The 123,585-nt window shown below is 43.7% G+C and overlaps 2 protein-coding genes and 1 long non-coding RNA gene across 5 annotated transcripts; 2 read left to right on the top strand and 1 right to left on the bottom strand.

Annotated features, from left to right (window-relative positions):
- The first annotated feature begins 5,466 nt into the window (after positions 1-5,466).
- On the top strand, positions 5,467-8,086 carry dnajc28 (DnaJ (Hsp40) homolog, subfamily C, member 28). Its single transcript, XM_068040025.1, has one exon. It carries the CDS (start codon positions 5,788-5,790, stop codon positions 6,868-6,870), a length of 1,083 nt encoding a protein of 360 aa, XP_067896126.1. The 5' UTR covers positions 5,467-5,787; the 3' UTR covers positions 6,871-8,086.
- Positions 8,087-35,597: 27,511 nt separating this feature from the next.
- LOC137374649 (transmembrane protein 50B) lies at positions 35,598-116,913 on the top strand. 3 transcript variants are annotated; one of them, XM_068041102.1, is made up of 8 exons: positions 35,598-35,715; positions 53,572-53,623; positions 55,411-55,589; positions 75,288-75,400; positions 78,943-79,010; positions 89,263-89,355; positions 102,531-102,588; positions 116,743-116,913. In XM_068041102.1, the coding sequence occupies exons 3-8, from the start codon at positions 55,491-55,493 to the stop codon at positions 116,786-116,788; spliced, it is 477 nt and encodes a 158-aa protein (XP_067897203.1). In that variant the 5' UTR covers positions 35,598-35,715; positions 53,572-53,623; positions 55,411-55,490; the 3' UTR covers positions 116,789-116,913. The 3 variants fall into 3 exon arrangements, with proteins under 3 accessions (XP_067897203.1, XP_067897202.1, XP_067897204.1); XM_068041101.1 differs by lacking the exon at positions 53,572-53,623; XM_068041103.1 differs by lacking the exons at positions 53,572-53,623; positions 102,531-102,588.
- On the bottom strand, positions 42,227-116,857 carry LOC137374651 (uncharacterized). The gene is made up of 4 exons (XR_010975865.1): positions 116,725-116,857; positions 84,188-84,270; positions 45,284-45,408; positions 42,227-44,916 (listed from the first exon to the last, which is right to left on the bottom strand). It is a non-coding gene; the product is annotated as an uncharacterized lncRNA (long non-coding RNA).
- Positions 116,914-123,585: the final 6,672 nt, after the last annotated feature.

Below are 123,585 nucleotides of genomic sequence, written 5' to 3'. Positions count from 1 at the left end.
GGCCATCTCTGATCACTTCCTTGTATCACTCTCCACCCATATTCCGCTTCCAACCCTGGAAGGACATCTCTCCCAATTCACTTAGAACTGCACTTTCAACCTCCCAGTTGTCTGGCCTTTTGCCATCCATTCACAACAGCATTTCTACAGTTACCGATGTGCTCAACCGAACCCTCATCTCCACCATTGATGTCCTAGTCCCCAATAAAACCATTACTCTCTCTCACCCTGGTCATTTCCCCCAGTTCAACCCTCAGCTCCATTCCCTTATGTCCAAGGGATGCAGACTTCAACAGATATGATGAACAACTGCTTTACCCATTAACTGCCAGATCTGGCTGAACCATGAAAAGCACAATCAGGTCCTGCTCTCGTCTGTCAAAACTGCTCACTATTCCAGGATCATCCCGGAATGTTCCTTTTCTGCAAACCGGCTTCTTAAATCCCTCATCCCTTCTCTTCCATTCACACCTCCAACAACAAGTGCAAGCAGCTCATGGACTTCTTTGTCACTAAGATTGAGACCATCCAATCAGCTGCCTCTGGAAAAGGAAGCTATGGCAAGTGAGACTCTGGCATCGCCCTCCCTTCACCTAGCCCCCCCTAAGGTTCTCCCTACCTCAGCCCTGAACTTGTATCTTTCTCCAGTTTCTCTCTTATCAAACCTCATGCCCTCTCCGAGCTCATCTTGTCCATGACACCCACATCCTACTCCATCAACCCTATTCCCATTAAACCGCTGACTATCCAACTTCCCCTACTGGTCCCTGTGCTAGCCAATATTGTTAACAGGTTTCTCTCTCGAGATACTGTCCCCCTCTCTTTCAAATCTGCCATCATCACCCCTCTTAATAAAAACCCTTGACTCCACCATCCTTGCAAACTACTGCCCCCATCTCCTATCTCCCTTTCCTCTCCAAAGTCCTTGAACATGTTGTCATCTCCCAAATCCAAGTCCATCTTCCCCAGAACTCCATGTTTGAGTCCATGACTGAATCCCTCCAGTTAGGTTTCCACTCCTGCCAAAGTACTGAATGGCTCTTATCAAAGTTACAAATTACATCTTATGTGACTGTGACAAACCATCCCTCCTGTTCTTTTTTGACCTGTCTGTAGCCTTTGGCATGGTTAACGGTATCATCCTCCTCCAATGCCTATCCACCATCATCCAACTGGGTGGGACTGCTCTTGCCTGGTTCCATTCTTAGCTATCTAATCAAAGCCAGAGTATCACTTGCACTGGCTTCTCTTCCCAGTCCTGCACTGTTACCTCTGATTTACCTCTGGTGTCCCTTGAGGAGCTATCCTTGCACCATCCTCCCTCCCATTTCACATCTAAATTTTTTTTTAAATTTCCAAAATATACTTTATTCATAAAAATCTGTAAAAATTACATTCCCAAACAGTTTCAAACAGCACCACAAAACACAAACATTGCAAGGGTGATCAGTTTCCTTCATTACAATCATGAGTTGCTTCACAACCCTTCCAATTCTTTTGTCATGCCAATTACATTTTCACATTTTACAGCACACAAAATTTTCCCGATACAGTTCGAGGGGTGTCCCATGGATCCAGCCCCTCACTTCAGCTTGGTGGGGGGACCTTACACAGTGTTCTTTCCCCATTGAACCTTTGCTGCGGCTGCCCCAAGCTTTAGTGCGTCCCTCAGCACGTAGTCCTGGACTTTGGAATGTGCCAGTCTGCAACATTCGGTGGTGGACAACTCTTTGCGCTGGAAGACCAGCAAGTTTCGGGCAGACCAAAGGGCGTCTTTCATCGAATTGATAGTCCTCCAGCAGCAGTTGATGTTTGTCTCGGTGTGCGTCCCTGGGAACAGCCCGTAGAGCACAGACTCCTGTGTTACAGAGCTGCTTGGGATGAACCTCGACAAAAATCACTGCATCTCTTTCCACACCTGCTTTGCAAAGACACATTACAGGAGGAGGTGGGCGACCGTCTCTTCCCCACCACAGCCACCGTGGGGGCATTGCGTGGAGGGGCGAGACTTCAGGCGTGCAGGAAGGATCTGACAGGGAGGGCCCTTCTCACCACCAGTCAAGCTACATCTTGGTGCTTGTTTGAAAGTTCTGGCGATGAGGCATTCCGCCAAATGACTTTGGCGGTCTGCTCGGGGAACCATCCAACAGAATCCCTCATCTCCTTTTCCCGTAGGGCCTTGAGGACATTCTGTGCAGACCACTGCCTGATGGACCGGTGGTCAAAGGTGTTTTCCCGCAGGAACTGCTCCACGAAGGATAGGTGGTACGGAACGGTCCAGCTGCATGGAGCGTTCCGCGGCAATGTGACCAGGCCCATCCTTCGCAACACCGGGGACAGATAGAACCTCAGCACGTAGTGACACATGGAGTTTGCGTACTGGAGGTCTACACACAGCTTGATGCAGCTGCACACAAAGGTGGTCATCAGGATGAGGGCCACGTTGGGTACATTTTTCCCGCCCTTATCCAGAGATTTGAATATCGTGTCCCTCCGGACCCAGTCCAATTTAGATCCCCAGATGAAGCGGAAAATGGCTCGGGTGAGCACCACAGCGCAGGAGTGGGGTATGGGCCAGACCTGCGCCACATACAGCAACAACATGAGCGCCTCGTACCTGATGACCAGGTTCTTACCCACAATGGAGAGAGATCGCTGCCCCCACATGCTCAACTTTTGTTGTACCTTGGCTACTCGCTCCTCCCAGGTTTTGGTGCACGCCCCGGCCCTTCCAAACCATATCCTCAGCACCTTCAGGTAGTCTGACCTGACGGTGAAGGGGACAAAGGATCGGTCAGCCCAGTTCCCAAAGAACATGGCCTCGCTCTTGCCGTGGTTAACTTTGGCTCCCGAGGCCAGTTCGAACTGGTCGCAGATGTTCATCAGTCTGCGCACAGACAGCGGATCCGAACAGAAGACGGCGACGTCATCCATGTACAGGGAGGTTTTAACCTGAGTGTCTCCATTGCCTGGGATTGTCACCCCTCCTATGCTCGCATCCTTCCTAATAGACTCAGCAAAGGGTCCAATACAGCAAACAAACAAGACCGGGGAGAGAGGACAGCCGTGGCTGACTCCAGATTGGATCGGGAAACTTTCCGATTCCCACCCATTGATTGAGACTGCGCTACTGATGTTTGTGTAGAGCAGTTGGATCCAATTGCAGATTCCCTTCCCAAACCCCATTTTGGAAAGCACGTCCATCATGTAGGTGTGCGATATCCTGTCAAAAGCCTTCTCCTGGTCCAGGCTGATGAGGCAGGTGTCCACCCTCCTGTCCCGCACGTAGGCGATCGTATCCCTGAGTAGCGCGAGACTATCAGAGATCTTCCTGCTGGGTACAGTACAGGTCTGATCGGGGTGAATCACCATCTCCAGAGCAGACTTGACCCGACTGGCTATGACTTTGGGCAGAATCTTGTCGTCAACATTAAGCAGTGAGATGGGCCGACAATTTCTGATTTCTGCCCTCTCCCCCTTCCGCTTGTAAATGAGGGTGATGATGCCTTTCCTCATGGATTCTGACATGCTGCCGGCCAGGAGCATACTCTCGTATACTTCCAGCAGGTCCGGGCCGATCCAGTCCCACAGGGCCGAGTACAACTCGACCGGTAAGCGATCGCTTCCGGGAGTTTTACCCGTCTCGAAGGACTCGACGGCCTTTGTCAGCTCGTCCAGAGTTAGCGGCTTGTCCAGTCTCTCCCTCCTGCTGTCATCTAAGACCTCTGTGATAGATGACAGGAAGGACTGGGAGGCTCTGCTGTCTGAGGGCTTCACGTCATACAGCCCAGCATAAAAGGATTTGCTGATCCTTAGTATGTCGGACTGCGAAGACGTTACTGCTGCCCCTTGCAGCATCATCCGTAAACTTAGCACCAGTTTCCACATGTATGCTGATGACACCCAGCTCTACTTCACCACCATCACGCTCAACCCATTCACTTTCTCAAAGTTATCAAATTGTTTGTCTGACATCCCATACTGGATGAAAAGAAATTTGCTCCAACTAAATATTAGGAAGATTGAAGCTATTGCCTTCGGTTCCCCGCAACAAACTCCGTTCCCTCGCCACTGACTCCATCCCTCTCTCTGCAACTCTCTCGGGCTGAACCAGACTGTTCAAAGCCATGGTGCCATATTTGAAGCTGAGATGAGCTTCCGACCACATATCCAGACCATCACTAAGACCTCCTATTTCCACCTCTGTAACATTGCTCAACGCCACACCTACTTCAGCTATATACTGCTGAAATCCTCCTCCATGCCTTTGTTACTTCCAAACTTGACTATTCTAATGCACTCCTGCCTGGCCTCCCTTACCTTGAGGTCATCTAAAACTCTGCTGCCTGTGTTCTAACTCACACCAAGTCCCATTCACCCATCACCCGCTGTGCTTGCTGGCCTACAATGGCTCCCTGTTTTTAAATTCCCCCCAAGGCCTCACCCCACCCTGTCCCTGTAATTCCCACAACCCTCCAATATATCTGTGCTCGTCTATTTCTGGCCTATTGAGTAGCTCTCTGATTTTAATTGTTCCGATATTGGTGGTCATTTATTCAGCTGCCTGGGCCCCACACTCTGGAATTCTCTCCCTAAACCTCTCTCTTTCCTTTGTGGTTCAGTTGGTAGCACTCTTGCTGCTGAATTAGAAGATTGTGCGTTTGAGTCCCACTCCTAGATGTGAGCACAAAAATTAAGGCTGACACTGCAGTACTGAGGGAGTGCTGCACTATCAGAGGTGCTGTCTTTCAGATGAAATGTTAAACTGAGACCCTGTCTGCCCTCTCAGGCAGACTACACTTGAGTGATTAGTGATAGGACACTTCAAGAAGGTACTTAATTGGCTGTAAAGAGCTTTGAGATGTCTACTGGTTAGGAAAGATGCTACATAAATGCAAGTGTTTCTTTGACCAAACTTTTGGTCATCTGACCCAATATCTTTTTATGTTGCTTGGTATCAAATTTTGTTTCATAACTTCTGTGAAGGGCCTTGGGGTGTTCTATTACGTTACAGGCACAATATAAATACCAATTGTTGTTGTCTTAGTGTATTATATTGCTGTCAGTTCTAATGAAAGGTCATAGACCTGAAACATTAACTCTGTTTCTCTCCCCAAGATGCCCCTAGACGTAATGAGTATTTCCAGCAGTTTCTGTTTTTATTTCAGATTTCCAGCATCAGTCGTATTTTGCTTTTGTATAGCTTGCACAGATTCTTCTCGTCCTAAACAAAACGTTAACATTGCAATCAAACGATAGTCAGTGGGGTTTGCCTTTTCAAACGTTTTCTTTTAAACTTGCATTACACCGTTCTGGAATAGTTTAAATTCTAAAGGAGCAATTTTGACTTGACTGCATCACTTCGCTGTTTCACCCAGTTGAGAGCGCTCTGTCCTGGAGTTTTTTGGACTGTTCAGAACAAAACTACAGCTCCCAGGATCCACTTTAGACAACAGACATGGCTCCTACTGCGAGGAAGGATACAAGGTGATTTCAGGGCGTGCTTTTACAGTCACTAAATTTCCGGGCACATTTTCGCTCCAGTTTTAATAACTGCTGAATATTTTTGGAGGAGGGTAACTTTTTTTTTAAATCTGAAAGACAAATTGCACTAATTCCTGGTGCAACATGTAACTCCACTCAATTCTGTTTTTAAATCCCAGAAATGAATTTAGGATTTTTTTTTAAATACCAGAGGTTTTGTGACATTAGATGCAAGGTCGTGTACAACTAAGTGCTCGCCTCTGTGGTTATCATTACTATACAAGGCGTCAGTGCGGGTAGAGCATGCTAACAGCAAAGAGGAGTTGGGTTGTGACTTGCAGGCTAAGTGCTAGAATGTTGTCAGGTTGCAAAGCAATGAGCAAAAGCCTCCGAGACTGCTACCGCTTGCTTAATGTACAGGAAAGCTGCAACCTCGACGAAGTGAAGGAAGCCTATCTCAAATTGGTAAAGTTGCATCATCCAGATAGTGGTTCTGCTGGGGCAGATCCTCGAAAATTCATGCAGGTGAAGGAAGCTTACAAGGCTGTTGTCAAACATTTAGCTGATAAAAGAAAGGCAGAGTCTGATGAAAGATTGGATGATGAGGAAGAACAACTCAAGTACATGGCACCTCAACATAGACAGTATCTTAGCTTTGAAGGCATTGGCATTGGAACACCAAGTCAAAGAGAGAAACAGTACACAAAATTCAGAATCAACCGTGCAACTAACCAAGTGCTGAACTACAGAAAACAGAAACTGGAAGACCAGGATCTAAAGAATACTATGATGGTGAAAGATGTCCAGCGGAGCAAGAAAATAAAGATAACCCAAGCAGTGGAACGATTGGTGGAAGATCTCATCCAAGAATCGATGGCCAAGGGTGAATTTGATAATCTAAGTGGTAAAGGGAAGCCACTGAAAAAGTTTTCACAGTATCCATACATTGATCCCATGACTCATAATCTGAACAGGATACTCATAGAAAATGGATATCAACCAGAATGGATTGTCCGGCAGAAAGAAATAAAGCAAACCATAGAGAAGCTCAGAAATGATATGGTGGGTTATAGGAAAAAGCTTGGTGAATCTCCAACTCTCTGTAACCAGAAACAGTGGAATCTAAAGTGTGAACAATTCAGAGATGATATTAAGCAACTCAATAAAATGGTCGATTGTTTCAATTTAATTGTCCCTCTACTGAACAGGCAGATGCTGCACTTCAACCCAGATAAGGAGATTGCTATCATATTGAAGAAATATGCTGTGTTATTGGAAGCAAGCAAGGCCACTTCAGAGGTTATGGGAAAGACAGCTGAGGAAAGTGACACATCTGTACATACAAAAAGCAGCCTGTTTTATTGGATCAAACCTTTCCTGAAATAAGGACTAAGAAGTGAAAGATTGGTAAACCTTTGCGATTGGAATGGCAATCCTTTGTGATCAGACTATTAATTTACCTCTTTAATTGTGACTGCATTGTGCTCAGAGAAGCACATGAGTTGCAACAGGAGTAGGTCATTCAGCCCCGAGCCTGCTCCATCATTCCTGTCATTAGCTCTGTCGTTAGATCATGGTTTACCTTTAGTTCAACTCCATTTACTTGCATTGGCTCCATATCCCTTGATACCCTTACCTGACAAAAATCTCTCAATCTCAGTCTTGAAAACTCTAATTGTTTCAGCATCCACAGCAATTTGGTGCGGGGGAGGAATCAGGTTTCTATGATGTGGAAAAGTGGCTCTGGAATTCCCTCCGAAATGGCCTGCCTCATATTTTATATATACTCGTTCTTTAATGCCCTACCAAAAGAAATAGTTTCTCTGTAGCTACCTTAGCGGACAAGTAGGTTCTCATCTGTTCATGACAGTTTGCGATTTTCACTTTTGTGTGCAACATTTCTCTGTTCTGCACTTTACTGTAACCAAAGAAAAACAACTACTGTAGGTTAAATTATTAATAATTGTTACACTTTTTTGGCTGGTGAGCAGAGGTGAAGTGCTCGAGGTGACACGAAATGGAAACCTATTTCAGTCTGGATTGATTATTTTTAAATGTAGTGACTTAAAAAAGCCTTAATTGGGTGGCATAAAGTACAATGTAAATTCACAGAAAGGAATAGTAGCAATGTCATTGTTTATGGTACACTACCATTTCATTAATGGTACTGTATATGGCGGCACAGTGGTGCAGTGGTTAGCACCGCAGCCTCACAGCTCCAGCGACCCAGGTTCAATTCTGGGTCCTGCCTGTGTGGAGTTTGCAAGTTCTCCCTGTGTCTGCGTGGGTTTCCTCCGGGTGCTCCAGTTTCCTCCCACATGCCAAAGACTTGCAGGTTGATAGGTAAATTGGCCTTTATAAATTGCCCCTAGTATAGGTAGGTGGTAGGGAAATATAGGGACAGGTGGAGATGTGGTAGGAATATGGAATTAGTGTAGGATTAGTATAAATGGGTGGTTGATGGTCGGCACAGACTCGGTGGGCCAAAGGGCCCGTTTCAGTGCTGTATCTCTAAATAAAAAAATAAAAATATAAATTCCCAGTCTCAGACTTTTTTCTGGAAATGCATTTTAAATAATCCCTTATTGTCAGGTTATTCAAATTGTCACCTAATAAAGTTGAATGCATCTATGATTATCTATGGCTTACTACTTTTTTTTTTGCACTGGAGTGCTGACTTGGGTTGCATTAGAGTGCTGAAGTGTGAGGTTTGTGACTGAGGGTAATTAAGGGTTAGTTGTATCTAAAGTCTAGTCTTTTAAGTAGCAGATTAACTTAACAGTTGCTGTTTGGGTTGGAGAAGGTGAGTTTTAGACCAGCTTTAAACAGAGTTCACTCAGGCTCTGCTTGCAGCTGCACCTTGTTAATTAGATAATTGGCTGAAACCAGTTTTCAGGGGCTAGAGTCAGACAGTATAAAAGTGGGCCATCTTACAATGCTGACTTCAGTTGTATTAGAGTGCTGAAGTGTGAGTTTTGTGACTGAGGTAGTTCGGTGAGGACGGAGCGAGGAGCTCCTTTCATTTCCTACCTGTCCTCAAAGAGCGTGAGGGGAGCCAAGAATTTCCACAGAGCACAGCTGACTGGTGAGTAAGTCCTGGTGAGTATTTTTCAAACTGGATTGAATTGTAAGTCATTGTTTCAGCAAGACTTAGTAGATTTTTTTTTATTATAATAAAGTTTTTTAATTTAAAGGGTTTAGTCATGGCAGGAAAGCTTAAAGCCGTGGTTTGCTCCTCTTGCTGCATGTGGGAATTCGGGAACATTTCCAGTCCCCGGGACCAGCATGTATGCAGGCAAGTGTGTCCAGCTGCAGCTCCTGCAAGCTCGAGTTTCAGAGCTGGAACGGCGGCTGGAAACACTGTGGAGCATCCGTGAGTCTGAGAGCATCGTAGATAGCACGTATAGAGAGGTGGTCACACCGCAGCTGAAGGGACTTGAAGGAACGGAATGGGTGACCACCAGGCAGTCCAAGAGAATCAGGCAGGTAGTTCAGGAGTCCCTTGGGGTCCCGCTTGCAAATCGGTATTCCATTTTGGAGACTGATGAGGCTGGTTCCTCCAGGGAGTGCGGACAGAGCCAAGCTTCTGGCACCACAAGCAGCCTGTCTGCACAGGAAGGGGGAAAGAGAGGAAGAGCAATAGTAATAGAGGATTCTATAGCCAGGGGAACAGATAGGCGCTACTGTGGCCGTCAACGTGACTCCAGGATGGTGTGTTGCCTCCCTGGTGCCAGGGTCTGGGGTGTCACTGAACGGCTGCAGGTCGTCCTGAAGGGGGAGGGTGATAAGGCAGAGGTCATGGTACATGTTGGTACCAATGACATCGGTAGAAAGAGGGATGAGGTCTTGCATCAAGAATTCAGGGAGTTAGGCAGCAGACTAAAAAGCAGGACCTCTCGGGTTGTAATTTCTGGATTACTCCCAGTGCCACGTGCTAGCGAGTATAGAAATAGGAGAATAGCACAGATGAATGCGTGGCTTAAGAGTTGGTGCAGGAGGGAGGGTTTTAGATTCCTGGACCACTGGGACTGTTTCTGGGGAAGGTGGAACCTGTACAAGCGGGACGGTCCACATCTGAACCAGAGGGGGACTAACATCCTTGCTGGTGGGTTTGCTGGTGCTGTTGGGAGGAGTTTAAACTAATTTGGCAGGGGGAGGGGACGCAGACTCCTAGCAGAATAGGGACACAGCTAAACACAGGAAAGCAAACAAGTCAGAGGGAATACAGTGGAAGTAAGTTTCAAGGGAGTAAGACCAGGATGGATGGCCTCTACTTTAATGCCAGGAGTATTACAGGTAAAACGGATGAGTTAAGGGCAAGGATTGACACGTGGAATTGTGATATAGTAGCCATCACAGAGACATGGTTGAGGGAGGGGCAGGATTGGCAGCTCAATATGTCGGGATATAGAATCTTCAGGTGAGACAGAGGAGGGGGCATTGCAATATTAGTTAAGGAATCAGTTACTGCAGTAAGGAGAGATGATATCTTGGAGGGGGCATCAAATGAAGCTTTATGGGTAGAGTTTAGGAATAAAAAAGGGACAGCCACATTGCTAGGTGTTTATTATAGACTCCCAGATAGTCAGCGGGAAATTGAGGAGCAAATATGTGCGCAATTTGCAGAGGTGTGTAAAAATAATAATCGGTGTTTTCAACTTTCCCAACTTTAATTGGGATAGTTAAGGGCTTAGATGGAGTGGAGTTCTTAAAATGTATACAGAAGAATTTTTTAGCTCAATATGCAGATTTTTTAATTTATTTCCAAAATATACTTTATTCATAAAAATCTGTAAAAGTTACATTCCCAAACAGTTTAAAACAGCATCAAATCAAAAAATACAAACAGTGCAAGGGTGATCAGTTTCCTTCCATACAATCATGAGTTGCCTCACAACTCTTCCATTTCATTGTCATGCCATATACATTTTTACATTTACAGCACACAAAATTTTCCCGATGCAGTTCGAGGGGTTTCCCATGAATCCAGCCCCTCAGTTCAGCTTGGTGGGCGGACCTTACACTGTGGTCTTTCCCTATTGAGCCTTTGCTGCGGCTGCCCCAAGCTTTAGTGCGTCCCTCAGCACGTAGTCCTGGACCTTGGAATGTGCCAGTCTGCAACATTCGGTGGTGGACAACTCTTTGCGCTGGAAGACCAGCAAGTTTCAGGGAGACTAAAGGGCGTCTTTCACCGAATTGATAGTCCTCCAGCAGCAGTTGATGTTTGTCTCGGTGTGCGACCCTGGGAACAGCCCGTAGAGCACAGACTCCTGTGTTACAGAGCTGCTTGGGATGAACCTCGACAAAAACCACTGCATCTCTTTCCACACCTGCTTTGCAAAGACACATTGCAGGAGGAGGTGGGCGACCGTCTCTTCCCCACCACAGCCACCGCGGGGGCATTGCGTGGAGGGGGCGAGACTTCGGGCGTGCAGGAAGGATCTGACAGGAAGGGCCCTTCTCACCACCAGCCAAGCTCCATCTTGGTGCTTGTTTGAAAGTTCTGGCGATGAGGCATTCCGCCAAATGACTTTGGCGGTCTGCTCGGGGAACCATCCGACAGGATCCCCCGTTTCCTTTTCCCGTAGGGCCTTGAGGACGTTCCGTGCAGACCACTGCCTGATGGATCGGTGGTCGAAGGTATTTTGCCGCAGAAACTGCTCCACGAAGGATAGGTGGTACGGCACAGTCCAACTGCATGGAGCGTTCCGCGGCAATGTGACCAGGCCCATCCTTCGCAACACCGGGGACAGATAGAACCTCAGCACGTAGTGACACTTGGAGTTTGCGTACTGGAGGTCGACACACGGCTTGATGCAGCCGCACACGAAGGTGGTCATCAGGATGAGGGCCACGCTGGGTACATTTTTCCCGCCCTTGTCCAGAGATTTGAACATCGTGTCCCTCCGGACCCGGTCCATTTTAGATCCCCAGATGAAGCGGAAAATGGCTCGGGTGACTGCCACGGCGCAGGAGTGGGGTATGGGCCAGACCTGCGCCACATAGAGCAACAACGTGAGCGCCTCGCACCTGATGACCAGGTTCTTACCCACAATGGAGAGAGATCGCTGCCCCCACATGCCCAACTTTTGTCGTACCTTGGCTACTCGCTCCTCCCATGTTTTGGTGCACGCCCCGGCCCTTCCGAACCATATCCCCAGCACCTTCAGGTAATCTGACCTGACGGTGAAGGGGACAAAGGATCGGTCAGCCCAGTTCCCAAAGAACATGGCCTCGCTCTTGCCGTGGTTAACTTTGGCTCCCGAGGCCAGTTCGAACTGGTCGCAGATGCTCATCAGTCTGCGTACGGACAGCGGATCTGAGCAGAAGACGGCGACGTCATCCATGTACAGGGAGGTTTTAACCTGAGTGCCTCCGCTGCCTGGGATTGTCACCCCTCCTATGCTCGCATCCTTCCTAATAGACTCAGCAAAGGGTTCAATACAGCAAACAAACAAGACCGGGGAGAGAGGGCAGCCCTGTCTGACTCCAGATTTGATCGGGAAACTTTCCGATTCCCACCCGTTGATTGAGACTGCGCTACTGATGTTTGTGTAGAGCAGTTTGATCCAATTGCAGATTCCCTCCCCAAACCCCATTTTGGAAAGCACGTCCATCACGTAGGTGTGCGATACCCTGTCAAAAGCCTTCTCCTGGTCCAGGCTGATGAGGCAGGTGTCCACCCTCCTGTCCCGTACGTAGGCGATCGTATCCCTAAGTAGCGTGTGACTATCAGAGATCTTCCTGCCGGGCACAGTACAGGTCTGATCGGGGTGAATCACCAACTCCAGAGCAGATTTGACTCGACTGGCTATGACTTTGGACATGCAGATGATCCGACAAGGGAGGGTGCAGTGCTGGACCTAATTCTGGGGAATGAAGCCGGACAGGTGGTTGCTGTGTTGGTGGGGGAGCATTTTGGTGATAGCGACCACAACATGGTACAATTTAAGCTTGTTATGGAGAAAGAAATAGACAAGTTGCAAAAAAAGGTTTTGGATTGGGGGAGAGCGAATTTTAGTAAAATAAGGCAGGATCTGGCCAAGGTAGACTGGAAAGAGTTACTTGTCGGGAAATTTACAGAAGAGCAGTGGGGGGCATTCAAAAAGGAAATGGGGAGGGTACAGGCCCAACATGTTCCCTCTAGGGTAATAGGTAGGAGCAACAAGCCCAGAGAACCATGGATGACCAGAAACATTCAGGGTACGATGAGTCGGAAAAGAGAGGCTTTTAGCAAATACAAAGAGAGCAAATCAATGGAAGCATTAGTGGAGTACAGAAAGTGTAGGATGGAGCTTAAGAAAGCAATTAGGAGAGCAAAGAGGGGATATGAGAAAGCTCTGGCTGGTAAAAGTAGGGAAAATCCCAAGATATTCTTTCAGTATACCAATGGGAAGAGGATAACCAGGGAAAGAGTAGGACCCATTAGGGACCAAGGGGGAAATTTGTGGATGGAGCCAGAGGACATTGGTAGGGTGTTGAATGAATACTTCACATCTGTCTTCACCCAAGAGAATGAGGAAATAGATATGGAACACCGAGAGAGAGACTGTGAGGTTCTTGAGCAAATTGTCATCGGGAGTGACAAGGTATTGGAGGTTTTGGAAGGCTTAAAAGTGGACAAATCTCCAGGTCCGGACGATTTGTGTGCCAGGATGCTGTGGGAGGTGAGGGTGGAGATTGCAGGGGCTCTGACCCAAATTTTTAATTCCTCTCTGGCCACCAGGGAGGTGCCAGAGGACTGGAGAACAGCTAATGTGGTCCCACTATTTAAGAAAGGTTGTAGAGCTAAGCCAGGGAACTATCGACCAGTGAGTCTCACGTCAGTGGTAGGGAAACTATTGGAGAAAATTCTGAAGGAGAGAATCTATCTCCACTTGGAGAGGCAAAATTTGATTCGGAATAGTCAGCATGGCTTTGTCAGAGGGAGGTCATGCCTGACAAATTTGATTGAATTGTTTGAGCATGCGACCAGGTGTGTAGATGAGGTTAGTGCAGTTGATGTAGTTTACATGGATTTCTGCAAAGCCTTTGACAAGGTCCCACATGGGAGACTTATCAAGAAAGCAAATGCCCATGGCATACAGGGTAACTTGATAAGGTGGATTCAAAATTGGCTTAGCTGTAGCAGACAGAGAGTGATGACAGATGGCTGTTTTAGTGACTGGAAACCAGTGTCCAGTGGCGTACCACAGGGATCTGTGCTGGGTCCCCTATTGTTTGTCATTTATATAAATGACATAGATGACTATGTGGGGGGTAGGATCACTAAGTTCACAGATGACACAAAGATTGGCCAAGTGGTTGACAGTGAGTATGAGTGTCTTGGGTTACAGGAAGATATAGACGGGATGGTCAAATGGGCAGAAAAGTGGCAGATTGAAGTTAACCCTGAAAGGTGTGAGGTGATACACTTTGGAAGGAGTAATGTGACATGGAAGTATTCAGTGAATGGCCTGACACTGGGAAGTTCCGAGGAACAAAGGGACCTTGGCGTGTTTGTCCATAGATCTCTGAAGGCAGAAGGGCAGGTTAATAGGGTGGTGAAAAAGGCATATGGGACACTTGCCTTTATCAAGCGAGGCATAGATTACAAAAGCAGGGAGGTCTTGTTGAAGTTGTACAGAACTTTGGTAAGGCCACAGCTGGAGTACTGTGTGCAATTCTGGTCACCACATTATCGGAAGGATGTGACTGCACTGGAGGAGGTGCAGAGGCGATTCACCAGGATGGTGCCTGGGATGGAACATTTAAGCTATGAAGAGAGGTTGGATAGGCTTGGGTTGTTTTCGCTGGAGCAGAGAAGACTGAGGGGTGACCTGATCGAGGTGTACAAGATTATGAGGGGCATGGACAGAGTGGATCGGGAGCAGCTGTTCCCTTTAGTTGAGGGGACACAAGTTTAAGGTGAGGGGCAGGAGGTTTAAGGGGGATTTGAGGAAGAACTTTTTTACCCAGAGGGTGGTGACAGTCTGGAATGCACTGCCTGGGAGGGTGGTAGAGGTGGGTTGCCTCACATCCTTTAAAAAATACCTGGATGAGCACTTGGCACGTCTTAACATTCAAGGCTATGGGCCAAGTGCTGGCAAATGGGATTAGGTAGACAGGTCAGGTGCCTTTCATGCATTGGTGCAGACTCGATGGGCCGAAGGGCCTCTTCTGTGCTGTATTATTCTGTGATTCTGTGAAAGTATTAATGTTGCCTTCCTGGAGGGACTGTGCTATTGCTGTCCCCCAACTAATTACAAGAAAATATGTAAATATGAGCTCAGCTGCCCAGGGGTTCTTCTCTTGTTCTTCATCCACTGCATCTTTTAGCAGAGGTTCTTGGCTTCTGCACACCTTCTTGTCACAGTATTGTCAGAGCTCCAGGACATTAAAATCTTATTGACTTAGATCGGCAATTCATTGAGTGGTGGAACAAAGCTATCAGCCCTTCACCTTTTTATTGGTTCAGTATTGGTTTAAACTGGTTACTTGATCATTAAAAATCAAATAGAAATTGTTCTTGGCTAATTTATGTAGTTTTCAGATTGTACCTGTGGGAAAAGTTAATGAATGCCTTTGATCCAAGGCACTGTTAAGAATGGAATTTCAAAATCTGGTTCCCCTATATTAATGTAGGGATGATTGGTAACAATGCCCATTGCTAGTGAAGAAATATATTGTGTTTACACGTTGGTTTTGCCATATTTGCTCTGCTTCAAGTTTTCCTACTTTAACGAATCCAAATAATATGAATTAAAGGTTCTTATCCAATAGCCTGAATGAAGTGCATCAGTTGAATCAGAGACCCGTGCACCTCTTAAGGGAAGAGTGAGAGAAAGAAAGAAAGACTTGCATTTATATAGCGCTTTTCACAACCACCAGACATCTCAAAGTGCTTTACAGCCGATGAAGCACTTTTTTGAACTGTAGTCACAGTATAATGTCGGAAACACGGCAACCAATTTGTGCACTGCAAGCTCCCACAAGGCTAGGATGTCTGAACTCCTAAGGCTAGTGGCCAACCATTTTTCCCTGGAATCTGAAGAAGCAGACTGTGACCGGGTATTGTTAGCAAAGATACAATTGGAACAGAGGAAACTTGAACTTGAGGAAAGAGAAAGGGAGAAAGAGCCTTCCAGAAGGAACATGAAGAAAATGAAAGGCAGGAGAGGGAGAGAGACAGAATATTCCAGAAAGAATGCGAAGAAAGAGAGCTGAAGCGGCTTGAGTTAATTAGGGGGCAACAGAGTAACCCCAGTGAAAGCATGGCCAATATGGAGCAGCCAGACCTGCTGAGTGATTCCAGCATTTCTTGTTTTTGTATATGGAGCAGCAGAATTCAGGGCTGGGTACAGAATTGTTAAAACTAGCTCAACTAATTCCAAGATTCAATGAGGAGGATGTAGAAGTGTTAATTGTGTCCTTTGAGAAACTGGCAAGGCAGCTAAAATGGCCAGCTGAGACCTGGCCTCTTTTATTGCAAAGCAAGCTAACTGGAAAAGCCCATGAGGTTTATTCCCTGTTGCCAGATGAGAGTTCATCAAATTATGAACTGACAAAAAGTGCTATCCTTAGGCATATGAATTAGTACCCGAAGCCTATTGCCAAAAGTTAAGAACCCTCAAGAAGCAAGCTAATCAAACTTATCTGGAATTTGAAAGAAGTAAGCAGCTGGCTTTTGACCAGTGACTGAGGGCTCTTAAAGTACAGCTATGAGAATCTCAGAGAAGTAATCCTGTTAGAGGAATTTAAACACTCTCTCCCACTCTCCATAAAGACCCATGTAGAGGAGCAGCGGGTTCAGAGAGCCCGGCAAGCGGCCGTTATGACCGATGAGTTTGCTTTAATTTATAAGTCAGTTTCCCAGGGTTGAACCTTTCCTAGTCACCCTCACAAATCCGAAAGGGACAAAGGGTGGGAAGGTGATGGGAGCCCAAGCAGTCCTGGGAGGGAAAGGAAAGCAGGAGACACAGGGTTCCCTCCTTTAGCCAAAAAGGAAGGTGCTGTGAGCAAGATTGAGACCCGGAGACCTGTGTATTTCCATTGTAATAAAGCAGGGCATTTAAAAGCTGACTGCTGGAAACTAAAGGGAAAACCTGTAGGGTTAATCAGGGCGTACCTGCTCAGTGAAGAAGTGAACCTGATGGAAAGCACAGCAGAACAAGTTGTGGCTTTAATTGCAGTAAGAGTGAGACCCAGGAAGCTTACAGCTGCAAGTGCAGGAACATTTAATAGGATTCCTGAAAGTTATCAGGGTTTTGTGTCTAAAGAATAATTAACCCCAAACCCTACAAGTGGGGCAAGCAAGCCCATAGTAATTAGCCCATAGTGGTTAGCAACGCAGCCTCACAGCTCCAGGGACACGGGTTCAATTTTGGGTACTGCCTGTGTGGAGTTTGCAAGTTCTCCCTGTGATCGCATGGGTTTTCGCCGGGTGCTCCGGTTTCCTCCCACAGCCAAAGACTTGCAGGTGATAGGTAAATTGGCCATTGTAAATTGTCCCTAGTGTAGGTATGTGGTAGGGAATATGGGATTACTGTAGGGTTAGTATAAATGGGTGGTTGTTGGTCGGCACAGACTCGGTGGGCCGAAGGGCCTGTTTCAGCGCTGTATCTCTAAATAAAATAAAATAAAATAATTCTCAGGGACACAGGGGCCACTAGATCCCTTTTTACTGGGAAATGGCCTGACCTTTTCCCCAGAGAGTGCAGTGAATACCAGAATGATGGTGAATGGTATTGGAGGGCAGTGTACGCCTGTACCTGTACACCGGGTGCACCTGGAGTGTGACCTAGTTTCCGGACCGGTGACCTTAGGGATTGTCCCTAGTTTGCCTGTGGATGGGGTTGACCTACTCCCAGGTAATGATCGGGGGGGTGGGGGGGTGAAGGTGGTAGCCCCCATAATGGTGAAAGAAAGACCGCAGGTGGTCAGAGAGACAGGGGCATGGTAGGAGACGGACCCCTGCAGTTTCCCTGAATGTGTAGTGGATCAAGCCATGATCAAACCAGCTCCCACAGAGGAGACTGACTTGGCACTGCAGGCAGATGACCAGGTCTGTCTGTCTGAGACTTTCTTTGGAAAGTTAGGAGACCCAAGGAATGAATTAAATGGATTTTCCCTAACTGAGGCTCAGCGAGCCGACCCAGTATTGTGAGAGTTAGCACACGCTGCCCAGTCTGAAAGTGAAGCAGAGGGAGTCCCTGATTGCTACTATTTAACGAATGAGGTACTGATGAGGAAATGGAGTTCTCCTCACAAACCTGAGAGCAAGGAGTGACAGTAGTTCACCAGTTAGTGGTGCCACAGAGGTACCAGAGAGAAATGTTAAGAAGGGCCCACTAAAATACAGTGTCTGTATATGTCGGTATATGAAAGACCAAAGCCCGCATAAGACAGCAGTTTGACTGGCCAAAACTCCACAGAGATGGAGTACTGCAGGAGTTGCCACATGTGCCAGATTGAGAGGGAACCCCAACCTACAGTGAAATCTGCACCCCTAAGTCCTGTACCAGTGTTAGGAGGACCCTCCAGCAGAGGGCTGGTGAACTGTAAAGGATCCCTGCCGAGAACAAAAGGGGACCAGCAGGCACAAGGCTGGCAAAGATTAGAAAGAGCAGGGGAAAAAGTGACCAAGAGGGCAGGTTAAAGGAAGTCTGGGAGGAATCCCGGATGAAAACCCCTACTGTCCAGTCAGCCAACCCCGAAAACTGTGAAAGGTTGGACCCCACATCCTCCTACATAAATGCAGACACTAGAAGCACCCCACCAGAGTTGCTAACAAGAATTATAGGAACTTGCAGAGACAAAGAAAGACCTCTGGGGGCAGAGAAAGTGAGGGTGATGCCTCACCTAGCCAAAGTGCCACAGGGGAGTGCAGTAGAGTCTTCACAAATGCCTGCAGGCAGGAGTGTCCTCTGTGACAAAGGGGAGAGTAGGAAAGAATCCTCCCCTGCAGTCAGAAAAAGAAAACCACCCATCCCCCTAAAGTCAAAAGCCTTTGCATGACTCAGCAAAGCACTGAAGGAGAGTTCAGGATAGACCCGCCCACTCCTGAGAAAAAAATTACCTCAGCAGGAACAAAGACCTTAGGCAGCCATGGAAATGGGCAAACGGAAGAGAACCTTCCCCAAAAAAGAAGTTTTAGGATTTGGGAATGTATGAGAGAAATGCAAGGGTTTTCTCTCAACCCGTTTTAAACACACCGTGTTTTTAGCTTCCCCTTGGTGAATCCTTGTTCACCGCTTTCCAATTATAAGGCAAAGAAACCAGCACAAACAGGCTTTCTTAGGTTTGAAGAAGAAAAGTTGAAATTTATTAAACTTATTCTTAAACTCCTAATTCGGTTCACACCTGTGGAGACACAACACACCCACGCTAGCATGCATACGCAATACACACATCCAAATAGAGACGGAAAAGAGCAGAAGAAAAATAAAGTGGAAAAGTTTGAGGCAATATCTGAAGAGTTGTTGTTGTGGTTCTTGAGCTCACTGTAGAGTCCTTGATTGTCGGTAGATCTTGCTTTTCGTTGGGGCCCAGTATTCTTCATAAACCTTGTTCGCTGTAGGAGACTTTTCTCTCTTGGGGTTCATGTGTCTTCAGTGGATTCAGAGGCTTGTGAGAAAGAGATGAGAGCAGACAGGAGAGATGTTCCCAATCCAGGAGCAAACAGACACTCTCAGTTCAAACTCTTTGTACAATTCAGAAAAAAACCCAGGTTGCCAAACAGGTTAGTCGTCTGACTAACTGGTCTGACCACATCTTGGAATGTATCACCTTAGCAGTCTCTGGAATGCTCCTCATACACACAATACCTGGTGATCAAGGTCCAAAGTGGGTTGAATGTGTTAGGGAATGGTCCTTTGACCTTCCAATCACCTTTCTATTAATATGCGAATGTCTTTTCCAGCCACGGCTGATCTGTTTAACAAGTCCTTGCTTCACTCCAGTAACAGTTTAAAATCAATGTTCATGACAAAATTAATGTGTCTCATTTGTGGCAGGTGGGGACCTAGCATGACATAAGCTTCTAACGCCGTCTGCTCGCCATCACAAAATCCATTGGAATCCAGCTCAGTAATATCTACCTCAGCGCATCTGTTGCTGAAACTCTCATAGAATCATAAGTTACAGCACAGAAGGAGGCCATTCAGCCTGTTGTGTCTGTCCAGCTCTCCAAGAGTAACTCAACTCGTCCCACTCCCCTGCTTTTTCCCCATACACCTGCAATTTTTTTTCTCTTCAGATAATTATCCAATCCCTTTTGAAAGCCATGATTGAATCTGCCACAATCACATTTTTAGGCAGTGCATTCCAGATCCTAATTGCTCGCTGAATAAAAAAGTTTTTCCTCATCACGCCTCTGGTTCTTTTGCCAATCACCATAAATTGGTCTCCCCTGGTTCTCAATCCTTCCGTCTAGAGCATGGCTAACCGACCCAAACTCGACGGGACCCGACGACATGTGTTGGGGTTCGGGTCGGGTCGGGCCGCTTTTCCGGATCCGGCATTTGGGCTTGGATCGGGTCAGGCCACATCGGACACACTCTATCACCACTTCCGGTACATAGCTCCAATCTTATTGTACTTTTTAAACAACCTTTCAAGTCCAGTTACAGTTTTTGTTGCTTTTTGTTGCACAAGCTTAAAAAGTGAAAAACAGAAGCTATGTTAACTGAACATTCCAGTGGTCAGGTCGGGTCGGGTCGGGCGTGGGAAAAAATGAAAGGACTCGGGCCGGGCCGGGCTCCAGTCGGACGTGGTTCTGTTGGGCTCGGGTCGGGTTTCATTTGTAGACCCGAGCCGGCCTTTACTTCCGCCAATGGGAACAATATCTCCCGATTTACTCTGTTTAGACCCCTCATGATTTTGAACACATCTATCAAATCTCCTCTCAACCTTCTCTAAAGAGAATAGCCAATCTATCCATGTAACTGAAGTCTCATCCCCAGAACCATTCTCTGGACCCTCTCCAATGCCTTCACATTTTTCCTAAAGTGTGGTGCCCAGAATTGGACACAAGACTCCAGTTGAGGCCGAACCAGTGTTTTATAAAGGTTGATCATAACTTCCTTGCTTTTGTACTCTGTGCCTCTATTTATAAAGCCCAGGATCACATATTAACCTCTGTCTCAATCTGTCCCACCACTTTTAACAAGGTTTATACAAATACAGGTCTCTCTGCTCCTACACCCCCTTTAGAATTGTATCCTTTGTTTTATATTGCCTTTCCTCATACTTCCTACCAAAATGTTTCACTTCACACTTCTTTGCATTAAGTTGTACGTGCCATGTTTCTGCCCATTCTACTAGCCTGCCTGTGTCCTCTTGAAATCTTTCGCTATTTTCCTCATAGTTCACAATACTTACAAGTTTTGTGTCATCTAGAAATTTTGAAATTGTGGCCTGCATACCCAAGTCAAGGTCATTAACATAGATCAAGAAAAGCAATGGTCCTAGTATTGACCCTTGGGGAACTCAACTATAAATCTTCCTCCATTTGGAAAACAACTGTTCACTAGTACTCTCTGTTTCCTGTCACTCAGTAAACTTCGCAGGCATGCTGCCACTGTCTCTTTTTATCCGTGGGCTTCAACCTGCTGACAAGCCTGTTATTTGGCACTTTATGAAAGTCCATCTTCACTATATCAGCCACATTACCCTCATCAACCCTCTTTGTTACCTCATCGAAAAACTCATTCAAATTAGTTAAACACTATTTGCCCTTAACAAATCCATGCTGGCTTTACTTAAATAATCCGCATTTGTCCAATTGACTGTGTTACGACCAGGTGTGATAGGTGTCAAGGGGTCTCTTATTATCTTCATATGGTCTTAATGTAACAGGGTTTAATTTTAAACACACTGTGTTTTGAGCTCCCCCTTTGTGAATCCTTGTTCACAACTTTCCAATTTTCAGGCAAAGAAATGAACACAAACAGGCTTTCTTTGGTTTAAAGGAGAAAGATGAAATTTATTAAACCTTAAACTTAAACTCTAATATGGTTAACACCTTCAGATATATGACATGCACATGCTAGCATGCTCACATGATACACATACGCAAGTAGGGGCAGAAAAGAGCAGAGTTTGAGGCAATATCTTGTTACTGTTTCTCAAGCTCGCTGTAGTCCTTGATTGAAGATATGGTCTTGCGTTTCGTTGGGGCCCAGTACTCTTCTTAAAACCTTGTTCATGTAGGAAACCTTTGCCTCTTTGAGTGACACGTGTTTGCACAAGATTCAGTTCCGTGGGAAAGACATGGAGGCAGGCAGACAGGAGAGGAGATGTTCTCAGTCCATGAGCACATGGCGTTCTGAGTTCAAAATCTGTTTTTCCAGTTTAAAACTCCCCTAGTTGGCCAGCAGGTGGTCACGTGACCGACTGATTTGATCAGGCCTCTTTCTGTGTATTCGGGGGCAGGGACTGGCTCCTTTTGTTTCCACATTGTCTGGTGCTATGCAAGTGTCTTTCCAGTCAGGAACTTACAATTTTTAAGTTTTAATGTTCATGTGGCGAAATAATGTGTGCCTCAGTCTTGGCAGGTGGGAGGGTTTGCCTGACAACTGTTAATTTTGTCCCAAATTATTACTTCTTAAAGCTTTCTCACCACTGAGGTTGAACTGACTGGCTTGTAGTTGCTGGGTTATCCCTACACCCTTTTTGTACAAGGACATGACGCAATTCTCCAGTCCACTGGCACCACCCCTGTATCTAAGGAAGTTTGGAAGATTATGGTTGGTGCCTCTGCAATTTTTACCCTTACTTCCCTCAGTATCCTCGGACGCATCTGTCCCAGACCTAGTGATTTAAAACCTTAAGTTCAGCCAGCCTATCTAATACCTCCTCTTTATCAATTTTTAGCCTGTCCAGTGTCTCAGTTCTGATGAAAGGTCACAGACTTGAAACGTTAACTCTGCTTCTCTCTCCACAGATGCTGTCAGACCTGATGAGTATTTCCAGCATTTCTTGTGTGTGTTTCAGATTTCCAGCATCTGCAGTATTTTGCTTTTAATTTAGTGTTTAATTCACTACCACTTCTCTTCCAGGAATGCCTACCTTGATGAAGTTCTGCTCTTCACTCCGACAGGATTTTCGTTTGTCTCTTTTACCTTGTTCACCGTCATTGCTTTCTATTTCCCTCCTGGTGTTTGATAAAGTGTCTACCAAAACTCGTTTTCACAGCCACATCTCCTCCCTCAGTGACTGTCTCCGGCTCTGACTTTTTCCACGTGGATTCCAATTGCAGTTTCACCCATCATGTTTTGAATCCACCCAGGATTACAGGTATCTCCGAGAAATACAATGTTCTTCGGACTGTTGTTTTCATTGCATCCTGAGAGCCACACTCAGTGCTATGCGCCGCCACATGTACACACTGGACCTCTCTCTCCAGAAGCACTGCCTCACCTTATCTCAAAGCAGTTTCATTTCATCCTTCATCCCAGTTCTGATGAAGGGTCACTGACCAGAAACATTAACTCTGCTTCTCTCTCCACAGATGCTGCCAGACCTGCTGAGTATTTCCAGCATTTCTTGTTTGTGTTTCAGGTTTCCAGCATCTGCAGTATTTTGCTTTTATCTCAACTACCTCCTCTTTCGCTATGACTATGACAGCATCTTCTTTCTTGACAAAGACAGATGCTAAGTACTTATTTAGTACCTCAGCCATGCTCTCTGCCTCCATTCGTAAATCCCCTTTTTGATCTCCAATTGGCCCTACTCCTCCTCTTACCTCCCTTTTACTATTTATATGCCTCTAGAAGACTTTGGATTCCCTTTTATGTTAGCTGCCAGTCTCTTCTCATATTCCCTCTTTGCTACTCTTACATCTTTCTTTCACCCCCCCTCTGAACTTTCTATATTCAGCCTGGTTCTCACTCGTATTATCAACCTGACATGCGTCATATGCTCCCTTTTCCTGCTACATCGTATGCTCTAACTCTTTCGTCATCCAGGGAGCTTTGGCTTTGTTTGTCCTACCTTTCCCCCTCAGGGGAAACTTGAACTGCACCCAAACTATCTCCTCTTTAAAAGCAGCCCATTGTTCAATCACAGTTTTGCCTGCAAATTTTTTATTCAAATTTACCTGGGCTAGATCCATTCTTACCCCATTGAAATTGGCCCTCCGCAATTAATTACTTTTACTCTGGATTACTCCTTGTCCTTTTCCATAGCTACTCATGATACTATGATCACTGTCCCCTAAATGTTCCCCTACTGAATTCTAAAGAGTTTGCAGGGACCTGGAAGTACATGTGCATAGATCTTTGAAGATAGCAGGAAATATTGAGAGAGTGGTTCATAAAGCACATGCGATCTTGGGATTCATAAATGGAGGCATTGAGTATGACAGCGGCAAAGTTATGCTGAACCTTTATAGAGCTCTGGTTAGGCTGCAACTTGAGTATTGTGTCCATTTCTGGTCACCATACTTCAGGAAGGATGTGAGTGTCCTTCAGAGGGTGCAGAGGAAATTGACCAGAATGGTTCCAGGGATGGAGAATTTTAGTTACAAGATTAGGTTGGAAAAGCTGGGTTTGTTCTCCTTGGAACAAAGGAGCAAAGGAGATTGAGGGGAGATTTAATAGAACTGTACAAGATTATGGCAGGCTTAGTTCTATTCCTATTAACTGATGGTACGAGGACTAGGGGACACAGATTGAAAGTTTTGGGCAAAAGATGCAGGGGGAATATGTGGATGCACTTTTTCACGCAGTGAGTGGTAATGACCTGGAACTTGTTGAGCACAGGGTGATGGAAGCGGAGACAATCAGTGATTTCAAGAGGAGGTTGGATGGCCACCTGAGTGAAATAGACTTGCAGGGCTACAGGGATCGAGCCTGGGAATGGGTCTGACAGCATAGCTCTGTGGAGAGCCGCCATGGACTCGATGGGCCGAATGGCCTCCTTCTGTGCCGTATATGATTCTATGACACTTGATCCACTTGTCCCACATCACTCCCCAGAACCAGCAATGCTCACTTCCTCATTGGACTGGAAACATAATGATCAAGAAAATTCTCTTTACCACCCTTAAGAAACTCTTCCCCCTCTCTACACTAACTATTCTGTAGGTTTTGTATCTAGCTGTAATTTTCTTGCAAATTTGTCCCTGTTTATCTTTCCCACTAGTTGGTGACCTATAGAATGCACCCAGTAGTACATTGGTCTCTCTCTTGTTTCTTAGTTCTAACCAAATAGATTCTGCCCTTGACCCTTCTAGGACATCCTCTCTCCCCACCACTGTAATGTTATCCTTAATCAATACTGCAACTCCTCCTCCTTTCTCTCTTTCCCTATCTTTCCTGAACACCTTGTATCCAGGAATACTTAGTACCCAGTCCTGCCCTTTTTTGAGCCAGGTTTCTGTTTCGCCACATCATATTCCCACGAGGCTACTTGTGACTGTAGCTCACCAACCTTACTTATCACACTTTGTGCACTCACATATGTGCACAGTAAACCCAATTTAGGTTTATTACTCTTACCCCACCCAATACCTTCCTATTTCTTACTGTAGTGCTGTCAGTCTCTCCCAACTCTTTGTGCACCTTGGTTTTCTTCTCTGATGTTACTTCCTGGTTCCCATCTCCCTGCAAGTTTATATAAACCCTCCCCAGTAGCACTAGCAAACTGCCCCACAAGGACATTAGTCCTGGCACTGTTCAGGTGCAGCCCATCCAGTCTGTGCAGGTTCCATCAACCCCAGAAATGGTCCCCATGTCCCAGAAATCTAAAGCCTTCCCTCCTGCACCATCTCTCCAGCTACGCATTCATTTTCTCTATCCTCCTATTTCTGTACTCACTAGTACGTGGCACAGGGAGTAAAGCAGAGATTACTACTTTTGAGGTCCTACTTTCCAGTTTCTTTCCTAGCTCCTTTAAAATCTGCCTGCTGGACCTCATCCCTCTTTCTACCCATGTCATTGGTATGTCTGTGGAGCACAATTGCTGGCTGTTTACCCTCCCCCCTCAGGGTGCTCTGCAGCTGCTTAGTGACATCTTTGAGCAAGGTTTTTGTGACCTACAGACTCGATTTTTCCAATGCTGTCCTAACTGGCCTCCTATCTTGTACCGTCCATAAACTTGAGCTCATGCAAAACTCTGCTGCGGGTATCCTAATTGGCATTAAGTCTTGTTCACCTATCAGCCCTGTAATGACTGGCCTACATTGGCTCCCGATTCATCAAGATGTCATTTATTAAAGCTCCTGTGTTCAGATCCCTCCATCACCTCACCCTTCCCAATCTATGTAACCTCCGACAACCTTCACAGGTCTTTGCATTACTTCAACTGTGACCTTTAGTGTATCCCCCACTTCCTGTCCTAACATTAGCAGCCATGCCTCCACCACCTAGGCCCTAAACACTGGAATTTCCTCCCTAAACCTCCATATGTCTCCTCCTTTGAGACACTCTTTAAAATCTACTTCTTTAAACAAGATTTTGGTCAGTTTGTCCTAATTCTTTGGGTCAATGTCAATTTACTTCTGATTATTCTGATGAAAGCTTACAGACCTGAAACGTTAACTCTGTTTCTCTCTCCACAGCTACTACCAGACCTGCTGAGTATTTCCAGCACTTTCTGTTTTTATTTCAGATTTCCAGCATCCGCAGTATTTTGCTTTTACTTCTAATTACACTCCTGTGAGGCGCCTTGGAACATTTTGCTCTGCTAAAGATAGTATATACCTGTAGATTGATGTTGAAGTGAGTGTGGAAGGCATGAAATTTATTTTCTATTGGTGGCTGAATCCTGTTTTTACCCCGATAATCTGCATTTACTGACATTTTGGAGGCTACGAGAACTGTAAACCTCAAACTACAACTTCCTGTTTTATAACCAAACTGTGGCATGCAGCAAGAATACTGAAATAAAGCCAGCTAGCACATTTATAACAGGGAACACCCTTTATATCTCAAAAAAGATATGAAACATCAGGGACGTGCTCCATTAAGTCCCCATATGATTTTTTTTAAAAAGCTGCATTTTAACAAGCTGATAGTTTATAAGGCCTGTATTCTCAGCACCTTGCTGTATGGTTTTGATTAGATTCCCGTCTGTAACTCACTCCCGGGTATCTGTTATTCTATATATAAACCCCCCGAACCCCTCGATTAGATTTTATTTTTAAATTCATTCATGGGATGTGGGCACCCCTGGCCAGGCCAGCATTTATTACCCATCCCTAATTGCAATATAACTAATAACATGGGCAACTTACAGCTACCAGGAAATGAAGCTCAATAATTTCTATCTTTGCTGTCTGCGGCGCATATTGATATCCCGGACAAAATCACAAATGCCGCAGTCCTGTCAAAAACAGAGTTCCTAAGTGTGTTGGCACTAATCAAACAGAGGCAGCTTTGATAGATCGGAGACGTCCGCAAGATGAAAGACGTTCACATATCCAAGGAACTCTTGTATGGTGAGGTAGCCAGGTCCAGACGACCATTGGTGTGCCCAAAGCTCCACTTCAAGGATGCATGCAGCATGATATGAAGGCCCTAAGTGTCGACTATCACACCTGGGAGTCACTAGCTGGTGAAAGAGGGAAATGGTGACACATCCTGTGGACTTGTGTGCGCTACCGCAACGACCAGTTGCTACAGCAGCTTGTCAATAGGCGCCAACGCTGAAAACAACAACTCAGTGTCACTTCACAGCATCACAGAATTGTTACAGCACAGAAAGAGGCCATTCGGCCCATCATCTTTACACCGGATCTCCAAAAGAGCAACTCATTTAGTGCCATTCCCCTGCCTCTCCCTGTGACCCTTGTTTCGACCGAGGTGGGAGGAGTGCACTGTATTTTCTAGTTCAACCTCTCCACAGGTCACAACATATATTTTAAAATGTTTATGCAGTTACTGATATGGTCAATCATAAACTCTACTCTTTATCCCAGAATAACATACACCAACTAGGTTTCTTTAATAAACAACAAAATTATCAGTTTATTATAAAACAAGACTTATCCAGTAATGAAGCAAAGCATTAACACACAGATTGAAATATGAAAGTGCCTATTTTAAATACCTGACACACAAACTCACACACAAATTGAAGAAAAATAAAGAAATTCTGTCTTTAGAGGCCTTTTACAAAAAAATACAAAAAAAAATACTTTGGCCAAATATTTGCTAATTCTTGAAGAAAAAATAGAAGATATGTAAGGATATCACAGTTGTCCCTTTTGGTCTGACGTCGGGGTACACAGAAATGGGTCACTAGGATATTTTCAGAAGCAGTTTGTTTGGAGATGTTGAGAATTAGTCTGGTAGGCATTCCAGGAGAAATGTGGCACTGGGGTTTCAGTTATCACACTCTGGATTTGCAGGGTCTTTTCAAAGAGGTTGAAAAAGAGGAGGTGGCACTCTGGATTTCTCAGGGTCTCTTAGAGAGGTGCAGAAAAGATGAGCGGGGGGTTTCTTTTCAGCAGGCTACACAACCAACAGCTTTTCAACACTGTCCACACCCCAACTGAACCAAAACAATATCACAGAAGTGAAACCAATTCCTGACCCTCATCAATCTTGACATGTCACTTCTCGGTAAACATCTTCTCCAAGTCACCAAGGTTTCTGTTGTTTATTTTTCTTAAGGCATGTGATATCCAGTAAAGGTTGTTTTCAAACACAACATCTCAAGTGTCCTTTCAGTGAACTTTCAGTAACAAAGTCCAGCATCTATGAAATCTTCAGCCTTCCAAAATGAATCCATTTCCACAATTTAAATATGAGTCCTCAAAAATTATTTAACCAGAAATGGAAGCGCTTTCATAACTCCTCCATCCTTGAAGGAACAAAACACCATTTTTAAATGCATTTAATTACAATGTATGGACAAACAGAAGATGAAAAAAATATTAAAACACATTTACACACTCATTTTCATACACTCTTTACTTGTAGCTAATACAGTTCTGCTTTGCACCATCTTTGCACTAGATAACTCAAAGCAAAATTAAATCCTGGACAAAGCATCTGCAATTATATTATGTTGTCCTGCAATGTGGATAATCTTTAAGTGATAAGTTTGCAATAGTAAACTCGGAATAGTCTGGCACTCTGGTTTTGGAATTTTTCCACAAAGGCTAGGGGCGAGGCATTGTCTCTCTGTAGTTGTGGTGGACATATACTTCAAAATCCGTCAGAGCTAGTAATAATCCCAGGGTTTCTTTTTCCACTGTTGAGTATCTCTTTTGGTGTTGATTCAGCTTTTTGGAAAAGTATCCCACTAGTCTCTCTATGCCCAATTCTTTGTCTTGTAACATGACTGCATCGACCCCCAGGTCACTGGCATCAATTGCTACCTTGAAGGGCTTAGTGAACTTTGGTGCAGCCAACAGTGGTTCATTAATGAAAATGGCTTTCAGCCTCTCAAAAGATGTTTGGCACTCCCTTGACCACACTATCTTGGTTTTCTTTTTTTGAAGCAAATCCTTCGGTGGAGCAGCTATAGTACTAAAATTTGGTACAAACTTGCGGTAGAAACCACACATCCCCAAAAACCTCATGATTTCTCGCATAGTCTTCGGGGTAAGGAACTCGATCAAAGCTTGTACTTCTGCTGTTCTTGGCAGAACTTGTACTTGCCCTACTATATGCCCTAGGTAGGTTACCCTTGCTTTTGCAAATTCACTTTTGGCAAGGTTTATCACTAAATTGGCCAATTATAATTTTCTAAATAGAGCTTCTAGTTGTTCTAAGCGGTCCTTCCAAGTGTCAATGTATACCAGCACATCATCAAGGTAAACCACACAGTTTGGAACACTGGTTATCACTTGGTTCATTAGTCTCTGAAAGGTGGCTGGGGCATTTTTTAGCCCGAACAGCATCACTTGCATTGGTAAAGACCGTCTGGTGTGACAAAGGTCAATATTTCTTTAGCTTGGGGTGTTAAAGGAACAGGCCAGTATCCTTGAACAAATCTATTTTTGTAAGAAATGTGGCACTGCCAACTCTGTCAATACAGTCTTCCAAGTGCGGAATTGGGTAGGAGTCTGGCTTTGTTATTACATTAACCTTTCTGTAGTCTATGCAGAATCTAGTTGAACCGTCAGGTTTAGGCACTAACACAATGCTTTGACTAGGTTCAATTGGGTGGTTCTCCAACATGTATTGGATTTCTGCTTTTACCTGGGCCTGTTTCTCAGGACTTAAGTGATAAGGATGCTGTTTTCTAGGAAAGGATTCCCCTACATCCTCATCGTGTGTGACGAAGGTTGTACATCCTGGTATGTCCCTACAGCCTCCTTTAAATGCTATGACTAGCATTGTTAGGTGATCTCGTTGTTCTGCATCTAAATATGAAAGCGTAGTGTTTAATCTCACTAACAATTCAGTATTAGCTAACTGGATAGTAAGGGATTCAATTTGAGAATTGTCTAGGCATCCTTATGCCTCATCCTCACTATTCCTTTCATCCTTCCCTGTCCTTACTACCTGACATACCTGTGCTTGCTTATCCTCCTCCTGGCGATGATATTGCTTCAATGACACAGCCGATTTTTTTCCCTGTAATCTGGGGTGTCAATCAAATAATTTACTTTACCAATTCTTTTGAACACTTTATATGGACCACTGAACCGTGCTCTCAGCAGTTCACCCTGTAAAGGAAGTAATACTAACACCTCATCCCCTGGTTGAAATGTTTGGGGCTAGGAATGCTTGTCTGCTCATTTCTTCATGGTTGTTTGGGAAGCTTTCAGGTGTTCCTGAACCACTTTGCAGGCTCTCATGAGCCACTCCCGGAACACGGCTACATAATGTAACACAGGAGATTCATCCTTCTGTTCTAAAAATTTTTCTTTGATTAGTTTTAGAGGACCTCTTACCTCATGTCCGTAAACTAATTCAAAAGGACTAAAACCAGTAGACTCATTAGGTGAATCCCTATTGGCAAACAAAAGAAATTCTAGTCCTTTGTTCCAATCATGGATATTCATGACTGTATGCTCTGATCATCGTTTTGAGGGTCTGATAGTACCTTTCTAAATCCCCTTGTGTTTGTGGGTGGTATGTTGAAGACTTTAACTGTGTTATACCCAAATTATTCATAACCTCCTGGAAAATTTTAGACATAAAATTGGAACCTTGATCCGACTGAATCTCAATTGGTAATCCATATCTAGTGGAAGAACTTCTCTACTACTACATTAGCAGAAATTGTTCTCAAGGGAATGGCCTCTGGGAATCAAATAGCCATATCCATGATAGTGAGTATATATTGGTGTCCAGCTTTTGTTTTCAGTAAAGGTCCTACACAGTGTCCCCCACCTGCCAAGACTGAGGCACACATGATTTTGCCACATGAACATTAAAACTTAAAATTGCAAGCCCCTGACTGGAAAGACATTTGCAAAGTAACAGACAGTGTTGGAACAAAGGGACCCAGTCTTTTGCTTCCCCAACACACAGAAGAAGTCGTCCGACCAGTTTTAGTCACATGACTAACTGACTATTAGAGTTTTTTGAATTTGAACTTCCAACAAGGAATTTGAACTCAGAAAGCACTTTTCTCCTGGACTGAGAACACCTCTTTCCTGTCTGCTCTCATCTCGCTCTCACCAGCCTGGGAAACCATTGAAGACATATGAAGCCCCAAGAGATAAAAGTCTCCAACAGTGAACAAGGTTTAAGAAGAATATTGGGCCCCAATGAAAAGTAAGAGCCGTCTACAATCAAGGAATCTACGGTGAGCTGGAAACACAGAAACAGTAACATGAAAATCCCTCTTAGAGACTGCCTTAAACCTCTCCATTTTACTTTTCTTCTCTTTTCTGTCCCAATTTGCATGTGTGTATTGCGTGTGCATGCTAGCGTGGGCATGTCGTATGTCTGTAGGCGTTAACTGTATTAGAGTTTAAGTTTAATGTTTAATAAATTTCACGTTTCTTCTTTAAACCTGAGAAAGCCTGTTTATGCTCATTTATTTGCCTTATGATTGGAAAGCTGTGAACAAAGATTCACAAAGGGGGAGCTCAAAAAACAGTCTGTTTAAAATTAAACCTGTTACAATAAGACCAGGTGAAGACAGTAAAAGACCCCGAGACACCTTTCTCACCTGGTCATAACAGTCTACCGACACCCTACTAAATGGTTCCCCAAAAACTGGTATGGGAATTAGCGGTGCCGGTTTTCCCACAATCTGGCACATATGGCACATTTTACAAAACTGCGCCACGTCCTTGGAAAGTCCTGACCAGTAAAAATGTCGACCTATACGTGATTGAGTCTTCCGGATCCCCACATGTCCCACCAAAGGAATTTCATGGGTTATCCTTAATATTTCCCAACAATACTTGGGTGGTAACAAAATCTGGTGAACTACCGTCCATTCTTCATCTGTAGGTCTGTGAGGCGGTCACCACTTCCTCATCAGAATTCCATTTTTAATATAGTAGCCTTCCGGATCTCCCTTTGCCTCAGCTTCTGTTAGAGCCAATTGTGCCACTTTATTTAACTCTGGATCGGCTTGCTGAGCCTTGATCAGAGAAGACTTACTGAACATTTCCATCAGATTATCCAAATTCCCAAAGAAATGTTCAGATATTTGGCTATCTGTCTGTGGTATCCAACAATGGAACTTGTTTAGCCATTGCTTGGGTCACTACACATGAAGGAAAAATTCTTGGAACCTTTTCCTGCAACTGTTCTGTCTCTTTAACTTCACTTGGTATTTCTGTGACAGCTGGAGAAGCTACTTCCTTCGCTGCAGCCAAATCATTCCTCAGGAGTAGGTCAACTCCGTCTACAGGCAAACTGTGGACAACTCCTACGGTTACCGTTCCAGACATTAGGTCACACTCCAGGTGCACCCAATGCGAAGGTACAGATATATACTCCCTGCCAATACCATTCACTAAAACCTTGGCATTCGGTGCGCTCGCTGGTAGAAAAGTTATGCCTTTCCCCAGCAAAAGAGTTTGGGTGGCTCCTGTATCCCTAAGTATAACTATAGGTTTATCTGCCTCACTTGAGGGATAAGCAGTTACTTTTCCCTTTGACAAGAATTTGCTATAATTCTCAGGTATCTTATTCACAACCCCCACACTCACAGTGATTTTTTTTACTTGGCCTTACAGCTGCAGTCAGAGCTACAGCCTGATCTGTCATATGCTCGGTCAGGGCCCCTTTTTCTGCATTGGCCTTGTGCAACCCATTAAGTCCCAGGGGTTTACCCTGCAACTTCCAGCATTCTGCATGAAGGTGTCCCACCTTGTGACAATGGTAACACTTAGGCTTGCGGACTTTACTTCCACCCTCAGCATCTTCCTTTCTGGCCTGAGAAGGAGATCCCAAGGTGTTCCCAGCTGTCCCTTCTTGTCCCAAGCTACTTGTCTTCCTTTCACCCTCCCACGTTCTATCCTTTTCGGGCATGTGGAGGTGACGGACAAACTGTTTGGGCTTGTAAATAAGCTCGTAATCATCAGCGATCTCAGCTGCCTGTCTGGCTGTTGAAACCTTCTGGTTGTTGAAACCTTCTGGTTCTCTACATGGGTTCTTACGAATGGAGGGAGTGAATTTTTAAATTCTTCCAGGAGAATTATTTCCCTATGGTTCTCTTAGGTGTCCTCTATTTTTAGTGCCCACATACAACGATCAAAATTAATTTGTTTTACCCTCTCGAATTCTATATAAGTCTGCCCAGGGGTCTCCGGAGGTTCTGAAATTTCTGCCGGTAAGCTTCAGGAACTAACTCATAAGCACTGAGAATAGCCTCTTTTGCCAACTCATAATCTGCAGAAGCCGCCTCAGAAAGTATGGCATAAATGTCATGAGCTCTGCCCATCAACCTGCTTTGCATGAGCAGTGTCCAGCATTCCTTCGGCCACTTCATCTGTCTGGCTATCTTTTCAAAAGAAATGAAAGATACTTCTTGTTCCTTTCCTCTAACTTCTGGAGGGATTGCACAAATTTAAACAGCTCTCCACTGGGTCCTGGGCTGGGCTCAGTTCTTTCCTCACCAAAATTTGCTAGAGTCAAGGCCACCCCTTTGTCTTATTTCCAGCTTTTTAAATTTGAATTCCCTTCCTGCTCTTACTCTTTCTCTTTCTTTTTCTCTTTCTTCTCTATCAAGTTCAAGTTTCTTCATTGTCAATTCTCTTTCCTGTTCAAGCGCAAGCATTTTTAAAAATCCTGCTTTCCTGTTCTAGCTCAAGCTGCTTCATCTGTAACTGAATCCGAGCTAATTCAACTGAACTACCATCTGGATCGTCTTTTTCTTCCCATTGCAAATGCAGTGCTATTACTGAGGCAGGGCAAGTGCGCTGTCTTCTAGTTCCACTTCTCCACAGGTCACAACATATATTTAAAATGTTTACCCAGTTACCGATATGGTCAATCATATACTCTACTCTTTTTCCCAGAATAAAATATACCAACCAGGTTTCTTGCATAAACAGCAAAATTATCAGTTTATTACAAAATGAGACTCCAGTAATGAAGCAAAGCATTAACACACAGATTGAAATATGAAATTTCCTCTTTTAAATACCTGACACATAAACTCACATGTACACCAGAAAAAATCTAGAAATTCTCTCTGCAGAGGCCTATAGAGGGGATGGAAGGTTATTTGGGGTGGGTAGAAATGTGGAGTAATCAGTTCAGCCATGAACTTATTGAATGGTCGAGCAAGCTCAAAGGGCTGAGTGGCCTACTCCTGCTCCTATTTCATATGTTCATATGTTTTTCCAAAAAGAAAGACAAAAATGAATACTTGCTAACTCTTGAAGAATAAATACAAGATATGTAAGGATGTCAGTTTTCTCTTTTGGGTCTGGCGTCTGGGTACACGGAGATGGGTCATTGGGATATTTTCAGAAGCAGCTCGTTCTGGAGATGTCGAGAATTAGTCTGGTAGGCAGTGGAAGGGGTGCAGGAGCAGATGGACCTGGGTGTATATGTGCATAAGTCACTGAAGGTGGCAGGACAGTTTGAGAGAGCAGTTAATAAAGCATATAGTATCCTGGGCTTTATTAATAGGGGCATAGAATACAAGAGCAAGGAGATTATGTTGAACTTGTATAAGACACTAGTTCGGTCTCAGCTGGAGTATTGCATCCAGTTCTGGGTGCCACACTTTAGGAAAGATGTGAGGGCATTGGAAAGAGTACAGAAAAGATTCACAAGAATGGTTCCAGGGATGAGGAATTTCAGTTCTGAAGATAGATTGGAGAAGTTAGGACTGTTTTCCTTGGAGAAGAAAATGCTGAGAGGTGATTTGATAGAGGTATTCAAAATTATGAGGGGTCTGGACAGAGTAGATAGAAACTGTTCCCACTCGTGAAAGGGTCGACAACAAGAGGACACAGATTTAAAATATTTGGTAAGAGAAGCAAAAGTGACATGAGGAAAAACTTTATCATGGAGCGAGTGGTTAAGGTCTGGAATGCATTGCCTGAGAATGTGGTGGATGCAGGTTCAATTGAAGCATTCAAAAGGGATTTAGACTGTTATATGAAAAGGAAGAATGTGTAGGGTTATGGAGAGAAGGCAGGGGAATGGAACTGAGTGAATTGCTCTTTTGGAGAGCCAGTGCAGACACGATGGGCCGAATGGCCTCCTTCTGTGCTGTAACAATTCTGTGATTCTCTGGTTCTGACAGCCTCCGGTTGTGTCTGTCAGATGATCTCATTATCAAATAGTGGAAGGAAAATAATTAATTTTTATTTTGCCAACAAGCTGCCGCATGGGGTGAAATGCTGGTAGTTCCTAGAACACACACAATAAGCAACCACAAATTACTATTTTTTTTTGGTGAAAAATTGCAACTTGTCTTCCTGGGGTGGGGGGGAATCAATCTAATGATTTGCCAGTTAGTCGCCCTGTTTTGCCTCAGAGTTCTGTTTTTGTAATGTGGTAAGTTGGTAGTTACTCCACTGAACTATTAAGCTGCAAACAATTATTTCTTTTTAAAAATCTGACTTGTAATGTCTTATTAATAACTTGACCCAGTGGAGAGCTGCACATTGGGGGGGGGGGGGGAACAGCCAATGGCAACTCTTGTTTCATTCGATACGCCTCCGTTGAAGTGGGCGGGAATCTCGCATTGGTGATTGTGGGCGAGGGCCGGTCTTTCTATTGGAGGATGGGGATGTCTATCATCGGCTGGAGGGCGGAGTCGCTATGCGGTTCGGATGTGGAAGCCGGAATAGGGGTTAGGCAGACACGACAGGACAGGACCGGGCCTGATTAGGCTGGGGGCTCGAGTTGAAGAGGCCGAAGGCAGGTTAGTGCAGTTTTGTCTTTTTTATTATTATTAAAAAAGAGACGGAGTTTAAAGAATAGCCAGGTGTTTTTCATTGAGTGTGTTCTTTTCCCACATACGCCCCTGTGGCCGGAGGGTTGTCCTATTTTTGGGTGGTTTGGGAGGTGGGCGCCAATCGGGGAAGCTGCAGCACCGCCTGAAATAACCTTGTACCTGCATCTGGGTCCAGTCCATCCCCTCAGTGCAAGATCACCGCTTGCAAACATGGCTTTGCTCCTTATATTTAAAGTCTGGGCATGTTCTGAACTTGTCACTTTTCACCAAATAGAAGGCTGAAATAGTGACTGCTTTTGGACATGGCATTTTTTTCCATTTAACTCAAGTAGTCCTAAACCTAACCTGACAGCAATAAATATCTCATCGCTTACTAGTGTTTCTTGTGGGGATTTTATTTTGGTACAAGATTTCCTGACTGATAAATAACATTCTAATTCGTATCAGGAAATTAAAACAGAAAGCAGGGAGTGTTAGATTGACACAACATGAACAAAAGGGCTGAATTCCAGAGGTCAGGTGACTGCTCATGACATCAAGGCGGCATTTGACTGAGTGTGGTACCAAGGAGACTGAGTAAAGTCAATGGGAATCAGGGGAAAGCTCTCCTCTGGTTGGAATCATAAATGGTACAAAGAAAGGTTGTTGGAGACTAATCATCTCAGCCCCAGGCCATTGCTGCAGGAGTTCCTCGGGGTAGTATCCTAAGCCCAATCATCAGCTGCTTCATCAGTGACTTCAATATAAGGTCAGAAGTGGGGCTGTTTGCTGATGATTGCACAGTATTCAATACCATTTGCAACTTCTCAGACACTGAAGCAATCTGTGCCTGTATGCAGCAAGATCTGGACAGCATTCAGGCCTGGGCTGATAAGTGGCAAGAAACTTTGTGCCACACAAGTGCCAGGCAATGACCATCTCCAATACGAGAGAATCTAGCCATTTCCATTTGACATTCAAGAGCATTGACATTGTTGAATCCCCCACTATCAACATCCTGGGGGGATTACCATTGACCAGAAATGTAATTGGATCAGCCATATAAATACTGTGGTTATAAGAGCAGACCAGAGGCTGGGAATTCTGTGGTGAGTAACTCACTTACTGACTCCCCAAAGCCTATCCACCATCTAACAAGGCACAAGTCAGGAGTGTGATGGAATACTCTCCGCTTGCCTGGATGAGGGCCGCTCTAACAATACCTAAAAAGCTTGACACCATCAAGGATGCTTGATTGACACCCATTCATCACCTTAAACATTCAGCCCCTCCGCCTACTATACTAAAGGCGATCCCTTGCAGGCAACGATGATTGTCTTCTGTGAGTCCAAAGTTGGCTGATGAGACTGATTCGGGATCTACAGACTTTATGGCACACAGGGCATTTGTTGTCATGTGGGATGTCTGGTTGTGTATTAGTTCAGGTCATGGCTTGTTCTTTTCACTGTTCTTGTTTTTCCTCTTCATTTTGTCATTGCATCTATCCAGTTGAGAGGGGTGAGGCAGACTATGTTTAGGGCATCTTTCAACCCCCCCCCCCCCCCCCCCCCCCCCAAAATAAGGGGTGAGGAGAGTGGATCGCTGAGCCTCCTTCGACAGCACCTTCCAAACCCACAACCTCCCCCACCTAGAAGGACAAGGGCAGCAGATGCATGGGAACACCACCACATGCAAGTTCCCCTCCAAGTCACACACCATCCTGACTTGGAACTATATCGACATTCCTTCACTGTCGCTGGGTCAAAATCCTGGAACTCCCTCCCTGACAGCACTGTGGGTGTACCTACACAACATGGACTGCAGCAGTTCAAGAAGGCAGCTCACCACCACCTTCTCAAGGGCAATTAGGGATGGGCAATAAATGCTGGCCTTGCCAGTGATGCTCACATCCCACCAAAACGTTGGTTTAAATGCTGATTTTTTTTACTGCAAGTATGTTATCCCTCACTTTGAGGTTGCTGTGCAGCATTTTGAAGGTGGGGGTTGAAGGTGAGGATGACCATTTGTAACATAATGCTGGGACATGTGCAGGGTGGCAAGTGTCAACTTCACTGGCACTTTTCCTTACCAGTAAGTTGACACTTCAGTGCAATACTGAGGGAGCGCTGCTTTGTCAGACATCATCTTTTGGATGAAAAGTTGTAACGGTGCCTTATTTGGTACTTAAAAGATCCCATGACATTTTAAGAAAAGTGGGGCATTCTCCCAGTGTCCTGTCCCTCAACCAGCACCACCAAAACATACTGGTCAATTATCTTGTCGTTTGTGGGACCTTGCTGTTTGCAGATTGACTTCTGCATTTGTCAGCAATGCAATAGTATCTACACTATAGAAGAGTGATGTGAAAGGCTGTTTATAAATGCAAGTTGGTTATTTTGTGGAGTGCCTGGTCTACCTTTTCTTTCCCAATCTATAACTATAATTCTATGATCCATCGATTTCCCTGTGGGCAGAAAAGCTCCTGTAAAGGCACAACTGAGATAAGTTTCACTTAATAGTGGAATGCGTGGCACGAATCTTGTGTAGCCTTCTTTTGTGAAATAATACACTTTGGGTACAGCCTTATAGTACATTAGCAGGGAGCAAACATTGTTCACCTGAAATCATTTCTTCTGCATGCTGCTCTGTTGCGATGAGGTGACTTTTTTTTATTTTTGCACTCCGTTTTGCCATCGAAAGCAGTCTCCCCTCACTTTTTAACTGCAGCCTGTTGGGATTTTGCTGTTCAAGAACTGTTTGAAAAAGGGAAAAAGTTCAAGAAAGGATAGATAGTGCGTGCTTTGTGGAAGGCCAGGATTGATGGGTTGGTGATCTTTTGTCATAACGTGTGTTATTTTCTTTTGTCATTGTCTTGTCCTGGAAGAAGCCCTGCTTCTGAATCAATATGCATATAACTAGTGTCTTCCTATTGCTGTTGTTGTAAATATCTGTCATCAAATCTGCACCACTACACCTGCTTGAGGGAGGAGTAGAGGGAACACAGACCTGTTTAAACTGTTTTCAGCATACAAGTGGTTTTTCACTAAATGAAGACTGGCTATTAACATTTTTCCATAATTACATATGTAGCGAAACGGCGAAGCTTTACATGTACAATAAACATTATAGAATGGAATCATAGAATGGTTACAGCACAGAAAGAGGCCGTTGGGCCCATCGTGCCGACTCACCTAGCCCCACTCCTCCGCCTTTTTCCCCTTAGCCCTGCAAGTAATTATCCAGTTCCCTTCTGAAAGCTGCAATTGAATCTGCCTCCGTTGCATTCTTGGGCAGTGCGTTCCAGATCCTAACCACTGGCTGTGTAAAATAGTTTTTCCTCATGTCGTCATTGCTTCTTTTGCTCATCACCTTAAATTGGTGCCCTCTGGTTCTCGATCCTTCTGCCAACAGGAACAGTTTCTCACCATCTACTCTGTCTCTGTGCATGTCCCTCGTGATTTTGAACACCTCTATCAAATTTTCTGTTAATCTTCTGTTCTTCAAGGAGCGCAGCCTCAGCTTCTCCAGTCTATCCCCATAACTGAAGTTCCTCATCCCTGGAGCCATTCTCATGAATCTTTTCTGCGCCCTCTCTAATGGCTTAATATCATTCCTAAAGTGTGATGCCCAGAACCGGAGACACTACAGTTGAGGCTGAACCAGTGTTTTATACAGGTTTACCATAACTTCCTTGTTTTTGTACCCTGCCTTGATTGATTTATGAAGCCCAGGATTTAGTATGCTTTATTAACCACTTTCTCAACTTGCCCTGCCACCTTCAGTAATTTGTGCACATATACCACGCCACCCCCCACCCCTCCCCAGATCTTTTGAAGGACAGTCCATTTAGTTCCACTCCCCTGCTCTTTTACAAAATCCTATAATTTTTTTTCTTTTTGTACTCTGCTCTTGAATCTGCATCCACCACCCTATCGGGCATTGCATTCCAAATCCGAACCACTCGCTTACAAAAAAAAGTTGTTCCTCATGTTGCTTCTGTTTCTTTAGCCAATCACCTTAAATCCGTACCCTCTCGTTATCAACCTTCCAGCCACTGAGAACAGTTTCTCTTTATTTACTCTATCTAAACCCTTCATGATTTTAAACAGCTCTATAAAATCTCCTGTTAAACGTCTCTGCTCTATGGCAAGCAACACCAGCTTCTCCAGTCTATTCATGTCACTGTAATCCCTCATTCCTGGAACCATCCTAGTAAATCTCTCTGTACCCTTGCCAAAGCCTTCACATCCTTCCTGAAGTGTGGTGCCCAGCTGGGGCTGAACTAGTGTTTCATATTGATTTAGGGTAACTTTTGTACTTTATGCCTCTGCACGTGTTAATTCAATACCATGGGATTTTAAGGCTTCGTTTTCCTAATTATAGATCACATTGTAAAAGTATTTGTTAATGTGTGCCATTTGTAAATATTTTAAACAGTGCTTTGAGAGAAATGGTTTTATCTGTCTGCGTGGGTTTTCTCCGGGTGCTCCGGTTTCCTCCCACAAGCCAAAAGACTTGCAGGTTGGTAGGTAAATTGGCCATTATAAATTGTCACTAGTATAGGTAGGTGGTAGGGAAATACAGGGGCAGGTGGGGATGTTTGGTAGGAATATGGGATTAGTGTAGGATTAGTATAAATGGGTGGTTGATGGTCGGCACAGACTCGGTGGGCCGAAGGGCCTGTTTCAGTGCTGTATCTCTAATCTAATCTAATCTTGCATCCCCTAGAAGTGGTACTCTAAAAAGCTGTATCTGTAAAAAATTCCACTAATGCTTGCTAGCTGGCTCGGAGCAACTGGGCTAACTGCAGGCCATGGATGTTTCCTGTGAGAATGCTTCTTGTGCACCACCTTGTGGCCAATTGTGGTGCAGCTTTGACAGATACGTTGGGGAAAAAATTGTGTCCACCCTCGCTTGTGAGTAGGGAGAAATAGGAACAGGGAAGGAGATTTCTTTATTAATTACAAACTTACTTTTATTAAAATGTGATGTTTTAAGAATATATTTTAGCAGAAGGGCAAACAATCCCACTTCTTTTGATAGAACAACTCCCTATACCTTCCTTCTCAGCAAATCATAGAATAGTGCAGCACAGAAGGGGGCCATTCGGCCCATTAGCTCTGCGCCTGCTCTCTGAGAGCAATCCAGTCAATCCCGTTGTCCTGTTCTTTCCTAATATCTCTGCAATTTATTTCTCCAAGTATTTATCCCATTCCCTTTTGAAGGCTAATTTTGAACATCCGCCATCATATCAGACAGTTCATTCCAAATCCTAACCAGCCGTTCTGTTTTCCTCATGTCGCCTCTGGTTCTTTTGCAATCACCTTAATTCTGTTCCCTCTAGTTATCACCCCTTCAGTCATTGGAAACAGTTTCTCTTTTTTAACTCTATCTAAACCCTTCATGATTTTAAACAGCTGTATAAAATCTACTCTAAACCTTCTCTGCTTCTCTGGTCTATCCAAGAAACTATGGCCCCTCATCCCTGGAACCATTCTCTCTGGATATGCGTTCAACAGTTTCTTGACCTTTGGAATGTTGTCCACTTGTGTGGCCTTCCGAAGTAACACATTTCATGACTTTGGTATCCCTTGTGTAAAAGGTTTTCTTTCACCCGACTTCCCTTCTTACTCCTAATGTCCTCATTTTTCACTTGTGCCCACAGGTGTTTGAAGCATGAAGAGGTCATGCAAAAATTAACATGTGCTCAAGTTGTAGGGTCTACACTTGGCTCAGTTGGCAGATCCCATGCGTCTGCATCTCAGGGTCAAGGGTTTGGACCCCACAGTGGGATTGAGTACATAACCTAGGTTGACATTAATTACTGAGGGATTGTTACATTATTAGAGGTGCCACAGTTCGAATGAGCAACGAAATTAAGATCTAGCTGCCTTGTTAAGCTGAATGTTAAAATTGTGTAATGGAAAAATAGTAGGGTTGGCCTTCTGGAAGAATGAGGAGTCCTTTCACCTGAATCTATCTTATGATCTTGTGCCAATTAGAAGGTATTTCAACACGTGGAATGGATGTGCAGGTAGAGCAGGGGCGTTGAAACATTTAGATTCTGTTATGACGAAGTTTTTGTCCTGCATTAATCAAGAAAAAAGTTCTGCCTTTTAAGTTGTATAATTTTGGAACAACTGGAGTTCAGATTGAAGCTGACTTTCCTTAACTAAACATCAAGAGGATGTGCAGCATCCAGTTTTCTGAGAGAATGCAGGCAGGCTTTTTTGATCTGTAGAAGAGCCAAGGTGCAGAAACTAAATCCTAAATGTTAGTCAAGTTATTGACTGTTAAAGAGCAGTGGGTATTTATATGTGTAGCCTCAAGCTCCAGTCCATCACACATTTGTAAACTAATCGCAACAGCAGTCAGCTACAATTGAAAAAAATCCAAAGCGAATGTTTTGCCAGTGGTACACATCCCTGAAATGAAACAACACATTAGCCTTTTTGAGTACTATATTTTGGGACTTGCACATGTTAACTGCCAAAAATGATTTTTTTAAAACTCGTTTACAGTCGCTGAACCCGTGCTTTGCTGTAAGAGGGGTTCAGATTGTACATTGTTCAGAAACATTTGATGGATATGTGATAGCAGAACAAGATGCAAGTTCAAAGGCTAGCAAATATCAAAAAGCAAACTGAAAGCACTTTCTTTCACACCAAAGAAAAAGCACCCAGAATCATGATTTTCACTTCCCTGCTTCACTCTGCCTATATCATGACCATGAAGGACTCCAGGAAAGCCATTCCCATGCAGCATCCATCAGGGACTTAGTCAGAAGAAACAAAGAACGAGGGATATGGATTGTCTTTTTGTTTTGAAAACATTTATGTGTTATGTAAGCCAAGTATTGTACAACTAGGTTCCTGCTGTCTTTCTGCCTCCTGTTTAATTGCTTAAATGTAAATTTAAGCTATTAGTTTAAGCCTGAATATACAGCCTGAAACTGGTATCTGCTAACCTTTGGAGCAAACAGGAGAAAGTAGTGAGGATCCCTCACAGTCCTGAGACATACTTTCTCACTAAAGAAATATGGCAGTCTAGGCTTTCATTCATTGGTGAAACAGGGACCTGTAGGCTTTTCTGTGTATTGTTGAGTCAGGAGGTGTGTGATCTTGCCCATATCTATGTTAAAAGTGCTATATAAATGCAAGTAGTTGTTGTAGCTGTCTTGTGTGTAATCTTGAAAATTGCATTTTTGTATGGAAGATGTTAATATTTTTCCTGCCGTAATTTCTTTTAACTTCTATATTTACAAAATATACGTGCCAAACAAGTATGTTACTTGCATTTGATTGAATGAGGCCACTAGGAGTGTCTGAGGCTATTTCTACATTCCTTGTAAACTGAGGCTGAAATCTGCACATAGGGTCTGAAATTGATCTATAACATAACTTTTCTTACAATGATCAACAAGTTATTAGTTAGTAATCCAATCCTCATGTATTTGTAGCCTGTGAAAGCTGACTAAAGTTACATGAAACTAACATGCTCCCTAAAGTGAATTCCGAAAAAGTATCAGTTGTACCAAAATAATGTTCTTTCCTACAGGATGTTGAATAATCCTTCTGTTATTCCAGTAAATGCTTGTGCTTTGGAAACTAGCAGTAACTGCTTTCCACCTTCTCGGCTCAGGCATCTGTTACAGTTGCTGCTTTTCCTGGGTTGTGTCTCCCATTCGCTATCATCTTCTTGCAGCGTTAAGCTGCATTTAAATGTAATTAAGTGTCACTGACTTTATTGTTTGCATGAGCCTTGCACATTATAAATTTATGGGATTTCTGAAGTCCAGCTGCCATGAGGACCATATTTTCATTTTTAAAGAAGATGGATTCCTGGGTGCCAGCCTTGGCAAATCGCAGAAGAGAGCATCATCAGGACTCTGTACAGCAGCTGCACTGGAGCTGGTGATGCTAGCATGGTACTTAGCCCAATATAACAGTTACTTTAGCAGGTCCTTCAATCTCACTGGTGTGTGTTCTAAGGGTTTTCAACTTGAATAATTTTTTTTTGCCTGCCAAGCTGCTTTGAGAGCACTGCTTGAAGTGCAAATACTACAGTTTAGTTCTCTATCTACATGGGTAACCATTAGAAAATTGATGTCTTGCCCACAATGTGGCGTGTTGAGCTGGTAGGTTACAATATGGTCAGGGTAGTGGTTTGCTGAAATCACCAAGGAAGGAAAATTCAAAGTTGGGATTTACCATACTATTGATACTGATTGGGAAATTGTGTTCAAGGTTTAGCATTTTCAATAATTTATCAATGGTATATCTATGTTTTGTTTAATTTTGGGGAGGGAATGAATAAAAGCTTTCTTTTTCATATTGATTCATGCATGTCTCCTCGCCCCAAGTACCATTGGTGGCCAAGGATCAGGCAGCTTGCTTTCTGCTCTGCCAGTGTTCTGAAGCTGCCGCTGGGAGGTGTGTGCGAGCACACTAGTGATGACTCTTCTGTTCACCCTCCCCTGGTTATTTACTATATTAATGGGAAATGTCAAATGATGATGTGCTCTCCTGTACTCGAGCCTAATTAATATGTCAAACTCCTGACCTGTAAAGTGGCATGACCTGATTGCCCTACTCTAGAAACTCTCCAGACGTGCGATGAAACTGCTAAGACAATTTACGTTGCTTTACAAATTAGAAACCAGCCACCAAGATGGTAATTCTGCAATCCCTGCTGACACATAAATAATTCTGTACCCCCCCCCCCCCACCGAACAAGCAAATATGTTGGAGTTCTTGTTAGCGCAGTCACCAATGTCTGCATTTCAGGCTGACCAAAGGTCCAGTTGAAGAGAGAGATTTTAAGGAGGTTTTGAAAGATGGTGAGAGATGTTTGAGATGAAGGGTTTAGTATGACCTAGAGATTGGAGCCACCAAAAGTAGAGGGGGAGAAACGCACAGTGGAGCAGAGTTTAAAGAGTGGAGAACAGGATCAGGAGCTTCACTTGCATTCTAATCGATGCCTCTTCACCTAACTTATGCGGTGAATTTGTAACCTAACTCTTCAACATCAAAAAGATAAGGACATGACTTATTTTCAAATGCTGGAGCAGTATTACCATGCTTTTTGTTGCTACTTGCTGCGATGTGATGACTAATAAATTGAGGTATCTTCCAGAACTGGTTTGATAGATTGCGTCACTAACAGTCAATCGGCGTTCAACTATCTACGCTGCAAGGTAAAAGTAAAAGATAAAGTCTTTAAAAATAAGAGGTGACTAGAATTGTTACTATGTAAACCTAAATGTTTTTGTTTGTGCCCTTTCTCTTGGGCTTTACCTCTAGTGAATTATTTATGAGCTTTTTTAAAAGCCAGAAAATCCTTCACAGAGTTTGACTTGTACACTGCACTGTACAGTAATTTGGTATATTGATAAAATAACAAAGATTTTGACTAACGTTTTTTATAACACACGCAAGTACGTTCTCTAATCCTAAGAAGGAATATAAATGTGCTTTGGAAAGTGCCAATGCCATTTAACAATTTTAAGATCCATAGTTTACATGTTCAAAATGGAGATACAGATTTCTGAGCACACCTTTCTCTTGCTCCCATGATTTTTGTTTCTACTTGCTGCGATGTGATGACTAATAAATTGAGGCATCTTCCAAAACTGGTTTGATAGAGGTGCAGTCTAACAATTGATGGGTGTTCAACTATCTGCTGCAAGGTAAATATAAAAGATGAAATAGTGTTTAAAAATATGAAGTGATTGAAATCGTTACTACGTAAACCCAAATGTTTCTGTTTACACTGTTTCTCGTCCCCTTACCTCTAATGAACTACTCGTGAGCTTTAAAAAAAAAAGTATTAAACACTTTTTTTTGTTGTTTAGCTATATAATGGAGAAATTTGACATTCCACAAAAATTAATTTTTCAGGACTAGAGGTGTTCAGTAATTGTGAACTTAGTACACCATTTAAAATCCCAGCAGTTTGAAGAGTCTGTCTCTGCTGACAAGATTGAAGGCCTTGGTGAGGACTATGAAGGCGATGCAGAGTGGTCTGTACTGTTCCTGGCACTTTTCCTGTAACATTGGTTAGGCCGCATTTGGAGTACTGTGTGCAGTTCTGGTTGCCGCACTACAGGAAAGATGTGATTAAGCTAGAGAGGGTGCAGAAAAGATTCACAAGGATGTTGCCTGGTTTGGAGGGCTTGAGTTATAAAGAGAGATTGGATAGGCTTGGTCTGTTTTCCCTAGAGCGAAGGAAGCTGAGAGGGGACATGATAGAGGTATATAAAATTATGAGAGGCATAGATAGGGTAGATAGCCAGAGTCTGTTTCCCATGGTCGTCGTCTTCTTTGGCCTCCTTGTCTCAAGAGACAATGGGTAAGCGCCTGGAGGTGGTCAGTGGTTTGTGGAGCAGTGCCTGGAGTGGCTATAAAGGCCAATTCTAGAGTGACAGACTCTTCCACAGGTGCTGCAGAAAAATTTGTTTGTCGGGGCTGTTACACAGTTGGCTCTCCCCTTGCGCTTCTGTCTTTTTTCCTGCCAACTGCTAAGTCTCTTCGACTCGCCACACTTTAGCCCCGCCTTTATGGCTGCCCGCCAGCTCTGCCGATTGCTGGCAACTGACTCCCATGGCATGGGTGACTAAAACTAGAGGGCATAGATTTAAGGTGAGAGGGAGGAGGTTTAAAAGGGATCAAGGGGGTAAATTTTTCACACAAAGAACAGTGGGTATCTGGAATGAGCTGCCTGAGGAGGTGGTGGAGGCAGGAACAGTAGTGACATTTAAGAGGCATCTGGACAGGTACTTGAATGAGCAAGGCATAGAGGGATATGGAATTAATGCAGGCAGGTGGGATTAGTATAGACAGGCAATATGGTCGGCATGGACGCGGTGGGCTGAAGGGCCTGTTTCTATGCTGTACGACTCTGACTCTATAACTGCCGAAGTGAGAAAATTGTCAGCTGTCGATCTGCCAGTTCTGAAGCTGCACTGAGACTCAGGATAAGTGCGCGACGCCAGGGTCTGCGATCTGGTCAGGGCAATGTGAGCAAAGACCTTCTCCGCAATACTTAGCAAGGAGATGCCTTGGTAATTGTTGTCACATTCAGCGCTGTGATAGCTCTGAATGATGAGGACACTGTTGAGGGTGGTCATCTAGTGATGAGGTCTAGCTGGTGCCAGTGGCATGATCTCGGATGCCACCAGGACACCTTGTGGCTTGACCTGGAAGTAGTTGTTCATCACAGAGTCTATGGTGACGGCATAGCTCTAGCAACCTGAGTCCATTTTTGTTCATCTTGCCAATCCTCTGGTATCCTATGCATGTTAGCCAAGCTGTGTTGTTGGTACGCACCTTGCATTGATGTCTCCTAGAAGGTACAGTCCCTCAGTGCTGGGAATTCTGCTGATGGCAGCAAGTGTCTCATTGAACTGATCCTTGACATCTGGGATGGATGAGAGTGTCGGGCCATAAATGCACATGAGATTAACTGGGCCCACGCTTGTTGACAAGTGAGGAGTAATCAATCTCTCTCAGCCTTCTGTGGGGGAGGGGGTTCCAATCATTGCAAGTTTTTTTTTACTGCGAAACCTACTCCATGCTCACTTGCTTCTTGGGCTTCCCAGCCAGAAGAACGTGTAGTGTTTCTCTTTTAAGGGAACCACTTTTTGAGCGAGCCTAATTTCTAGCAAAGCAGTAATGTCCACACTGAGCCTTATAAGTTCTTAGCGCACACAAGACAGCTGTGATCGATAATCAACCAGCCGAAGATTGTCAGTAAGGTCCTTATGTTCCAGCTTGTGATGCGAAGGACTGGTGTCGTCTTTGTTGAGTTTGTCTTGCCTGGTGCAGAGATTATTGACCTGCCTGTTGAGAGATGACTCTAAGCTCCAAGCACCCATTGAAGCAAGCAGGCCGTGGTGGGACAGCACCTAACTGACTGGGAGCTTCCCAGCTTTGGGCGGGCAGTAGCTACCCAAAGAGACGCGATGATCTTTCCCAACGTCGGAAGTAACCCCTGGCGCTCTTACTCTACGTCAATTGAGTGAGAGCTTATAACCGGTAACTGTTTCTTCCCATGTTGTGCCAACATTTAACCTTTCCAGGATACAGACCTGGGCAGATAGTTTAGAGACCCTGATTCTGAAGGGGCTGGATAGGGTAGACAGAGATTGTTTCTGCTGGTCGAGGAATCTAAAACACTGGGCACAGTCTCGGGATGATTATTTGTCACTAACGTGACAAAATTATTTCATTCTAAGGGTTGTGAGTCTTTGGAATTCCAGAAGGTTGTGGATGCTCCATCGTTGAATACATTTAAGGTTGGGATAGACAGATCTTTGGTGTCTCAGGAAATTAACGGATTTGGCAAGCGGGTGAGAAAGTGGAGTTGAATCCTAAGATCAGCCATGATCATGTTGAATGGCAGAGCAGGCTCGATGGGCCAAATGGTCTGTTCCTGATCCTATTTCCAATGTTCATGAGTTGTTCAAGCATCAGGACCCTCTCTCTGCATTGCTAGTATTGTCCAATGGAAAGGGAGAAAAAACAGTACCGTTTGGTACCAGCTCTGCTGCAGCAGTTGTCGGAAAACTGCCTGATAAGTAACGGGGGACTCCACTCTGGATTTTCTGTTGGGGTTTACTTCCTAAGCTACCTTCTCTGCCAAGACATCCACAAGGCAGTGAGGCTATTCACCCATAACTGGGAGTTTGTTTCCTGACACCAGGGTGGATCCACAGGCCAGTGGGCCTGCAGGCCACGCGTCTGGGGGCCAGGCCTCCCAGTAACCCACTGTAACCAAGGGATAAACCCCCCAGTAACCCAGTTATTGGTCTCCGTTAACTTCCTTCTTTAAGTGCTTATTTTATCAGATCATGTATAAACGCCAGTAGATAAAAATATTAAACAAATGAAAACTTTAAATTTAAAATTTGTGACTTCGATTTCTCTCACATGAAGAATGAATTAAAAAGAATTAAAAAGTCACTGCACCTTCAACTCAACTAGCTGCATTAGTTTATTGTGGCACCTGTTGCTTTCCTGGGAAATGGGTTCAAGCTGCAGGTAGAAGAAATGCAAGCTGTTTCTACAGCATACTAAATACTTTACACCTTGATAAAGCTCTGGTTGGGCCCCAATTAGATTATTGTGTTCAGTTCTGGTCACCACACTTTAGGAACGATGTGAGGGCCCTTGAGACGGTGCAGGGATGGGGGGCGGGGGTTTTAGTTACAAGGTTAGGTTGGAAAAGATGGGGTTGTTCTCCTTGGAACAAAGAAGATTGAGGGAAGATTTGTTAGAGGTGTACAAGATTATGACAGGCTTAAGTAAGACAGACACGTTAAAACTGTTCCCATTAACTGGTACAAGGTCTAGGGACACCGATTGAAAGTTTTGGACAAGAGCTGCAGGGCGAATGAGAGGAAGAACTTTTTTATACAGTGAGTGGTAATGACCTAGAGCTCTCTGCCCATGGAAGCAGAGACCAGCAGTGATTTCAAAAGGAAATTGAGTGGGCTGTTGCACAAAATTAACTTGCAGGGCTACGGGGATCGAGCAGGGGAGTGGGACTGACTGGATTGCTCTGCGGAGAGCTGGCATGGACTCAATGGGACAAATGCCTCTTTCTGTGCAGTAAATGACTCTAATGAAGGATAATACTGGAACCAATAGCAAAATACTGCAGATCCTGGAAATCTGAAATAAAAACAGAAAATGCTGGAAATACTCAGCAGGTCAGGCAGCATCTGGGGGGAGGAAAAACAGTTAACGTTTCAGGTCGATGACCTTTCATCAGAACTCTTGATCTGATGATAGGGCATCGACCTGAAATGTTACTCAGTCTTGTGGTTCCCTTTAAATAAATGTTACAATAATGCACTTCCTAACTCAACTGCACCACCGTTTCAGTAAGTGTCTCTTTATATGTGGTCAAGTAAAACCTCAATTAATGCCCACCACTTCGATATAGTTAAACATAATTGAGATACAATTAACTTGGAGGAGCAGGGGATCACTGACAGCAACTTCTGGATTTCTGCGTTTAACTGTGCGTGTGTGGACACCAGCAGTTGCTGACTGTTTCGCAATTGTAATGGCTGCAAATGCTGATAATTTTGCTATCAGTGCAACTGCATAATCTGGGCCAATATTTTCATGCAAATCAACCAGTGGTATGGCTGCATTAAAGTTTTGTGCACTTTATTTGGGGCTCTCTGGTTGAATACATAGTAGAATATATAGAATACAAAATATACCTGTTTTACAGTATCTTGGCATTTCTTCGCTGATGAAGATTTTGGGAAGGTTGTAGTCATTGGTTGCAGGTCTGCTGGTGGCTCGCCAGGCCTATCCATGACTGGCAGATTCTCCCACAGCGGGTACAAGTGAAGGTGTAGTCGCTGCTCCGTGCAATTGAATCTATCCTCCTCCTTTTCTCTTTCATGCTGGTTCTTCGCTCAGTCTCAAAGGTATCTGTAGCCCTCCTGATGTAGCATCTCCAGGCAGTATATTTACGGTATATTTTGTGAGAACGTTACATATTTCAGTTAAAATTGTGAGTGTGTCTGAGATTTTTGGAGCTATCCGCCATTTGATTTTAGGTTCATGTTTAGTTTTCATAAGTGAATCTTGTGCTTCAGAAGTGGACCTTGCGCATGCTGTGTATAGATTGCCTGCTGGGTTTGCTCATATTTGAATAGGGACTACACGTGAAAAGTACTTTGTTGGCAGTCAAGTTCTTTGGGGCATCCTGAGGATGTGAAAAGCACTATAAAACTAAATATTCTTCCTATGGAAAAGAAAGGTACAAGTACTGAAGAATAGAATGTCATCCTTCTCACCCAGAATTGACATCCAGTACTTTGAGGGAGGGTTAGGAGGGTAATGTTCTCTACACTGTTGCAGCAATCCCATGGTTTAATGCCAAGCTCTGAGCACATATTACTAGCTATGTGGGTGTGACTGCCAGTTAGTGCAAAAATTATGACAAGTGCATTCATGTCCTGTGGAAGTTGAGCTTGTTAAATATCCAAGTTCCTAGCAAAGAAATAGATACATATTGTTCGAACTGATGAATCCAATATTTGTGAAATAGACCTAGTCAATTCGAAGCTCTGGTTAGGACTCAAATCTCCCTCCATTCTTGGTCATCTTTGAACAAGTCCTAAAACATTTCAGCTGATTCAACTTTCCTTTATTCTTGTATCCGGCACTCCTTTTGCAGGATTTCTCTTCCCCTCCTACCGATGGAATTTTATTTACCTCCACAGTTACTGAGATTAATGCAATTAATAGAATTATTTTCTTGTAAGAGCTATTTATATAAACAACAATTTTAGCAAAATAAAAGCACTTAGTTTTTTGAAGAAGCAGTTCCCAAGTGCTTGGAGCCTTTTTGGAAGTAGTTTGCATATTGAAGGGTCTTTTTCTTTTTGGGAGGGCGTAGCAACATTAAGCACTTGTGTGTGCTCCAGTCTCAGCTGGTTGTTGTGCAGCTTGTTTAAATACTAAAGATTGCTTCATTTCCAAGAAGCAGTGAAGAACAGGAAAAAGTCTCTTGTTATCTGAAAAGGTGAGTAATATCCTTCCTATGAGAACAGTGCTTAAAACTCCTGATGGGGGCCAGTTACAGCTTCAGTAACATTACATTCTCTCCATATGTACTCCATCATTTTGCCAATAAAACCCAATATTTTATTTACCATTTTCCGCTGCAGCCAAACATCATTGACTCCCAACTGCACTTCTGACATGTGGCACCTATTCTCTCCTATAGTGGTTACCATTAAAGCAAAGCACTTTTAGTTGCCTGCAATAAAAACAAAAAGTGCTGGAAATACTCAGCAAGTCTGGCAGCATCTTTGGAGAGAGAAGCAGAGTTAGCGTTTCAGGTCAGTGACCTTTCATCAGAACAGTTCTCCACAGATGCTGCCAGACCTGCTGAGTATTTCCAGCGCTTTTTGTTTTTATTTGAAGTTTCCAGCATCTGCAGTATTTTGATTTTACTTTTAGTTGCCTGCATTGTTTGTGGATGGTTGAACATAGTACCAGAGGATGCAGCTAATGACCCATTTTATACATTTTTTTTATTCATGGGATGTGGGTGTTTCTGGCAATACCAGCATTTATTGCCCATTCCTAATTGCCCTTGAGAAGGTGGTGGTGAGTCACTGCAGTCCATGTGGTGTTGGTACATCCACAGTGCTGTTAGGGAGGAAGTTCCAGGATTTTGACCCAGCGAAGATGAAGGAACAGCGACATTTCCAAGTCAGGATGGTGCAGGACTTGGAGGGAAACTTGCAGGTGTTGGTATTCCCATGCACCTGCTGACCTTGTCCTTCCAGGCGGTAGAGGTTGCGGGTTTTGAATATACTTTTTTAAAAATTCATTCAGGGATGTGGGCTTCGCTGGCTAGGCCAGCATTTATTGCCCATCCCTAATTGCCCTTGAGAAGGTGGTGGTGAGCTGCCTTCTTGAACTGCTGCAGTCCATTTGGGGTAGGTATACCCACAGTGCTGTTAGGAAGGGAGTTCCAGGATTTTGACCCAGCGATATAGTTCCAAGTCAGGATGGTGTGTGACTTGGAGGGGAACTTGCAGGTGGTGGTGTTCCCATGCATTTGCTGCCCTTGTCCTTCTAGTTGGTAGAGGTCGTGGGTTTGGAAGGTGCTGTCTAAGGAACCTTGGTGCATTTCTGCAGTGCATCTTGTAGATGGTACACACTGCCACTGTCCGTCAGTGGTGGAGGGAGTGAATGTTTGTAGATGGGGTGCCAATCAAGCGGGCTGCCCTTCACATTTAGGCCAGACCAGGTAAGGACAGCAGATTTCCTTCCCTAAAGGACATTAGTGAACCAGATGGGTTTTTACAACAATCGACAATGGTTTCATGGCCATCATTAGACTAGCTTTTAATTCCAGATTTATTAATTAAATTCAAATTCCGCCTTCTGCTGTGGTGGGATTCGAACCCATGTCCCCAGAGAAATACCCTGGGTCTCTGGGTTACTAGTCCAGTGATAATACCACTGCTGTTGAAAAAAGTCTTGGTGAATTACTGTGGTACATCTTGTAGATGGTACAAATGCTGGCACTGTGTGCCATTGGTGGAGGGAGTGAATGCTTGAGGTGGTGGATGGGGTGCCAGTCAAGCAGGCTGCTTTGCCCTGGATGATGTTGAGCTTCTTGAGTTGTTGGAGCTGCACTCATCTAGGCAAGTGGAGAGTATTCCATCACGCTCTTGACTTGTGATTTGTCGATGTTGGGAAGAATTTGGTGAGGGCACAGGTGAGTTATGACAGAACACCCAGCCTCTGACCTGCTCTTGTAGATACTATATTTATGTGGCTCTTCCAGTTAAGTTTCTGGTCAATGGAGATCCCCAGGATGTTGTTGATGGGGGATCCAGCAATGGTAAACAGGAGGTGGTTAGACTCTCTTGTTGGAGATAGTTATTAGCGGGCGCTTGTGTGGTGCAAATGTTACTTTCCACTTATAGGCCCAAGTTTGATTATCCAGGTCTTGCTGCATGCATGCACTGGCCACTTCATTATCGGAGGAGTTGCAAATGAAACTGAACACTGTGCAGTCATCAGTGAATATCCCCACCTTAGGGAGGCAAAGTCATTAATGAAGCAGTTGAAGATGGATGCTCTGAGAAACTCCTGCAGCAATGTTCTGGGACTGAAATGATTGTTCTCCATCAACCACAGCCATCTTTCTTTGTGCTAGTTATGACTCCAACCAATGGAGAGTTTTCCCCCTTATTCCCATTGACTTCAATTTTACTAGGGTTCATTGATGCCACACTTGGTCTAATGTTGCCTTGATGTCGCTCTCGCCTCACCTCTTGTTTATGTTTGGACCTAGGCTGTAATGAGATCTGGAGCCATGTGATCCTGGTGGAACCCAAACAGTATTGGTGAGTAGGTGCCGCTTGATAGCATTGTTGATACTTTACGACACTTTGCTGATTGAGAGCATACTAATAGGGTAGTAATTGGCTGGATTGGATTTTTGTAAACAGGACATACCTGGGCAATTTTCCATTTTGTTGGTTAGTTGTCGTTGTTGTAGCTGTGTAAGAACAGCTTGGCTAGAGCTGTGGCTAATTTTGGCGCACAAGTCTTCAGTACATCTAGGATGTTATCAGACCTTGTAGCCTTTGATTGTATTCAGTGCGATCTGTTGGCTTTTTACTATGTGGAGTGCATCTAAATGGCTGAGATTTGGTACCTGTGATGTTTGACCTCAGGAGGAGGCCGAGATGGATCATCCACTCGGCACTTCTGACTGAAGATGTTTGCAAATGCTTCAGTCTTGTCTTTTGCACTGACGTGCTAGATGTCCCCTATCATTGAGCGTGTCTGTAACATGCTGCTTCCCCTGTTCATGTATGTAATCTTTTGTTGTAGCTTCACCAAGTCGGCACCTCATTTTTAGACCTGTCTGGTTCTCCTGGAATGCTCCCTTACATTCTTTTTTAAACTAGGGTGGATCCCCTGGCTTGATAGCAGTGGTAGCATGAGGAATATGCCAGGCCTTAAGGTTACAGATACAGGAATACAGTTCTCATTTTTGAGCTGTCATATCTGTTCTACATCTAACTCCGTTAACACGGTGGTAGTGCCACACGACATGATGGAGGGTATACTCCGTACGAAGCCAAGACTTCGTCCCCACAAGGACAGTGGTCGCTCCTACCAGTAATGTCACGGACAGATGCATCTGTGACCGCGAGATTGATTGAGGTCAAGCAGGTCTTTAACCTCTTGGTTCCCTCACCACCTGCTGCAGGTCTAGTCTAGCAGTTATGTCCTTCAGGATTTGACTAGCTCGGTCAGTAGTGGTGCCTTCGAACCACTCATGGTGTTGGGTATTGAAGTCCTCCGTCCAGAGTACATTCTGTGTCCTTGCTACCCTCTGTGTTTCTTCCAAGTTGTGCTCAACATGGAGGAATACTGATTCATCAGCTGAGGGAGGGCGACGGGTCGTAATCGGTTTCCTTGCCCATGTTTGACCTGATGCTATTAAACTTCATAGGGTCCGGAGTCAATGTTGAGGACTCCCAGAGCCACTCCCTTCTGAATATATACCACTGTGATGCCACCTCTGGTGGGTCTGACCTTCCTGTGGTTCAGGACATACTCAGGGATGGTGATGGAGGTGTCTTGAGCATTGGCTGAAAGGTATGATTTTGAGAGTATGGCTACATCACACTACGGCTTTGACTAATCTGTAGGACAGTCTCCCAATTTTGGCACTGGTGTTAAAGAGGAGGACTATGCAGGGTCGACTGGTCTGGGTGTACCTTTGTCATGCCTACTACCTGAGTCAATGCCAGGTGGTACATCTGGTTTGGTCCCCTATTGAGCATTAATATACAGTACCTGGAATTGAAATGTTGTATGTCTTTTTTCCCAGAGTTATTTTGAAAATTAAGCTTGTAATAAAAACTGTCTGATTAAGAACATACTTTTGTTTTGTTTTTTTACCTTCACAAAGTTGTGAATTTAAATTCCTGGGACAAAACTCAAATCAGAAGGCCTAGTTATTAGAATATTAGAGACCAGTTAAATCCTAGAGAATGGAAGAATCCAGCATTCAGTCCAGCTATATGTGGAGTTGGCCCCATGTTATTCAATTGAACAATGAAATGTGACACGGAACGCTCTTTAGAAAAATAATCAATGTATATCTTTCTTTCAGTGAAACTTAAACTGAATCTAAAGTCCGAAGACTACATTGAGGTTCAGTGACTGGAGTACAGTCCCATCAGCAGCTTTAAGATGGCAGGATTCCTGGACAATTTTCGCTGGCCGGAATTTGAATGTATTGACTGGGGAGAAAGCAGAAATACTGTTGCTTCTATAGTTGCAGGGGTGTTGGTAAGTTCTGTAAATAAATTTGTATACAGGAGATTTCTTCAGTGCCTCACTTTGTAGATGTATCCAAAATGGCAATATAATTTTTGAGAACTATAAATTATATGCTAGTGATCCACGACACACAATAGGAGAAAATGAATGATTCTCTTGACACTGTTATACATCGAAATTGAGTGATAACAGCCCATTCAACACAACCTTTCCATGTCAATGTTTACATTCCACATGAGCAAATACTCCTAATCACTTTTATCTGCCATATGACTGGATGTATTGTTCATATACAGTTCACCCACATGGTAAAGTACCATTTGGAGAGCCAGTGAAATGCAATTATTGTGAAAGGAACTTTATAATGAACATCCTGTTAACTGTGATCATTACTAAATAACAGCAACTTTCATTTATATAGCGCCTTTAACATAATAAAACATCTCAAGGGACTTCATGGGAGCGTTATCAAACAAAATATGACACCGAGTGATATTAAGATAGATGACCAAGTTTGGTCAAAGAGGTAGGTTTTAAGGAGCATCTTAAAGTAAAACAAGGTAGAGAGCAGGAGAGGTTCAGGGAGGGAATTCCTGAGCTTAGTGCCAATGCAGCTGAAGGCAGGGCCACCAATGGTGGAATGACAAAAACTGGGGCTGCACATAAGTCCAGAATTGGAGGAGCTTTCAGAGGGCTGGAGGAGGTTACAGAAATAGAGAGGGGTGAGGCCGCTCTCCCCCTCACCTGATATAGATCAGTTGGAGACTTGGGCGGAGAAATGGCAGATGGAGTTTAATCCGGACAAATGTGAGGTAATGCGCTTTGGAAGGTCTAATGCAGGTGGGAAGTATACAGTAAATGGCAGAACCCTTAGGAGTATTGACAGGCAGAGAGATCTGGGCGTACAGGTCCACAGGTCACTGAAAGTGGCAACGCAGGTGGATAAGGTAGTCAAGAAGGCATAAGGCATGCTTGCCTTCATCGGTCAGCGCATAGAGTATAAAAATTGGCAAGTCATGCTGCAGCTGTACAGAACCTTAGTTAGGCCACACTTAGAATATTGCTTGCAATTTTGGTCGCCACACTACCAGAAGGACGTGGAGGCTTTGGAGAGGGTACAGAGGAGTTTACCAGGATGTTGCATGGTCTGGAGGGCATTAGCTATGAGGAGAGGTTGGAAAAACTCGGATTGTTTTCACTGGAACGGCGGAGATAGAGGACCTTTGTATTCTGGATGTTTAGCTTAAGGCGCATTCTTTCTTAGGCCTCCGTGAATGCATCGATGAGGGTCTGAAGCTCGACCTCTGAGTGTGCTTATATGCAAGCGTCGTCAGCATACTGCAGCTTGACGACAGAGGTTGGAGTGGCCTTGGTTCAGGACTGGAGGCAATGTAGGTTAAATAGTTTCCTGCTCTCCTGTAGAGTAGATCTACTCTGACATGGAGCTTCAAGGAGATGAGGTGGAGTGTTGCGGCGAGGAAGATGGAAAAGAGCATTGGTGCAATGACACAGCCTTGCTTGACCCCAGTTTGCACTCTGATTGGATCAGTGGCAGATCCGTTGGTAAGGATTACAGCTTGCATGTTTCATGCAGCAGGCGGAGGATAGTGACGAATTTCTCCGGACAGCTAAATTTGAGGAGGATGTTCCATTATCCCTCCTGATAGAGTCGAAGGCCTTTGTGAGGTCAAAGAAGGCCGTGTATAAAGGTTGCTGCTGCTTCCTACATTTTTTCTTGGAGTTGTCTTGCTGTGAAGATTATGTCCACTGTGGCTCTTGATGGACGGAATCCACATTGTGATACCGGTAGGAGCTCTTCAGCCACGGGGCGGAGGCAGTCGAGGAGCACTCTTGCGATTAAAGCCTGGCTACCCGACCCGAACCCGACTATGTGTCAGGTTCAGGTCGGGTCTGGTCTATATTCTGAGTCCAGCATTTGGGCTCGGGTTGGGCTGGACAGTGTTGCTCCCAGGAAGTCACAGGATCAGGCTTACCTATGATTCCCCACAACTCCATCTGCAGGAATAGCCTGCTACTGGAACAGTTGAACGATATTCATGTCGAGTCGAGTGTGAAAAAAATTGAAGGGGTTGGGTTCGGGTTGGCTGTGGTCGGGTCGGGCCTGGGTCGGGATTTAATTTTATACCCGAGCCAGGCTTTACTTACGGTGACCATCCCTGTGGCGGACAACAGGATATCCTTCTGTAGTTACCACAGTCGGTCTTGTCGCCTTTTTTGAACATGGTCACAATTATGGCATCTCTGAGATGTCTTGGCATGCTGTCCTGCTTCCAAATGAGGGAGCTGAGACCATGTATTTGTGTCAAGCGTGCCTCTCGCCGTATTTTAGAATTTCGGCAGGAATCCTGTCTACGCTGGCGGCCTTACTGCTTTTTAGCTGTCTGATGGCCTTCTCGATTTCTTGTTGGGCTGGGGTCGTGGTGGGTAGCAAGCTGCGGAATGTGGTCGAGGGCACTCTCATCAAGGACTGAGTCATGATTGAGAAGATCTTCGAAGTGCTCCTTCCAGCGAGTGCTGACTGCCTCCCTGTCCTTGATCAGCACCACTCCATTCTTTGCTCTCAGTGGGGTAGATTTACTTGGGCTGTAAATGGTCTTGAATGCCATCCCTACCATTGGAGTCTGGCAGTAAACTAAAACCACATTTAAAGGCATAAATGAAAGAAAAAATTGCCTGGTCTTTTAGGGAGAGAATACAAATACTTGAAAGGAGGTAATTTAAAAAAAAAAGACAAGTAGAATGAAATTAACAGAATAAAAGTAATACAATTTAAAGAAAAAGATTGAATAAACTAATTAGAGATAGAAAAAGAAAAATACGAGAATGCTGTAAATCTGAAATTGAAAAGAAAAATGCCAGAGAACAGCAGCTCTCTAGCAGAAACGTTCACCAGTCTCTTCTGTTTACTGATGCTCGTGTGCCTGTTGTATATTTCTAGCACAATTTCTGTTTTTTATTTTGGGGAAAATAAATGCTAATGGCCAAGATAATCATGAGATAATCTGTGCTGCTTGTGACTTTGTGATGCTAGTGTATGCAACCAGTGAATTGCAATATACGTTCACCCCAGCAGGTTAACATGGAATGTTTTAAGTCACTATACGTTATAATTCATGTCTTTCTACTTTCTGGAATTTGTAATTTGAATACATCGTATGCAATGCTCGATGTGATCATTTTTATTTTAAGTTAGGCCAAGCAGGGAAATTATGATAAATAAAAGTCAAGTACTGCAGATGCTGGAAATCTGAAATGCAAACAAAATGATGGAAAAACTCAACAGGTCTGGCAGAATCTTTGGGGAGAGAAACAGAGTTAACATTTCAGGTCTGTGCCCTTTGTTCTGATGAAAGGAAATTATGATGGTGGGCAGATTCATTCTTTTGTTTTTCAATTCCGTATGATCAAAAAGGGTTGCAAAGATTCTGTAAAATTGGTGGGAAAAGATCACTTTAGAAATGTATTTAATTTATAAATAGGTGATTTGGTCTGGAAGGTGAAATCAAACAAACAATTCTGTTTTATTTTAGAAATGAAGTGACAAGAATTAGTGCATGAGCTAGATTAAGAATTTAGTTGAGCAACTACAAATGACCAATAGATGGAGCCAGAAGTTTGCAAAGTAATTATTTTTTTAATAAAAACACTGTTTTGGACAAATGGTATGAGTGTATTCTGCTGGGGTCAATTTTCCCAAGTTTGAGAGTTGTACAGAATATTTTATTTTCCACTTTATTTTAGACCTGTTGTTATCCTATCCTCTCATGGCTTTATCTTTAAGACTGTATCGTGTCTTTTTGGTAAAATTAGGAGTTGTTCTGAAGGGCTTTTGGGAGGGGAGGGCAGCGATGCTGGGATCTCTCAGCATTGCAGAGAGGGCTGGCTCACTGATCAATTAACTACATCAGCTTCAACTGGTACGGTGACTGAAAAGAATAATTACGACATTGATATAAAAGCAAAATACTGCGGATGCTGGAAATCTGAAATAAAAACAGGAAATGCTGGAACCACTCAGCAGGTCTGGCAGCATCTGTGAAAAGAGAAGCAGAGTTAACTTTTCGGGTCAGTGACCCTTCTTTGGACATTGACATTGACTCACCCTGCAGCTCCAGTCAATTTCAACTTCCTTCATGTAAAGTCTAGGCAGTCGAGACTATTGCTGAAGGTTGTATTTCAGGCTATGTCACTCAAATTACCCAAAAGTCTTAACTTACTAACAGTTGGAACAACGATAGTTGGAACAGCAACATCTCGTCGTGGCTTTCGATCCACTGGCAATGACAGCTGGGAAATTAATTAATTATTTTATAACTTGCTGATCTTTAAAGTTAATAGGACACTATCAGTTTGTTTCACTTAATTGATTCTTGATTCTCAATTTGACGATTGGCGAAATGGTGCTTTGTTATTGCGACTTTTAGATTTATCTGTAGTGATTCTGGGATATGAGTGCTGTTTTGTCATCTTGTGGATGTCTAGGCAACAGCTGTTTCAGTGCAACCACAGAAAATTCATACTTCAAAACTCTGCCTATTGAATAGCCTCTGGTCTCACTCACTTTTCTCGAAACCTGGACATCAGTTCATCACTGATTTCATCCAAATTGCATCAACTTTGTCTGACTTCTGACTTTTAAACCTCGTCTTTCCCATTGTCATTTCCTCACTACTTCCCATGCACAGCTATCTTGGTCTAGCATGTAACCGCACCTATGTAGTTTGGCTTTCCCCTTATCCATTTTTGTCCGCGTTTTACCTGCCACTCTTGCTTTTTTATTACCCCTTCCGCCATCATGCCTCCTTTCTGTTTGTTACCTTCAGCACTCTACCCTCACAAACCCCAATCCTTCAGCATTCATCGTGTCGTCTTCTCTTCTGCTGCTGTCCCAGATTTGGCTCCCTCTTAAATAATCCTACAGTTTCGCTCTGTTCCTCTCTTGTCACCCTCAAAAGCTCACTGAGCCACTGTCGCTGCCTCCTAAGGAGCAGCAGCCCAGGTTGTCTCATCCTACTCTCTGCACACATGATGTGCCTGCCAGGGACTAATCTTGCCAAGCTCCTGCCATTCCTCTCGATGCTCCCATTTCTGACCCTGTAGACTTTGACAGTAAATTGGCTATCACTGCCTTCTCCACATTTCCCTCCAGAATGTGCATTCGCTTGTGAACAAGGCAATTGCCACGCAACAGCTTATTGTGGATGATCGCAATGACGTCATGGCTGAGGGGTGATGACACCTTTCCCCTTAATGAAGCTTCCCTGCCTGGCTACATTTTACACCACTTGATCTCAAATGGTCACGGTGGTGGTGTTGCCCTTGTCTCTAAATCACACCTTGGTCTGTTTCCTTACTCCTTTAGTAACTTCTCCTTTTGAGCATCTTGTCTTGTTCCACCTCACCCCTCTATCATTTAAATTTTTTTTTTCTGTACCGCCCACCCAAGTATTGCATCAAGTTTCTCACTCGGATACATTCTCTGATTTCCGTCTCAACTCTTATTCTCTCTCCTCCTGTCCTCCCTATATCTCTCCCTCCATGTAAACTCTGCTACCCCTATTCATAGCCACCCCTTCGATCTTGCCATCTCGTGGCCTTGTTGCTCCCATTATATTGATCACTGATAAGGCAATTTCTGATCAATTCCTTGTATTGTTCTCCACCCATATTCCCCTTCCTCCTCCCACTTTGTTCTTTGCCTGCCCCGGCAAAATAACTTTCCCTGAAATTACTCACCACTCTACTTGTTACTTCCCAACTGTCTAGCCTTTGGTCTTCTGTTCACCACAACAGTTCTGCTATCAATATCCTACATCACGCCCTCTTCACCACCTATGATGCCCTTGTCCCCATTAAAACCACTCCTCATCCCAGGGATGCAGATTTTAATGTCTTTGGTGGACAACTGGTGCAACCATACATTGTCAGATCTGGCTGGACCACATAAAGCATTATAAGGTCATGCTGTCCATTACTAAAACTGCTTACTAAACAAAGATCATCCAGGCATGCAAAACTACACCCTGGCTTCTATTCACTGCCATAAACTGTCGTCTTAAACAACCCTTCCCATCTTCTCCACCCTCATCTCCATCCACGAGTGCAAGGAGCTCATTGACTTTCTTCATCACAGAGATAGAGACTATCGATTCAGCTGCCTTTGCCACTTCTCCCCTTTCCCTAGCCCACTTGGCCAGACTTTCCCTAATATTCCCTGCTGCCCGAGCCCTGAACTCGCATCTTTCTCTAGATTCTATCCCATCTCCAGCCTTGCTCTCCGAACTCATTTTGTCTGAGACACGAACTTGCTGTTCCATCAATCCTATTCTAACCAAGCTGTTGGCCCAACTTCCCTTCCTGTGCCTATATTAGTTGATTATTATTAAAGATTCCTTCCTTTGGGTACTAAACCCCCTCCCTCCCCACAACTCCCTTCAAATCTACATTCTTCATCTCAAAAAACCCACTATTACGACCAGGTGAGGAAGGGGTCTCTGGCTTCCCTCTCGCCCCTTCTCTGGTTTGGCCGTAACAGGATTGATGATCTTAACGCAGTGATTTTAGCCCTTGCTCACTGTTCTTCAAATATAATTACAAATGAATCAATCAGACAGGTTTTCTTGGGTTTAAACAAGAAAGATGTCAGTTTATCAACTTTATCACTTTTAACCGGTTAAAGTTACTAAAATACGCAATGCATACGAGAGGCACACACAAATGCACAGAGATGCAGAGGGGAAGAAAGAGTTGGGAGGTTGGAGTAAAGTCTGCAATAAATGGAATTCAAATACTGCTGCAATGTCCTTAATCGTAATTCAAGTCTTGGAGTCCTCACTGGGGCCACATGCACAATTTCAGGCTTCTCTGGTTCCTGAAGGCCGAAAAGAGGTTTTATCTGTCGTCTTGATGGTCACCCGTAATGTTCTGTATCCTTGAGGCTTAGTCGCTGCCACTGTGATTTCCCTGGGTCTTTGCTGGAGAGAGAGAGAGAGAGAGAGAGATGCTTTTCCTTGGAGTTCATTTCCAGTCTCTCTCTCTCTCTCTCATTCAGTGCTACACCAGCAGGTATGTCATGTGACCACCTTTTTGTTTAAAAACAGGAGTTCCTGGAGGGTTGTTTGAACTTCAGAGTTGGTCAGACATACTCGGTAGTTGCGGACGAGGGGGTGCTGGGGTGATTGGCTCTTTCAAGGTCAAAGGGTGCCAACTGTTTTTGATTACCACTATTGACAAAACCAATCTCGCGAATTGAATCAGGGAACATCCCCATTGTTCCAGTTAGACTGGATAGTTTACCTCTGTCTCTCAGCCAGCCTTTTTCTTCTCAAATGCAAATGTACGTGGCCATTTTTAGCTGTTCAGTTCTGTTTTTTTAAAAAATTATTTGTAATGTCCAGTAAAAAGTTCTCAAGCAGAATTTCATACGATGAAATTAATATTTTTCCATTTGGCATGTGTGGCTTCCGTCACACCCACCCTTGACCCCTCTGTCCTTGTAAACTACCACCCCATATCCAACCTCCCATTCCTCTCCAAAGTCCTTTAAACGTGTTGGTGCCTCCCAAATCCATGCCCATCTTTCCCACAGTTCTGTTTGAATCCCTCCATTCAGGTTTCTGACCCCACCACAGTACTGAAACAGCCGTTATCAAAGTCGCAAATGGCATCTGTTTTGACTGTGACTGTGATGGTGATAAACTATCCCTTTTCATCCTCTATAGTCTAGCTGGGTGAAACTACCCTTGCTTGGTTCCAATTTTATTTATGCAATCATAGCCTTAGATTCACCTGCAATGGCTTTTCTTCCCATTCCTACGACATTACCTTTGGGATCCCCCAAGGATCCATCCTTGGCCTTCTCCTATTTTTCATCTGCATGCTACCCCTCGGTGACCACATCTGAGAACACAATGTCAGTTTCCACATGTATATTGACAACACCCAGTTCTACCTCCCCACCACCTGTCTTGACCCCTCCACTGTCTTTAAATTCTCATAATGCTTGTCCAATATCCAATACAGGAAGAGCAGAAATTTCTTCCAACAAAATATTGGGAAGACCGAAGCCATTGTCTTCGGTCCCTGCAACAAACTCCATTCCCTAGCCACCATCCCTCTCCCTGACAACTGTCTGAGTCTAAACCTGACTGTTCGGAACCTTGGTGTCATTTTTAACCCTGAAATGAACTTCCAACTACATTTCCACATCATTGCTAAAGCAGCTTATTTCCACCTCCATAACATGATCAGACTCCAGTCCTGCCTCAGCTCATCTGCTGGAACCATCATCCTTGCCTTTGTTCCCTCTAGACTTGAGTATTCAAATGTGCTTCTGGCTGGCCTCCCAAGTTTTATCGTACAAACATAGGAAGGTCTACAGCACAGAAGGAGACCATTGTGCCCATAAATTTGTCATCATCCAAAACTCTGCTGCTCCTGTCCCAACTCTCACCAAGTCCTGTTCACCCATCACTCCTGTACTCGCTGACCTGTATTGACTTCTAGTTAAGCAACGCCTCAATTTGAAAATTCTTAATACTTTTCAAATTCTACATGGTCTCGTTCCTCCCGATCTCTGTAACCTTCTCTAGCCCCACAATGCTCCGATATCTGCGCTGCTCCAATTCTGGCCTCTTGAGCATTCACAATTTTAACTTCTTCACCTTTGCCACTATGCCTTCAGCCACCAAGGCCCTGTGCTCTGGAATGCCCTTCCTGAAGCTCTCCGCTGTGCTTTCCTCCTTAAAACCTACCTCTTTGACCAAGCTTTTTATCATCTGCCCCAATATCTCATTGTGTCAAATTTTATTGCCTTGGGATGTTTTATTACCTTTAAAGGTGTTATATAAATGCAAGTTGTTAAATCGCATGCTGTACGTCAGTATTTATCAATAATTCCTGTTCCTTTGATCATATTTGGAAAAATTATTTTCCTGAAATATTAAAAGCTATGCTGTAGCTATCAGTGTTTTGATATGAATCTATAACTGAGGCAAAATCAAAACATGACTTTCCAGGAGGCAAATTGATTCACAGTTTCCATTGGACTGTTGTAACTTGTGGGATTATTTAAGGAGAACCTGGAATTTTTGCTGTTACCCTCCCTGGCCCCAATTTCAGCTATTGCAATATATTTACAACCAACCCAGTTTGCCACCACAGTTGGGTAAACTAGACAAATATAACGTAGAAACAAATACGTTAATTTGTAAAAAAAAAAATTAGTGATTGTTTCACACAAGATGAACACTTCGGCAAACTGTATTGTGCCCTTCAATTGGGCAAGTATCCTAAGCATTCCTTTGCTCTGAAGTTACATTGTTAGATTCTAGCTTAATATATTAATTTGAAGTCTCCTAATTTAGATGTTAACACATTTTATTTCAAATATAGGTGCACATCTGAAATCTTGGGGATACCACAGCCACTTTTGCTGAATACTGCTGAAATGTCAGTTTTTGAAGCTGTGCAGTACACTTTGACCTCATGCTTCTTTGAGTCTTGCACTCTTTGCTGCTGAGGCTGATGGACCTGGAAGTTGGAACCTGGGGGTTTTCACTCAGCTGTAGTGACCATTTATCTCTAAATGATTCCTCAGTATTTACAATTAAAGGTCACAAATGTATTGATACTGTAAGGCATTGTCATATTTTCCCCCACATCATTCATGGCCAAGAGATATTAGCTGTTAGCTGTGTGGATTCAATCACATCACATTTGTTCCATGTTTGGTCTACTAGAAGGCATGTCAAAGCAGCGGAGTAATTTTTAAAATAACTGTTCTCCCTCTTCTGAATTTTAATGGCACAATTGAACTTGGGAGTTCATTTTGCATGTACCACATAATTCTCTCATTTCTTTGTTCTTCCCCACCCCACCCAGTAACTCAAAAAAAAAAAGTAGTTTTTCAGTTCCTCTACTAGCAGGTATCTGAAGAAGGAAAAAAAATAACTTCCAGTCCTTTTTAAGTTGGTGAGCATGGGTCAAAAAATCCAGATTCAATGCCAATAAATTGCCCACTGAGTTTTAATGCCAAAGCTCTGTGTCTTAGGAAGTGGTTTGGTAGTGTTACAGTATTGGTGTGCTGTAGATAGAACTCTCACTGTCTGTTGCAATCAAATCTGTCTAAACATTTCAGTGCCACTTGTAGTTGTGCTGAAGTTAGCGCAGTCTCAATCAATGGGTGGGAATTGGAAAGTTTCCCGATCAAATCTGGAGTCAGACAGGGCTGTCCTCTCTCCCCAGTCTTGTTTGTTTGCTGTATTGAACCCTTTGCTGAGTCTATTAGGAAGGATGCGAGCATAAGAGGGGTGACAATCCCAGGCAGCGGAGGCACTCAGGTTAAAACCTCCCTGTACATGGATGACGTCGCCATCTTCTGCTCGGATCCGCTGTCCGTGTGCAGACTGATGAGCATCTGCGACCAGTTCGAACTGGCCTCGGGAGCCAAAGTTAACCACGGCAAGAGCGAGGCCATGTTCTTTGGGAACTGGGCTGACCGATCCTTTGTCCCCTTCACCGTCAGGTCAGATTACCTGAAGGTGCTGGGGCTATGGTTTGGAAGGGCCGGGGCGTGCACCAAAACCTGGGAGGAGCGAGTAGCCAAGGTACGACAAAAGTTGGGCATGTGGGGGCAGCGATCGATCTCCATTGTGGGTAAGAACCGGGTCATCAGGTGCGAGGCGCTCACGTTGTTGCTCTACGTGGCGCAGGTCTGGCCCATACCCCACTCCTGCGCCGTGGCAGTCACCCGAGCCATTTTCCGCTTCATCTGGGGATCTAAAATGGACCGGGTCCGGAGGGACACGATGTTCAAATCTCTGGACAAGGGCGGGAAAAAATGTACCTAACGTGGCCCTCATCCTGATGACCACCTTCGTGTGCGGCTGCATCAAGCTGTGTGTAGATCTCCAGTACGCAAACTCCAAGTGTCACTACGTGCTGAGGTTCTGACTGTCCCCGGTGTTGCGAAGGATGGGCCTGGGCACATTGCCGCGGAACGCTCCATGCAGTTGGGCCGTGCCGTACCACCTATCCTTCGTGGAGCAGTTTCTGCGGGAAAACACCTTTGACCACCGGTCCATCAGGCAGTGGTCTGCACGGAATGTCCTCAAGGCCCTACGGGAAAAGGAGACGGTGGATCCTGTCGGATGGTTCCCCGAGCAGACCGTCAAAGTCATTTGGCGGAATGCCTCATCACCAGAACTTTCAAACAAGCACCAAGACATAGCTTGGCTGGTGGTGAGAAGGGCCCTCCCCGTCAGATCCTTCATGCACATCCGAAGTCTCGCCCCCTCCGCACAATGCCCCCGCGGTGGCTGTGGCGGGGAAGAGACGGTCGCCCACCTCCTCCTGCAATGTGTCTTCGCAAAGCAGGTGTGGAAAGAGATGCAGTGGTTTTTGTCGAGGTTCATCCCAAGCAGCTCTGTAACATTAGGAGTCTGTGCTCTACGGGCTGTTCCCAGGGACGCACACCGAGACAAACATCAACTGCTGCTGGAGGACTATCAATTCGGTGAAAGACGCCCTTTGGTCTGCCCGAAACTTGCTGGTCTTCCAGCGCAAAGAGTTGTCCACCACCGAATGTTGCAGACTGGCACATTCCAAGGTCCAGGACTACGTGCTGAGGGACGCACTAAAGCTTGGGGCAGCCGCAGCAAAGGCTCAATGGGGAAAGACCACAGTGTAAGGTCCCCCCACCAAGCTGAACTGAGGGGCTGGATCCATGGGAAACCCCTCGAACTGTATCGGAGAAATTTTGTGTGCTGTAAATGTAAAAATGTAAATGGGATGACAATGAAATTGAAGGGTTGTGAGGCAACTCATGATTGTATAGAAGGTAACTGATCATCTTTGCACTGTCTGTATTCTTTGACTTGATGCTGTTTTAAACTGTTTGGGAATGTAATTTTTACAGATTTTTATGAATAAAGTATATTTTGGAAATAAAAAAAAAAGTTAAATAATTTAAACACTAACGTAAGTGTTGTGCAATCCATTTCCTCTCGGGCCTTCCTTAATAATTTGGACAAGTCCTTTGTCTCGAGTTATTTGCTTAGTCACTGACTTGTTCCAAAAGAGAGAATACCTCATTGTTACTGTTACATATGTGTTAGGTAGTGGCAGATTCTCGTATTTCCATTATCTGACTGTGAATGGTAATGAAGGTAATGTATGCTTATCATGAGTAGGTTTATATTTCTGTAATTCCCTTTTGAAATTCCACTGCACTCTCACAATGATGGGTATCATTATGTAAACAGCAAAGAGGAAGTAGTATTACAGTAATTATGTTATGACCGTAAATAACTGAAATGATAAGAAAGCATAGCCAACTTTGAATTGAGAAGGTGTTGATGCCAGTTACTTTGCAAGGTAAGTGCAGGTGAGGAAGGCTATTTATTCCATCTTAGTTCATTTACAGCCCCCTTGTAGCATCCAGTTGGTAAAATGATTTCAGGATTTCCACTTCTAACAAGAATGTGAAAGTCCATTCCCCAAAATTGAGAGGCTTTGATGACGTAAATAACAAAATGTGTTTTCACTGATCAGTGAGTCGGTGACAAGAGTGCATGAATGCAAGATGATCGCCAAAAGGTCAAACGTAGAATTTATTATTATCTACTGTGATATGGTACGCAATATCAGAATCAGTGGAAGTGCCTGTCCTAATATCTCCTCGTTGCTCCGTGTCAAATTTTTGTTTGATCACACTCCTGTGAAGTGCCTTGGGAAATTTAACTATGTTAAAGGCACAATATAAATGCAGGTTATTGCTGAATTAGAATGTTGAATAGCTTTGAAAAGGTAAGTGGGTAAATATTTTAAAAGAACAAATTAAATAAGATTGGTGAAGAGGAATGGGACTGTGGATACCTCCTTCAGAGACCTGTCACACGTGCAGTTAATTAAATAGCCTATCTCACTGCTATAAGATTGAGATTTTTGAAATATTCCAATTAAATTAGCATGTCCACCAATGTTCCCTGTAAGCCACACAGCAACCCGAAAGTCTCTGTGCAGGCTGCACACGCGTCAACCCCTTTTAAGTTAATGTGTGTGCATGACTGCACAAAAACATTTAAAGGGATTGCGCACTTAAATAAATCACCTGTGTACTCCAGAAAAAAAAATTAGAGAAAACATTGGTGTCTTGTCTAACCCTTCTCGACAGCTGAAACCGCTTCAAAGCTCCTAGCGGCACTTCATCTACTGCCAAGATTTTTGTTTCATGTCACTGCTGTCACTCATTCATAGTACCTCAATTTATGCTCCTGTCCAGTGCCTGTGCACTGTTTCTGAGTCTGGTAGCTAGATCTATACTTATGGCTTCAGATACCAGTTCTCTGCACCCCAAAATGATGCTTGTACTTCTGAATCCCCTGCCCTCAGTTTTACGAATCCCTCCTGAAGTTAACTTCTCCTTTTTCTTCCTTTCCTCAGACCACCAAAAGGTCATGCCGGAACCCAGTGCTCCCACATCTCCTATGATTACTTCCAGGTGCTTTTTCTTCTGTCGATACCACCCTTTCCCAACATTGCAGCCTTGGCATGGCCCTTCAGCTCCATTGTTGTTTCAGTACCTTTTAGGCCTTACCCCATCCTCTATCTCCTACCAAGAAAGCCAGTGATTTACTTAGACATTAGCGATACTGAGGAATAGGTGACACTTGGACTGAGATGAAAGAATCTAAAAAGTAAATAGGCCAGAATGACATAGATACCACAATGAGAGAAGTGTTTACAAGTTAAACCAGCAAGAGAGAGAGAAAAGGGGTAGAAGACATACCAAGAAACTGACACAGAAGAAAACTAGTGTGTGGGAAAGGAGCAGAGAGTCAGTTACAAGAGTTCTTTTTTCTATCTGTAAGCAATGTCGCAGGAGATCACTATGTTTCATGGAATAATGGTCATAAAATGGTGAGTAGCATACCTTTTAACTATATTTTGAGCTAAATTGGTCATATTTCAGGCATTATACTTTTGGTTCAACAAGAATTTGAAGGACAACAAGTTGTAGGGGTATGGTGAAAGAACAGGGGAGTGGGCTAATTGGATAGCTGAAAGAGCCGACATAGTCATGATGGGCTGCATGGCTTCATTCCCATGCTTCTGTATCACACTTTAATTAAAGATTGTGAAAGAAAGTCGGTTAGTTATTTGCTGGTCACTTCTAATCTTGAGGAGTCTTTGATTTACAAGCAGCTGCATTGCAGGATGTACCAAAAAATGATTAGACTTTGTTGCATGTCTGTCCATCTTTGTGGCAGAATAATACATTGGATGTTGCATGGTGCTTTTACCCATCCTAACAAAACAAACAAATTCTCCTCATCCTGAGAACAACAGAGGAGACCTGTTGGCTTGAATAAAAATATTCAATGCTTTTTTCTGTAAACTTAAAATCCGTCTGGTAATTTTAATTTGTGTTTGGTAGTATAATGTAAACTGTTAAATCCAGTAATCAGATTAGTGGAACTGAGAACAAAGAACAGTACAGCGCAGGAACAGGCCATTCGGCCCTCCAAGCCTGTGCCGATCTTGATGCCTGTCTAAACTAAAACCTTCTGCACTTCCGGGGACCGTATCCTATTCATGTATTTGTCAAGATGCCTCTTAAACGTCGCTATCGTACCTGCTTCCACCACCTCCCCTGGCAGCAAGTTCCAGGCACTCGCCACCCTCTGTGTAAAAAAAACTTGCCTCGCACATCCCCTCTAAACTTTGCCCCTCTCACCTTAAACCTATGTCCCCTAGTAACTGACTCTTCCACCCTGGGAAAAAGCTTCTGACTATCCACTCTGTCCATGCCGCTCATAACTTTGTAAACCTCTATCATGTCGCCCCTCCACCTCTGTCGTTCCAGTGAAAACAATCCAAGTCTTTCCAACCTCTCCTCATAGCCAATGCCCTCCAGACCAGGCAACATCCTGGTAAACCTCTTCTGTACCCTCTCCAAAGCCTCCACGTCCTTCTGGTAGTGTGGCGACCAGAATTGCACGCAATATTCCAAGTGTGGCCTAACTAAGGTTCTATACAGCTGCAGCATGACTTACCAATTTTTATACTCTATGCCCCAACCGATGAAGGCAAGCATGCCGTATGCCTTCTTGACTACCTTATCCACCTGCGTTGCCACTTTCAGTGACCTGTGGACCTGTACGGCCAGATCTCTCTGCCTGTCAATACTCCTAAGGGTTCTGCCATTTACTGTATTCTTCCCACCTGCATTAGACCTTCCAAAGTGCATTACCTCACATGAGGTTGTCATTAATCCCATGGGTAGAGTAGAATATTTAAAAAAGTACGGTGATAAATGGTAGGATCAAAGCTTTTAGGAACTATTGTCAAACAATTGAAAGTATAGATGGTGCAAGGAAATTCAAACTGAAACGAGGACCACCATGGATGACACCCATAAATGTGCCCTTAGATGTTGACTGCTAAATGCCATGCTATAAATTTTGCTAATTTTTGCTTGACTACATAAGACAGTCCTCATTGGAACTAGAACGTAAATTGAATGCTAACACAAGCATGCAAAAAGGATACAGAAATGTTTAAAACGTTCCAGAACTGCTTTTAGGTAGGGCTACATAGGGCCCTTGAAATGTTTGCCAATCATTGAAATCCCTTAAACTTGGTATGTATTTTTTTTTTAAGTTGTATAAAGTAGCCCAAATTAGGGGAAACCCTGTAACTAATTTGATCAGTGCACATTTGTTTGTCCTTTATAATACATGTATGTTCAGTTCGACATGAGTCATTTGCTGGTACCATTTCTATAGCAAGAGCCTTTTGGGTATGGAAAGTATTGCGAGTGGGGGAAGTTGCACTTGCAGGGTGATTCTCTTTTCCCTCTGGCAAGCTGAAGCACAAAACAGTTCCCTAACATGCAAGCAATATCAGCGTGTTTCATTGCTGTCTCTAATCCTCCAATGGAAATGGTCAAACATGGCTTCTCACCTTTGCAAAATCTTTGGTCCCACACCATAATTTTCAGTATATTTAGTCAGTTACACTTGGGGACTAAGATTGATATGCTGATATTTTACTGAACAGATGGGACTGTACTTAAAACCACAAACTTCTGACTCACTAGGTGAGAGTGTTACCACTTGCCTTAGCCTAGTAGCAAAACTCTCATCTCTGAGACAGGAAGTCGTGGGTTCACTATTTAGATTGATACTTCAGTCAGCACTGAGGGAGTACCATTAGAGGTGACATCTCACGTTTTAAACCGTGGCCTCATCTGCTCTATTATGCAGATGTAAGAGAGCAAGGGAGTTCTTCTGGTGTGCTGGTCAACTTTACCCCTCCAATCAACATCACAAAAACAGATTATCCATTCATTTATTTTATTGCTATACGTGCACAATAAGGCCCCACAATTTGGCTGCTGCATTTTCCTACATGATGAGCATGACTACCCTTCAAATGGCTATGAAGCATTTTGAAACATCCAGAGAACATAAAAGGTGCTATATAAGTGCAAGCTTGTTCTTCTGTGCAACAGTGGTCAAGACAACCGGATCAAAACTGGCCCATGTTCATCAAAGTGGACCAGGATTAGGCTGCAGAGATTTATACATTTAAGAGGCGATATGAGCACTGACATTTATTTTCTGCAGAAATGAGAGAGGGGAAAATGCAAAGCACTTATGGAGATTGTCTGAATCTTTCAGACTATCTGCTACCTAAGGAACTGGCCCCAGTCCCAGCCCTACACCAATCTCACCACCTTCTTGACTTTGCTTCTCAATCATTCCCCCAACAAGGCTCCTGTCTTTTGGTACCCACCTCTTGTACTCTGTCTCTTGCCCACTCAACTTCTAACTAGTCAATTATTTCATTACTTAAATTGTAAATGGCTCTCATTGCTCAGGCTCTGTCTCTGTTCAAATCTGCCATCCTCAACCATTTCCCTCCTAACCTGGTTCTACTCCTGCCTGCACCAGTGTAGCCATGAATCTTCAGTATTTGCTTCTCATTCTTTGCCCACGCAGTCACTTCTGGTATCCCAAGGTTTCATACTTATTGCATCCCATCCATTTGCTTGTTGCTTTTCTGTAACATTATATCTATCCCATTTATATGCTGACAATATTAAAGAATTTGAGTCGAAGTAATGACATCTGTCAGTCTTCCTCCTGCATTTCTCTCAACTCCGTCCATTTCTGTGTTGCTGGACAAGCCATTTGACATTGTTATGAATGAGTTGGAACGTTCCCTGGTGGAATTTTAGGAAAACTCAAGCCAACCCATTCAGCTGACATTAAAAACGTTGTATCCTTTCCAGACTGCTTGTTCAAAACACTGGATGTGTAATCTTCATGTCTTGTTAAATGCAGAAATGAGCTGAGCTTCAAACCTGACATCTATGTCACTAAAACTGTTTACTTCACTTCCACAGTCATTCCCATACTTGCTGAAACTTGTATCTATGGTTTTGGTAACGTTTAGATTCAAATTTCCCAATGGGGCGGCACAGTGGTTAGCACCGCAGCCTCACAGCTCCAGGAACCCGGGTTTGATTCTGGGTACTGCCTGTGCGGAGTTTGCAAATTCTCCCTGTGACCGTGTGGGTTTTCGCCGGGTACTCCGGTTTCCTCCCACAGCCAAAGACATGCAGGTTGATAGGTAAATTGGCCATTATAAATTGCCCCTAGTATAGGTAGGTGGTAGGGGAATATAGGGAAGGTGGGGATGTGGTAGGAATATGGGATTAGTGTAGGATTAGCAAGGGGAGAGCCAACTGTGCAACAGCCCCGACAAACAAATTTCTCTGCAGCACCTGTGGAAGAGCCTGTCACTCCAGAATTGGCCTTTATAGCCACTCCAGGCGCTGCTTCACAAACCACTGACCACCTCCAGGCGCATATCCATTGTCTCGAGATAAGGAGGCCCAAAGAAGAAGTAGGATTAGTATAAATGGGTGGTTGATGGTCGGCACAGACTCGGTGGGCCGAAGGGCCTGTTTCAGTGCTGTATAAATAAATAAATAAATATTCACCTCTGCACCTCCTGGAGTTTATGCTATCACAAAATGCTACCTATGACATGCTGTTCTGCTTGTCTGTCACCCATGTCCTCAACAGCCTCCATTGCTCCTCTCCTTCCCACCTCACTAACCCCCATTCAAAGTTTATTTTACTAATCAATTAACTCCAGAGTTGCACCCCACCCTGTCTCTGCTTAACCTTGCGTCCCAGAACTTTGATCATCCAAATTCAGTGGCGCTATTGATGTGCAGTTTACTAAACGGGAGCTAGCTAATTAAGGAGCTAAGATCAATGTGGTTGAGTTATGAGCAAAGATTAGAAAAGCTGAAAAGATTAGACTGCAACCTGGAAAGGGAGTGTAGGAGCAGGAACTTTATAGATTCTAAGTAGACTAGAAGGTGTGGTGGGGAGAGAAATTCCATGGGAATTCCCAGGGCATAAAATCACTGAGCACTCAGGATACTGATCTGTTTTAGTATCAATAAGTCGTGAGGTTTGGCTGGTTTTTTTATTATTATTTCATGGGTTGTGGCAGTCACTGGCAAGGCCAGCATTTGCTGCCGATCCCTAATTGCCCTTAACTGAGTGGCTTGCTAGTTAAGAGTCAGCCACATTGCTGTGGGTCTGGAGTCACATGTAGGCCATACTAGGTGAAGACAGCAGATTTTCTTCCCTAAAGGACATTAGTGAGCCAGATGGGCTTTTACGACAATCAGTAGTTTCATGGCACCATTACTAAGACTAACTTTCAATTCCAGATTTTATTAATTAATTGAATTTAAATTCGACCACCTGCAGTGGTGGGATTTGAACTCATGTCCCCAGGAAATTAGCCTGGGCCTCTGGATTACTAGTTCAGTGACTGTACCACTACTGCACCGTCTCCCCTTTGATATGTTATTACAATATTAGGATGGTGTGCTTAAGCTATGACGTGAGCATTGCTAACCTGCCAGCGAGCAGGTCTTAGTTCCTCATAAATGTAATTTGTTATTTGGTTTGACTCAGCAAAAGAAGAATAAGTACATAAATGTCAGGCATGCATTAAATGTGCATATATGCATTTATAAATTACCGAATGTCCATGTGAACTTAGATAATGAGTTATTTTAATATTCTTTGTGAATGAGAGCAATTATCTCACTTTATCCTGGACAAGGCTTGAATGAAATTCATTTCAATGAGTTTTAAAACATGAAAGAAAATGTACAAAATAATTGGAAGGAGTTGACAAATATTTGGGCTCCAGTCACCTTTGTTTAATTGCTCTGGTTGCTGTGTGGAGACATTAGCTGGCTCATAGAGAGAACCAACTATTTAACTCCGTAGGAGAGCGATGGGGAGAGTCAACAGGAAATGTTGCCTTAGCTGAATATAACATGCATAAGTGCATGCTTTCCAGGAATGGGACACTGATAATAGGAATAGGAGCCCTATCTATTTCTCTTCCCTTCCTCCCTACCCCAGCCTAGAGGCACTGGAGCCACCATTACCCCAATCACAACCTATTGTCAGTTTACAGTTGAGTTATTAGAGAAGCTAGTTATATGATCTTTAAATGCTCATGCTATTTTACAATGTCATAATTTTTAGAATGGGGTTATAATTCGTGCCTCCAATTTTATTAGGAAAAATTAGTATGATTTCTGTGCATAGATCTCAATGCTTTATTTTTTTTTTGTAGTTCTTTACTGGCTGGTGGATAATTATAGATGCTGCAGTGCTTTACTCAAAAAGTGGAGAAATGAATCCTGCTTTTCATACGTGTGGAGTCATGTCAACCGTAGCTTTTTTCATGTAAGTTCCTGGTGATTGAATTCAGTACCTTGTTGCTTTGCTGTCTTTATCGTTTTTATTATATGCACTATAATAGTTGTAGTTTATGGGTTAAAAACCCAGGCGTGAGCACAGAACCTTGTGCGAGTGTCAGCTGTGCTCAATGGTCGCACTCTTCCTTCTGAGTCGGAAGAGGTACGAGTTCAAATCCAACTCCAGTACAATACTGAGGGAGTGCTGTCGGAGGTGCCATCTTTCAGATGAGCCGTTAAACTAAGGCCCTGTCTGCCCTCTCAACTGCACGTAGAAGATTCCATGGCACGATTTCAGAGTTCTCCCTGGTGTCCTGGCCAATACTTATCCCTCAACCAGTATCAGTACAAACAAATTATCTGGTGATTATCGCATTGCTGTTTGTGGGACCTTGCTGTGTGCAAATTGGCTGCCATGTTTCCTACATTACAACAGTGGCAACACTTCAAAAAGTACTTCATTGGCCATAAAGCACTTTAGGATGTTTAGAGATTGTGAATGGTGCTATATAAATGCAAGTGCTTTCTTCTTTCTTTCAGTTTGTTAATAACCCAACCCAGTAAACTGGAGAATTTACATCTGGATGAAGCTGCCACATATGCTTAAATCAGAGGTTGTGGGGGAGGTGGATACTGTTGAAACTGTAACTTGGTTCTGCCAAGATCTACAGCTGTGGAAGAAGAGAAATGTGGATTTGGACCACAAGGATGATGCCTAGTATTGGAGAATGAGTAACGAGGAGAGATTAGATAAAGTCACCCTTCGGTTTTGAGAGCAGGCAAATGAGAGAGGATGTTCTAGAGGTATATGTGATGAGTGGAATGGGAAAGGTTAATCTTAAACACTATTTCAAGATAAACGACAGTTGCAGGACAAAGGGATACATATGCAAACTAATTTTAAGCAAGTCCTGGACTGATATTAGGAAACATATCTGACATTTAAAAACTTAAGAAATAGGAGCAGAAGTAGGCTTTATGGCCCCTGGAGCCTGCTCTGCCATTCAGTAAGATCATGGTAGATCTTCTACATCAACTCCAATTTTCTGCCCTGTCTTCATATCCCTTGTCAGCTTTTCTTTTCGCTAAATCTTAATAGCCAATGATTCAACTGGTGGCAGTGATTAAACTTTATTCAGCACAAGCAAGACTTGATGCATTACAGTATCTCAGCAGTCAACCATATGACTGAGTTATATTAATCTGTTTATGCCTTGGGTAAAAGTTGTGATAACAAGTATCTGCATCGCCTGGCCTGAACCCCAAGCTCATCCTCCGTGTTTCTTGAAGTCTCCTACACCTTCTGCCTGTTTGGATCCCCTTTTCATACCCCTTTCTATTATACAAAATCACTACATTTCACTAGACCAATCATTAACCTACAGCCATCAACTTCTTGTCTAATTATTGGGATAGCACGTACACAAAGCCTTGGTTTTGCTCAGATTTTGGTCTAATAACTCCTGACATCACTTGCAGCTGTGGCAATACAAAGGGCCATCTTTTACACTGGCCTTGATGGTCTAATGTTTCTGGCTAGTGGTGTCCCACCCCTGTCCCCGTTTCCGACCCCGCCCCCTCATCCCTTCCATTCCTGCTCTCTCGAACCAGGATACCAATCTTTCCTTATCACATTTCAATTAAGGTATCTAGTCGACTTTCCCATGGGAACTGAGCTGCCTCTGCTTGTTCTGTTCCTTCATTTCTGCTGTTTTTTTAATTTAATTAACCATATTACCCATTTACCATATTTTTTAATTGTCCAGCTTCTCATACTGCCCCACTTTCCTAAAGTTTTTCACAAGTTCAATGGTCTTTTAGGTTAATACATTGGTAAAACAAAGCATTTTCATAGGTATTCTTGATTGCATGGTTTTTAAAAATTATTTCATGGGATGTGGGTATCACTGGCTAGGCCAGCACTTATTGCCCATCTCTAATTGCCTTTGAGAAGGTGGTGGTGAACTGCCTTCTTGAACCACTGTAGTCCATATGGGGTAGGTACACCCACAGTGCTGTTAGGAAGGGAGTTGCAAGTTTTTGATTCAGTGACAGTGAAGGAACAGTGATATAGTTCCATGTCAGGATGGTGTGTGGCTTTGAGAGGAACTTGCAGGTGGTGGTGTTCCTGTGCAGCTGCTGCTCTCGTCCTTCTAAGTGGTAGAGATAGTGGGTTTGGGAGGTGCTGTCGAAGGAGCCTTGGTGCGTTGCTGCACTGCATCTTGTAGATGGTACACACTGCTGCCACTGTGCATCGGTGGTGGAGGGAGTTGAAGTTGGTGGATGGGGTGCCAATCAAGCGAGCTACTTTGTCCTGGATGGTGTTGAGCTTCTTGAATGTCGTTGGAGCTGCATCCATCCAGGCAAGTGGAGAGTATTCCATATGCCTTGTATATGGTGGACAGGCATTAGGGAGTCAGGAGGTGAGTTACTCGCTGCAGGATTCCTAGTCTGTGATCTCCTCTTGTAGCCATGGTATTAATATGGCTACTCCAGTTCAGTTTCTGGTCAATGGTAATCCCCCAGGATGTTGATAGTGGAGTTTCAGCGCTTGTAATGCCATTCAATGTCAAAGGGAGATTTAGATTCTCTCTTGTTGGAGATGATCAATGCCTGGCACGAATGTTACTTGCTAGTTATCAGCACAAGCCTGGCTATTTTCCAGTTCTTGCTGCATTACTACACTGACTGCTTCAGTATCTGAGGAGTCACGAATGCAATCATCAGCGAACATCCCCACTTCTAACCTTATGATTGAAGCAGCTGAAGATGATTGGTAGCTGTAGTCTAATGGATACATTTTCTAGTTAAGCAGTTATCCTAATCAACTAGTGAATATACTGGAGGACCCCCTCACTTCAAATACCCATAACCCTTTATTTCCTCAGTGCCCAAAAATCTATCCTTTCAGTCTTGAATATATTCAATAACTAAGCATCCACAGCCCTGTGGGGTAGCGATTCCTAGGATTCCCAACTCTCAATGAAGAAAATGCTCCTCATCTCTGTCCTAAATGCTGACCCCTAATCCTGAGACTATGCTCTCTAGTTGTAGAATTTCCAGCCAGGGAAAACATCCTTTCAGCATCTGCCCTGTCAAGCCCCTTAATAATTTTATACATTTCAATGAGATCATCTCTCATTCAGCTAAACTCCAGAGAATACAGGCCTGCTCTACTCAATCTCTCTTCACCTAAAGAAGATCTGGAGTGGTTTTCTGGGTTGGGTAGTGGAACTAAAGAAGTCTTAAATCATCTAAAAGGCAGTTGAATGTTTTGATAGATAACCGGTTTCGATAGAGGAATATGCTAGATGAGCCAACCCTCATCTGTACTTGTCTTTGTGATTATAACATGTTCTCTGGTGTGAATTTTTGGATAAGATTATCCTGCACTTACAGCTTCCCAATGAATCATTTGGTAATTCAGGTTGCGACAACTCCTGTACAGGCAAATAATATGTGCTACAGCTCATCACCACACTGCGCATGTCTTATGTATGCAATTTAACTTATTTTAATTCTAAAATTTAGGATAAATGCTGTGTCTAATGGACAGGTCCGAGGGGATGGATACAGTGATGGCTGCTTGGGAAGAACAGGTAAGAATATTTCAAGCTATTTACTTATTTCAGTGATTACTATATTTTGAGAAGTATTGAAGATAGCAGTTGCCTAAAATAGACATTGAAGACAGAATTGAAGAAGAAATCTCTGGGGATGCTGGATCAATATACAAAGAACCTAGCCAACTTTTTAGCAAAGAAACTTCATAAACTGTGAAGGGTAACAGTATCAAAGTGATTCTTGACAACGCAGCCGGTGGAGGACGTCATCCGCCTGCGCCAACCTGTGCACATGCGCAAACGGGCTCCTGCTGTCTGCACGTGCGCTGCATTCTGCATTGCCAGGACTGGTTGGCGCATGCTCGGATGACATCATTACCTAAATTGCCAGGACTGGTACACATATACCCAGCTGACGTCATCGCATAACGCGGGAGAGAGAGCAAGTGGAGAAGTCGGCAGAGAGCGGGAGTGGGGGGGAAGCGGGGAGAGAGCGGGGTATGGGGGGAAGCAGGGAGACGGGCGTGGGGGATGTGGGGAGAGAGCGGCCGAAGACCTTGGTGACGGTGGGTGCCATCTCCTCCTGCCTCCCCGCCTGCGCTCTCCGGCAATCCCCCATTCCCCGCTGCCCGCGCTCTCCGGCTGTTCCCCCGCCGCCCGCGCTTTCCGGCCGTTGTGTGCTGCCATATGTTTACGTTGCCTTTGTGTGATTATTTGAGCAGCGCCATCTTTAGTCCTGGCAGTTGCCTGAACGTCGCTGACTGTGACGTTTTAGTTGAACAGGCTGCATTTGCGCATGTGCCAGTGCAGCACCACCTAGTGGCTGCGTTGCCAGCAAACGCAGCCGAACAGTATAGGTGATGAAGGCCTTTTTTTTTTAAGTTCATGAGATATGAGCATCACTGGCAAGGATATCATTTGTTGCCCATTCCTAATTGTTCTTAGGGTGGCTGTGTGTCGCTCTCTTGAGCTGCTGCAGCCCATGTGTTGTAGGTACACCCACAGTGCTCTTAGAAAGGGAGTTCCTGGGCTGAATTTTATCAGTGTGCTGTGCTCTGAGAGCAGCGGTCTTCCGACATGGAAGTGCCACCGAACAGCCCCTGCGATATTATGAGCGGGGGCTGATTTTAACTAGAGGGGGCAGGGTGGCCGCTGGGCCCCTGGCAACAGCGTCCGGCGCTACCGTGCCAGCGCCATCTTACAGGACTTTAAGCCCTTAGCAGAGATATAAACTTTTAAAGTTACAGTACACATTTTTAAAAACAAATAATTAGTAGAGGCCCTTCCCCAACCACCCCAATGGTCATTTCATTGACTGATATTAACAAAACTTACCCTATTACCCTATTCCCTACCCGAACTTCTTCTCTCCCCCCCGCCCCAACCTTCTGACATTTGCCCTCCAACCTCTTCCCACCATCCCCACAGCTAATAAAGAGTGTTCCCTGCTCCCCCACCCTGCTCGCCTTGAAAATGTTAATCCCCCCCCACCCGTGTCTCGCCTTGGAACTCCATATGGAGTTCCAAAGGCGCGCAAACTGTGTTCAGCAGCCATGAAATTGGCGTGGGACAGCCATCGCCTGCAGGTAAGTTAATTTACATGTTATTACTGTTCATTTAAATATTTAGATGAAGGTACACTGCCAAGCAACGGGGGAGGGGCTGCACTGAGGTCCCCCTGCCACCAGTAATATGCAACGGGCCCTTTTCGATGTCGGGGTCGAGGCGGGCCTCGCCCCGCTGAATCTTACAGGCTACCCCACCCCCGCCACGACCCACGGCGTCGAGGGGCTTGTAAAATTCAGTCCCCAGTATTTTGACCCAGCGACAGTGAAGGAACCACGATATAGTTCCAAGTCAGGATGGTGTGTGACTTGGAGGGGAGCTTCCAGGTGGTGGTGATCCCATGCACCTGCTGTCCTTGTCCTTCTTGCGGTAGAGGTCGTGTGTTTGGAAGTTGCTGTTGAACTGGCTTGAGAGTGAAGAACTTTGGGTTGAGCATGCTGAACAGTTGTGTAGTGTTAACAGATAGGTTTGTGCTCCAGTTGAGCTTCCACTCTTGGTTCTGCTGTCAACTGGATATGTGAACTGGTAAGGTGAAATGTTTTCTCAGGTGGATGATCAGAGAGAGATGGATGATCAGTGGAAAGCTATCTGCTCCCCTCCAATCAGTCATATCTTAAGTAATGGTTTGGGCACAGGCTGATCCACTGGAAATGACATATTGCTTGGGGGACAGAGAGAGGAATCCAAAAGAAAGAAAAAAATATGCTGAAAATGGGCATGGCATTTGTGTATTATTGTTCCCAGTTGCAGAGTGGATTGGAATGAAAAAGCAGAGAAAGGGTGCATTTGTGTGAATTGCCAAAAGGAAACTATAGCTTCTGCCTCCAGTTTTGGGTTCTAGGTTACTTGTAGGTAAAATGTCATTGAATGAAGCATTCAGGAGAGTGCAGACCACAAACTGAACTGAAAAATGACACATATCCAAAAATGTTCAAACTAGAATGTATAGTGTGACGCATTGTAGATCTTGCTCCAGGATAATGAGCACAGAAGAGGCCTTTTGGCCCATCATGCCTGCGCTGGGTCTCCAAAAGAGCAGTTTACCTAGTGCCACTCCCTGCTTTCTTCCCATAGCCCTGCACATTTTTCCATTACAGATAGCAATCCCTCTTGAATGCCTCGATTGAACCTGCCTCCACCACACTCTGGTAGTGTGTGAAAAAGGTTTTCCTCGTGTCTCCATTGCTTCTTTTACCAATTACCTTAAATCTGTGCCCATTTGTTCTCTATCAAAGAACAAAGAACAGTACAGCACAGGAACAGGCCATTCGGCCCTCCAAGCCTGCGCCGATCTTGATGCCTGCCTAAACTAACACCTTCTGCACTTCCAGGGCCCATATCCCTCTATTCCCTTCCTATTCATGTATTTGTCAAGATGTCTCTTAAACGTCGCTATCGTACCTGCTTCCACCACCACCCCTGGCAGCAAGTTCCAGGCACTCACCACCCTCTGTGTAAAAAAAACTTGCCTCGCACGTCCCCTCTAAACTTTGCCCCTCGCACCTTAAACCTATGTCTCCTAGTAACTGACTCTTCCACCCTGGGAAAAAGCTTCTGACTATCCACTCTGTCCATGCCGCTCATAACTTTGTAAACCTCTATCATGTCGCCCCTCCACCTCCGTCGTTCCAGTGAAAACAATCCGAGTTTTTCCAACCTCTCCTCATAGCTAATGCCCTCCAGACCAGGCAACATCCTGGTAAACCCCCTCTGTACCCTCTCCAAAGCCTCCATGTCCTTCTGGTAGTATCCTTCCATCTATGGGAACAGGCTTTTCCCTATCTACTCTGTCCATACTGCAGTACTGTGTATATATCTTACTCCATCGGCATGTGACGCTTTTGAGTGGTTAAAGCCATTCATGTACTGAGTTGCTAATCATGTTGAAAACAAGTTATTTTTGTTGGTCACTCAGGAAGCTGGAGGCTTTTTTGGTTTTGTTTTTATTTTTGCTAAGTTGTTTTGCAAATTAAGTTCACTTCTAGTCTTCACTCCACATTTGAGCAATGCCCTGAACTCTGGACCTGAGTAGTCTCTAGGCTCTGCCATTCATGTCGCAGAGTAAAGTGGGAGGAGGTACACAGGAGTGAACTAGTTTTTCCATGTCCCCGCTCCAGTCCTTCCTGTGGTTCTTCGCATCTGATTTGTGCCTCTCCACAGCAGTGAAACTGAAGTTGATAACTCAGTGGGGTAATGCAGATTTAATCGGTGAACTACTGCCAAATGTTTTTAGTCCAGCAGCCTATGTTACCATGCTGCTTAGTTACATGTTTATTCTTGGGAACTGATTTCCAGTGTCAGGCTAGCACAAGCTGGACACTAATGTGGAAATGGTGCACCAGTGGAATTTTGGAGGTTGAGCCAAGTTTTAGAAAATGAAATGGAAATGTTTCTGTTTCCGAAAATGTTGAAAGTTGCTCCCCACCCCCCCCCACCCCCCACTCCTTTTAAAGGCATGGGAATTAAGGGGGATAGAACCAAGGTGAATAGATGGAGTAAAGATGCATATCAGCCATGATCTAATTGAACAGCAGGACAGGCTCAAGGGGCTGAATGACCTACTGCTGTTCATAAGATACTGACTCTTACTGGTTTGACAATGCCAGAGCCCTCATATCTTGTCCAAGTAAGTGTTCATTGTGAACCTAGGTTGTGGAGACTGGAGAGTATTTACAGGCCTGCTTGATCCTATTCTCACCCAACATCCACAGCTAGGCTGATCAGCAGGATTTATTGGATAGCAATTAGGAATGGGAAACCTGCATTTTTTTTTATTGTTCCTGCTGACTGCAAAGATGCAGACCATTTGTAACACTCCAGTTAGTGCCCTGGTTAAATTCAACCAACTCCACATAGATCCGGAATTGAATTTGAGAGCTTCCTGATCTCTTTGGCTCAGTGTTGCACTGAGTGGTGTTTTCATCTTCTGGGGAAGAGGGGTTAATAAGAGCATTGTAAAAATATTAATCTCTTCCTAATATTGAGTCCATGCGATGAAAAATACCTACTGATAGCTTGTATATATGGTGATTAAAAATCGAAACACAATGTGCCAACTAGAAGAATTATGGAACGTGGTATTTTCATAATTTATCACCAAGGCAGGTGTTTTTGAAAGGCACTCCATTGCAAACAGTCTCCAGGGTATGCAAGTCAGAGAAGTGAAATAGTGTTTATTTGCTACTGGCTGAGATGCATTCTTCTGCTCAAAATATAGTAAGTTTTTTTTTTAAACTTCTCAGGAAACCACAAAGTTTGGAGTTGGGCTTTTTGTGTATTGAAAGACAATACCTTGTGGTCAGAATTTGATGCATTCTCTTTACACCCACAGTCACTTTTGTGGATTATACATTTGTTTTGAGCAAACATTTGTTCAGTGTCAATCACAATTGAATAGTGTTAATTACATGCAGTGTAATGAAAAAATTGAAGTAGTCCCCCTTCCAAAAAAAAAACAATTGGTAGCACAGTAGGAATTCTTAACTGTGCAGATATTGATGGGTGGCAACTTGCAGATCCCCAGTAATATGGAGCTGCAATAGAATTGCAAACAAATGTTGATGCTGATGGAAAGTGCACTTGTAGGCAACCGGTCTGCTGCACCTTGAGATAGATTCAAAATTTTTAATTAAATGCAGAATACTGACCATGATGACTCTGGGCATCTGCACCTTCCTTCCCATTCAAAATACGACACTCTAGGGTTAAAAAGAAATTCACCGGTCAGCATCTGGAAAGAGAAAAAGTATATTTTAGGTTTAACTCTTTAATTTGATCTAAAAGGATCTAAATTTGAAATGTTTACCATTTTCTCTCTCCAGATGCTGACAGATCTGTATATTTTAAGCATTTTATTGGAATCATTGTCATGTTTCAGTACAGTAAATAGTTGCTTCAGTATCCACTAATGTGATATAAAAACAGAATATGCCTGAATTCCTCATCAGGTCAGGCAGCATCTCTGTAGAGAGAAATAGAGTTAACGTTTCAGGTCGATGACCTTTCATCAAGATGATGATGAACGGTAATTAAGCTGAAATTTCAACACTCTTTCTCTCTCCACAGATGCTGCCAGACCATCTGAGTATTTGCAGCATTTTCAGTTTTTATTTCAGATTTCCAGCATTTGCAGTATTTTGCTTTTGCTGCCACTAATTTGATGTTCCACTTAACCTTTTTGTGGTAACAGTGACACAAATGCACACAGGAAGTTTACATTTAAAAGAACAATTAAAGACCATCTCACTGACATTCACATTGTGCTGTGTAAATAGAATAGATTTAAATCTCCAGGGCACTGGGGATTGTGCTCAGCATCAACACTAGTTCCAACATGAATCGCAAGAATCAGCTGTAATGGAGGTGGAGATTGAGGTCGGATAGAAGTTGCATATGCACGACTGTGGAGGAAAATGACTGCATCTTGGGACCTGACTCCTAGAGTTCAGTGGTAGTTGCTATAGATTTATAGTAGATATATTTGCATTTTGTTTGGTAAATGTGATTTTATAGTGTATATTGGAGCTTCAGCAAACTGTACTACAGTGACCAGGTAATCATGCCACCTGAAAAGGTGAAGGCTAAATGCTCTCTTTCAATAAGGACAGGAAAATTACAGGTTTACGTTCTCTGGGTCCCTCATTTGCTGGCTTTGGGCATTATTGGAAGTCTTAAGTGAAGATCTCAAATCTGTCCCCTCAACCAGTTGAGTTGCACGTTGTGGGCCTGGAAAATAAATGGATCATTTTAACCCTTTATTGATTATGGTGGTTCCATGCAATCTAATGTGAACGCAACTGATCCCTTATCTTTTATTTCAAGCCATATGGATTTTGTTTCTATCCTTCTGTTAGTTATGTCCATTTTTTTTCTACTGTCATTATGTTACCTCTATTTGGTACAGCTAGCCCAACACCCTTTCTTCCTTCTTCGTCCTTTCTGATCTATGTTGTAACCTGCAATGTTTAGTTGCCAGTTCTATTCTTTATGGACCCATGTTTAAGTTATTCCTACTGCATCTGGCTTCTCTTTATCAATTGTTGCCTCCAGTTCCCCCATTTTATTTTGGATGCTGTGTATGTTGCTGTATAAACAGTTTATTTAGTCTTTAATACTACTTCCTTTACTTTATTTTCAACAGTCCTTTAGAACTGTGTTTGTTACCTGACCATTTGTTACTCTTGTTTCTTACCTTGGTCTGACCTTTGTTCAAGAGAGACTACGAGAGTAAATATAAAGAATATTGGGAGGCTAATTGGACGGTAAGTGTGGTAGCACAGTACAAATTCCGGATTTAGTTGACATAATAGCTATGAATTTGAAAATCAGAAGTGTTTATGGATTAGGCTTTCAGTGTTACAGCAGGATATGACTCAAAATTCCAACTCGAACACAACTTAATATGTGACTAGCCCAAACAAAGCCAATGTCTTGCTACTTGCTTCATTTAACTGTACAAATAAAAGTGGTGGGGGAAACTGATTGCCGGAAGTCTGGTACAAAAACACAATGCTGAAAATATACAGCAGATCATACAGCATCTGTAAAGTGAAAAAACACATTAACATTTTGGATCTATCTGAAATATTAGCCGGTCTTTTTCCCGGGTTTGCCTGATCGTTGTCTTCATTATTTTCTGTTTAACACTGTGAACATCACTTTTATTTGGGAGAAAAATGCACGTATGCACCTGGTCTACATGTTAAGTGTATAGAACAAAGAACAGTACAGCACAAGAACAGGCCATTCGGCCCTCCAAGCCTACGCCGATCTTGATGCCTGCCTAAACTAACACCTTCTGCACTTCCGGGGCCCATATCCCTCTATTCCCTTCCTATTCATATATTTGTCAAGATGTCTCTTAAACGTCGCTATCATATCTGCTTCCACCACCTCCCCTGGCAGCAAGTTCCAGGCACTCACCACCCTCTAAGAAAACTTGCCTCGCACATCCCCTCTAAACTTTGGCCCTCGCACCTTAAACCTATGTCCCCTAGTAACTGACTCTTCCACCCTGGGAAAAAGCTTCTGACTATCCACTCTGTCCATGCCGCTCATAACTTTGTAAACCTCTATCATGTCGCCCCTCCACCTCCGTCATTCCAGTGAAAACAATCCGAGTTTTTCCAACCTCTCCTCATAGCTAATGCCCTCCAGACCAGGCAACATCCTGGTAAACCTCCTCTGTACCCTCTCCAAAGCCTCCACGTCCTTCTGGTAGTGTGGCGACCAGAATTGCACGCAATATACTAAGCGTGGCCTAACTAAAGTTCTGTACAGCTGCACCATGACTTGCCAATTTTTATACTCTATGCCCCGACCGATGAAGGCAAGCATGCCGAATGCCTTCTTGACTACCTTATCCACCTGCGTTGCCACTTTCAGTGACCTGTGGACCTGTACGGCCAGATCTCTCTGCCTGTCAATACTCCTAAGGGTTCTGCCATTTACTGTATACCTCCCACCTGCATTATACCTTCCAAAATGCATTACCTCACATTTGTCTGGATTAAACTCCATCTGCCATTTCTCCGCCCAAGTCTCCAACTGATCAATATCCTGCTGTATCCTCTGACAATCCTCATCATTATCTGCAACTCCACCAACCTTTGTGTCGTCCGCAAACTTACTAATCAGACCAGCTACATTTTCCTCCAAATCATTTATATATACTACAAACAGCAAAGGTCCCAGGACTGATCCCTGCGGAACACCACTAGTCACATCCCTCCATTCAGAAAAACACCCATCCACTGTTACCCTCTGTCTTCTGTGACTGAGCCAGTTCTGTATCCATCTTGCCAGCTCACCTCTGATCTTTGATCACCTCTGTGCTTTGCCACGTGCACGTTGCAGTGAGCCTATCTATAGAGTTACTTTAGATCCTTGTGCATTTTGCTAGCTGTTCAAAAAGATTGAACAAGAAAAGCTACTCTGTTAATTGAAACAGGAGTGCTGTGAAGCATGTGGTTAACCAGGGAGAAAAGGATGTGGTTTACAGAAATTATTTTATGTTCACATGTAGCAAAGGACAGGTGGTTCATTGCTGACAAAGTAGTTTTAATGACAACCGATATATCATTTCCCTGGCTGTAGATGTGCCAATGGGTTAACCTAGTTATGGACTATGGCTACTCTGAAGAACACCACATTTTGTGAAGCAAATAATTTAAATAATATATTAGTGCCATAAAGTCAATTTAAATGTGAATGTTTTATTTACATTTTAACCAGTTCAGTCAGTGAAGTACGGACAATGTGTTTGTTGCAGAACAAAAGCTGTAGTCTTAGCTTTATACAAGTTTATCTCGTTTGTCTTTATTCGTTCATATGTATGTATACAATGGTTGTTGCTCCAGAACCAAGCCTACCCACCTCTTTATTGGTCTATTGTGCTCTCTATCTCCATCCTATTCTCTCCTTTTAGAGTCCCAACCACTCAATCCGTTTACTTTGTTCCACTGTCGCTACTAATTCTGCAACATGCCTTTCTCTCCTCCTCTCAAACCTTGGTCCTACTGGATGCTGCTATCTGCCTATTACTTCTCTGCTCTAGGTTTCAGAATTGGCCACAGCTTCCATCTACTCATGTTTAGGCATCGTCAGTCACATCACCCATTTCAGGGTGGCCCCATGTAGCAATGGCAATTGCCTGGACCCCATCTCCCACCACAAAACCTGCTCTCTAATCTCCCTTTTCTTCTCCATTCACCTCTGACGATGGATATCCATTGCGGAATGATCCCACGCAAATAAGGACCCTCCCATCCATGACCTGATACTGGAGGACTCAGTTGATATGCTGAGCTGACCAAAACCTGGTTCACAGATGATTCCTTTCTCTTCGTCAAGTTTCCTTGGCACAGCTGCACATTCCGTTTATGTACCCAGCCAAAACACTGTGTCTCCCATCTCAAACTGTCCTCTTGCTGTTTGGCTCCTCCACTTACAAGTACCTCAACACTTACCATCCCTCCCACCTCTATTTCAAGATCCTGCAAAGTTGCCTGGTGAATTACTTGCTTAATTAATTGCTACCTTGATCTCTTCTTGATGGCTTCTCATGCAACTACCCCTTCTCATCAGTGTTTTCCAAAATCAACAGTTCCCTCTCATTGGACATTGTTTGACTTTCTGCTGCAAATTTCAGTTTTTTTTGTCGCCTCTCTTTTACTTTGTTAAAGGCGAACGTAGGTGACAGCCTCCTGTAGAGCGAGCTACTGCTTTGCTGTGAGTCAGTTGAGATTAGAACCTACTTGTAAAGCCCAGCAACACATTTGTATTACTAGCCCTGAAAATATTATATCTGCATTTAACTCTTCTCTGGCTGCATGTGCGTGTGTGGAGAGGGGGGGTCTTTGTATGTGTCTATTCCACTCTACCACTGTGCGCATGTCTCACTCTCGGTCTGCTCCCCCTCTGTGTCTGCCTGTCATCAGAGAAGGAAGAGTGGCTCTCAGTCTGACTGAAGCACCTCCTATGGTGCTCTTCCCTCTCCCCACCCTCAGCATAGAAATATAACACTTCTGTTACCACTTATCTGTCCAAAACTTCCCCACTATTAAGGAAGTCATCAACACCAATTGAATGAAAAGGTTGTTTGTATAATTTACTAAACTGAGCAGATGCAAGTACAGTTTTGGAAAAGTTTTTCCCCCCTTTTGGTACAGGATCTCAAAGCGTGCATTTACTTGTGCATTAACATTTTTGTGTTCTTTCACAGGTGCAAGAGTCTGGCTTTTTATTGGCTTCATGCTAATGTTTGGATCTCTCATAGCTTCCATGTGGATCCTATTTGGGGCGTATGTTGTACCTAGTAAGTAGTATCTTTTAAATGGTCACATAAATGATCTCCAACTTACTAAAAAAAAAGTATTATGACGCCCAAGCAATTGTCTAAGGTTAGCTGGGGGTTCTGTATGCACCTTTATTTTTGTTAAAGGGTTTGGTTTAAATGAAGGTCGGCCCGATTCAATCAGATCAGGTTATTGGATGGATGAAAAACATTGAGAAGTATAATGTCACTGCAGTGCTTTGTTGTATAAATCCCATTCCCTCAGGATGTTAAGATAATGGGCTTCTTTTATTCTGATATGCATTCCAATCTCCTCTGGGCCTTCAACAGAAGCCATTGAAGTTTAAAGTACAGAATGAGTCCACTTGGCCTATCATTTCTGTGCAAGCTGTTTGTTAAAGCAAATCAAAATTGATCTTACTGCCCTACAGTATCCCTATAGTCCTATATCTTCCACTGCTTCAAATTTTATGTATTATTCTCTTTAAAAGACTTGATTCTATCTGCCTCAACTGTTCCCTGTGACAAATCACTTTGTGGTTCTAACAGATCCTTGCATAAAGAAAGTTTTCCTAATCATTCTCTTCAATTTAAAAAAGTATACCTTTTCTTGGTGAATATGGGCTTATGGAAGGGGATACCATCCAAAGTTGCCTGGTTCTTGGGTACTTTCTCTAGTGTACTATTTGAAAGCAGGAAACCATCCTGCCTCAGAAATGTATGTGCCATGAGAAGTCAGAAAAGTGAGGAAAAAGAATTACACGGTGGGAGCGGGGAAAAAACATGAGAAAGGAACGTATTTGTTACGGTCAAGTGCGGAGAGGTTGAAGGGCTTCCCTCTTTTCCCTCTCTTTGTTTGATTCTTTCTTAAATTGGATGTACTGGCCAATTCAGTAGGATTTTGATTACGTACTTGCTGTGGTCATAACAATAACCAATCGATCAGGTTTTCTTGAGCTAACAAAGAAAGAGGTTAATGAAAATAATAAACTGCACGCCAACTTTCACATACACAAATGGGTTACAGATTAGGGAAAGGTAGATTGGTTGAGTTAGAGCCCAATTAAAAAAGGGTATACTGTCTGTAGGGTTTGGTGATTCAGCTGGCTTCTAGCTGAATTCAGTGATCCTGAGGCGTTTTGTTTGAAGAGGTCGATGGCTGGTTCGGTAGGTCTCATGGAGATAGAGATGCGGGTGATTTCCTCCAGCGGGATTTCTGATTGTAGCCGGAGTATGCAAAGGTAGTCAGTCAACAGGCAGAGTTCGAAGTTTGTAAGCTGAAGTGGAGAGAGAGTGAAACCCCCATTTGGGTCTGTACATGTCAAAGTCCAGAAGCTTATCCTCTGCTGCAGAAAGACACAAGCTTAAAACCGAAGGTGGGGAGGGGCTTGTGACATGACAGTCGCTCAGTGATTCAAACCTAGTAGTTAGCAGTATTTTCCTCTTGCTAAAAAGAATAAGTAGTTCCCTTAAACTTCCTGGGTCTTGGTTCTTGCTGGGGAATGAGCAGACATTTTGTCTCCCTCCTCACAAGCCTTGCAATGTAGGATACAGTGTTGCAAATTAGGTGACATTCTAAGCTGCCAGCAGAGTCATCCTTTTTTATCTGTTCTGTTTAAATTTCTTTAAAAAAAGTATATAAATTCAGATCTCCAGTCAGTGGATTCAAGAAGATTATCATTCAACAAAGCAAGTTGGCATGACACTTCCCCAGCACGCGAAATGAAATGTGATAACAGGAACATTTCATTGTGAGGTCACAAATTAAAGAAACTGCACACATGCACTGATCAGTCTCACTGTCGTAGCCAAGCGCTGGTTTAATTTTTTTCTATCCGGGTTTGGTAAAGAATACAACTGGGGAACTCAGCTGCTCTGACTGGGCTCAGTCAGCTTGTGCTCCAGCATATACTGAATTTCCTCATGTATTTCTACAATATCTTCCTTTTCCAGTTTCACTATATCAGTGAACTCAACCCTGGATTCAAAGTTGTTCATAACTTTGTGAAGATCATCAAGTGCTTTTTGTACATTTTTTTTTTTCTGTGCTCCACCAGGCCAACAGCTTGCCTTGCAGAGAACTTTGCAAACCAATTGTCACCTAGCAAAATGGTGACTTTATTTCTGTGGATTAGCTGTCCTGGCATAAATGCAAGTGGGCCAAATGGCACCATAATATCATAAGATACTTTGTCAGGCAAAGCTTGAAGCCTGCCTTCATTTTGTACTTAAACCCAGTGCTGGATTTTTTTTTTCCCCTTGCGGCTTGAGACCACTTTATCAATTTTGTCCTGCATCTCTTCCTGTTCCATCACATCCGGCCTGGCTCACAATTCCTCCTCAGGATACTTGACTTGCAGTCATCACCACCCTCCAAATTTGCCACAAAGTCCTTTTTGGGCTTCAGGTTTTCCTTTGGCTTATGAGCTTTTCTGTGTCTCCCTGCAGAATTTAAATCTTTAATTTCTTGGTCTTCAGTTTGAATTTCCTCCCAAACCTGGATCAGTTTCCTGGGACTTAGGTGATAGGGATTTTGTTTTATGGGAGGCGTCTCTCCAACATCCATATTGTGTCGGGTTAGTGTTGTGCACCCTGGTTTGTCCCTGCAGATCCCTTTCAACGCTGTGAGCAGCCTTGTTAAGTCTCCTTTCTCCATTTTAATAGGAGAGTACGGTGTCTAATTTCCCTCACATTTCAGTGTTACCTAACCAAACAGTAGGGGGTTCGGTTTGGGACTCCTCCTGGCCTCCCTCTAACTCGCCCTCACTGTTTCTTTCACCCTCCTCTTTCCTGACTGCCTTACAGACTTGTGCTTGTTTGTCCCCTTCCTGGCTGTGATACTGTTTTAACATAACATAATATAATGTGGCACAGGCTTTGCTTTTTCCTACGATCTGGGTTGTCAATTATGTAATTAACCTTGCTAATTCTCTTTGCTACTCTGTACGGGCCACTGAACCAGGCTTTCAATGGTTCTCCCTGCATTGGTAATAGCACTAACACATGGTCTGGGCTGAAATGTTGTGACATTGGTATGTTTATCCGCCTGCCTTTTCATAGCTTTCTGGGAGGTTTTCAGGTGTTCCTGAGCCACTGCACAGGCTCTCATGAGCCGTTCTCAGAACATGGAGATATAGTCTAACAGGGAAGATTCGTCTCTGTGTCCCAAAAACCTCTCCTTGATTAGTTTTAGAAAACCTCTCACCTCGTATACATAAACTAATTCAAAGGGACTAAAGCCAGTGGACTCATTGGGTGAGTCCCTGGTAGAAAACAGAAGACATCCCAGTCCTTTGTCCCAGTCATTGGGGTACTCATAGCAGTATGCTCTGATCATTGTCTTTGGGGTCCGGTGATACTGCTCCAAATCCCCTTGTAATTGTGGGTGGTAGGCTGAGGACTTTAGCTGGGTTATGCCCAGATTATCCACGACCTTTTGAAAAATAGTGGACATAAAATTTGTGCCCTGATCCAACTGGATCTCAGCAGGCAGCCCATATTGAACGAAGAATTGGGTTAGACTCTGCACCACTACCTTGACAGCGATAGTTCTTAGAGGGACAGCCTCTGGAAATCGGGTAGCCACATCCATAATGGTGAGAAGATGCTGGTAGCCCCCTTTTGTTTTCGGCAGGGGCCCCACACAATCTACCAGCTCGCTGCTGAACCGTTCCCCAAAAGTATCGGAATTAGGGGTGCAGGTTTTATTGCAGGTTGAGGCTTCCCTATAACTTGGCATGTGTGGCAAGTCTTACAAAACTCCACCACATCCTGGTGGAGTTGTGGCCAGTGAAAATGTTGCCTTATGTGGGCTTGGTTTTTCTGATGCTGACTTGTCCAGCCATTGGAATCTTGTGGGCTATTCTCATTACTTCCCCACGGTACCACGGCGGCACCACTACCTGGTGATCCACTGTCCACGCTTCATCTGCAGGTCTGTGAGGAGCTCTTCACTTCCTCATCAGCACCTCATCCTTTAAATGGTAGCACGCTGGAACTCATCAGACCCCTTTCCAATCCTGAGTGGCGTGAAACAGGGCTGTCTTCTCGTACCTACACTGTTTGGGACCATCTTCTCCCTGCTGCTCTCACATGCATTCAAGTCCTCAGAAGGAGGAATTTTCCTCCACACAAGATCAGGTGGCAGATTGTTCAACCTTGCCCATCCAAAAGCGAAGACCAAAGTACGGAAAGTCCTCATCAGGGAACTCCTCTTTGCTGACGATGCTGCATTAACATCTCACACTGAAGAGTGTCTGCAGAGACTCATCGACAGGTTTGCGGCTGCCTGCAATGAATTTGGCCTAACCATCAGCCTCAAGAAACGAACATCATTAGACAGGACGTCAGAAATGCCCCATCTATCAATATCGGCGACCACACTCTGGAAGTGGTTCAAGAGTTCACCTACCCAGGCTCAACTATCACCAGTAACCTGTCTCTCGATGCAGAATTAAACAAGCGCATGGAAAAGGCTTCCTCTGCTATGTCCAGACTGGCCAAGAGAGTGTGGGAAAGTGGCGCACTGACACAGAACACAAAAGTCCAAGTGTATCAAGCCTGTGTCCTCAGTAGCTTGCTCTATGGCAGCGAGGCCTGGACAACGACGTCAGCCAAGAGCGACGTCTCAATTCATTCCATCTTCGCTGCCTCCGGAGAATCCTTGGCATCAGGTGGCAGGACCGTATCTCCAACACAGAAGTCCTCGAGGCGGCCAACATCCCCAGCATATACACCCTACTAAGCCAGCGGCGCCTGCGATGGCTTGGCCATGTGAGCCGCATGGAAGATGGCAGGATCCCCAAGGACACATTGTACAGCGAGCTTAGCACTGGTACCAGAACCAACGGCTGTCCATGGCTCCGCTTCAAAGACGTCTGCAAACGCGACATAAAGTCCTGTGACATTGATCACAAGTTGTGGGAGTCAGTTGCCAGTGATCGCCAGAGCTGGCGGGCAGCCATAAAGGCGGGGCTAAAGCGTGGCGAGTCGAAGAGACTTAGCAGTTGGCAGGAAAAAAGACAGAAGCGCAAGGAGAGAGCCAACTGTGTAACAGCCCCGACAACCAATTTTATCTGCAGCACCTGTGGAAGAGTCTGTCACTCTAGAATTGGCCTTTATAACCACTCCAGGCGCTGCTGCACAAACCACTGACCACCTCCAGGTGCTTACCCATTGTCTCTCGAGACAAGGAGGCCAAAGAAGACGACAACTCTGGAACTCCCTCTGCTTCAGCTTCAGTTTGGGCAGTCTGTGCTAACTTCAATGCTGGGGTAGTATGCTGAGCCTCGACCAAGGAAGACCTGTTTAACCTATCCTTTGGGTCCTCTAACTTCCCAAAGAAGGTTTCAGATAACCAAACAGTAGGGTCATCCATCTGCAGTGCCAGTTCACCCTCCTCTGACGGAGCTTGTTTGGCCATGGACTGGGTCGCTACGCAGTCAGGAAAGATGCCAGGAACTTTTTCCTGTAACTGCTCTGTCTCCCCGACCTCTTGCAGTATCTCAAACCATTGGGGAAGCTACCAGTTTTGTCCCTGCCAGATTATTACCCGGGAGCAGGTTGACACCATCCACAGCTAAACGAGGGACAATCCCCACAGTTACCGGTCCTGAAACAAGGTTGCACTTGAGATCCGGTATAAAGGTATGGGATATACTTTCCTCCGATACCGCTTACTAGCACTGTTCCATTCATTGCACTCGCTGGAGGTGGGGGGGTGGGGGTGGTGGGGGGAAGGTCATGCCCCTTCCCAGCAGAAGGGATTGGGTGGCCCCTGTATCCCTAAGTATGACTTACTCGCCTCACTCGAAGGGCATGGGGTCACTTTTCCACTGAACACACAATCCTGGTAACTCTCAGGGATTTTAAGTTTTCTGGCACTCTCAGCGGTAGGTTTGCTAGGTTTTACTGCTGCAGTTAAAGCCACAGTCTGGCCTCCTGTGCTTTCCATCAGAGCCCTTTTTCCCTCACTGGTCTGGTGTACCCCGACTAAACCTATGGGTTTTCCCTGTAACTTCCAGCAGTCAGCACAAAGGTGACTTGCCTTGTTGCAATGGAAACATACAGGCTTTCGGGCATCACTCCTGTTCTCAGCACCTCCCTTTTTTGTCTTGAGGAGGGTCCTCTGTGTTTCCAGCTCTCTGTTCTCGCTCATGGTTGTTCATCCTCCTATCACCCTTCCACCTTCTATTCTTTTCAGGTTTTTGGAGGTGACCAGGGAAAGATTTCCCTTGGGGCAAGGACTTGTGAATAAGTGTATAATAATCAGCCAGGATTGCTGCCTGCCTGGCTCTAGGAACCTTTTGTTCCTCCGTGTAGTTTCTTATGGAAGGGGGAAGCGAGTTTTTGAACTCCTCGAGGAGGATCACACCTCTGAGGTTTCCATAGGTGGATTCTATCTTAAGTGCCTGTATTTATTGGTTGAAAGCAAGCTGTTTAACTCTTTCAAACTCTAGGTAAGTTAGTTCAGGCTGCTTTCGGATTGTTTGGACTTTTTGGCGGTACACCTCTGGTATTATCTCATGTGCATCCAGTATAGCATTTTTAGTCATCTCGTAGTCTGATGAACTTCCATCAGGCAACAGTGAATAAACCTCATGGGCTTTTCCTGTCAGTTTGCTCTGCAGTAACAGTATCCAGCTGTCTGCTGGCCACTTCAACTGTTCTGCAAGCTTTTCAAAAGAGATGAAAAATTCTTCCACATCCCCCTCATTGAACTTTGGTATCAACTGGGAAAACTTTAAGAGCTCAGCAGCTGGTCCTGAGCTAGGGGTAACACCCTCACTTGCGGTGCCTTCACTGTTGTATTGGATCTTCCCATAGTTAGCTAGAGCTGCTTCAACTCCATTTCTTCCTTCTAGAGAGCTCTTTTTCCCTTTCCTCCTGTTTTCCCTTTCTTGATGCACTCTCTCTCCTCTCTCTCCTCTCTCTCCCTCTGGAAAGCTCTCTCTCTCTCTTTCCTGAAATTCGAATTCTAATCTCCTCTGTTCTCGTATCTTACTAATGTTACTTTGTCTGTTTCAGATTCTATGCCTGTCTCCAGTTCTACAGTGTCAATTTTAAAATGGTTGGCCACAAGTTTTAGGATTTCAGGCTTCCTAGCTTTTGGACGGATAGTAATCTCTAACTGCCCAGCTACATTCCTTAACTCTTCAACAGATAGGAATTTTAACCTGGCCCAAGTTACTTCACTCTGTTCTAGGAAGGCACTGGCCTTGAATGTGGACATTTTGGTACTTTAGCACTGAAAACCACATGAAAACCTATATTTAAGTTTCTAAGTTATTGCTAGGGATCAGTTTGGTTTCCTGCATCCAATTTCCCATTTGTCTTTCAGTTTGATCCCAGACATGAGCCCCCAAATTTCTGTTATGGTCAAGTGAGGAGGGGTCGAAGGGCTTCCCTCTTTTCCCTCTCCTTGTTTGACCATAGCAGGTTTAATTCTTGCTTAAAGTGGATGCACTGGCCAATTCAGTAGGTGTTTGTTAACTCAAGAAAACTTGTCTGATTGGTTCTTGTAATGATCACAGCAAGTAAGTAAACAAAGAAAGAGGTTAACTTTATTAAACCTAAACCGAACTAATGAAAATAATAAACTACTCGCCATCTTTCACACACACACAAATAGGTAACAGAATGGGGAAAAGTAGATTGGTTGAGTCAGAGTCTATAGAAAAAAGGGGTATACAGTCTGTGGGGTTTGGGGATTCGGCTGGCTTCTAGCTGAAGTTAGTGGTCCTGAGGCTTTTAGTTTGAAGAGGTAGATGACTGGTTAGTTAGGTCTCTTGGAGACAGCGAAGCAGATGATTTCCTTCAACGGGATTTCTGGTTGTAGCTGTAGTATGTAAAGGTGGTCAGTCAACAGGCAGAGTTCGAAGTTTGTAAGCTGAGATGAAAGAGGGAGAGAGAGATACCCGTACTTGGGTCTGCACATGTCAGAGTCCAGAAGCTTTTCCTCTGGTGCAGAAAGACAATGAGCTTAAAACCACCAATGGGGAGGGGCTTGTCACACATCAGTCAGTGATTCAAACATAGCAGTTAGCAGTATTTCTCTCTTGCTAAAATGAACAGGTAGTTCCCTTAAACTTCCTGGGTCTTGGTTCTTGCTGGGGAATGAGCAGATATTTCATCTCCCTCCTCACAAGCCTTGCCGTGTAGGATACAGTGTTGCAAATTAGGCGACCGTCCTAAGCTGCCAGCAAAGTCATCCTTTTTTTAATCTGTTCTTTTAACATTTCTTCAAAAAAATATAAATTCAAATCTCCAGCCAGTGGATTAAAGAAAATTATCATTCAACAAAGCAAGTTGGCGTGACATTGGAAATGCAGTTGTTTTTGAATAAGTGGACTGAAGCTATTAAAATCATTTTATAGTTGATTAATTCCACCATTACTCCACTGTAACTTTGGTCAAACACACAACAGTAATATAAACTCATTGTGTCATAACTAATTCAATGTTGTCTCTTCCTTTTGTTTTTGTACATGAATTGCTAACTTTTTTGTTATCTGTAGTCAGTAACAACAATTCTTAAATATGTAACACAAACATTTACAAGGCGCTTTACAAATATATCAGGTAAAGAAATGGATGTCATGGAAGGAATTGATAGGAGAGGTGATCAAAAACTTGGTTAAAGAGGTGTGGTTTAAGGAGGGTCTTTAAGAACAACGATGGAGAGAGATTTAGGGAGAGAATTCCAGAACATGGGGCCTGGCACAGTCATTAATTGAGTTAGTGGTGGTCGGGGGCTGTTGGGGGTGGGAGGGATGGGAAAGGGAGAGCTGCACAAGAGGCCAAAGTCACAGCCATAGAGAATTTGGGTTGGGGGGAGGTGGCCTTTTTGCAGCTTTGAAGGAGGTTACAATAGGTAAGATGAGATTTGATTTTAACTGTTTTGCATCTTTATTTCACTTTAAAGTAAATGTGCAGAGCAGCAGTTTAAAATCAGATTAATAAAACTTATCTTTACATAATAACATAACCCACAAACAGGGAGTTGCTTTCTTAATTTGAACAGAATACCGCCTTTGAATTCTGAACTGTACTCCACGATAGAACCTCCTCTTCCTGCAGTTTCCTGCCTTTCACAGCCTTTTGTTGTGTCTGCCTGTGCCATGTCATCTTTCCAAAATCCATACTACTCTCCTTAACCCTCAGTTCAGAGAAAGATCAAATGATTTTCAACATAATGGGTGTTTTCCCATTACCCTGGAAAAGCTACCAAATTATTATTATTTGCTTTGTAGAGAAAAACATCTTTTAAGCATATTAGCCACCCTTTGGGTACGTACTCTTTTTTAAAAAAAAAAAAGAACTGGTGAGAATGTATATTGCTTTTCAAGTACAACATTAGCTCTTACCCAAAATGTTTTGTGGAAAGATGGCCAAGAAAATCCTACAATGTAATGGTCAGCAGTAAGCAACATGTAGATGAGAATGTGGAGGGAGCCAAGGATGGATTCCTGAGGTGCTGGTGCTGGGGTGAGAAGAGAAGCTATTGCTAGAGATGTTTTGGCTATGATCAGGTAAATTAAGATTGGACCCAAGTAAAAGTAGTCCACAGAACTCAAGATTGGAAAAGCATTGGCAGAGGATGATAGTGTGTCATAGGCTGCAGTGAGGTCGAGGAGGGATCATGCACCATGGTCAAAGTCACAGCATGTTATTTATTTAGGACCTTTTTAAGTACTGTGGGAACCCAATTTTGAAGGTCTTAAAACAGAGTTGTGGGGAGATGGGTACGCATTTGGGAGGTGACATCATGTTCAAGGATTTTGGAGCAGAAAGAGAGACCAGAGTCAGGGTGATAGTTTGCAAGCATAGAGCGGATGAGGGTGTTTTTCTTTTGAGGAGGGAGGTATTGATTGTGGTTTTGAAAAGGAAGGGGACAGTACCTGAGAGGTTATCAGGAATCATTTATAATATCAGTCAGCATAGGGACGGGTAAAGTAAATTGAGTAGTCAGCAATTCAAAGGGAATCAAGGGAGCACTAAGTAGGTCTTTGGCAAAATGAGCTTGGAGAGGACCTGGTGTGAAATAGGAAAACCCGGGAGATGGTTCAGTGCTGGGGGGTAGGGGTCATGTGGGGGGAGGTTTGGCTTGAGAGTAGGGGAGACAGAACAGAGGCTGTGGAATGGGTGGCCTATCCTGGTGACTAAGTGATCCATGAGCTCCTCACAGTTGCTGTTAGAGGAGAGAGGAGTTTAAGGAGGTGGATGGTAGTGGGCAAAAAAGGAGACTAGATTTGTTGTCCAGGATCATCTGAGACTAATAGGTGGCTTTGGTGGAGGAGAGTAAAACTTGATGTCAGATTTAGTGAAGGATGGCCAAGTCATTTGTAGGTCAGATATGCTCAAGTCTGTATTCTTTAGATTTAGGGAGCAAAGATGTAGACAATCGGAGCTATTGCAGAAAATACGGAAGTATGGGGTTGAAGGTGATTTAGAGCTTTGGATCAGAAATTGGCTAGCTGAAAGAAGACAGAGGGTGGTGGTTGATGGCAAATGTTCATCCTGGAGTTTAGTTACTAGTGGTGTACCGCAAGGATCTGTTTTGGGGCCATTGCTGTTTGTCATTTTTATAAATGACCTGGAAGAGGGTGTAGAAGGGTGGGTTAGTAAATTTGCAGATGACACTAAGGTCGGTGGAGTTGTGGATAGTGCCGAAGGATGTTGTAGGGTACAGAGAGACATAGATAGGCTGCAGAGCTGGGCTGAGAGATGGCAAATGGAGTTTAATGCGGAAAAGTGTGAGGTGATTCACTTTGGAAGGAGTAACAGGAATGCAGAGTACTGGGCTAATGGGAAGATTCTTGTTAGTGTAGATGAGCAGAGAGATCTTGGTGTCCAGGTGCATAAATCCCTGAAGGTTGCTAACCAGGTTAATAGGGCTGTCAAGAAGGCATATGGTGTGTTAGCTTTTATTAGTAGGGGGGTCGAGTTTCGGAGCCACGAGGTCATGCTGCAGCTGTACAAGACTCTGGTGAGACCGCACCTGGAGTATTGCGTGCAGTTCTGGTCACCGCATTATAGAAAGGATGTGGAAGCTATGGAAAGGGTGCAGAGGAGATTTACTAGGATGTTGCCTGGTATGGAGGGAAGGTCTTACGAGGAAAGGCTGAGGGACTTGAGGTTGTTTTCGTTGGAGAGAAGGAGGAGGAGAGGTGACTTAATAGAGACATATAAGATAATCAGAGGGTTAGATAGGGTGGATAGTGAGCGTCTTTTTCCTCGGATGGTGATGGCAAACACGAGGGGACATAGCTTCAAGTTGAGGGGTGATAGATATAGGACAGATGTGAGAGGTAGTTTCTTTACTCAGAGAGTAGTAAGGGCGTGGAATGCCCTGCCTGCAGCAGTAGTAGATTCGCCAACTTTAAGGGCATTTAAGTGGACATTGGATAGACACATGGATGAAAATGGAATAGTGTAGGTCAGATGGTTTCACAGCTCGGCGCAACATCGAGGGCCGAAGGGCCTGTACTGCGCTGTAATATTCTAATTCTAATTCTAATTTGTCCTAATTTACCTAATCTGAAAGTTTAGTTTAGTTTAGTTTAGAGATACAGCACTGAAACAGGCCCTTCGGCCCACCAAGTCTGTGCCGACCATCAACCACCCATTTATACTAATCCTACACTAATCCCATATTCCTACCACATCCCCACCTGTCCCTATATGTACTACAGTTCTATGCACAACTATTTTCAGGAGTAAAGTGTTAAATCAGTGTCCAGTTGCTTAACAGCTAATATGCATTTGAGAGGGATAGGATTTGATTACAGCCCAGACTAATCATCTGAAAGGATTCACAGTGGGTGAAAGATAAAGACTTGCGTGAATCAGTTTGAAAAGTCTCATTCAAGTTCTTTGTGAGATGAGTCAACAGCACAATCACATTAAATTGATGATCTCATTTTAAGAAAACACAGGAACAGTTGGTATAAATAAAAATTCTGACTGGAAGAATGCAACTGCCTGTGTTGTATCTGAAATGCAAAATCATGTGCTCCATTCATTTTGATGAGCTCCAAAATTCTTTCACCTCAATTTTATGCCCCCTTCTCCACTCCCAGCAACTAAATGTCAATAAAAGCAAAATACTGCGGATGCTGGAAATCTGAAACAAAAACGAGAAATGCTGGAGTCACTCAGCAGGTCTGGCAGCATCTGTGGAAAGAGAAGCAGAGTTAACGTTTCGGGTCAGTGACCCTTCTTCGGAACTGACAAATATTAGAAAAGTCACAGATTATAAACAAGTGAGGTGGGGGTGGGGCAAGAGATAACAAAGGAGAAGGCGCAGATTGGACCAGGCCACATAGCTGACCAAAAGGTCACGGAGCAAAGGCAAACAATATGTTAATGCTGTGTTGAAAGACAAAGCATTAGTACAGATTAGGTGTGAATACCTAAAAACAGGTTTTTTTCAGGTTGTTTTTCTTCAGGTTTGCACTTGCTGCTGTTCAATATTCAGTGTATTCACACCTAATCTGGACTAATGCTTTGTCTTTCAACACACCATTAACATATTGTTTGCCTTTGCTCCGTGACCTTTTGGTCAGCTATGTGGCCTGGTCCAATCTGCACCTTCTCCTTTGTTATCTCTTGCCCCACCCCCACCTCACTTGTTTATAATCTGTGACTTTTCTAATATTTGTCAGTTCCGAAGAAGGGTCACTGACCCGAAACGTTAACTCTGCTTCTCTTTCCACAGATGCTGCCAGACCTGCTGAGTGACTCCAGCATTTCTTGTTGAACTAAATGTCAACCTTGTTAATCCATTTTCTTCAGTTTACTGATGGATTGAGATATGATGTAAATTGTACCATATGGAGTAAAATCTTCACTATAGAACAAGCAACACATAATACTTTAATTATTCTTTTTATAGATTTATGAAATAAACTATTACTGCTTTATGATTAGTTGATGTGTGTATATCAACAGGCTTTATAAGTGCCTTTAGCCAGTCAAATTAAGTTAAAATAGATTACTTTCACCTTTTTGCATTTGTGCTTAATTTTTGTTCTGCTGTAATAAGGATCTACAGTTTCAAACTGTTTCTAGAACTCTAAAATCAAATGAACATATTAAAATAGGTGACAAAATCCATGCCATCTTGGCCCATTTAAACTGCTATGCTCTAAATCAAACCTGTCTCCCTGGTTAATATTCCTATTCTTTTCTTGCAGAAGTTAATGTGTATCCGGGCCTGGCTGTGTTCTTTCAGAATGCATTAATATTTTTTGGGTAAGTGGGTAATTTAATTAAGGAAATGGTCATTTACTGCATGGCTTCTCTGATAAATGCCTAATAGTTCCTGTTTATAAAACACTAACTGTACATTAAATGTTGTCTAGTAAGGGTCTGCAGCCTGATAAACTTGTTTCTTCTGAGACCCAGCTGTAACTTTCCTTATTCCCTGCCAACTTGGCTCCTAACCACTCAAATTATCCTGCCTTATCTTGAGAATTTCTGACTATCCTCAACATACTCCCTCTCATCAGACATTGTTTCCCCCCTTGTTCAAATTGCCTGATTCCTTGAAGTGTAACCTTTCACCTGTAACTTCAGCCTTAACTTTCTCTTGAGTTTCTGAAAATTGCTGCCTCCACTTAACTCCATGCACACCTTTCCCTCTTCAAATCTCATTCCACAACAATAAGACCATCGTGGTCAAAGCCACAACAATATTCTGAGAGACTGTGACCGTGATACTGCCTCCCTCCTCAATCTCTCTGCAGCTTTGAACATGGTTGATCACCACCAGCTCCTCCGTGGCCTATGCCCATGACACTGATGTCTTATAGTTTGTCTCGTCTTTCACAAAGTAGCCAGCACATACCATAGGAACATAGGAGCAGGAGTAGGCCATTCAGCACGTTGAGCCTGCTCTGCCCTTCGGTTAGATTATGGCTGATCATCTACCTGAACACCACTTTCCTGCGCTATCACCCTATCCCTTGATATCATTAGTCTCCAGATATCTATCGATTTCTGTCTTGAACACACACAATGATCGAGCTTCCACAGCCCTCTGGGGTAGGGAATTCCAAAGATTCACTGACCTCTGCCATAGCATACAGGGCTACGGGCCAAGTGCAGGAATATGGGATTAGAATAGTTGGGTGCTGTATGGCTGGCACAGACACGATAGGCCGAAGGGCCTGTTTCTGTGCACTATAACTCTATGATTCTGAGTGAAAAAATTCCTCCTCATCTCAGTCTTAAATGGCCTACCCCTTATTCTGAGACTATGTCCCCTGGTTCTAGACTCCCCAGGCAGGGGAAACATCCTATCTTCATTGACCCTGTCACGCCCTGTAAGAATTTTGTAAGTTTCAATGAGATCACCTCTCATTCTTCAAAACTCTAGAGAATACAGGCCCAGTTTCCTCAATCTATCCTCACAAGACAATCCTGCCATCCCTGGGATTAGTCTTGTGAACCTCCTTTGCACTCCCTCTATCACAAGTCTATCCTTCTTTATATGAGGAGACCGAAACTGTATACAATGCTCCAGGTGCGGTCTCACCAAGGCTCTATACAATTGCAGTAAGACTTCTTTACTCCTGTACTCAAAACCCCTTGAGATGAAGGCCAACATACAATTTGCCTTCCTAATTGCTTGCTGCATCTGCATGCTAGCTTTTAGTGACTCATGAACAAGGACACCCAGATTGTTCTAACATCAACACTTCCCAACCCCTCTCCATTTAAGAAATACTCTATCTTTCTTTTTTTTTCTACCAAATTGGATAACTTCACACATTGATATTATATTCCCACCTAGTTTTCTGTCATCAGGTTCAGCATCCCCTCTTGCAGTGGCTTCTCATTCTATGTCCACAAACATTAGCTCTACCTGGCTCAAAGTTCGATCCTTCCCACTTTTATGTTTCATCCAATACATTCCCCTCAGCAAAGCTATCAGAGGAGTAAAGGGATACGGGACAAGGATGAGCACATGGAATTAGAACTGTTCAGGATAAACCGACATACATTGGTTGGATGGCATGACCCATGGTGTCGGCTTTCATAAATATGCCAATAACACCCAGTTTTCTTTCCACAAACTGCCTTAATTCCATGATTCTATTTGCATGTTGTCTGTCAAAGTCATGCTAGAGCTCACAGCACAACATTGGCAAAATCTAAAGCCCTTATGTTTGACCCTCCACCAGAAACTCCTTGTACTGTTCCTGGATACATTCTCAAGCTCAACTTTGATACGCTGCTTCATAGAGTCATAGTCATTTACAGCATAGAGGGAGGCCGTTCAGCCCAAGTCTATTCCGGCTCTCCGCAGAGCAATCCAGTCAGTCCCACTCCCCCACTCGATCCCTGTCACCCTGAAAGTTTATTTCTTTCAAGTGCCGATCTAATTTCCTTTTGAAATCATTGTCTGTGCTTCCCTGACCTTCGTGGACAGCAAGTTCCAGGTAATTACTTATCGCTGCGTAAAAAAAGTTCTTCCTCACATTCCCCCTGCATCTCTTGCCCAAAGCCTTCAATCTGTGCCCCCCTAGTCCTTGTATCGTTAGTTAATGGGATCATAATGAGCTGAGCCTTAAATCCCACATCCAGTTCAGCTCCAAGACTATCTACTTCAGTCTACAAAATGCTGCCAGTATCTCTAATACACTGAAACCAAAGCTCTCAACCATGTCTTTTCACATCTCAGACTCAATTTGTTTTCATTGCTAGCCTCCCAACCTTCCAGTTCACTGAACTCCTCCTTCACCTGCTCACTTATCACCCTTTCGAACCAGTCTCTATTCACAGCACATTTGGCAACAATTAAACAAATTTGTATGTGCAAGATTGAGTCTTTGCAGTTGGTCAAAACTGCAGTTGCGACTTTAAATTTCACTGGCCGCTCCCTTGCTTTTGTTGGGTCGGCGGGGGGGTGGGGGGGTGGTGGGCGGTGGGGGGTGGACGTAGTCTGGAAAGGCCAGAAATGGGAAAATTACACAATTTGCCTGTGCTGGTATGCAAAACGGCAGCAGTTACTGCCTATCAGTGGGTACCCATTCATGTTCACCATTGGCAATGTAGACAGCAGTGATATATAAATGTAATACATACTTCTACTGAACCTCCAGTTTTCTCTCCCCTCTCTTCTGCGTTTTTCTGTGTTGTAGTTCCAGTTCTGCTAGCCTGGTAAGCCATCATTATCCCGTTCGAGTGGCTGTTCTTCATCTTTATGTGCAAGCCTATTCAGCGAATGTTGCCAGACAATTTGACCTTGCAGGTCAAGTACTTTTTCCAGCAGGAGTCATTGGATAGCGATGAAAAAACTCCAGTTGATTTTTTTCCCCCTGCTAGCCTGAGGCCAGTTGTAGTAACTTAACTGTTTGCCCAGCAAAGATTAGCTAACAGCACAGAATGGGAATCAAACCTGGGACCCTCTGGTCTGTATATTTTAGTAACGTACTGTTGGAACCAACTGAACCACTGAAAGCTTTTTCCTTCACTCTGGGGTGTCTGAGGGTATTGAGCATTTTCATGTTTGAGTGTTATATAGAATTATAGTTGTTACAACCAGATGAGAAAGAGGTCTAGGGTTCACTTTCAACCTTCACCTGGTCTTACTGTAACAGGGTTTAATTTTAAACACCTCATGTCTTTAGCTTCCCCTTGGTAAATCCTTGTTCATCGCTTTCCAATTATAAGGCGAAGAAAAGTAGAAATTTATTAAACTTAAACTCTAATTCGGTTGACACCTACGGACACACGACTTGCCCACGCTAGCATGCAGATAGAGACGGAACAGAACAGAAGAAATAAAGTGGAAAAGTTTGAGGCAATATCTGAAGAGTCTTTGTTATGGTTCTTTGAGCTCACTGTAGAGTCCTTGATTGCAGGTAGATCTTGCTTTTCATTGGGACCCAGTATTATTCTTAAACCTTGTTTGCCGTAGGAAGTGAAACAACAAATGAGAAGCAGGGAGCGAGTATGAGAAGAGACTGGTAACTCACATAAAAGGGACTCCAAAAATCATCTATTGGCCTACAAATATTAAAAGGAGGAGTGGGGCCAATTAGGCACCTCAAACAGGATTTATGCATGGAGGCAGGGGGCATGGCTAAGGTACTAAATGAGCACTTTGCATCTGTCTTTACCAAGGAAGATGATGCTGCCCAAGTCATAGTGAAAGAGGAGGTAGTCGAGACACTGGAAATATCAGAGGAATAGCAAGGTGCACAGAATACTGGGAGATAGATAGTACTAGAGTAGAGAATTGTAAGTTATTATGTGGGGTCAGAGTAAGGAAAAAAGTAATAAAATCTAAATCGGGGTTAATGTGCATGTATGTGAATGCTGAGTGTTGTTAATAAGATTGGTGAGTTACAGGCGCAGGTTGACAATGGAAATATGATGTGGCTATAACAGAGACCAGGCTCAAAGAAGAGCAGAACTGGATACAAGGTATTCAGGAAAGATAGAAAAGGGGGAGGAGTGGCGGTATTGATTAAGGAGAGTGTTGCAGTGATGGAGAGAGTGGATATCCCTGAGGGGTCAAGGACGGAATCTATTTGACTAGAGCTAAGGAACAAAAAAAGTTGCAATTGCATTGCTCGGTGTAGTCTATAGGCCTCCAACTAGTGGAAAGGATGAAGAGGAACAAATTTGCAAGGAAATTACAGAGAGATGCAAGAATTATAGGGTAGTTATAATGGAGGACTTTAATTATCGAAATATTGACGGGGATAGTAGTAGTGTAAAGGGCCGAGTTCCTAGAGTGTGTTCAGGAAAATTTTCTACAGCAGTCTGTTTCCACTGCTGGACCTGGTTCTTGGAAATGAGATGGGCTAGGTGGATCAAATATCAATAGGAGAATATTTAAGAGGACAGTGATTATTGTATCATAAGGTTTAGGCTGGTTATAGAAAAGGGAAAGAACAATCTAGAGTACGAATAATTAACTGGGAGAAAGCCAACTTCAATGGGGTAAGAATGGATCTGGGTGAATAAATTGGAATCAAAGGTTGGCAGGAAAACGATAGGAGAACAATGGGCTACCTCTAAAGAAGAGTGAGTTCGGGCACCGTCAAGGTGTAGTCCCTTGAAGGGCAACGGTAGGGCAAATAAATCCAGAGCTTCCTGGATGATAAAAGAGATAGAGTTGAAGATGAAGTGTGCTTATGACTGATGTCAGGTAGATCATACAGTGGAGAACCAGGTTATATATAGAAGGTTCAGAGGAGAAGTGAAAAAGCAAGTAAGAGAGAGCGAAATGTACAAAGGAACTTGTGCGTGGATGCAGAACATGTGCACAGGGTTCTTAATGGGTTTTTTGTCTTTGTCTTCACAAAGGAGAGGAGGGTTGATGCAGACATTTTAGTTAAAGAGGAGGAGTGTGAAATATTAGGTACGATGAGCATAATGAGAGGAGTAGTACTAGAGGGTCTGGCATCCTTGAAAGTGGATAAATCACCAGGGCCGAATGGATTGCATCCCAGGTTGTTAAAGGAAGCCAGGGAGGAAATAGCAGATGTACCTGCACCAACCATCAAGCACCCATACAATCTAGTCCCATTTTCCAGCACTTGGCCCGTAGCCTTGTATACTGTGGCATTTCAATTGCTCATCTAAATACTTCTTAAATGTTGTGAGGGTTCCTGTGGCTACCACCCCTTCAGGTAGTGTGTTCCAGATTCCAACCACCCTCTGGGTGAAAATTTTTTTCCTGAACTCCCCTCGAAACCTCCTGCCCTTTACCTTAAACCTATGCCCCCTGGTTACTGACCCCTCCGCTAAGGGAAAAAGTTCCTTCCTATCTATTCTATCAGTGCTCCTCATAATTTTGTATACCTCGATCAGATCCCCCCTCAGCCTTCTCCGCTCCAAGAACTCCGCTCTAATACATTAAAAGAATTTAAAATTGATAAGGAGAAGGTATTAGGCGTCTCAACTTAAAGTTGATATTCTTTGGAGGTAGCCCATTGTTCACCTACTGTTTTTACTGCCAACCTTTGATTTCAATTTAATTGGCCCAGATCCATTCTTGCCCCATTGAAGTTGGCTTTCCCCCAGTTAATTATTATTCTTCTAAATTGTTCTTTGTCCTTTTCCATAACCACCTAAACCTTATGATGCAATGATCACTGTGCTCTAAATGTTCTCCTACTGGTATTTGGTGGTGTACCTACACCCCAAGGACTGCAGGAGTTCGAAAAGGCAGCTCACCACCACCTTCTCGAGGGCAATTCGGGATGGGAAATAAATACTGGCCTAGCCATCGACGCCCACGTCCAATGAATGAATGAATAAAAGAAAAGCACCAGGGTCGGGTGAAATGCATCCAAGGATACTGAGGAAAGTGATGGTGAAAGTTGTGGAGGCACTGGCTGTAATTTTCCAGTCTTCCTTAGACTTATGGGTGGTGCCAGAGGTTTGGAGAATCGCAAATGTTACATCCTTATTCAAAAACTTACGTAAAGATAAGCCCAGCAACTACAGGCCAGTCAGTTTAGTTTCTGTAGTGGGGAAACTTCTAGAAACAATAATTCAGGACCAAATTAAACAGTCACATGGACAAATGCGGGTTAATTAAGGGAAGCCAGCATAGATTTGAGGGGAAATCATAGAGTCATAGAGTTATACAGCACAGGGGTAACAGAGGCTTGATGAGGGCAATGCTGTTGATGTGTACATGGACTTCTAGAAGTCATTTGATAAGGTGCCACACAACAAACTTGTGAGCAAAATTATGGCTCATGGAATAAAAGGGACAGTAACAATATGGAAACTGAATTGGCTGAGTGGCTGGAAACAGAGTAGTGAATAATGGATGTTCTTCAGGCTGGAGGAAGGTTTGTAGTGGAGTTGCCCAGGCATCAGGTGAGGGATCCTTGCTGTTCCTGATATGTATTAATGACCTAGACCTTGGTGTACGGGATAATGTAGAACTTCAAAAAGACATAGACAACTTAGTTGAATGGGCAAACAGGTGGCAGATGAAGTTTAATGTGGAGAAATGTGAAGTGATTAATTTTGGTAGGAAGAACATGGAGAGAGAATATAACCTAAAGGGTACAATTCTAAAGGGGTTGCAGGAGCAGAGGGACTTGGGGGTTTCTGTGCATATGTCATTGAAATTGGCAGGACAGGTTGAGAAAGCAGTTAATAAAGCATACAGTATCCTAGGCGTTATTAATAGGGGCATAAGGTACAAGAGCAAGGAAGTTATGTTGAACTTGTATAAGACACTAGTTCGTCCTCAACTGGAGTATTGCATCCAGTTCTGGATGCTACACTTTAGGAAGGATGTGAGCGCATTGGACAGAGTACAGAAAAGATTCACAAGAATGGTTCCAGGGATGAGGAACTTCAGTTATGAAGATAGATTGGAGAAGTTGGGACTGTTTTCCTTGAAGAGAAGGCTGAGGGGAGATTGGATAGAGATATTTAAAATAATGAGGGGTCTGGACAGAGTAGATAGGGAAAATCTGTTCCCACTCGTGAAAGGATCGAGAATGAGAGGGCACAGATTTAAAGTGATTGACAAAAACAACTTGAGGAAAAACTTCATGTTGCTTAGTTTAGTTTATAGTTTAGTTTCGAGGTACAGCACTGAAACAGGCCCTTCGGCCCACCGAGTCTGTGCCGACCATCAACCACCCATTTATATTAATCCTACACTAATCCATCCCATATTCCTACCACATCCGCACCTGTCCCTATATATTTCCCTACCACCTACCTATACTAGGGGCAATTTATAATGGCCAATTTACCTACCAACCTGCAAGTCTTTTGGCTTGTGGGAGGAAACCGGAGCACCCGGAGAAAACCCACGCAGACACGGGGAGAACTTGCAAACTCCACACAGGCAGTACCCAGAATTGAACCCGGGTCGCTGGAGCTGTGAGGCTGCAGTACTAATCACTGCGCCACTGTGCCGCCACTGTTGCGAGTGGTTAAGGTCTGGAATGTGCTCTCTGAGATTGTGGTGGAGACAGCTTCAATCAAGGCATTCAAAAGGGAATTAGACTGTTCTATGAAAAGGAAGAAAGTGCAGGGTTATGGGAAGAAGGCAGGGGAATGTCATGAGATGAATTGCTCATTTGGAGAGCTGGTGCAGAAACAATGGGCCGAATGGCCGTCCCTGTGCTGTAAGAATTCTGTGATTCTGGCTTGGATAAAAATTGATAAAGAGGAGGTATTAGATAGGCTGACTGTTCTTAGTTGAAAACTCACCAGACTGGATGAGATGCATCCAAGGATACTGAGGGAAATAAGAATGGAAATTACAGAAGCACTGGCCATAATCTTCCAAACCTCCATGGATAAAGGGGTGGTCCAGAGAACTGGAGCATTGCAAATGTTATATTCTTGATCAAAAAAGGGTGTAAGGATGAGCCGAGCAACTACAGGCCAGTCGGTTTAACCTCAGTGGTGGAAAAGCTTTTAGAAATGATGATCTGGGACAAAATTAAGAATCATGTGGACAAATGTGGATTAATTAAGGAAAGCCAGCATGGATTTGTTGAGGGAAAATTGTGCCTGACTAACTTGCTGCATTTTTGAAGGGGTAACAGAGAGGGTTGATCAGGATAATGTGGTTAAAATGGTGTACGTGGACTTCCAAAAGGCATTTCCTAAAGTGCCGCACAAGCTTGTCAGCAAATTTAGAGCCCATGGAGTAAAAGTGACAGTGGCAGCATGGATACGAAAGTGGCTGAGTTACAGGAAACAGTGGTGAATGGTTATTTTTTGGACTGGAGGAAGGTATAAAGTGGAGTTCCCAAGGGGTCAGTGTTAGGACTCTTGTTTTTCCTGATATTTATTAATGACCTAGACTTGCATGCACAGTGCAGAATTTCAAAATTTGCGGATGACACAGAACTTGGAAATGTTGTGAACTGTGAGGAGGATAGTGATAAACCTGAAGAGGACATGGACAAGTGGCAAATGAAATTTAATGTAGAAAAGTGTGAAGTGATTCATTTTGGTAGGAAGAATGAGGAAAGGCAATATAAAATAAAGGGTACAATTCTAAAGGGGGTACAGGAGCAGAGGGACCTTGGGTTATATTTGCACAAATCATTGAAGGTGGCAGAGCAGATTGAGAAAGTGGTTAATAAAGCATATGAGATCCTGGGCTTTATAAGTAGGGGCATAGAGTACAAAAGCAAAGAAGTTATGATGAATCCGTATAAAACATTGGTTCGGTCTCAACTGGAGTATTGTCTAGTTCCTGGGCACCACACATCAGGAAGGACTTGAAGACAGTAGAGAGAGTGCAGAAAAGATTCATGAGAATGGTTCCAGGGATGTGGAACTTAAGTTACGTGGATGGATTGGAGAAAATGGGTCTCTTCTTGAAGGGAAGATTAAGAGGAGATTTGATAGAGGAGTTCAAAATCATGATGGGTCTGGACAGAGTAGGTAGGGAGAAATTGTTCCCATTGGTGGAAGGATCGAGAATTAAGGTGATCGGCAAAAGAAGCAATGGTGACAGGAGGAAATTTTTTTTTACGCAGCGAGTGGTTAGGATCTAGAATGCACTACCTGAGTGCAGTGGAGGCAGATTCAATCATGACTTTCAAAAGAGAATTGGACAATTATCTGAAGAGAAAAAAGAATGCAGGGCTATGGAGTAAAGGCGGGAAGAGGTCTAGAGTTGCTTTTGCAGAGTGCTGGCATGGACACGATGGACTGAATGGCCTCCTGTACTGTAACCATTCTATTATTCTATTTCATCTTTCCTCCATGCCCTCTCTAAGCTTATCTCATTAATAAGACATGTTTCTGCTCATTTGAAGTGCACTCCACTGAAATCCTGACCACGAAACTACACATCCTGGTCTCCCTGCTTGCTAACATTGGAAGTGGTACTGTTTCTTCATTTCCCTTTCCCTTTCAAAATCACCATAATTGCCGCCCACCTCCTTCCCCCCCCCACCCCTCCCCCCGCACCCCCACCCCTCCCCCCGCACCGCCTGACAAACAAATACTGTCCTCAATCCATCTGTTCTCTCCTTATTTTTGCCCCATTACTAACCTTCCTTTTCTCCAAGATGCTTGAACATATCGTCATCTCCCAGATCCATGCCACTCTTTCCCAAAACCCTCTCTTTGAATCCTATCCATTCAGTTGCCACCCCACTCACAGCAATCCGATCACTGTAGCTAAAGTCATACATTTGAGAATGGTACTAGTGAATTCTTATCCCCTCTTCCCAGATGGCCAAAACTGGCTAAGCTTGGATTGCCCCAATACAACATGCAGTGTTTTAGTTCTGTAAATTAAAATGGTTACCTAACTTTTGACTCTTCAAAATGGAGTTTTTATATTTTAAAATGAGAATTTTTAGAAATTGAGTAGTAAATACTGAAACAGTGCTCTGTACTCTGTGGTTTATCTTCGAAACTGGATTTAAAAAAAACTTGTGGATTTGCGTTATTAGCACTAACTGGAGATTTTCTGAAAATTACAGTGCAGTTTGCTAGTTGTGCCTTATTTTCAAGAAAGCCTGATTAGCTCGTCAGCTTAGTTTCAGTTCCTTTTATTAATCTCAGTTTGTAGAGACCAAAGGTAGAGTGAGGAAGTTGCAACCAACAAACTCCGCTTCCCTGGGGACTTTAGCTATAATAATATAGTATTTTGAAGTATGCTACACAAATCTTTATATATGAAGGCAGAAGGGTCAGTAACCTGAAGGCACAGATATAAGTGATTGGCAGCAGAACCAGAGGAAACAAGTAGAAACTTTTTTTTTTGCACAGAAATGCTGTTGTGATCTGGAATGCACTGCCTGAAAGGGTGCTAGAAACAGATTGTTATAATTTTCAAAAGGGTATTGGATAAATAGTTGAAGCAAAACATTTACAGGGCTATAGGAAATGAGAGGTAATTCTAGCCATAGTGCCAAAGGACTGTAAGCATCTCTTCCCCATTAGAGAGACAGTTGGAATGTATAGCTTGAGGGTCACCATTCTGCAAGTGTGGGGCAAGGTGAGGAGGCAGGCCTCCATGACCTACCACAGCCGGTAAGGATTGAACCCGTGCTGTTGGCATCTTTGTACATTACAATCTAGCTGTAGAGCTAGAGCTAACCAATTCCCGGAGAAGAGAAATACGGTGGGACTGATTAGTAGATCTATACAAAGAGCTGGCACAAGCACAATGGGCCAAATGGCCGCCTCTTATGCTGTATCGTTCTAATTCTATGATCCGCCATTTCTACTCATCCTTAGTGATTTCAGCTTGCCCCTGAACTCCTCTGGTCCCCCTCCTCTGACGTCTCTGCCCTCCATTCTTCGTTCATTCTCTCCTTTCATATAGACTCTCCTAACCTTGCCCAGAGCCCCCCCCCCTTGACTTTAATGTTGCTTGCGTTTCTCCACTTCCAAGTCATCCATCACCAGTGAAGCTGCCCATGAAAACTTTCTCATCTTTTTTAACATCTTCTGTAGTTTTCCCCAGCCCTTTACTACCAAAGCGATCACTGTCTCCCATCCCTGTATTTTCCAGATATATTTCTCATCTTCACTTCCTTAAGTTTGAAGGCCACAGATTTAAGTGCATCTGACCTGCAGTTGGTCTAGTCATTTATTGCCAGATCTAGCTGAAGCATGCTAAGCACAACTGTGCCTCACGTTCCTCAATCAAATCTTACCCCTTCTCCAAATTGTGCTGCAGGGCAGGGAACCCTAAGGCTCCTTTTCTCTATCGCTCTTCAAAAGTTCTGCTTGCAAATATCGCATAAAAACACATTTTCACAGCTTTCGTAATGGCTTAATGGGTAAAATTAGCTTCAGCACCCTGGGTTAGGACAGGGATAGGGATGGGGGAAAAGCCACTATTCTTGCATGCTACAGTGACCCTGTTTATCCTGTTGGAGAGAAAGTATATACGGACCACATTTGGGCTTGACAATGCAATGGGTTCCTTGGTTAAGTTGCTTCTGACACTGTCCAATCTCCCCTGTGGAATAGCTATTTCAATGAGCTACTGTATGGCAACTGATACTCTGACACTATGGAACTTCCATCAATGCAGGAAAGGAGAAAATTGCAACTGGTGGTGGGGCGGGTGTGCGGGGGGAGGTGAGGAAACCCTGCATTCGCTAATGAATACTGTAGCATTCTCAATTTTGCAAAAATCTCGTGATTGATCTCCTAGTGTCACTTGAGGATAATATCAGAGGCAAGCCTGCATATATAGTTTCATTACTGATGCTAGTGCTCTGTATCTTCCCCACAACATAAATGGGATAAATTTTCCAGAGTACAAGTGGAAACAATTGCACAGTCTACAAACCACACAACAGATCTCCAGAAATTCCAGTGTGAAGATGTTAAAGTGCCCTCTCCCATCACCCCCACCTTTCCAGACACTGCTTAGTTTTATCTACAGATTTTCATGGACTGTAGCTCCTCTCTCTATGACATTAACATGTAATTAAATTCACCTTTTCTGATTGCACGATTGGATATTTGGAGTTCCAAAGCTATGAGTTCTATGGCCAGATAATTCCTCAGAGCTACACCATTGGAAACCCTGTTTACACACACACATGGCATTTCTACTAGTGAATTGGGAGAAGATTGAGGATATTCCCAATGTGTGAGTGTATTAGGGTTTTCACACGTAGCTGATATAGATCTTAGCTTAGCTTTGTGTGATGAATTTTAGTCCTTCACATTTAACAAACAAGTGGCTTCTATTCTCATCAAATAGATGTGACTCTATAGCTATTATGTACTCTGAAATCTATTCCCTCATAATTCTATCTTGCTTATTTCTAATAATCAGACTCAACACACCAGATCAACTGATTTCTAGTGAATATTATGAAAACCATTCCAGCAACTAGAAATTTCATTGTTATATCACTAATGTTTTGTGTTTCTAAACCAAGATTAGCAATGGCAAGGTCCAAGATACTGAGGGTGTTTTATCATTACAGTTTAGACAATTGAAACGTCAGTTTTAAAAACCTTGTGTTGAAATATTTTTGCATAAATGGTGAATGCTGATTATTTCATTGAGGGTATTGGTTCAAAGCACTTAGCCTAACAAGTGCACTAGAGCTGAATTAAATACACAGTTGAAATAGAATCGTTGTGACTACTGATAATGCAGCACCTGTCACTTTCAGACTCTTGACTGCTGAAGCCAAGTACCCTGAAAGTCACTATTTATAGAATAAGAAAAAAAAATTGCTTATTCTTCTGCATGCTCATTCCCTCCCCCCATTTTTAAAATTCTTTCCTTTTTTCCAGTGAACAAACTTGCATTTATATAGAGCTTTCTCCATCCCTTCAGAATGTACCAAAGCATTTCACAGCAAATCAATTACTTATGAATTTTTGTCATGTAGAGAAATAATGGCAGATATTGTGATGAAGTAAAGATGGATTAATCTTGTTTGGTTGAGGGATAAATGTTGACCAGGTTAGAATGTTCTCTGCCTCTTTTGATAATAATGTGGGATCATTTACATTCACCTGAGCAGGCAAATGGGGACTGTTTAACAGCTCATTCAAAAGGCAGCATCCTTGACAATGCAGCATTCCTTTTGGTGTCAGTCTAGATTATGCACTTGACTTCTGGCCGTAGTCATCTCCTGAAGGCAGTGACAATTGCTGGATTCCGCAATTTCTGACAAAATGCCAGGAGCTTGCCCACATGACCATTCTTAATGTTTGATCCTAGACATTGAGTGTTGCTAATCATTAGATTAGATTAGAGATACAGCACTGAAACAGGCCCTTCGGCCCACCAAGTCTGTGCCGAACATCAACCACCCATTTATACTAATCCTACACTAATCCCATATTCCTACCAAACATCCCCACCTGTCCCTATATTTCCCTACCACCTACCTATACTAGTGACAATTTATAATGGCCAATTTACCTATCAACCTGCAAGTCTTTTGGCTTGTGGGAGGAAACCGGAGCACCCGGAGAAAACCCACGCAGACACAGGGAGAACTTGCAAACTCCATACAGGCAGTACCCGGAATCGAACCCGGGTCCCTGGAGCTGTGAGGCTGCGGTGCTAACCACTGCGCCACTGTGCCGCCCTATAGATAATAGATATATCTTAGATTATAGAAACCATCACAGGCAAACCTTATCTAGCTTGCACTGTCTTGCTTAGGGGCTTGCAGGCGTCACTGGAAAGTTGTGAATAACGAAAAGGATTCCCTTTCCTCTAAACCAGTTGTTGCCCCATCTGAAATCATCTAACTCATGCTGGAGGTTAAACCCGGACCCTTCAGATCTGTGTGGTTCATCACTACATCGGGCCTGCCTTGTTAATTATTTAATACACAGCACTAGTCATAATTTGACTCCTTCATTAAGAGTGATTAAACATTTTGCACTCAGATTAAGAATATAGGAATCTATTAAGCATCTTACCTTTTTTGTATTTTGCAGCAGCCTGATCTATAAGTTTGGAAGAACAGAGGAACTTTGGGCATAAACTCTGCCCATCTCAGCACTGACTCAGGATATTCTGCACAGGAACGACAACTACAGATACATATTTGGCCAAAAATACAAAGCAATATTAATTCAAGTTGATTTTAATAAAGCATATTCAAAATAGTTTTGAAAAACTCATCTTTTTATTTTAAGAACGCTTAATGTTTTGTATTCTGATGCTGCTTTGTGAATAGTTATATTGAGTCATTTAAACAGAAGATGATGTACCGTTTGGGCTGATTACTGTCAAATGACCTCCACTCAGTTAAATTTATTGGAACAAAAATATGGATAACAGATCAGATGCATGTTGCTACAACTATAGCTGCTTTGCATTTTAAAAAAAATCGAATTCCCTGCATCCCCAAACATTATAAACATGTAAACTTTAGATTGTGCAAAATATTTGTAGGGGCTGGTTGTCTGTTTAATTCTTGAATTTTAAAAGTACTGCTGTTTAATCAGAATGTTTGCTCGAATTCTGTTTTTAGTTGCCTGAGGAGGGACTGCCACTATTAACTCGGTTTATTTTTTTCCTTGAACAATATTTATGAAATAAACCTTCTCAATGGCATATTTTCTTGTGGAGTTCTCTGTTCAACAAAATTCACAAAAAAAAAACTAAATCTGTTCTGTTGCAAGGCTGGAGAAAATGACCCATTTGGAGGTTGCACATTAGGTTTTCTTTGTTATTTTATTAACTACCCTCCTTTTATGAAAGCTTTTTTCTAATTGCTAGTTTTACACAGTTAACGAGACACAGGCTGGCCCACCTGACTTCCATTGTAGAGAACGTCTGGACGCTCTGCTAAACAAACAAATGATGAACCACCTAGGGAAATGAGACTATAAAAGGGAACCAACATAGGAACTTGACTATGCTAGTCAGCCCTTTGAGTCTGTTCCATCATTCAGTTACATTATTGATGATCTGTAACTCAGTTCCATTTACCCGCCTTGGTTTCATGTGCTTTAATACCCTTACAGAATAGAAATCAGTCATTCTTGAAAATTCCAATTGACTCAGCATCCATGGCCCTTTGAGGAGGGAATTCTTTGTGTGAAACGCTGCTTCCCAATTTCGCTCCTGAATAGCTGAGCTCTAATTTTAAGATTATATCCACTTGTTCTGGATTTCCCCACCAGAGGAAATAGCTTTGCTGTATCTACCATACCAAATTATTTTCTCATTTTAAGCATTCCAATTAAATCACTCTTCAATCTTCAAAACTTTAAAGAATACGACCTGTCCTTATAACTTAATTCTTTAAGACTGATGTCATTCTGGTGAACCTGCAATGAATTCCCTCCAAGGCATATATATCCTTTCTGTGGTGCAGTATATATATTCTTATGGCTGGGGAAGCAGTTATAGTTCAATGTTCACCTCAACAATCATTCAACGGCTTCAGCTGATGCAGTGTGAATGGTTGTGTTGCCACCAGGAATGGATCTCTCGGGGAAAGAGTTCAATATGTGGGATGGCCATAGTCACAATTTGAGCTGGTCCTCATGTTCCACTTGTGGAGCAAATGGCTACATCTTTCCTGGCCCATCTTCAAGCAGTTGAGGGTTGTCCATATTTTCCTTGGGAGATTGAAATCTGGGACTTCACTCAGGTCACTTACCAGGCTGTGGTTGGTGATACTAGCAGTCAATGAGGAGGTCTGCCTTTGGGAGGTGGGGCTGTCGTTGGTTTGTGGAGTGTGTTCCAGTAGGGGCTAGGAGATTTCAGGCGAGTGTGTTTTTTTTTTGAGGCCCTGTATCAATAGGATTGCTTTGTTAGCTGTCAACCAGTGGTGTTCTTGGAGAATGTTTTCCCTGCGGAAATCGAGATTCACTGTATGCTAACACAGGAAGCCACTTGAGCTGTGTTGGGCTCAACGCTCTAGAAATAATTCTCATGATTTGGTGGAGGTGGATATCTACCACATTTGTGTCATGGCATGAGCCAGGTTGAGCAGCAGAACTCTGCTGTTGGGTAGACCAGGGTGGTGCAGTGCCCAAAGCTGAATGAGTACTGCAGTTGGGGCCTGACCATGTCTCCGTACACTGGAAAATTCCCTTGAGATAAAAGCCAACTTTCCATTAGCCTATTCGTATTTTGTGTAGCTTTTAGTGATTTGGATTCTCTCATCCAACGTGGATGACCTCACACTTTCTCACATTGCGTTCCATTTGCCAGAGTTTTGCCCACCCACATAAACTGTCCCTTTGTAACGTCCTGCTCCCATCTACGCAACATATTCCAAACTTGCTGTCAGCTACAAAATTGGAGATCCAACTTGCTACTCCATCTAAGTCATTGATTAACATGGTGAAAAGCTGAAGCCCAATAGAGATTCCTGGGGAACACTGCATGATCCAGCCAGTCTTTCAGAAAATGAACATTTTATCCCTATTGTCCCTGAGGCCTTTTTTTGGCACAGTCTCTCTTTGTACTCATTCCCTCCTTTGTAACCCCTTGTTTCTTTTTTAGTTTAGTGATACAGCACTGAAACAGGCCCTTCGGTCCACCGAGTCTGTGCCGACCAACAACCACCCATTTATACTAATCCCACACTAATTCCATATTCCTACCACATCCCCAACTGTCCCTATATTTTCCTACCACCTACCTATACTAGGGGCAATTTATAATGGCCAATTTACCTATCAGCCTGCAAGTCTTTGGCATGTGGGAGGAAACCGGAGCACCCGGAGGAAGCCCATGCAAACACAGGGAGAACTTGCAAACTCCACACAGGCAGGACCCAGAATTGAACCCGGGTCGCTGGAGCTGTGAGGCTGCAGTGCTAATCTCTGCGCCACTGTGCCATCCCTTGTTTTTTTCTATAACCATTCTGGATATCCACTTTTCCTTGCATTTGTGTAAGCCTTTTAGCTTGTTGCTGTCTGTTGCTGTGTTTGTTGACTATGGAGCTATAAGTGAAGCTTTGCCTTTTAGGACTATGGACTGGTTTTGTATTGTATCAAGAATGTCTTTTGAATGCTTCCCACTGTTTGTAGGTTACCCCATCAACCGTTCCACCCATTTACTGTGGTCAGTTTATTTCTCACTCCTTTGATGTTTGCCATACTTAAATTCAAAACCTTAGTTTGTAACTCTCATTTCTCCCACTCGAACCTAATATCAAATTCAATCAATCACATTATGGCTACTATTCACATGATACCTTCCAGACAGATTGTTAACTAATTCTGACGTGGAGTTTTCAAATGGCTTTAAGCACAGAGGAAAGGTATTCATGCAGGGAGACCCATGTGGCCATTAGCAGGAAGGACTGCCACTTTCTTTGTTGTGGCTAGCCATGGTTAAAGTCTATACCACTGCAAATTAACCTCCTTCATATACATGCTAATTTAGTCAGCCAGCAGAACATTAAGCAGTAGGGTTAAGAGACAAACATCAACTGCTGCTGGAGGACTATCAATTCGGTGAAAGATGCCCTTTGGTCTGCCCGAAATTTGCTGGTCTTCCAGCGCAAAGAGTTGTCCACCACCGAATGTTGCAGACTGGCACATTCCAAGGTCCAGGACTATGTGCTGAGGGACGCACTAAAGCTTGGGGCAGCCGCAGCAAAGGCTCAATGGGGAAAGACCACTGTGTAAGGTCCCCCCACCAAGCTGAACTGAGGGACTGGATCCATGGGAAACCCCTCGAACTGTATCGGGAAAATTTTCATTTGCTGTAAAATGTAAAAATGTAATTGGCATGACCAATGTGAAATGGGAGGGTTGAGGCAACTCATGATTGTAATGAAGCAAACGGACCTCCTTTGCACTGATTGTATTTTTTGACTTGGTGCAGTTTGAAACTGGTAATGTAATTTTTACAGATTTTTATGAATAAAGTATATTTTGGAAATAGAAAAAAATTAAGCAGCAGGGCTGGTATTCCAACTGATGGACAAAGACAATTTGTTTACCACGTGAATACAAAATCAGCAACCTGCTCCACAGCTCTTTAAAGTGTTCCAAGACCAGCTCTAGCTAGAGATTGAAAGTCTGTGTTTTAAAGCTGGATTCTCTGGACTCTAGCAGATTTACAATGGGGGCCACATGGGGTTGGATTTCTAATGTAGATTTTTGTGTATTTCTGTATCTGTTGACTTATAAATTTTACTACTGCTGGTCCATACTCATGAAAAAATATCTGCACTGCAAAGCTGTTTTCCTGTAAGTTGCTGATATCAAAAATTAGAAAAGCGGATCAAGGGAATATCCATGTTTGCAGGGATTCCCCCGAATTTTACGTTGGGTGGGAAGCCCCGCCCACCAACGTCAGGGGTGAGCCTGCCTCTGCTGGGCCTGGGGAGCCACACTGGGATTTTTCACTCCCCAGGCCTTTAACTGGCCTTGGGTGGGACTTCCACCTCTGTGAGGCAGGAAGTCCTGCCTAATGGAGGTGCCGGCCAATCAATGGACCGGCAGCTGTTACTCCCAGCGGTGCCATTGGGAGCGGTGGCCACTGCTGTGACTAAACCCAGCCTTTGCAAGCAAGGTGAAGGACGTCCCCAGAACAAAGGTACATTTTTGGGGCCTCACCGGGGACACTGGCCAGGGGAGGCGGGGGTCGGGTGTGGTGGGCGTGTTGTACTGTGGGGGAACGGGTAGGGCTTCAGGGCCAGTCCTCCATGGGGCACGTGGTGCCCGATCAGGAGGGGCTCCCCCAGCCCGCAAGAACACCGCCAGGTTTTACTTGGAGGTGTTCTTGGGTGCTTTGCCGTCCTCCTGCCGTGGGTAAAATACATGAGACGGAGGGAGGAGGCCCTTAATTGGCCTGGGGTGGGCATATTTCGCCGATGCCCCATGTAAAATTGCTGCAGGAGTGGGAGGGGATTGGGAATGGCCCCCGTCCCCGCCTCCCATTCAATTTTACGTATACCCCTGCCACCAGCCACTCGTTCAGGGGGGCGGGGTGGGGGGCAGTAAAATTACAGCCATTTTTTTTTTAAAGAGATGTACAGTGATAGAGAAGCTCAAAAACTTCTTGGATTTAGATAAATAAGCTCCCACACTTGTGGTTGTTAAAGAGAAATGGCCCAAGTTGAAAACTGCTTTAATGGGAAATTTTTAAATCTCAACAACCTCACTAAGCTGTTGTGTTGTCTAAAGTTATCTCCTGATTTTCTTTCAGGCATTTCTCTTCATGTTTATGTGATTAAGACTGATAGCTAAAAGTCAAGTTTCCTTCCAAGATAAGGTAAAGTAATGTTTTGGACGAGGTCTGTCTAACCTACCTTTTCCTATTTCCCAATAGCCTTCCGAAGAAGGGTCACTGACCCGAAACGTTAACTCTGCTTCTCTTTCCACAGATGCTGCCAGACCTGCTGAGTGATTCCAGCATTTCTTGTTTTTGTCCCAATAGCCTTACCTGTCTCTAGAACCAATAGCCATGTATCCCCTTCTCCTAACAGGAATTCATCCAGATTATTTTAAAGCACCTATTGTTTTCTATTTCACCACTCCACTGGTAGTCAGATCAGTTCTTTCATTGTCCCTTAAAAAAAAAGTTGCCTGAAATAACTTTGAAGCTTCACAGCAGGAAAAGAGGCCTTTCAGGTCATCATGTCTGTTGGCTCTTAGCCAGGCCAGTCCAAAAGTGGCATGGAGTCACCTTTCATATGTAAACTGGTAATATTGAACTCTTGTGCTCCACAACTACTCCATTTTGTGATGCAGCTATTCCAATATCAAAGAATGGTTACCTAGGACTTCCTCCAAAGACCAAAAACCATTGTACCTCTCAAAACCTGTATTCTTGCTGTGCCTCACATCACCTTCCCTGCCTGCTCAGACATCCTGAACTAGATAGTGTGTCTGATTTGATGCTGAGCTAAGTTTCAAAACCTATATCTTATTCATTACCAAAACTGCTTGCATGTACCTTGGTGACCGCTCGTACCCCTGCCCTCACTTTGCTCCCTGCCCTTACTTTGGTCCATGATAACTGAAACCCTAACATGCTTTTATTTTTAATATCCTGACAACTTCTGTAACGCTCTTCTTTCTGGTATGCTGAACGCCACACTACATAAACTCTAACTTGTCCAATATTCCATTGCTTGCACCATATCCGGCATTAAGCTTTGCTCATCCATCACCACATTCCAGCTAAATTTCATATCTCCCTGTTCTGACGCATTTAATTCAAAATCATTGCTCTCATTTACAAATCTGTGCATGGCCTTGCCCCGCCCTACCTCAGCAAGCTCCACTGGTTCCACCATGCCCATGTCCTTCATTCCTCTCTGGTCTTGTACGCATTTCCCCCTTTACTCCACCATTGGTGCCTATTAACATTCAACTGTTGGTCAACCTCCTTCCTTCTTTGGTTCACAACGGCACACTTTGAGTAAGCACGAGACACTTGATGATAGGGTATACAGAATGGACTTTGATACCCAGCATAGCCTAGCTAAACAGCTTTTCAGTTTCTGTATCGTTTGAGCTCTCCGAGTAACCATTGAAAACCATTCGCTTCTGTATGTTATTTTGTTGACATCAAAGGTACATGTCACAGATAAGACCTCATGATGTGTCTCTTCCTGAATCCTTTGAAAACTGTCTATTTACATAAACTCATAGCTGCTAACTTCAAAGATAACTCTCCCAAACAAGACTTCCTGAGGGAATTTAGCTACAAGGTTAGGTTGGAGAAGCTGGGGTTGTTCTCCTTGGAGCAAAGGAGGTTGAGGGGGAAATCTGATAGAGGTGTACAAGATTATGACAGGTTTCGAGAAGGTAGACAAAGAAAAGCTGTTCCCCTTAACTGATGTTAAAAGTACCAGG

The sequence above is a fragment of the Heterodontus francisci genome, chromosome 10 (assembly GCF_036365525.1).
Source record: "Heterodontus francisci isolate sHetFra1 chromosome 10, sHetFra1.hap1, whole genome shotgun sequence".
In the NCBI taxonomy this organism is placed as follows: domain Eukaryota; kingdom Metazoa; phylum Chordata; class Chondrichthyes; order Heterodontiformes; family Heterodontidae; genus Heterodontus; species Heterodontus francisci.
Note: the sequence above shows the minus strand (reverse complement) of the source record. Positions and strands in the feature narration are given on the sequence as shown.

Coding starts and splice junctions, on each gene's coding strand:
- LOC137374649 (XM_068041101.1), top strand. CDS start 55,491: ATGGCAGGATTCCTGGACAATTTTCGCTGGCCGGAATTTGAATGTATT. Junction 55,590..75,287: donor CTATAGTTGCAGGGGTGTTG/GTAAGTTCTGTA, acceptor TTTTTTTTGTAG/TTCTTTACTGGCTGGTGGAT. Junction 79,011..89,262: donor TGGCTGCTTGGGAAGAACAG/GTAAGAATATTT, acceptor GTTCTTTCACAG/GTGCAAGAGTCTGGCTTTTT.
- dnajc28 (XM_068040025.1), top strand. CDS start 5,788: ATGCTAACAGCAAAGAGGAGTTGGGTTGTGACTTGCAGGCTAAGTGCT.